The sequence below is a fragment of the Mobula birostris genome, chromosome 1 (assembly GCF_030028105.1).
Source record: "Mobula birostris isolate sMobBir1 chromosome 1, sMobBir1.hap1, whole genome shotgun sequence".
Classification (NCBI taxonomy): Eukaryota; Metazoa; Chordata; class Chondrichthyes; order Myliobatiformes; family Myliobatidae; genus Mobula; species Mobula birostris.
Genome location: NC_092370.1, coordinates 128,501,079 through 128,640,804, shown reverse-complemented (window position 1 = coordinate 128,640,804; position 139,726 = coordinate 128,501,079). Strand labels below are relative to the sequence as shown.

Sequence of the window (139,726 nt, the reverse complement as noted above, 5' to 3'; positions counted from 1 at the left end):
GAATTCAAAGTTCTGAGATGCAATGGGACTTGGGAGTCCTTGTACAGGATACCCTTAAGGTTAACCTCCAGGTTGAGTCGGTAGTGAAGAAGGCGAATGCAATGTTGGCATTCATTTCTAGAGGAATAGAGTATAGGAGCAGGGATGTGATGTTGAGGCTCTATAAGGTGCTGGTGAGACTTCACTTGGAGTACTATGGGCAGTTTTGGTCTCCTTATTTAAGAAAGGATGTGCTGATGTTGGAAAGGGTACAGAGAAGATTCACTAGAATGATTCCGGGAATGAGAGGGTTAACATATGAGGAACGTTTGTCCGCTCTTGGACTGTATTCCTTGGAGTTTCGAAGAATGAGGGGAGATCTTATAGAAACATTTCGAATGTTGAAAGGCATGGACAGAGTGGATGTGGCAAAGTTGTTTCCCATGATGGTGGAGTCTAGTACGAGAGGGCATGACTTAAGGATTGAAGGGCGTCCATTCAGAACAGAAATGCGAAGAAATTTTTTTAGCCATTGGGTGGTGAATCTATGGAATTTTATGCTACGGGCAGCAGTGGAGGCCAAGTCATTGGGTGTATTTAAGGCAGAGATTGATAGGTATCTGAGTAGCTAGGGCATCAAAGGTTATGGTGAAAAGGTGGGGGAGTGGGACTAAATGGGAGAATGGAACCGCTCATGATAAAATGGCGGAGCAGACTCGATGGGCCGAATGGCCGACTTCTGCTCCTTTGTCTTATGGTCTTATGATTCCATAATTTTACTGAGACCATCTAATGGAATTAATCATAGTTATCCTGTTGCATAAAGTCATAACTACACAAGAAATGAAGAGAATTTTTTGCCTCGGAAAATATTAAACAATAAGAGTGACTTTTAAACATCTGATACTTAGAATTAAACAGAGACGTAACAGTCCTCCAGCAACATTCAAGGCTCTGGAGAAACTCAAAGGCTACGAAGAGAAATGGACAGTCGATGTTTTTCGTCGCGGTCCTTCATATGCCCTCTTTCTCCAAAACCGTTCTTAGGTGCTGTCTGACCCGCTGACCTCCTCCACTGGTTTGAGTGTTCCGGCGGTTTTCGTGCATCTGCAGTCTCTTATGCCTTCGAAAGTCTCCATTTTCCTTTCTCACTTTAAACTTACCTGGTTCATTGAATTAAAAATTATACATTAAAAAGTAATTAAAAGTGTGTTGGGGGTAACGAACAACATCCAATATTGCGGAGCATCAGCTATTACGACATCCCAAGTTCGAGTATGATTTTTGATGTGCTGTTTTGCAAAGTCCTTACAGCTATTTTTCACTTGCTGTTTTGAACGAACAGCCACATGCCACTGCTAGGTGGCCCCAATTGCTGTCTCTGCAGACGGTCGACACGACGGGCCCGCCCGGTCCTGGAGACGGGCCGCTCGCGGCGATCCGGGGTGCGTTCCATCGCCGGAACGTCTGCGGTCGGTTTGTATCCGACCGTTAGGAAGGTCCGGCCTGACCCGCCAGGGCGGCGAGTGGCCCCAGCAACCCGGCTCGGCTCGGCCCGTCCCGTCCAAATGGCTGAAGTAAGGCGCGTTAGACCCCTCAGGTCCCAGACCGACAATGCCCTGTAGGAAACAATACATCCCTGGGACTCCCGAAGGCTGCATCCTCGGAGGTTCCCAACTCCGGTTAGATACCTTTCTGAAGACCACCCTACTCCTAGTCCAGCACACTTCCCCTACTCCCATTTTGTTCGGTATAACTAATAAGTAGAAGGTATACAATTTTTTTTAGAGTAGTGGAATTTTAAACTCCTGCGTGCCCCCACCCACCCCTCGTTATTTTCTCTCAACTGTCTACCCGGTTTCCCATTTAACGCCCTGTAAGATTACTTCCACAAGCCCACAGTTAGGAAATTCCTAATCATAAACTTTAAACAACTGAAGTCTATTTCAATGCTTCAGAAATTTTGTTATTGTCTCTCGGGGATTGCTTGCTAGTTCAGAGACCACTCCCATTCACTCATTGGCTAGATAATTTTGTATACAGCTTATCCTATGATCATGTTTTTACTCACCGGCCACATCCCGTAAAACGATAAATTATAGGAGCAGAATCGTGCCTTTTGGCCATGCAATGCGCTTTGCCATTTAAATGTGGTTGATTTTGTTCTTGGTTCTTGATCCTCAAAAATATTCCGCATGGAATTTAAACTGGAGGTGGTGGAGGGTGGGCGGAAGGAGATTTTTGAAGGAGAATGGATTTTCTTCAGCCCCATTCCTCCACCTACTCCATGTGAATTTAACCCCCTTACTAAGCAAGAACCTATAAACATCTGCCTTAAATACAGGCAATGAGTTGACCTCTACAGCTCTCTGTGTCAGTGAATCCCATAAGACATAGGAGCTGAATTAAACATTTGGCCCATCGAGTCTGCTCTGCCATTCCATCATGGCTGATTTATTATTCCTCTCAACACCATTCTTCTGCCTTCTCCCTGTAACCTTCAAAGCCCATGCTAATCAAGAACCTATCACCCCAGCTGCCTGTGGCAATGAATTACTGCACACTGGCTAAAGAAATTCCTCCTCATCTCTGTTCTAAAGGAATGTCCATGTTTTCTGGTACTTGTGCTCTATAGTCCTAAACTCCCCCACTATAGGAAATGTCACTCCATACCCACCCTGGGTGGGTATTTCAATATTTGTTAGGTTTCAATGAAATCCCTGTAATTCTTCTAAAATCCAGCAAGTACAGGCCCAGAGCCATCACGTACTCCACATACGTTAACTCTTTCATTCCCAGTATCATTCTCATGAACTACCCCTGGACCTTCTCCAATGCCAGCATATCCTTAGGTAAGGGGCTCAAAGCGGCTCACAATTGTGACCAATGCTTTATAAGGCCTCATCGTTGCATCCTTGCTTTTATATTCCAGTCCTCTTGAAATGAACACTAACATTGCATTTACCTTCCTTACGACTGACTCAACCTGCAGGTTAACCTTTCTGGAATACTGCATGAGAACTGCCAAATCCCCTTGCACCTTTCATTTCTGAATTTTCTCTTCACTTAGTCTACACCTTTATTCATTCCAGCAAAGCACATAGCCATACACTTCCCCAAACTATATTTCATCTGTCCACTTCTTTGCCCAATATCCCAATCTGTCTTAGTCCTTCTACAAACTCCTTATTCCTCAACACTACCTGCCCTTCCACCTATCTTTGTATCTTCTGCAGGGTGAATTCTATCATATTATGATCACTGCCTCCCAGGGGGTTCCTTTACCTTCAGCTCCCTAATTAATTTTGGTTCATTACAGAATTGCCTTTTCCCTAGTAGGGTCAACTACAAGCTGCTCTAACTAGCCATCTCATAGGCATTCTACAAATTCCCTCTCTTAGGATCCAGCAGCAACCTGATTTTTCTGATCTACCTGTATACCTACATATTGAAATCCCTCAAGACTATCCCAACATTGCTCTTTTGATATGCCTTTTCTCTCTCCCGTTGTAATTTGTACTCCACATCTGGCTACTGTTCGGAGGCCTGTATATAACTTCCACCAGGGTGTTTTTAACCACGCAAACAGGAATTCTGCAGATGCTGGAAATTCAAGCAACACACATAAAAGTTGCTGGTGAACGCAGCAGGCCAGGCAGCATCTTTCAAATCCCTTACTCACTCTTCCTTCAGTTAGTCCTGACGAAGGGTCTCGGCCTGAAACGTCGACTGTACCTCTTCCTAGAGATGCTGCCTGGCCTGCTGCGTTCACCAGCAACTTTTATGTGTGTTGCGTGTTTTTAACCATGTAGTTTCTTAACTCTACCCACAAGGATTCTACATCTTCCAATCCTATGTCACCTCTTTCTAAGGATTTGATTTCATTTTTTACCAACACAACCACCCCACCCCCTCTGCATACCTGTCTGTCCTCCTGATACAATGTTCATCCTTTGATGTTAAATCCCAACAATGATCTTCTTTCAGCCGTGACTCTGTGATGCCTACAATATCATACCTGTCAATTTTGAACTGTGCTACAAGATCATCTATCTTATTCCAAATACTGGGATTATTCAAATATAACCCTATCACCTGACTATTTTCCCTCACAGTCTCACTACACACTGCTTCTACTTGTATACTAACTGGTCCATCCTCTGTCATTTCACCCTGGTTCCCATCCCCCTAACAAATTAGTTTAAACCCTCCTCAACAGCTCTAGCAAACCTGCCCACAAGGATATTGGTCCCCTCAGTTTCAGGCAGCAATTCAATGATTACTACCCTGGAGTTTCTGCTTTTCAGTTTTCTGCCTAACTCCCGATAGGCTCTCTTCAGGGCCTCCTACCTTTTCCTACCTACATCATTAGTACCAATATGTACCACAACTTCCAGCTGTTCATCCTCCCCCTTTAGAATGCTGTGGACGCAATCTGAGACATCCCTGACCCTGGCACCTGGGAGGCAACATACCATCCGGGTGTCTCTTTCACATCCACAAAACCTGCTTTCTGCCCCTCTAATTATGGAATCCCCTAACACCACTGCACTACCCTTCTCTTCCCTTCCCTTCTGAGCCACAGAGCCAGACTCAATTCCAGACACCTGGTCGCTCTGGCTTCCCCTGGTAGGTCATCCTTCCCTCCCCCTACAGTACCCAAAGCGGTGTACTTATTATTGAGGGGAACAGCCACAGGGGTACTCTGCACTGGCTGCCTATTCCCTTTCCCTCTCCTGACAGTCATCCAGGGACCTGCCTTCTGCAACTAAGCGGTGACTACCTCCCCATAGCACCTCTCATTCTCCCATATGAGCAGAAGGTCATCAAGCTGCAGTTTCGGTACCTTAACATAGTCTCTATGGAGCTGCAGTTTGATGCACTGTGCAGATGTTGTTATCGGGGGAAACTGAAGTCTCCCAAATTTTCCACATCTGACACAAGGAACATACTATGACTCCAAATCCATTCTACTAGCTACGTACTAACAGTAAAAAAAAACTTACCACAAATTTTCTTACTTACATAAAACCTCCGCCTGTGTTTGACTAAGCCTGTTGACAGAGTTGGAGAAACTGGGAGAAGGGAAAGGAGTCCTTAGAGGGAGCAGGGCAGAAGAAGTATGTTCAAGATAGATGAAGGAACCTGTAGGCTTTAATGGATGTTTGTGGCTAGCCTATCTACTGAAAAGAAAGCAGACTCACCATTTGATGGTGAGTGCATTATGGAAAATGGTTGCAAACATAACTAAATTGTTGAACTCTAAATGAATATGGTAGCAACACCGATGCAGTTGCCAATGTACCAGAAAATCAGTTGAGAAATGGGCCAAGAATGATTTCTACAAAGACAGTTCCATTTATCCCACACAAAAAATAGGCATGATTTAGAATTATGGGAGTGTCCATAGCTATCCTTTGATCTAAGGAATGTGAGTACAGTTGAAGGAGAAATTGTTTAATGTGGGAATAAGTTAAATCAGGTGAATGATTGCGTTGCTTGGACCTTCCTATTATTTTCATCCCAGAAGTTAATCTGGTTCCCTTGTAAACTATGACAGGTATATTAGTTAAGGTGTACAATTGTACAACAGTAAAAAAAAACACAACCACTTACTGATACTGACATACAGTAGATCTGGATGTTTTCTATCAGGGTGCAATCAAACTAGTTTCACAAAGTCACATGGAAATGGTTGACAAAGTTTTCTATATTGCTTTTAGAAAAAATCTGGAGCAAAAGTTAAATCTATACAAACTGAACAAGATCAATACGAAAGCACGCAAAGGATGCGAACGGATGATAAAGATGGTAGGTAAAATCCTGATAATGGTGTAGCTTCCACAAAAAATCATTGACAATCGAATTGAATTGAATTGACTTTATTTGTTACATCCTTCTCATACATGAAGTAAAAATCTTTACATTATGTCTCCGTCTGAATGTGCAATATGCAATTTATAGTAATTTGTAATAAATAGTATGTACAACAGGACAGTCAGTATGGGATAGAAATACAATTGTATCAGTGAATTAATCAGTCTGATGGCCTGGTGGAAGAACCTGTCCCGAAGCCTGTTGGTCCTGGCTTTTATGCTGCAGTACCGTTTCCTGGATGGTAGCAGCTGGAACAGTTTGTAGTTGGGTGACTCGGGTCCCTAATCGTTGATGTTTACTACAGCTGAATGTAATGGCTTGAATCAGTAATTTCAATGGACACTTATTATTGGAGATCTGAATGATTGTGTATACTATAAACAGTCCCTCAGAATCAAGTATGCTTTGCTTCTAGTTCAGTTTTGTGGTTTCTGAGATGCTAATGAGGCCAAAGTGTGAATGGCAGCTTTTCCATAGATGGGCCAGAATGTGGCTGAGAGTGGAAAAAGTGATTAACTAGTGACTCTCCTTTCCTGCTGATTAAGCAGGGCTTCATTCGGCTGCTAGTAGTCTCAAGGGTCTCAACCATTTTGAATGCTCCTTCTCCAATTTCTGTTGTCATGGGCCAGAGTCATTTATATGTTCCACTTATTCAAAGAAGCTTTGAGCATTTTGAATCTTTTTTTCTCTGTTTGCCGAGTAACCCCGTATGGTATAGCTCAGAAAAGAGTCCCTAGTTCAGGGATTTTGTGTCAGGCATGAGATTAATTGGCCAGCCCAACATAATAGACAGTTCTTTGGATGTTAATCTAGGAAACGTAGTTGACTTATCCTTCTTCTGAAAGTTGGAGGATATTGTGTACACCAATAGTGGTATCTTGCCCGTGTTTCAAATACCTTCTATAGGTAGTAATGTTCTCAGAAGCATGTAGAAAGGCAGGGGACACTGCTGCATTTGTAAACTAGGAGCTTCGTGCCAGGTCTGAGATCTTGACTTTCAACTACTTCTATTCCATAGTCATTCAGTGGCTATGAAGGTGGTAGTGAGTTTCATTGTTGATGCCTTCCTTAGAGGAAGCGGTCCATGTTTTCCAAGATCTTGTTGTAAATATTTATTACTGAAGTGCGATATAGTGCATTTGGAGCAGGCTGGTGGGGGCCTTGTAATTGCTACTATTGAGTATAAGGCTGTTCTGGCAATCTTTGGTGAGTGATTTGTTTTGGAGCTTGTCCTCTGAGTATGAGCAAGCACATGTGTTATCTGCAGACTGCAGATCAAACACTAAAGGTTTGGATAACTTTGGTACTGGAGTGTAATTGCCACAGGATAAACAGGTTCTCATTAGTTTTGAACATAAGAACATAAGAAATAGGAGCAGGAATAGGCTATCTGGCCCATCGAGCCTGCCCCGCCATTCAGTAAGATTCAATCTGTCCATAAACTCAGCTCCATCTACCTGCCTTTTCCCCATAATCCTTAATTCCCCTACTATGTAACAATCTTTCTAACTGTATCTTAAATATATTTAGTGAAGGAGCCTCAACTGCTTCCCTGGGCAGAGAATTCCACAGATTCACCACTCTCTGGAAAAAACAGTTTCTCCTCACCTCCGTCCTAAATCTTCTCCCCTGAATCTTGAGGCAATGTCCCCTAGTTCTAGTCTCACCTACCAATGGAAACAACTTTCCTACTTCTATCTAATCTATCCCTTTCAAAATTTTGTATGTTTCTATAAGATCCCCTCTCATTCTTCTGAATTCCAGCGAGTATAGTCCCAGGTGACTCAATCTCTCCTCATAGGTTAACTCCTTCATCCCTGGAATCAACCTGGTGAACCTCCTCTGCACTGCCTCCAAAGCCAGAATATCCTTCCTCAAGTATGGAGACCAGAACTGCACACAGTACTCCAGGTGCGGCCACACCAGTGCCCTGTATAGTTGCAGCATGACCTCCCTGCTCTTGAATTCAATCCTTCTAGCAATGAAAGCCAACATTCCGTTTGCCTTCTTAATAACCTGTTGTACCTGCAAGCCAACTTTTTGCGATTCATACACAAGCACTCCCTCTGCACAACAGCATGCTGCAATCTTTCACCATTTAAATAATAATCTGCTCTTCTATTATTCCTTCCAAAGTGGATGATCTTGCACTTCCCAACGTTGTATTCCATCTGCCAGACCTTGGTCCACTTAATTAACCTATCTATATCCCTCTGCAGACTTTCCATATCCTCTGTACAATTTGCTTTTCCGCTCAGTTTAGTGTCATCAGCTTATCTTGCTACGCTACACTCAGTCCCCTCTTCCAAATCATCAATGTAAATGGTAAACAGCTGCGGGCCCAGCACCGACCCCTGCAGCACCCCACTCACCACTTACTGCCAACCGGAGAAACACCCACTTATACCAACTCTCTGCCTTCTATCGGTTAACCAATCCACATCCATGCCAATACATTTCCTCCGACTCCATGAATCCGTATCTTATTTATAAGTCTCTTGTGTGGCACCTTATCGAACGCCTTCTGGAAATCCAAGTATACGACATCCACCTGTTCCCTTCTATCCACTGCACTCATTATGTCCTCAAAGAACTCCAGTAAGTTTGTCAAACAGGACGTGCCCTTTCTGAATTCATGCTGTGTCTGTCTAATAGAACCACTCCTTTCTAAGTGTTTCACTATTTCTTCATTAATGACAGCTTCAAACATTTTCCCCACTACAGATGTTAAGCTAACTGGCCTATAGTTGCCCGTCTTTTGCTTACATCCTTTTTAAAAAGGTGGGTGATATTTGCTGTTTTCCAATCTGCCGGGACCTGCCCAGAGTCTAGAGAGTTTTGGTAAATGATTACCAACGTGTCTACTATAACCTCTGCCAATTCCCTCAGCACCCTGGGAAGCATCCCATCAGGACCAGGAGACTTATCTACCTTCAGGCCCTCTAGTTTGCTCATCATTATTCTTTAGTGACAATGATTTTATCAAGGTCCTCACCTCCCATTTCGTCCATAACATCATTCTTTGGCATATTAGACATGTCCTCCACAGTGAAGACCGACACAAAATAGTCGTTCAATGCCTCAGCCATTTCCTTATCACCCAATATCAGTTTCCCCTTCGCGTCTTCCAAGGGACCTACGTTGACTTTAGCCACCCTCTTCCGCTTTATATATTTATAAAAACTTTTGCTATCTTTTTTATATTTTGTGCTAAATTACTTCCATATTCTATCTTCCCTTTCCTTATTTCTTGTTTAGTTGTTGAAGACTAGTTCTATTTCCACTGGAAGTTTATTGAAGGTGAAGTAATATGGCTTGACGAAAAAAAAGAAAGAAGTGTTGGCGGCCTTATTTGACTCTAGCTCTTGGGCATCTACATATTGGAGGATCTATCCTGGGCCCAACACATTGATGCAATTGTGAAGAATTGCCAGCAGCATTTGAGGAGATTTGCTACGTCTCCAAAGACTCTAACACTTACAGCTGAGAGCATTCTAATGAGTTGCATCACTGCCTGGTGTGGAGGCTACAATGTAAAGGATCAAAAGAGGCTGCAGAGGATTGCAGACTCAGCCACTGAGGACCATCACCAACTAAGACATGCTCTCTTCTCTTCACTACCTTCAGTGAGGAGGTACAGGTGCATGAACACCCACACATAATATTTAGAAACAGTTTCTTCCCCTCTGCCATCAGATTTCTGTACAGTTGATGAATCCATGAGCATTACCTTGCTATTCCTCTTTGGCAACATTTATTTATTTATTTATTTTCAAGATGTCCATTTATTGCTTTTTACAGTAGTACAAATATTAAATCCTGTTCAGGCAAATATCCAAGAACAGTATAAAAATAGAAAATAACCAATAACAGTACTCAAATTAAGTATTGTATAGCCATACAAGATCAAAACCCTATTTACTTTTGCACTGTACTGCTACTACAAAACCACAAATTCAATGATATGTCAATGATAATAAACTAGATTCTGATTCTGTGTTCACTGAGAACTATTGGTTAAGTATTACAACTTGCACACTGTCATGGAGCAAACATAAGATGCACTCTGATTTCTATGTCTGTATTAATGGAGTTAAAGGCTTTAGTGAGGTTTAAGAAAGCCAGAAGAAAGATAGTAGTTGATGTAGATCATGCTATTTTCTTGGAGGAGTTGTACTGAAAATCATATGTACTATACACTCAGTGGCTACTTTATTAGGTAGCTTCTGTACCTAATAAAATGATCACTGAGGCTACGTTTGTGGTCTAGCCTATCCACTTCAAGGTTCGGCATCATTTGGGTTCAGAGATGCTCTTCTGCACACCACTGTTGTAACATGTGTTTATTTGAGTTACTGTTGCCTTCTTGTCAGTTTGAACTGGTCTGGTCAGTCTCCTCTGAAATCTCTCATTAACATGATGCTTTCACCCACAGAACTGCTGCTCACTGGATGTCTTTTGTTTTTCACATTATTCTCTCTAAACTCTAGAGACTGTTGTGCATGAAAGTGCCAGAAGATCAGCAGTTTCTGAGATACTCAGACAAACCTGTCTGACACCAACAATCACTTAGATCACATTTCTTCCCCATTTGGATGTTTGGCTTGAACATCAACTGAACTTCTTGACTGTGTCTGCCTGCTTTTATGCACTGAGTTGCTGCCACATGATTGGCTGATTAGATATTTACATTAACAAGCAGGTGTACGGATGTACCTAATGAAGTGGCTACATGAGTGTATTTCCAGATGGATGGCATTCATACTGTGAGCAAATGCTGTTCAACCACTAGGAGGAAACAGGTGAGAAGAACCCTGGTCATTACTTTCTTCCTGTGGCAAACATCGGGGGACCCTTCTATAGTTACAATTGTCAGACCTGTCTCCAGTTAACAAAGGAAGCAGCAAAATATCTGGGGCAACAAAGTCACCAGAATGGTGGTGGTGGTCAACCAGAATGTGCCACGTGGGTGGCTATAAACACGGATATTTTACTGAGTATAATGGAAACGTATGTAAAGGATGAAAAGTTATTGAATGGTTTATTGTATATATTTATTTTTGAATAAAGTATATTTTGAAATAAAAAAAAACAAAGTCACCAGAATAGTTCAATTATATTTTTTGTTCTTAAGCATGTAGAGATGATGTAGATCTTTTCTGAGGATTAAGACTTAAATATTACTTTCAGTCTTTTACCTGAAGCAGATCAGAGCCATTTTTTAAAAGAATTGTAAGTGGCATAATTTAAGGCAGTGAGTTGCACTGAGCTGGGCTTGACGTTTCCCAGTTCAGTTAAATGGAAGGGAATTGCTGTAAATCGCTATGTCAGTGTCAGTGAAGTTGTTTTTTTACTCCTATTTAGACCTTTCTTTCTCAGCCTTATATATACTCAATGACTCCATCTCCACAGCTTTCTGACCTAGAGAATTCCAGAACGTTAAGAGAAGAAATTCTTCCTTATTTCTACTTTAAGTGGGGAAAAGAGCTTTATCCTAAAGCTTTCAAATTCAGTTATTGTCAGGCATACCTACCCAGGGTACGAATGCATGAAAATTAGCTTTGTGCAGCAGCACAGTACATTACAAACACAACAATATAAGTTAACATAAATTTAAATTAACCTACTTTATGCATAATTTACTTAACAAGGTAAACAAAAGAGTCTAGTAGTTCCAGATTCTTCTACAAAGTGAAATATCCTTTCAGTATGTAACCTGTGAATTCCCTTTAAATCTTATATTTCAATTAAATAACCTCATTCCAGTGGCGGCGCCAGAGATTTTTCTTGCTGGTGCTACGGAGGGACTGAATGATTCAGTGATGGTGCTGAGGGATTGTGCACTGTGTGGTAATATGTATTCGCAAGGCCAGACGCGTGGCGTTAAAAAGTCAGTTTCAAGCATTATGTGCCTACTATAAATGCCTCTGTTGATTCACAAGCAACAGCAATTGGTAGATCTAATATAGAAGTGAACTGTTACAGTGTCAACAGCATCTCGGACAACCTGAGCTACACAGAGCATAAACAAAAAAAACAAACAGAGCATCCAAGCAACAGCAGACAATGTGAATCATGCACCCATCCTGCAATCAGCGTCAAATGCGTGCTTTTCAACTGAAAAACACAAAATGAACCCACTGCTATTCGCATTACATAGACAGCTATGCCAAAAGATACACCGTTATTAAAGTCAAATAAGGCAAACAACAGATGCAAGGCTTTACCAGGAGTTGGACAAATCGTGCTCTGACCATGCAATACCTCAATTAATTCGGCTATTGAATTTAAAACAAAAATCAACAGAATCGCTGCTTGGAAGTCTAAGCAAAACCAGTAGGCTTAATAGCAGTAAATGTAATATTTTAGGATTTGCAGGAAACATAAGGACTATGGGGTATCCACCACAAAATAGTAATAATAATCAGCATTAATCTTGGCCCAAATTTTTAAAAGATCAACTGCACTCACCACTGATGTTTTCAGAGAAGCACAATCCATCTGTTGTTGTGATTGGTGGCGAAAGCATCAATGATTTTCTGGATGTCAAGTGCTTTGGTCCTCCACAGGGCCAAGTTGCTGTTCTGAGCATCGCCGCTGCTATTCCTAAAGTAGTTTTTGAGGCATCTGAGGCAAGGGAAACTCCGTTTGCATGAGGCAGATGTCACAGGTAGAGTCAGTGATATGCAGACTAGTTTGTATAAATCTATAAATGCATCGCGGTAGGGTCTCATTCGAGCTAGAAATTCCACTGTGTCATTCACTGTCTGTCCTTGCTTTTGTTTTGTTTCCAGCAGACGCCGAACCTGATGTAGCTCTACAGTCAGCTTCACTTCAGTCACTCCATAGTATTGGGCCATTGGCCAAAGACAATTCTTGTCTAGGAAGAACTTGTGTTTGGGACTCAATGCTGAGACTCCAGTCAGAACACCCCCGTCTCAATTGAGAACCGCGTTTTCATTTCAGTCAGAAGTCTCTCTATAACTGGTAGAAACAGTAGTTGCGAAGGTCATCAGAGGATGTGACAGGTGTGCGTTCGGTTTGGGCCTCAACAACAAAATCATGTAGGTGGCGGGGTGGCTGGGCCTGTCTCCTTTCATGTGGTCTGCTCTGTATACCGGCCTTGACGCACAGGTCCCTAGCTCTTGCCTGAATTTCACTCCATGATTCCTCTCCCCATTTTGCTGAGAGTGCATCGATAACAGACTGAGCCAAGTCCACAGCGGATGAAAGCTCCAAACTGGGAGATTGTAGCTGGTCTGACATGAACTTGGTGACTCGGAATAAATCCTCAAACAGAGTGATAAGTAAAGCTAACTGCTCGTCAATCAGTCCATTTACAGCTCTGGCCTCCGTTTTCCTCCTTGCATTTGGTTGACCCATAATATCCTGTAGTGTAGCTAGAATGGCAGGGAGTGATTTCCTTATAGCCCACAAAACTGTATACTGCCAAGCCCAGCGTGTATCTGACAATTTCTTCAACTCCACGGCCTGTGCAGTTGATTCCAGTTCTCTCCGTTTCTTCATGAAAAGATTGTGGGCAACAGAGTTTGAAAAGAAGTTGTAAAGCAGCTGCACAGTTTCAAAAAACTCACCCACCTGCTTGTGGTACATTGCTCACAACATCCACGGAAACAAGGTTAAGTCTGTGAGCATGGCAGCGTGTATATAATGCCTGCGGGACCTCTTTCCTGAACCTCTCTTGTATCCCGTTACTGCACCCGGACATCACTGCTGCCCCGTCATAACACTGACCTATACACACGTTCTTATCAATAACACACTGGGCGAGTGTCTGTTCAATGCTTTTAAGAACCGACTCTGCGTTCAACTCTTCTGCTGGAGTGAAGTGCAAGAATTCTTCAAGCACTGTTTTGTTATTCAAATACCGCACTACCACTGTTATTTGCTCCTTGTTACTCAAGTCTTTACTTTCATCCACCATGATGGCAAAATGTCCAGCCTCTTTGATTTCTGCACTTATTTGACGTCTGACCATATCTGCCATAATACCTATAATTTCATTTTGGATATCGTGATGGGTGTTTTTCTGCATTTCCAGGATTGTCCTCTATTTTTTTAGCTACAGTCTTATCAAACTTCCCAATTACACTGAGCAACTCAACAAAGTTTCCCCTATTGCCAGATCCATCATTCTTCTGGTGTCCTCACTGGGCAATGCCTTGGCACGTAGTATAGCGTAGAGACTCAACCACTGCTCTCATATACTCACGATTTTCTTGGACAATCTTTGCATGTCCTTTATCAAGCATATTTCCCAATCTTGAACCGTCTTGTTTTCTCAATCTGAATTTGACCCATGCCTCCATAGCAAACTTATGAGTTGCACTTACATGGTGGGTTTTGAAAGCTGTTGTAGCTTTCTGCTAGTAGCGGTAACCGGTGACAGTGAAGGTAGACTCAGAATGGAACCCATGTCCTCCACACCGGAAATGCCTGCATGCGAAGCAGAATGTAGCATCTTTTGTGATTGAATATTCCAGCCAGGAGTACAGGTCAAACCAGCGACAAATACTCCTTTGCTGATTGCCAAACTGTTGCGAAGGGTACTTTTTCAATGCTGGCCGACGGGGTCCTTCCTCAGGCTGCTGGCTAACATCGCTAACAGTATTCCCACTAGCACTAAGAGCAGCTTCATCCACGTTCTCTTCCAAATCCCGCTCCATTTCTTGTTCCTCTACTTCACCCTCACACTCCTTCGATGAACTGCTGTCGTCCTCATCCCCACTTACTTCTTTCTGCAGGTCACTTTCAACTAAGACAGGCTCAGGCTGAGACACCACTGATTCCTCTGGATGAGGTCGTTTTCTGACTAAAAATCGATCCATTTTTCATGCCGGCCAAAATAATGCACGTGCCAGGCCCACGCTTGCTTGTAAAAGCACAATGTGCGCGTGTGGCATCCGTTAGTCTCGCGAGACCATGAATCTGCGCCTGGATGTATACTGTCAGTCTCTCGCGTGAGTGAGAGTGAGTGACATCACCACCTTAAGTGATCTTAGATCAGCTTAACTGATCTGAAGACAGCAACGGCAAGACATTGACAACGAACGAATAAGCAGAAGTGTAGAGTGGATCTGACAGGGTTTATAACTTTATTGCTGCGTGGGTGCTATGGTAATTGGGGGCACTGTTTCACTAGATCAACTGGAGAAACAAGCTGTATTCAAAACTATACAGAGAAAGCAAAGCAGCTGCAGTTAATTTCTTGGTGGTGCTATGGTGGTGCTATTGCAATTTCTGCTGGGGCTATAGCCCCAGCTAGCATCACCTTAGCGCCGCACCTGCATCATTCCTCTAAATTCTAATAAGTATAGGCTCAAGTTGTTCAGTGTTTCCTCAGAAGACAACCCCCTTCATCAATCTAGTGAACCTTCTTTGAATTGTTTCAGGTGCAGGTACATTCCCTCCTTAAATAAGGATATCAAAATTCCATGCAATAATTTGAGGTAAAGTCTAATTAGTAACTTGCAAAACAGGCTACATTCTATTTAATTTCTTAATTAAGGGTATGCTGCACTTTTGTAGTTATATTCTAACATAGATCCCTCTATATAATTGATTTAGCTGGACCATATCCATTTAAATAATATTCAGCTTTTCTATTGTTTCTAACAAAGTCTTTAACCTAAGTCCTGATGCAGAGTTTTATCGCAACATGACGGTAATCCTTTTCCTTCCACAGATACTGCTGAATCTGCTGAGTTCCTCCAACAGATTATTTGAAATCTTACACTCCAATGTATTTGCCAATTTTTTTTATCAAGTCACTTAACCTATCTGGGTCCTTTGAAAATTCTTTGTCTTCATCACAACTTTCTTTTCCTCCTATTTATATATTCTTGGCACAATTGGTTACATTACACTTGGTCTCTGTAACTGAGCCTGTGGATTGTATAATAACTATTGGAAAAATGATTAAAGTAAAAAGATCAGGTTTGATCATCCACTCAGTTATGCAAATAAATGTGAGTAATGTTGTGTTGTTTACTGTCATCCGAGGTTTGTACTAAACTGATTAACTTTTTTTGTGACAGATTCTAGACATCCGTCTCTGGCCTTTGTAGGTTTAGAATGGATAAACTTCACTGGCGATGATTTCGATATTGATGTTGAGAAGTTTTCTGAAACCGTGGATTCAGTACATCTTCTGAGTGAAATTTTGATTAAACATTTTATTTCTATTTCAAAATCAAATCGTCCAGAACTAACGGTATGATTAAAAAGCAGGCATTTGTAATAGACAATACATTGAGGTATTGGTATGACATTGTAACACATGATATATAACCTGAGATTCAAGTGTTTTACAATGAGCAAAGCCACATGTTCAATACAGACAGGTAGATACTGTATTTGTATATTTGCTGGTAAAGTTTAAATATGGTTGTTTTTATTTGACTTTCTTTATAATTGCTAGATTGAAACAAAATCGTTGTGTAATTCACAGGCACTGATTCTGATTCATGGAACTGGACTGATGACAGGCAAATCACCCAAGTTTGCTGATGTTGTAACTCTGGGAATACCCTTCCCCCTTGCTGATCAGCAAAGACATACACAAAACAGTGTTTTAGATCTATAGGTAGTTGGCATTGGTGCTGAATTTCACTGTAGGGTATTTTTATCAGAGTCGGAGAAGGCTAGGAAGAGGCTGGATATTAAAGACTTAGCTCGGAAAGACTAGAGAAACATCAGGTTAGGAGGTGCTGGAGATTGGGAGAGTTGGAGAAGTTTAGTAGAATGCTAGCACCTTTGGAGCTGGATTTTGATACGTTCAGTTTAAAGATCATGACTGAAATAACATTCAGATCCTTGTACCAATGTACATCCATAGTCCAAAATATAAGACAATGCACATATGTAATTCAATTATTATTCCATCAGAAACAGTATTTACTCATGCAAGTTTTCACAAAACATGGATATCTTGTAGGTGAAGAGTTTGCTGGTTCATTTCCATGATGTTTCAGCAACTGATAGTCAAAGGGCTCTGTCAGCAAAGAGCCTGAGACATTTCATTGCGATATTGTGCTTTGTGGAAAGTATAACATCACAGCTAAATCTCCTGCTGGACTGATAGAAAGCCAAACAAGAAACAACCAATTGGACACATACGCCTATCTTCCAGTAAGAAAAGGTCATAAGTACTCACAGCTAAGAGAGAACTTGCTGGTAAGATATGACAAAAAATGCCACAATCTCTTTGGAAGAGAATTTTATGATGTCATACCAGAGAGAAGTTTTTTTTGAGGATTTTGTATAAATATGATGATGACATCGACTCAGGCCTGAGAGGCCAGCATCCGGCATTTTCATGCCTTACGAGGCGTGGAACGAGAGACTGTGTGGCACGCCACTCCTCATACAGACATAAAGCTATCTGTACAAATAGCTGTAAAGTTAGCACAGCTAAAGAGCATTTGGATTGGAGCTCCTTCACTTTAATGTCCATTATGTGCTACAAATTAGATTTGATATAAAATAGGGCCTTTGATACACATTGTTCATGTCCAGAACTCCAAACTAGTTCCCCCATCTATTGCAGGTGAGGTTGCATAGTAACTTCAAATGTCATAATTTTCACTAAGCCTACGAGCATCATTGGCTATTCATTCTGAAGTAGATAAAATAAAAAGCTGAATCTTGTTTCACCATCAGGAAAAAAATATAAGCTTGCCTTCTGTGGAGTCAGAAAGATTACCTTATAGCAGTACCTCCTGCTTGAAGTTTGTTTCTCAGTGTTCTGTTCCTAACCTATTCCGCTCCAAGTACCCCTTGTCCCACCCTGTTGCTGATGTCTTTGGACTCCCACTTGAATGCCTGGCTAGCCCCGCTAATTTTCATGTCATTGATCCATACTCCTTTAAGTACCTGCAGCCCAACCCAAATGAATCCTGTCTCGCCCTCAGATTTGGCCCCCAAACTCCCATTCTTCAGTGGAAACTAACTACCATGATGTCATATCTGACTATCTTTGTTCGCTACATTTAATGCTGTCAACATCTTTGGGCACCCACACTTGTGTGTATAGCTTATGTTTTGATCAAGATAAAGAGTTCAATATTATTTTCTCCTTCAAAACCTTAGAAAATATTAAAGTGACCTCTTAAAATTGAACAGTCTATGAACTCAAGTTTATTTTTCATATGTTAATTCAGAAGTACCAAGACCAATTACATTTTCTTTTTATTCTGAGTGGGATTGGAGAACAAAGTTAATATAGATTGATTCATAAACCTTGTGTGTAACCCAAGGTTATTCAAGCTCCTAAGATAATAGCTGAAGTTACTGATACAGCAGGGGATTTAACATATCGTTTTGGCTATAAAAATGTCAAGTAGTCTCCTCACTTTTTTATTAAAGATCTTAATAGATTTATTTTATGTAATAAACACAAGTCAGTTCCTTTTTTAAAAGTCTCGTTTTAAAAATTTGGACTGATATGTGAAGAAAGAATATTTACTGTATTTTAGGTAAACCTCAATGTGGTACAAAAGTTAATACAAAAAGGAGCTAAAGTTGACACCATGGACAAGCATGGACAATCATTGCTTCATGAGGTATTTATTGATTCTTTTCAATTGTTGAAGTCACTCCACTCTTTAAGAAGGGGAAGGGGCAAAAGTCAGGAAATTATAAGGCTGACTTCTGTGGTTGGGAAGATTTTGGAGTCCAGTATTAATGTAGGATCTATGTTTCTGTTTCCTATCTGCATTGTATTTTGTGTTGCACATTTATTATGGTAGTTAGTCACATGGGCTGAGGTGTGGTTGAAGTGAAGATTTCAGTTATAGGTTCATGCTTTGTCTTTAGGGTCAATCTAGAGCTAAGGGAGTGAGCACGGGGGTGATATCATCTTTTTGTTGACCACTTAATTATGTGTAATTACATTGAAGAAAGCTTAAGTACGTTTATTTTGCTATATTGCTAGTTTTAGTTTCATTAGTTTTTATGGCTTCAAGATTGTTTGTTTTGCTCGATTCTTAACAAAAGGTTGAATGTATTCTTTGACTTTGGAACCCTGTTATTGGACTGGATTGGAAGGCATGTAATACAGGATCAAACCACCCCACCCCTTGCTTAGTCTCTAAGCGGTATTGGTTTGTTCAAGTAGCTGCTACATTTTGTCAACAAAAAAGATTCAATAGATTTGATACCAAACGAACATTATTCTTCAGCAAGGACTACATTTGCACTTGTCAATGAAATTAGAATTGCAGCATGGAGAAACCGGAGAAGACCATTCTCACTCAGCCTGGGGTAAGCACTTTACTAAAGTCCTGGAGCTGCTCTGCATCATTCTTGCCAGTTACAATGATGTTATCGAGATCACATTCCATTGCTCTTTGCCAAATTGCTGGAGCTGATGCAATGCCAAAGACAAAATGATTATACTGGAACTGTACCATATAACCTACTGTATAATATAAGGCTACTTTATGTTGTACCAATACATCGTATTGAGCATGCACTATTAGGTGCGTATTGATCTGTATATATGTGTTTGGTTCGGGTTCCGTAAGTAAAAAGCCCCTGTTAACTTAGCTTCAGTCTCTAGCATTCTTATTTATAGTTTTGATGTGTAACCCGGCCACATACACAACAAATTGGTGACAAGGTTAATGAACCTGCATCGTATCGGAATGCTGTGTTTTAATTGATAACGGCACTCAGAAGAGGCAGAGTAAGGCCGCGAGTCTGAAAAGAAGCGAGAGTTCAGCCGGAGTTGGGAATGTCGGGAGACCGAAAGACATAGTCGGAGCCACGGCGTGTCCAGGCGAGACCACAGCTGGCAATGAACTCCAGGGCTGAGGGTCCGCCTGCTTCAGAAGGGAGATAAAAAAAAAGGAGTAACACACGCATCCAGCTAGAGTTCGCTCGCGACGCTAGCAAAAAAAAAGTCACGTGAGTCAAAAAGAAAACAAGGGACTGGGTTTAAGTTAACAAGGGACTGGGGCTAAATTCACATTACAAGGATAAATTAACATAACAAAGATGGTGTTAATTGGAACCATTATAGCATTTGATAGTGGCATTGAAGACTGGGCAACTTATTTTGAAAGATTAGAGTTATATTGTGATGCTAACGATGTTAATGAAGAAAGCTAGCGTCTTACTTAGGCTACGTCCACACTACGCCGGATAATTTTGAAAACAAAGCTTTTTCTCTTTGTTTTGACCCTCCGTCCACATTGAAACGTCATTTTCATCCCCTGAAAATGGAGCTTTTCTAAAACACTCTCCAGAGTGTGTAAATCTGAAAACGATTGTTGCGCGTTGTAACGTGGATGGGGTAAATGGAAATATTTAAAAATGCTGTTATGACAACACCAAACAACAATGCTTTTTCTGCTTCTGCTTGGTACTGCGCAAGCACTGCCGGACGGCTGTTATAACACGCAGTCGATGTGAACGGCGTGAGAGTTAAATTGTAAAGTGAGCTTTTTTGACTAGATCCCCTAAATTGATTTGATTGAGTCTATCTTTAAAAATATTAATGTCAGAAATACTGTGCAGGTCTGGCGGCACTCCTTGTTGACCTTGGGTATAGGACGGCTTCATGCATGTGTTGTTTACTTTATTGTCTATGTTAATAGCTTGTTTGGAGTTAAACATCTCCATGTTCTCCACTGCTCTGCTGACTTTGTAATCATTTGTAACTCACCGGAACAGCTCGACTTCATTGTCTGTCTAAACGAAGAAGTCCGGTCTGCTTTTTCCAGCGGAGGTTTTCTTTGTATTCCTCGAAGACATTGTTGAAAACTTTCTTTCGCTGTTGTTGTTGGTACCCTAGTTTTTGAACAATGGAAATAGCACAACACCGCCGCGGAAACGTAAATATTATACTGTTTCCTCTTCGCTTGTTTTCTGTAGATGTGTCTGCGCGTGCCCAGTAGGAGTAGATTCACTCAAATATACGTTTTAATGAGGACAGAGATATTTTGAAAAATGCCTAGTGTGGACACCTGTTGTTTTTACTCGAAACCGGCGTTTTCAAAATTATCTGGTCTAGTGTGGACGTAGCCTTAGTGTAATGGGCGCGAAAACATACGGCCTGCTATGGAGCTTGTTAGCCCCTGAAAAGCCAGATGACAAAATGTTCAAGCAAATACTAGACACTCTCCAACAACATTTAAACCCAAACCGCTGGTTATTGCTGAAAGATTTAAATTCCATAAACAGAATCAGAGCAAAGATAAAAGCATTTCTGAATATTGTGCTGAATCGTGCAAATTATCAGAACATTGTCAATTTGGATCTGGTCTATCAGACGCATTGAGGGATAGGTTAGTGTGTGGCATGCACTGTGAAACCACACAGAAGAAGCTCCTGTGTGAAAAAGACCTTACATTCGAGAAAGCGCTAAATATCTCAATATCATTAGAAATAGCCGCACGAGGTGCTTCAGAGATACAACAAAAATCTCTGGAATATGCTTCGAATAAAATGTCACTGCGCAGAAATGAAGGAAAGAAATGTTACCGTTGTGGGAACAGGTCACATGACCCTGATGGTTTAAAGATAAAGAATGCTGAAATTGTGGCAAACAGGGCCACACTGGCAGAGTATGCAAAGCTAGTAAACAGCAGGAAAAGGGCATAATACAGAGAAACAAGAAACCCCAGAAAGGAAAATACAACAATGTGCACAAAATGAAAGAAAGCAAATCTGATGAAAATGACTCAGACAAAAGTGAATTGTCTTGTCTGCAACTTCACAGCGTGGAAGAGGCAGATGATCGAAGAGTAATATGGATCACTCCACAAGTGGCAGGCGTGAGGCTGAAAATGGAGTTGGACACAGGCTCAGCCTTAACAGTGATCACTGTATGCAACTACAAACGACTGTTTTCGCACTTACCTCTGAAACGAACTAAGCTACTGTTGAAGACTTACACAGGACAGAAAGTGCATCCCGAAGACAAAATTAAAGTGACAGTGACCCACGGAGGTAAAACACAGCAACTGAACCTTTATGTACTGAAAAGTGGAGGACCACCATTGCTGGGATATGAATGGCTCAGGAAAATCCAGTTGGATTGGCACACCATCAAGGCACTAGATGTGTCAACAAAGGAGGGCAGCTCGGCAGGGAAGATGTCCGCAGCTCTCCTCTCACCCATTGTCAACTATTACAATGATGAGGAGGAGCTAGACAGCGTCGACAATGAGGACGAACGCAGTATCCGTGGCCATGACTCGGATGAAGATACAGAGGGTGCAAGGGAGACAGATATTGCCAATAAGCAGGATAATGAAGACTACCTGGAAGTAAAACAGCAGATGTACCAGGAGAAATTGACATCTCTCAAAAGACAGCTACAGCAGTTACAGGAAGGCACTTTGCAGGAGTATCAGAAAAGGATGAAGAAACTAGATCAACAATACAAGGAAAGAATATGAAATGCAGAGCTTTTCTGCAACTGGAGACGAAAAAGTGGGAAGGAATTATATTAGAGAGAAGAAAGAAGCAGAGAGAGCGCAGGAGCCCCCACCTCAGACCGGCCCGAGCCACAACCACCTCACGCAGCCTGTCAACACCATGAGCGAAGCTGAGACGGAGCAGCAATCCCAACAGCAGCAGTGGCAACAGCCAGACAAACCCAAATCCCCCGGGGAGAAGAAAGTCATTGCAGCAAAGGTTCTTGGAACAGTAAGGTGGTTCAACGTACGAAATGGATACGGATTCATCAACAAGAATGATACAAAGGAAGATGTGTTTGTACATCAGACTGCTATAAAGATGAATAGCCCACGGAAATACCTCCACAGTGTTGGAGACGGTAAAACTGTGGAGTTCGATGTAGTGGAAGGCAAAAAGGGTGCAGACACAGCAAACGTAACTGGTCCCGGAGGAGTTCCAGTCCAAGGAAGCCGATATACCGTGGATAGAAATTGTTATCGTTGCTACAACCCTCACCGCTGTGGTCCACCAGGTAATTACCAACAGAACATTGAAGATAGAGAGAAAGGAGATGGAGCAGAGACAGCAACAGATAGAGAAAACCAAGATGATCAAGATCAGCAACATCGCCCTCCTTACAGAAGACAGCGTTACCCACCTTACTTTGTTCGTCGTCGCTATGGTCGCCACCCACAATATAGCAACCAACCTCAGGGAGAAACTGCTGAGGGTGGTGAAATAAATGAAAACCAGGTTGCCAGGGGAGAAGGTAAACCTAACAGAGGACAAAATCAATTCCATTCAAACAGAACAGCTTTCACACAAGGTAAATCTTGAACCAATCATTTCCTCCATTGAGAATCATACACTTAATCTTTTGCAGGGAAGTTTTTTTGCATGTACATACTTTGAATCCTCAGCCAATGTGTTTGGCAACAAAGTAGGATACATACAAAGAGCACGTCAGGCAGACAAAACTACATGGACAAAAATAAATGGGATGCACAGGGAAGAGAAAAAGATAAAAAGTCAAGCCATGGTTTCAAACAGAGCACTAATTTGTATGCTGTTGATGAAAAATTTGATAATGATAAGAGTGACACAGGACTGAGTAGCCTTGGGATTTACACTGTAAAACCTAACAACAGACAAACAATATGGCTTACACCAGAAATGAATGGCAAATTAATTACAATGGAATTGGACACTGGCTCAGCTGTTTCAGTCATTCCACAAAATGAGATTGAATGGTATTTCAAAGATACTGAACTGAAACCTGCAGATATCCAACTAAGAACTTATACTGGAGAAAAGGTAACTCCGGTGGGAATGTCATTGTAGCAAGAAATATAACAACCAACATTGGGTTTTTATGTGGTAAAACAGGAGGGCCAGCATTATGAGGTCATCAGCGGCTGAGACAAATACAATTTCTTTGGAGATCCATTCACCATTTGTATGCCACAATCCTGAAAAAGAGTCAACTGAAAGCAAATTTAAAAAAGTACCGATGATGCCACGGCAGTTTTCAAGGATGGCATTGGAAAGCTAAAGCATCTCAAGGATGAAATAGTGTTAAATTAAAATGGCACGTCTAAGTTTTACAAAGCCTGTTCGGTTCCTTATACCATCTTTATAAAGTAGCTGGTAAGCTAGATTGCATGGAGGCTGAAGGGATTCTTTCCAAGACTGAGTGGAGTCTATGGGCAATACCAGTTATCCCAATAGCCAAGAAGAATGAGTTTATCAGGAAATGTGGTGATTTTAAGGTCACCATCAACCCAGTAGTGAAAGTAGATCAATACCCCATGTCCAGGATAGAGGATATCTTTGCAAAACTTTCTGGAGGCAAACACTCCAGCAAAGTGGATTTAGCTGAGGCTTACTTGCAGATGGAGATGGAAGAAAAGTCCAGTGTTTCTCACCATCAACACTCAGAAAGGGCTTTATTGCTATAATAGGCTTATTTTTGGAGTAACATCTGCACCTGCAGCCTGGCAGAAAGTTATGGACCAGGTGCTGCAAGGCTGCTCAGGCACTCAGTATTAATGATAACACTTTACTGGTAAAGATGACAAGGAATATCTTCAAAATCTCAAGAGAGTATTAAAAAGATTGGAATATTGTGGGCTCGGATCATAATGCAACAAGTGTGAATTTTTTAAACCAAGCATCCACTTATTGTAGTCACACCATTCATGCTCAAGGATTACATAAGTGTGCTGAGAAAATTCAAGTATTGGTGGATGCCTTAAGGCCAAAGGACGTGTCACTATTGTGGTCCTTGTTAGGATTTGTCAATTAGGTATTAAAAATTCCTGTCAAACCTGCCTAAGGTGTTCCACCTCTTGAACTTAATACTACAGATCAGAAAGAAATGGCAATATTCAAAGCAATGTGAGGTGACTTTCTAAAAAGTAAAGGAAATGGTCAGACACTGTGCTCACACATTATGATCCACGCCGATCAGTGAAGCTTGCCATGCACCGTTCGGGATACCAACACGTTCATGAAGAAAGGTTTCCAGAGCTGTCAGAACCACTTCCTGCAGTCCCAGAGTCAACTTCTACAACCACCATGGAGGAATCCCCAGAACCTGAGATTATATATATACAAGCCCCATTTCCAAAAAAGTTGGGATATTTTCCAAAATGCAATAAAAACAACAATCTGTGATATGTTAATTCACGTGAACCTTTATTTAACTGACAAAAGTACAAAGAAAAGATTTTCAATAGTTTTACTGACCAACTTAATTGTATTTTGTAAATATACACAAATTTAGAATTTGATGGCTGCAACACACTCAACAAAAGTTGGGATAGAGTTAAAATAAGATTGAAAAGTGCACAGAATATTCAAGTAACACCGTTTTGGAAGACTCCACATTAAGCAGGCTAATTGGTAGCAGGTGAGGTACCTCATGACTGGGTATAAAAGTAGCATCCATCAAAGGCTTAGTCTTTGCAAGCAAGGATGGGTCGTGGCTCACCCCTTTGTGCCAAAATTCGTGAGAGAATTGTTAGTCAGTTCAAAAGGAACATTTCTCAGTGCAAGATTGCAGAGAATTTAGGTCTTTCAACATCTACAGTACATAATATTGTGAAAAGATTCAGAGAATTCAGAGACATCTCAGTGCGTAAAGGGCAAGGTTGAAAACCACTATTGAATGTGCGTGATCTTTGAGCCCTCAGGCGGCACTGCCTAAGAAATCGTCATGCTACTGTGACAATTATAGCCACCTGGGGTCGGGAGTACTTTGGAAAACCATTGTCACTCAACACAGTCCATCGCTGCATCCAGAAATGCAACTTGAAACTGTATTACGCAAGGAGGAAGCCATACATCAACTCTATGCAGAAACGCCGGCGAGTTCTCCGGGCCCGAGCTCATCTCAGATGGACCGAAGGACTGTGGAACTGTGTGCTGTGGTCAGATGAATCCACATTTCAGCTAATTTTCGGAAAAAACGGGCGTCGAGTTCTCCGTGCCAAAGATGAAAACGACCAATCAGATTGTTATCACGAAAGGTGCAAAAGCCAGCATCTGTGATGGTATGGGAGTGCATCAGTGCCCACGGCATGGGTGAGTTGCATGTATGTGAAGGTACCATTGACTCTGAGGCGTATATTAGGATTTTAGAGAGACATATAGAAACATAGAAACATAGAAAATAGGTGCAGGAGTAGGCCATTCGGCCCTCCGAGCCTGCACCGCCATTTATTATGATCATGGCTGATCATCCAACTCAGAACCCTGCACCAGCCTTCCCTCCATACCCCCTGATCCCCGTAGCCACAAGGGCCATATCTAACTCCCTCTTAAATATAGCCAATGAACTGGCCTCAACTGTTTCCTGTGGCAGAGAATTCCACAGATTCACCACTCTCTGTGTGAAGAAGTTTTTCCTAATCTCAGTCCTAAAAGGCTTCCCCTCTATCCTCAAACTGTGACCCCTTGTTCTGGACTTCCCCAACATTGGGAACAATTTTCCTGCATCTAGCCTGTCCAATCCCTTTAGGATTTTATACGTTTCAATCAGATCCCCCCTCAATCTTCTAAATTCCAACGAGTACAAGCCTAGTTCATCCAGTCTTTCTTCATATGAAAGTCCTGCCATCCCAGGAATCAATCTGGTGAACCTTCTTTGTACTCCCTCTATGGCAAGGATGTCTTTCCTCAGATTAGGGGACCAAAACTGCCCACAATACTCCAGGTGTGGTCTCACCAAGGCCTTGTACAACTGCAGTAGTACCTCCCTGCTCCTGTACTCGAATCCTCTCGCTATAAATGCCAGCATACCATTTGCCTTTTTCATCGCCTGCTGTACCTGCATGCCCACTTTCAATGACTGGTGTATAATGACACCCAGGTTTCATTGCACCTCCCCTTTTCCTAATCGGCCACCATTCAGATAATAATCTGTTTTCCTATTTTTGCCACCAAAGTGGATAACTTCACGTTTATCCACATTAAATTGCATCTGCCATGAATTTGCCCACTCACCCAACCTATCCACGTCACCCTGCATCCTCTTAACATCCTCCTCACAGCTAACACTGCCGCCCAGCTTCGTGTCATCCGCAAACTTGGAGATGCTGCATTTAATTCCCTCATCCAAGTCATTAATATATATTGTAAACAACTGGGGTCCCAGCACTGAGCCTTGCGGTACCCCACTAGTCACTGCCTGCCATTCTGAAAAGGTCCCGTTTATTCCCACTCTTTGCTTCCTGTCTGCTAACCAATTCTCTATCCACATCAATACCTTACCCCCAATACTGTGTGCTTTAAGTTTGCACACTAATCTCCTGTGTGGGACCTTGTCAAAAGCCTTTTGAAAATCCAAATATACCACATCCACTGGTTCTCCCCTATCCATTCTACGAGTTACATCCTCAAAAAATTCTATGAGATTCGTCAGACATGATTTTCCTTTCACAAATCCATGCTGACTTTGTCCGATGATTTCACCGCTTTCCAAATGTGCTGTTATCACATCTTTGACAACTGACTCCAGCAGTTTCCCCACCACCGACGTTAGGCTAACCGGTCTATAATTCCCCGGTTTCTCTCTCCCTCCTTTTTTAAAAAGTGGGGTTACATTAGCCACCCTCCAATCCTCAGGAACTAGTCCAGAATCTGACGAGTTTTGAAAAATTATCACTAACGCATCCACTATTTCTTGGGCTACTTCCTTAAGCACTCTGGGATGCAGACCATCTGGCCCTGGGGATTTATCTGCCTTTAATCCCTTCAATTTACCTAACACCACTTCCCTAGTAACATGTATTTCGCTCAGTTCCTCCATCTCACTGGACCCTCTGTCCCCTACTATTTCTGGAAGATTATTTATGTCCTCCTTAGTGAAGACAGAACCAAAGTAATTATTCAATTGGTCTGCCATGTCCTTGCTCCCCATAATCAATTCACCTGTTTCTGTCTGTAGGGGACCTACATTTGTCTTTACCAGTCTTTTCCTTTTTACATATCTATAAAAGCTTTTACAGTCAGTTTTTATGTTCCCTGCCAGTTTTCTCTCATAATCTTTTTTCCCCTTCCTAATTAAGCCCTTTGTCCTCCTCTGCTGAACTCTGAATTTCTCCCAGTCCTCAGGTGAACCACTTTTTCTGGCTAATTTGTATGCTTCTTCTTTGGAATTGATACTATCCCTAATTTCTCTTGTCAGCCACGGGTGCACTACCTTCCTTGATTTATTCTTTTGCCAAACTGGGATGAACAATTGTTGTAGTTCATCCATGCAACCTTTAAATGCTTGCCATTGCATATCCACCGTCAATCCTTTAAGTGTCATTTGCCAGTCTATCTTAGCTAATTCACGTCTCATACCTTCAAAGTTACCCCTCTTTAAGTTCAGAACCTTTGTTTCTGAATTAACTATGTCACTCTCCATCTTAATGAAGAATTCCACCATATTATGGTCACTGTTACCCAAGGGGCCTCTCACGACAAGATTGCTAATTAACCCTTCCTCATTGCTCAAAACCCAGTCCAGAATAGCCTGCTCTCTAGTTGGTTCCTCGACATGTTGGTTCAAAAAACCATCCCGCATACATTCCAAGAAATCCTCTTCCTCAGCACCTTTACCAATTTGGTTCACCCAATCTACATGTAGATTGAAGTCACCCATTATAACTGCTGTTCCTTTATGGCACAGATTTCTAATTTCCTGTTTAATACCATCTCCAACCTCACTACTACTGTTAGGTGGCCTGTACACAACTCCCACCAGCGTTTTCTGCCCCTTAGTGTTATGCAGCTCTACCCATATCGATTCCACATCTTCCCGGCTTATGTCTTTCCTTCCTATTGCGTTAATCTCATCTTTAACCAGCAACGCCACCCCACCTCCTTTTCTTTCATGTCTATCCCTCCTGAATATTGAATATCCCTGAACGTTGAGCTCCCATCCTTGGTCACCCTGGAGCCATGTCTCTGTGATCCCAACTATATCATAATCATTAATAACAATCTGCACTTTCAATTCATCCACCTTGTTATGAATGCTCCTTGCATTGACACACAAAGCCTTCAGGCGCTCTTTTACAACTGTGTTAGCCCTTATACAATTATGTTGAAAAGTGGCCCTTTTTAATGCTTGCCCTGGATTTGTCGGCCTGCCACTTTTACTTTTCTCCTTACTACTTTTTGCTTCTACCCTCACTTTACACCCCTCTGTCTCTCTGCACTGGTTCCCATCCCCCTGTTGTGAACTAACCTCCTCTCGCCTAGCCTCTTTAATTTGATTCCCACCCCTCAACCATTCTAGTTTAATATGTTGCCATCAAGGCAACGTCTCTTCCCGGGACGTCCATGCTTATTTCAGCAGGACAATGCCAGGCCACATTCTGCACGGGCAACAACAGCGTGGCTTTGTAGACACAGAGTGCGTGTGCTTGACTGGCCTGCTGCCAGTCCAGATCTATCTCCTATTGAAAGTGTATGACGTATCATGAAGAGGAGTATCAGACAACGGAGATCACGGACTGTTAAGCAGCTGAAGCCTTATATCAAGCAAGAATGGACAAAATTTCCAATTGCAAATCTACTACAATTAGTATCCTCGGTTCCAAAACGATTAAAAAGTGTTATTAAAAGGAAAGGTGATGTAACTCAATGGTAAACATGCTTCTGTCCCAACTTTTGTTGAGTGTGTTGCAGCCATCAAATTCTAAATTTGTGTATGTTTACAAATACAATTAAGTTGGTCAGTAAAACCATTGAAAATCTTTTCTTTGTACTTTTGTCAGTTAAATAAAGGTTCACGTGAATTAACATATCACAGATTTTTGTTTTTATTGCATTTTGGAAAATATCCCAAATTTTCTGGAAATGGGGTTTGTATAATATTTATAGGCAACCTAGCTATATATATTTGCCTTAAGACTTTTGCACAGTTCTCTATTTGACAACATGGTGCATACAGCGAGTTTGTAAACCTGGCGGGATCTTTTGGAATCAAAGAATGTTGGGAATGGCAAGGATTAAGCATTCCTTGTTAACTGCATTGCAGGTTATATGTAAAAGTGCATAAACATCAAACACATCAAACGTGCCACATCAAAATTGTGTGCCTTGCTTAAAGTAAAGTTGAACTACACAAGTTATCCTTTGGCTCCTTAATTTTTTTTCATTACCTTCATGTTTTGGAGTTACAAAACTTAACACCTTTGACGGGATACTGCACATGAGGCTGCTGAACAAAATATGAGCCCATAGTATGACAGAAAGATACTAGCATGGGGAGAAGATGTGCCAACTAGTGGAGTGGTATCACAGCAACAACCTTGCACTCGACATCCGTAAGACGAAAGAGCTGATTGTGGACTTCAGGAAGAGTAAGACAAAGGAACACATACCAATCCTCATAGAGGGATCTGAAGTGGAAAGAGTGAACAGTTTCAAGTTCTAGGGTGTCAAGATCCCTGAGGGCCTAACCTGGTCCCAACATATTGATACACTTATAAAGAAGGCAAGAGAGCAACTATACTTCAATAGGAGTTTGAAGAGATTTGGTATGTAAACAAAAACACTCAAAAACTTCTATAGATATACCATGGAGAGCATTCTGACAGGCTGCATCACTGTCTGGTATGGGGTGGGGGGGGTTCTACCACACAGAACCAAAAGAAGCTGCAGAGGATTGTAAATTTAGTCGGCTCCATCTCGGGTACTAGCCTACAAAGTACCTAGGACATCTTCAAGGAACGGTGTCTCAGAAAGGCAGCGTCCATTATTAAGAACCTCCAGCACCAAGGGCATGGCCTTTCTCACTGTTACCAGCAGGTAGGAGGTACAGAAGCCTGAAGGCACACACTCAGCGATTCAGGAACAGCTTCTTCCCCTCTGCCATCTGATTCCTAAATAGACATTGAACCCGTGAACACTACCTCACTCTTTTAATATATATTCTGTTTATTTGCACAACTTTTACTCTATTCAATATACATAAAATTTATTTATTTATTTATTTAATTATTGTTATTATTTTTCCTTCTTCTTCTATATTATATATTGCATTGAACTGCTGCTGCTAAGTTAACAAATTTCATGACACATGTCGGTGATAATAAACCTGATTCTGAGATTGGCTGATTGGCAGGGGGCAAAGAGTGGGAACAAGTGGTGGCCTTTCCTGGTTGGCTGGCAGTGACTAGTGGTATTCTGCAGGGTTGATGTTGGGACTGCTTCTTTTCACCTTATATATCAGTGATTTGGATGACAGAATTAATGATTTTGTGGCCAAGTTTGTGGGTGATATGAAGATAGGTGAGGGAGCAGGTAGTTTTGAGGAAACAGAGTCTGCAAAAGCAAAAGGACTTAGGAGAATAGACAAAAATGTGGTAGGTCGAATGCAGTGTAGGGAAATGTATGGTTATGCACTTTGGTAGAACGAATAAAGGTGTACACTATTTTCTAAACAGTATGCAAATTCAGAAAGCAGAGGTGCAAAGGGACTTGAAAGTTCTCGTGCAGGATTCCCTAAAGGTTAACTTGCAGGCTGAATCAGTGGTAAGGAAGCCAAATGCAATCTTAGCATTCATTTCAAGAATACTAGAATATGAAAGCAACAATGTAATGCTGAGGCTTTATAAGGCGTTGTTTAGAATGCACTTGGAGTATTGTGAGCAGTTTTGGGCCCCTTATACTGTATATGAAAGGCATTGGAGAGGGCCAGAGGAGTTTCTTGAGAATTATGCTGGGAATGAAAGGGTTAGTGTATGAGGAACATCTGTTGGGTCTCGGCCTGTACTTGCTGGAGTTTAGAAGAATGAGAGGGAATCTCATTGAAACCTAAAGCATATTGAAATGCCTGGATGGAGTGGATGTGGAGCTGATGTTTCCCATAGTCGGGAAGTCTAGGACCATAGGACACAGCATCAGAATGCAAAGTTGACCCTTTAGAACAGGGATGAGGAAGAATTTCTTTCGTCAAAGGGTGGTGAATCTGTGGAATTCATTGCCACATAATGGAAGAAAAGTCATTGAGTATATTTAAAGTGGAGGTTGATAGTTTCTTGATTAGTAAGGGCATCAAAGGTTACAGCGATGTGAAGTTTATCTGGTGGCATCAGATTGTTATGACTCTTACACTAAAGTCATTTTGTTTTGTATCGTTGCTTACATTTTATATTGCAAGTACAATATTTGAGCAGAACCTTGATGTTTAGACTTAATACTCTTCCCTTTCATTATGGGTCTACTACTACTACTACTACTATGTCAACTCAGGCCTAGGGGGCCGGCGTTGGGCAAAATGGGTCTGTTAATATCAGTCTTATGTAAAAGCAAGTATAAAGTGCAGAGGCAATTTAAAAGGTATTAATGGGAAAATAAATAAGGATTAGGGAAGTAAAAATAGGAGGATATCCATTAAATAGACTCTTCCTCTTAAACCCATCCTTACTTCGGCACAGGCTGCCATCGGATCCCTCTCCCAGGGATGGGGTCTTTAGAGCTTCTGTTGGCATTTCTGTAGCTCTAGCTTTTTACAGGATGCCCCATAGAATAGTGCTAACAAGACTTAAGATTCTGTTCAAGAGAAATATTGAATATAAATTTAGTTAACGTGGGCAAACTGGAATGGCCATTGCAACATACAACAGTGCGCTGAAGCTAACAGAGGTTGTGAGGTAATTTTGTTTCCACAAATTTCCACAAAGTGGTAGAAATTATTCCAGTGCTGAGACATATTGCAAAATTTGACTTTTGACATTGCAGTGAATGAGTCCTCCATTTTTCCCATATTTCAAGAGACAACTCTCACTGAAGGCCTCCATAATGTTTCCCTGGCCCACGTGTGAAGAAAGAGTATTTTGGATGACACTGATAGCCTCAAATCCATACAACAGGAGTACAGGGCAGCTCAGCATAAATGGTGGAAGGAGTGCAGTGGTTCTTATGGTAGATCTGCTAGTACTACATTGTATTTGTCAGCCACCTCATATCTCAGAGACTTAGAATCCAGGCAATTCAATCTCAATCCAAAGGGATGGCTTAAAAACAAGAGAAAAGAAAGAGGAGGGGAGATGTGTTCTACCCATGTGTCATATAAATAATGATATATATTAGTTGGCTCAGATGGCTCCAATGTATGTAGTCCTGGAGGAGGGACTTGGCTTGAAATGTTGGCTATCCATTCATTGCTGCTTGACCTGCTTTCCTCAGGCATTTTGTGTGTGTTCCAATGTATGTATGCTTAATTGGTTTCACCAAATTCAAGAAGTGTCATGATCCATGGCTATAATAGATAAACCCAGTCATTTATTATCTATTATGTGATGGGGAGATCATAACTAATATCTGGATGACTGCCAAGGAAGTGGGTACTCTTGCAGATGATTTTATCCTTATGGATTTGAAATCTGAATATCAACTAGGTAAAATTACAACTGGTTTATGTATTGACCACAATGAGGAGCTAAATGCACCTTAAGTGGTGATGTGGAACTAATGATATTTACACCTACTTCATCCTATTGTGATCCATGCAGAATTTTTAAAAAATGTAAAAAGGATTAGATGAGAATAGCTCCTTAGTTTTCATGTTTTTGTTAATGCATTTGGTAATTTATTTTATCCTTGATTAATTCATCCAGCAAATGTGTAATTTGAAAGATAAAACTTGCAAGAAGAAAAGTTGAAACCAATGATGTTTAGCCATATAGAAAAATCTCTTTTATTTGTTTTTATTCTGTATCTTTTTTAGGTTGCTCGCTATTGGCATGTCGATGTTGCCACCTTTTTAATAGAGCATGGAGCTGATGTAAACCATGCTGATATATATGGCCGAACTCCACTACATGTCGCTGCGTCTTTGAACTACACTACAATGATTGAACTGTTATTACAACATAATGGTAAGTAACTTCTGCATGTAAAATGCAGATTTCATACCTAATTAATTGGATGTAAAGTGTTCTTGTTTTGCAATACTTTGTGAAGATAAAATGAATGTCATTGTGCTACTTTCTTTATAAATGTTAGTTGGAATACTGAATTGAATTGAATTGGCTTTATTATTTACATCCTTCACATACATGAGGAGTAAAAATCTTTACATTACATCTCAGTCTAAATGTACAATGTGCAATTTATAGTAATTTGTAATAAATAGTATGTACAACAGGACAGTCAGTATAACATAGAAATACAATTGTATCAGTGTGAATTAATAATAATAACTAAAATTATAAGAATAAATTCAAGAGTAAGATTTCTAGATTCAAAAGAATACTGCGTACAAAAATGATCAACACACTCTGTGCAAAAGAGAATGTAACAGTATCCAGCTAATGTGTGATTATTAGCACTGAATCATGTAGGTTATGGTTATATACAGTAGATGCTTGCACAATACCTTCATCAGAATCAGAATCAGGTTTATTATCATCAGCATGTTACGTGAAATTTGTTAACTTAGCAGCAGCAGTTCAATGCAATCCATAATCTAGCAGAGAGAGAAGAAAATAATAATAATAGTAAATAAAATAAAACATAAATAAACAAGTAAATCAAATATGTATATTGAATAGATTTTTTTAAAATGTGCAAAAACGGAAATACTGTATATTAAAAAAAGTGAGGTAGTGTCCAGAGCTTCAATGTCCATTTAGGAATATGATGGCAGAGGGGAAGAATCTGTTCCTGAGTCGCTGAGGCCTTCTGAATCACAGAAGCTTCAGGCTTCTGTATCTCCTACCCGATAGTAATAGTGAGAAAAGGGCATTCCCTGGGTGCCGGAAATCCTTAATAATGGACGCTGCCTTTCTGAGACACCACTCCCTAAAGATGTCCTGGGTACTTTGTAGGCTAATGCCCAAGATGGAGCTGACTAGATTTACAACCTTCTGCAGGTTCTTTTGGTCCTGTGCAGTAGCCCCTCCATACCGGACAGTGATGCAGCCTGTCAGAATGCTCTCCACGGTATAACTATAGAAGTTTTTGAGTGTATTTGTTGACATGCCAAATCTCTTCAAACTCCTAATAACTGTCTTGCCTTCTTTATGACTACATCAATAAGTTGGGACCAGGTTAGATCCTCAGAGATCTTGACACCCAGGAACTTGAAGCTGCTCACTCTCTCCACTTCTGATCCCTCTATGAGGATTGGTATGTGTTCCTTCGTTTTACCCTTCCTGAAGTCCACAATCAGATCTTTCGTCTTACTGACGTTGAGTGCCAGGTTGTTGCTGTGGCACTACTCCACCATTTGGCATATCTCACTCCTGTACGCCCTCTCATCACCACCTGAGATTCTCCCAACAATGGTTGTATCGTCAGCAAATTTATAGATGGTATTTGAGCTATGCCTAGTCGCACCATCATGTGTATGCAGAGAGTAGAGCAGTGGGCTAAACACGCACCCCTGAGGTGTGCCAGTATTGATCGACAGCGAGGAGGAGATGTTATCACCAATCCACACAAACTGTGGTTTTCTGGTTAGGAAATCAAGGATCCAATTGCAGAAGGAGGTACAGAGGCCCAGGTTCTACAACTTCTCATCAGGATTGTGGGAATGATGGTATTAAATGCTGAGCTTTAGTCAATGAACAGCATCCTGACATAGATGTTTGTGTTGTCTAGGTGGTCTAAAGCTGTGTGGTGAGCCATTGAGATTGTGTCTGCCGTTGCCCTATTGTGGCGATAGGCAAATTGCAATGGGTCCATGTCCTTGCTGAGACAGGAGTTCAGTTTTGTCATAACCAACCTCTCAAAGCATTTCATCACTGTCGATGTGAGTGCTACTGGGCAATAGTCATTAAGGCAGCTCACATTATTCTTCTTAGGCATTGGTATGATTGTTGCCTTTTTGAAGCAAGTGGGAACTTCTGCCCGTAGGTTGAAAATGTCCTTGAGTACTCCCGCTAGTTGGTTGGCACAGGTTTTCAGAGACTTACCAGGTACTCCATCGGGACCTTCCGCCTTGCGAGGGTTCACTTTCTTTAAAGACTGTCTAACATCAGCCTCTGAGACAGAGATCACAGGGTCATCAGGTGCAGCAGGGATCTTCACAGCTGTAGTTGTGTTCTCCCTTTGAAAGCGTGCATAGAAGGTGTTGAGTTCATCCGGTAGTGAAGCACCGCAACCATTCATATTATTGGGTTTTGCTTTGTAGGAAGTAAAGTCTTGCAGATCCTGCCAGAGTTGCAGTGCATCTGTTATCACCTCCAACCTCATTTGAAATTGTCTCTTCGCCCTTGAAATAGCCCTCCGCAAATCATACCTGGTTTTCTGGTACAGACCTGGGTTGCCAGACGAATGCCACAAATCTAGCCTTCAGCAGATGAGGTACCTTCTGGTTCAGCCACGGCTTTTGGTTTGGGAATGTGCAGAAAGTCTTTGTGGGCACACACTCATCCACACAGGTTTTATTGAAGCCGGTAACAACTGCAGCATACTCATCGAGATTCAAAGATGAATCCCTGAATAGAATCCAGTCCACCAATTCAAAGCAGTCCTAAAGGCACTCTTGTGCTTCCCTTGTCCATACTTTCTTCGTCCTCACTGCTGTTGTTGCAGTCTTCAGACTCTGTCTATACTCAGGGAGTAGAAGTGCAGCTAGGTAATCAGACTTCCCAAAGTGAGGGCGTGGAATAGCACGGTAGGCATTCTTGATGGTGGTGTAACAATGGTCTAGTGTGTTATTTCCTCTGGTATTGCAAGTGATCTGTTGATGGTAATTGCATAGTGATTTTTTTTCAGACTGGCCTTGTTAAAATCTCCCAAAACGATGGTGAAAGCGTTAGGGTGCGCTGTTCTGTGCATGTTGATCCCATCTAAAGCCTGCTTGACATTGGCCTGAGGTGGAATGTAAACTGCTACCAGAATGACCCCAGAGAACTCCCATGGTAGGTAAAAAGGACAACACTTTACTGCTAGATATTCCAGGTCTGGTGAGCACAGTTGGGACAGCACTGATATATTTGTGCACCAAGAAGAGTTGATCATGAGGCATACTCCTCCACCTCTGCTTTTGAGAGACTCTATAGATCTATTCATTTTAAGGCAATTCAATTGGTGAACTTGAACTGAAGTGAGAGGATGATTGAAAACTTGGTTAATGAAAGACAGATTAAGACACTTCTTGGCAAACATTTTATACTGTACGTGGCATCCTTTTACAAACTAATAATAGAGCACACTAAATACTGATGGTCTTGTAACCGAGTTTATTATTAAATGTGTGTCATTGTGATTGAAAGCAGAGATTTATTTGAATTTATTTGATTTCTCGAACTTCTGGTAATGACCCCCCTTCCCACCTCCCCTCCACCATTTCTCATCCCCTTTTCCCTCTCTCACCTTATCTCCTTGCCCACCCATTGCCTCCCTCTGGTGCTCCTCCCCCATTTTTCTTTCTTCCATGGACTTCTGTCTCTTTCGCCAGTCCACTTCCCAACTCTTTACTTCACCCCTCCCCCTTTGAGTTTCACTTATCACCTTGTGTTTTTCTCTCTCCCCCCAACCCCACCTTTTAAATCTACTCCTCAGCTTTTCCTTCTCCAGTCCTGCTGAAGGGTTTTGGCTCAAAGTTGACTGTACTCTTTTCCATAGATGCTGAGTTCCTCCAGCATTTTGTGTGTTGCTCAGATTTCCAGCATCTGCAGATTTTCTCTTGTTTGTAGTTTATTTGAATCTGTCATTTCTACTTTGTTTATGGAGTTTGCAGCAACTTTCAGTCTGCTGCATTCCTTATTATGAACCCCAGCAGAAACAGAATAATGAAGTCATGACATAGGAATGAAATACATAGCCACTAGCAAAGCATGAATTAATGTACCAAGCAGGATCTTCTTTCTATAATCAAATTGCTCTTTAGTTGTTGTCTTCAGATTTTGTTTTGCTTCTAATTAGCATAAAATTAAAATTATATTTGCATTTTAGTGTATGTTATGATTACTTGAAGACCAATCTTTTTTGTGCTATTTCTGTAGGTCATGAAATAACTCTTTAAGTGATTATGAAAGACATAGTGTGTCAGTTGCCTGCAGGTTTTAACTGCCAATCTTCTGCTATCAGTCGACTTGTTGCCATCTGACAACAAATTTCATGACATATACCACTGATATTAAACCTGATTCTCACAGAAATTGCTGGAGGAATTCAGCAGGCTTGACAGCATTTATGGAAAAGAGTAAACAATTAATACTTTTGACTGATGAAGAATCTCAGCCCGAAATGTCAACTGTTTACTCTTTTCCATGGATATCGCCTGGCCTGCTGAATTCTTCCAGCATTTTGTGTGCGTTGCTTGAATGTACAGTATCTGCTGATTTTCTTGTCTCTGCCAAACCTGATTCTGCAGTTTGAGACAGACTTTCCAAAGGCCCTTTATTGGAAAGCCACATGATTTTTCAGGTTTCGAGGATGCCTGCTTCCATCTGTTTACTGCTTGCTCCACCCACTTGCTCCACCCACATGTGATGATGCAGATGTTGGATTGCTATGTGACGGGAGTAAAGATAAATATAGGCATTGTACAAAATTTAGGAATTCAGATTTACCTCGACAAAAGCCCAAACTTAGTTGTGATTTGCTCTGGTATTTTTATACATTTACTTTAATTTGAGTTTTCAGAATTGGGGTGATGGAAACATTTATCAATGACAGTACTGGAATAAAAGTTTTATGTTGCTGTTAAAAATATTGACAGTGAATGTGCATGAACCAATACTATATATGTTTTCCTGCTTTAAATCATTGTGTTCACTTCTCAAGACCATTGATGTGCTGTCACGGTGCGTGCTGGCAATGGTTGAATGGCAGACTCCCATGTAGGGATGGAAACAAGAGGTTATACATAGGAATTCTAACAGAATATCAATGGCATGACTGAGTAACACTGCGAGACAAATCATTCTAAACAGAAGGACCCCGCGATGAGCCCTAATCGGGAGTCCACTCTAAATAATCACAGCATGCGGAAAACCCGTGCCAGTAACAATTGCCTTAATGAAATGAAACAGAAAGCATAAGAGCTTAATGGCTCTTGTTAAGCCAACAATTAGTAAATGCAGGTTCTTGAGAAACGTAGAAGCCCAACACTCTATGGCACACCGCAGAGGACCACAGGGCTCATGACATGTGCTGACTGCTGCGTGGCAGTTGCCTCCATTTTATTATAATCAGAGCATCAATTAAATTGAGGAAAGTGCAGGGAGTTGAAAGTTTTCTGGAAATACTGGAATTTGTTTTGGGCCTCCCCTTTTCAGTACCAGGAGGCTGGCAACTCACAACATGGATCTGGCATGCAAAGGATAGGAATAAAGTCAGGAAGCATCTGATGTATCTTTTTTGTTGCAGGGCGCTGCTTCCACCTTGGAGAGGCCAAATAGTTCATTGAGGCCCATTCCCAACTACCTAATGATCATGTGCTGATCTGAGATCAGTCTGCTTCATTTTAAAATTGTATCTGCATGTTGATTTACTAGTGGATTCCATCAAACAGTAGTCCTTGTGCAACAGACATTTGATACCTGTTATGCTAAATTGTTAGGATGTTGTGAAGGTGAAGTAGGAAGTAAGGTTGCTCTTAGAGATGCCCCTCTTCTGGAAGTATTTCTAGCTGTTTCCTAGTCTTTTTTTCCCTTTATTTGTTTGTTTTACATAAACGTGTACATTATTAGCTATGCTAGTATTTATTATCCTTGAAATTAGTGATAAGCCCCATTCTTGAACCAATGCAGTCTTCAGGTAAGATATTCCCTCCTTGTTGGAAAGGGAGTTCTGGGACTTAAAGTGCCACACTATCCAGACTTGGAAGTATATTTCTGCTCTTTCATCATTATTGTGTGTCGAGGGAACTTGCAGGAGATCATGTTCCAACATTGGTTCCACTTGGAATGTGTTTGCAAGGTGCTCTCAAGGTAGCCTAGGTAAATAACTGCAGTGCAGTTTCTGATGCACCCATCTGAACATTGCACTGATTAAAATATATCTGGATAGCTAATTGGATAGCAAGGGCATAGAGGGATCTGTTCTTTGCTCCAAAGTATCTCAACACTGTGGACAGAGGCCTTGTTTTGATTAATCAGGAGGATGAAAAGGAAGGAAACAACAAATTGAAAGCCTTGCTGAATTTGACATCAGGGATCACCTAATCCCCCTGATATTCTATTGAAGACCTGACTCCACTAAATTAGGCAGCGAAACAAGCTGTGCCTGATTACACGAAGACTTTGGCATCAATCAGATGAGGAATGACAAGTGTTACGTACCCCATAACAGGTTAAAGAACCAGCAGAAATGGAAAAATACCTGCAGTATGGTATTGCTGTTAGCTAAAGTTATTTTATTAGTAACTATGTAATACAGTAATATATAACCAGATAAATCAAACAAGTTAGCAAAATTCATGCATATATAAGTGTGGAAATATATAAAAGCCCAGCTTTTTCAAGCTTAGGAGGTAAATGGATACAGTCTTACGATGATGGGTAAATGAAGTCAGTTTAGTTCGTGTTATTGAGTTGAGTAGTGTTGGAGAGAGAGAGAGAGATGTGTTGTGGTTGTCCGAGTAAGCCGATGCCATCGATCCTCCGTTGTCCTCTGAAATCCCTTAAAAGTCACCAAACGTGACCACAAAAAGGAGACCATCTTCTGTGGTAAAGTTATCAAACCAGGCAAGGGTTAGAAACACTGATAACTTCCCACTGGTCACCCCTTTTCCACACTGTGAGAGCCACTGATCGATTCTCCTGATTGATCCTCTAAAAGCCACCTTTCTGTGGGCACACAAAGCTGATCCAGTGTCCAAACCCATGTGTGTCTGTCTAACAACCAGCTGACCTTGTATTTATCTCAGCATGCTGAACACCAGCAGTCCATCACATAACACCGCCCTCCGTCACCATGGCGACCCACGAGCTGCTCGTTGCTCTCTCTCTCTCTCTCTCCAAGTCTCTCTTTAAAGGTACGGTCCATAAGGGATAATTCGGGATATCATCACACAAGTGACATTTTCCCAAATTTATTCCTACCAAGATTGTTTAATTTAAGATTCAAGATTAGTTAATGTATTTTCCAGTACATAAGTGTAAAGGAGAACAAAATAATTGTTACTCTGGATCCAACACAGTACAAAAAACACAGTAAGATAAAGAACACAATAATAAAAAATACAATAAATATAAATACATGAGATAACATAAATTATATATAGACCTCAGGAGAGGGAAACCAGAGGTCCGTGCACCAGTCCTGACTGGAGGATCAGAAGTGAAAGAGGGTTAGCAACTTTAAATTTCTAGATGTTACTATTTCAGAGGGCCTGTCCTGGGCCTGGCACATAAGTGCAATTATGAAGAAAGCACGGCAGTGCCTCCACTTGCTTAGGGGTTTGCAGAGATTCGGCATGACTTCTAAAACTTTGACTAACTTCTTTATGTATAGTGGAGAACACATTCAGGTATATTGGCTGTATCACAGGCTGGTATGGAAACACCAATGCCCTTGAATAGAAAATCCTACAAAAAGTAATGGAAATGGGCCGGTCCATCACAGGTAAGCCCTACCAATCATTGAGCATATCTGCATGAAACACTGTTGCAGGAAAGTAGCATCCATCACTAGAGTCCCTCACCACCGAGGACATGCTCTCTTCTCGCTACTGCCATCAGAAAGAAAGTACGTGAGCCTCATGACTTGTACCACCAGGTTCAGGAACATTTACTATGCCATCAGGCTGTTGAACAAAGGGAATAACTTCACTTGCCCCATCATTGAAATGTTTCCGCAACCAATGGACTCACTTTCAAGGACTCTTCATCTCATGTTCTCGTTGCTTATTTATTTATATTATTTTTCTTTTTCTTTGTATTTATGCAGTCTGTTGTCTTCTGCACTCTGGTTGAATGCTCTAGTTGGGGTCCTTTCATTGGTTCTGTTATAGTTACTATTCTATAGATTTGTTGAGGATGCCCACAAGAAAATGAATCTCAGGGTTGTACATGGTGACATATACAGTATGCGATAATAAAATGTACTTTGAATTTTGAACTTTGAACTTTAGGTTGATTGTATCTTCATAAAGTGACTCTAAGCACAGGAGTGTCTGTATATAAGGTGACTCTGACAGGAAATGATAAAGTAGTGTTGGTGGGGGTTATGGTGGAGTGGGTTTGTAGGTAGAACCATTGATCAGCCTTACTGCCTGGGGAAAGTAACTGTTTTTGAGTCTGGTGGTCCTAGTATGGATGCTACATAGCCTCTTTCCTGATGGCCAGATTTTACTCTGTTGCACTTTGTCTGCAGAGATCCTTACAAAGTTTTGGAGTGCTGTTCAGCTGAAGCTGAAGGTAGTAAGTATCTCACCTTTACAGGGTGTACATGGTTTCCTTCAGCGGCAGGTATCTTCAGATAGTTCTACCCATGCACATAGTTGCACCCTGTGAATATATGCTATTGAGAGAAGCAGTTTAGGTGCACCTGGCTACAGTAGTGGTAAGTTAATAGTGTTGTTCCTGTACCACTCAGTTAGCCGCACCCACATGGGAGGCATTCACATACTGTCCAAGCTGGGTTATCAATAAAGTTCAGTAGAGAATCCTGCATGCTGGCATCCCAGTGTGTTCTGCACGATCCCTCAATAACAAACACAGTATGGTATCAGATGTGGTTAATTGTCAATGAATCAGTGCTACAGACCAAGTGAGATCCCTAACAAGAAAGAATTTACAGTAAGACTCTTCTTGTTTTCATATATCTATGAAAAATATTCAGAGACTTATCAACCTAAACTGCCTATGTTAGTTTGCTAACTGCATACACAATGAGGCAAAAGCTGAGAAAGGGCCAGAGTTGTCAGGCAACACCTTCAAGCTACATCCAGAAGTGAATACATAGTAATAATCCGTGGGGCACCAGCCTTTGAAAGTGCACAGAGACACAGACACAGCAGAGAAGTCAGTCAAACTCCCAAGGAGAGTATAGAAGACTTTTGCAGTCCAAATAAATAAAATAATTAATAAACAAACAGAAAATGGTGCAAGTACCTGCAGTACCTACATCTACATACTTTTGAGAGAGAGCTCAGATGCTTTGAGAGACTTAGGGTTGCAAGCAAAATCATACAAGCTTCAGAAGAGTATTAACTAACTGCAATGATAGACTGCATGGGCGATAAAGCAGATGACATCATGGGTGGTTTGGACTGACAGATGCTCAGAAAAAGCAGTACAAAACCATGCAGAACAAATTCAAAGAATATTTCACAGGAAAGTGAAATGTGATATTAGAGGGCAAAGTTCAACTCCATAAAACAAGAGCCAGAAGAAAGTGTAATTGACTTTATCAGAGCATTGTATGTCTTTTCAGACAGCTATGCATATGGTAATCTGAGAAATCAGCTCATTAGGGTTGTTGTCAGGCTAGTAGACACCAAATTGTCAAGGCGATTTCAGTTGTAGACTAATCTCTCACTAGAGAAAGCTATTACTATGGTCAGGCAGAGTGAAAATGTTTGTTAGCAACAGGCAGAATTCAGGCATGAAATCAATGCCGAGGTAAAGCTAGAAGCTATACAAGAATAAGAATACAAACAAGGTGCAGTTAGAATGCCTACAGAAAGTGATGACAGTAGAGCTCAGCTCAAACAAAACAGATAAGTAAAATTTAAGAGCAGGTAAAATGTCCAGCTGCAGGAGATGCGACAAGTCTCGAGTCCAGGTCAAAGAGCTCTGTCCAGTAAAAGAAGTGAAATGCCACCAATGTAATAGAGTTGGCCATTCTAAAACCCAGTGTCAATCAAAAACAGTTCTTCAGGTGCTCAAAGAAGGCCATGATTCTGATGAAGAGAGAACTTTCCTTGGGGCTCTAGATTCAAACAGACAAGGCCAGTGTTCAGTTGCAAAATGAGGCAGTGACCTTCAAAATAGACACTGGGGCAGATGTCACATTCATCCTTGAATGACTGTTCACAAAACTGTTGGAGAAAACAGGAATTACGCTAAATCCAACGAAGAAAGTGCTCATGGGGCCAAGGAAACGTAAACTCAGTGTGAAAGAAATGTTTACTACTTCTATCTGTAAAATTGAATTGAATTGATTTTATTTTTTACATCCTTCACATACATGAGGAGTAAAAATCTTAACATTACGTCTCCGTCTAAATGTGCAATGTGCAATTATAGTAATTTTTAATAATTTATAATAAATAGAACAGTCAATGTAATATAGAGTACACTCAAATCAGCGTGAGTTAATCACTGATGGCCTAGTGGAAGAAGCCGTCCCAGAGTCTGTTGGTTCTGGCTTTTATGCTGCGGTACCGTTTTCCGGATGGTAGCAGCTGGGATAGATTGTGGTTGGGGTGTTTCGGGTCCCCAATGATCCTACGGGTACTTTTCACACACCTCTCCTTGTAAATGTCCTGAATCATAGGAAGTTCACGACTACAGATGCACTGGGCTGTCTGGACCACTCTCTGTAGAGTCCTGCGAATAAGGGAGGTACAGTTCCCATACCAGGCAGTGATGCAGCCAGTCAGGATGCTCTCAATGATGTCCCTGTCAAAAGTTCTTAGGATTTGGGGCCCATACCAAACTTGCTTAACCCTCTGAGGTGAAAGTAGCACTGTTGTGTGGTGAAAAAGGCACAGCTGGTGTGTACAGACCACGTGAGGTCCTCGGTGATGTGGATGCCGAGGAACTTAAAGCTGTTTACCCTCTCAACCCCAGATCCATTGATGTCAATAGGGGTTAGCCCGTCTCCATTCCTCCTGTAATCCACAACCAGCTCCTTTGTTTTTGCGATAACTGAGGGAGAGGTTGTTTGCTTAACACCACTGTGTCAGAGAGATGACTCCTTCCCTGTAGGCCACCTCGTTATTGTTTGAGATAAGGCCAATCAATGTACTGTCATTGGCAAATTTAATTAGCAGATTGGAGCTGTAGGTGGTGATACAGTCATGGGTATACAGGGATTAAAGGAGAGGACTCAGTACACAGCCCTGAGGGGCTCCTGTATTGAGAGTCAGAGGGGTGGAGGTGAGGGAGCCCACTCTTACCACCTGCTGGCGATCTGACAGGAAGTCTAGGATTCAGCTGCATAAAGCAGAGTCAAGGCCGAGGTCCCTGAGCTTCTTGTCGAGCCCGGATGGAACTATGGTGTTGAATGGTGAACTGTATTTGAAGAACAGCATTCTGACATAAACATCCTTCTTCTCCAGATGTGTAAGAATGGTATATAGAGCAGTGGCTGTTGCATCATCTGTTGATCGGTTGTGTCAGTAGGTGAATTTTAAGGGGTCCAGTTTGGATTGTTGCAAGCTGCAGATGTAATCCTTGACCAGCCTCTCAAAGCATTTGCTTATTATTGAGGTGAGTGGGACAGTACGCCAGTTGTTCAGGTATGTTATCTTTAAATGAGAAATAGTTAAGAGAGGGTGTCTATGTTGTTCAGAATCTCTTCTCACCACTAGTGGGATGACATACCATTGAGAAGCTGAACCTCATTGCAAGGTTGGATTTGTTAAACAATGTTCAGTAGCAGAAGAAGTAGCTGGAATTGTTCACAGGCCTGGGAGTACAGAAAGAAGAGTACCTTATCCAGTGGAGGCCAGGATTGATACCTTACTCATTGACACAGTGAGGTATACACCAGTCCCATTGATGAACAAAGACAAAGCTGAACTTGAGAGACTGGAGACACTTGACCTCATAACTAGAGTGAATGGACCCCCGGACTAGTGTGTGTGTGTGGGCATTGTTCCTGTTCCCAAGTCAGATGGCACAGTGAGGATCTGTGCTAATCTGATAAAACACTGGGCAGATGCCATGGTCATCCTCAAATGACTGTTCACAAAACTGGCAAGAAAAACAGGCATCAGAGACCCATAGTTTCCTTGGCATGGTAACCCAGCTGGGAAAGTTCATTCTGGATTTGACAGAGAAAAGGAAGCCACTACGTGACCTCCCTTCTCAGAGAAATGTATGGACTTGGGACTCACCACGAGAGAAATCATTCTCATCACTTAAGACAGTGCTTATCTCTCCTCCAACATTGGCATTCTTTATCCAAACAAAGCAACCAAAATCTCAGCAGACACCTCTTCCTTTGGTCTCGGGGAGTGCTCATGCAACACTTAAGTGGTGTATGGAAACTCCGATTGAACAGCGTTATGCCCAAATCGAAAAGGGGATTCGGGCTCTTGTGTGGGCTTGTGAATGCTTCAGCTGCTACATGATAGGCTGTAAATTCCTACCTGAAACAGACCACAAGCCACTTTTCAGCCTCCTTAGCTTGAAACACTTGGATGACTTAGCTCCACATCGCCAAAGATTCAGGATGAGGCTTATGTGATACTCTTATGATATTGAACATGTCCCCGGCAAGTCTTTCACAACATCAGACGCTCTGTCAAGGACAGAGGCTGACTCCATCCTCATGGAAGATCCAATATCTACATAGCGCAGGTATGTGAAAGCTTTCCTGCATCACAGAATAAACTGGATGAAATTTGTGCTGAGTTGAATAAGGACCAAATCTGCAGCAAGGTCTTACAATACTGTGAGCATGGATGGCCAGTTGTTCCAAAATGAACTCGGACCTTACTGGCTTGAAAGAGACACATTCACCATTCTCGATAGTTTGCAGCTAAGAGGCTCCAGACTCGTCATTCCTGCTTCTGTGCACACTAAAATCATCAGTCAAATCCACCAAGGACATCAAGGCATTGAAAAATATTGCCTAAGAGCAAAGCAGTCCAGGTGTGAGCACACAGCTGGGAGATCTACAGGCATGTAAAACATCCTGAAGAAGTTTGGTATGGGCCCCCAAATCCTAAGAATTTTCGACAAGGGCACAATTGAGAGCATCCTGACTGGCTGCATCACTGCCTGATATGGGAACTGTACCTCCATTTATTGCAGGACTCTGCAGAGAGTGGTGTGGACAGCCCAGCACATCTGTAGATGTGAACTTCCCACGATTCAGGATATTTACAAAGACAGTTGTGTAAAAAGGGCCCGAAGGATCACTGGGGACTTGAGTCACCCCAACCGCAAACTGTTCTAGCTGCTACCATCCGGGAAACGGTACTGCAGCATAAAAGCCTGGACCAACAGGCTCCGGGACTGCTTCTTCCACCAGGCCATCAGACTGATTAATACATGCTGATACAATTGTATTTCTATGTTATATTGACTGTTGTATACTATTTATTATAAATTACTGTAAATTGCACATTTAAACAGCGACATCACGTAGAGATTTTTACTCCTCATGTATAGAAGGATGTAAGTAATAAAGTCAATTCAGTCAATTCAATTTAATTCAATGTGAGGCTTGGAGAAAACTGCACAAAAATCATGCTGAATCTGTCTGTTCCACAGAATTCCCAGACTTCCTATGGCGAATTGCAGTCACAGATATTTTCAAGCTGAAAAGAGACTATTATCTTTCACTGTGGATTACTACTCATGGAATGTTCAGGTGTCCAAGTTGTCCTTCACATCCTTAGCAGCAGTTATACAGGACCTGAAAGCTGTATTCACTTGCTATGGAATACCAGAGACACTTGTGTCAGACAGAATTCGGCTGCTCAGAATTCAAACCCTTTGCTAGGGACTATGAGTTCAAACACCATGCAAGCAGTCGCCAGTACCCACTGACAAATGGAGAAGCAGAAATAGCAGTGCAATCTGTTAAGATTCTCCTACTGAAGGCAAAAGCACTGCTGGCTTATTGCTCCACACCTCTTGCAAATGGCTACCGTCCAATAGAGCTGTCAGTGGGCTGGAGACTGAGAACAAGCCTGCTTGTTCTTCCTTCCCTTCTCCAACCTCACTGGACTTAGTCAAAGTGAGAAATTATGAGACAAGACAGCATGAGAAAATGATCTCTGAATTGCTCAGTTTTAGTGACTATAATTTCAATGCCTTTCTATGGGCAAGAAGTACATAACTAGTTTTTCTTTTTCTTTGGGAAGGAGAGATGTAGTGGTACTTAATAGTATTATTCCTATGCCACTCAGTTAGCCAGTCCCACATGGGAGGAGTTCACATACTGGACAAGTTGGGTTATCAGTAAATTTCAATTGAGTATCCTGCATGCTGACATCCTTGTGTGCTCTGTACTATCCCTCAATAACGAACAACAGCCACTATTGTGATAAAGAGGTGGGTGAATGAATGTTATGTGCAACTCTACACTAGGACAATTTGATACTGGTTAATTATGGACTACATGCTTTCTAGTACCATTCCTATTCACAATAAATGACATATTTCATTGCCAATTTCTGGATCATCATATTTAAATTCAGCATAACTATGAATCCTTTTAATTGAAGAATCATATTATATTAACGAATCATAACTGTTCTGTGAAATACCAAGTTCATGGAAATTTTTGACACCTATACAGGATATATTAGGCCTTAATGTTTATGAATAAGAGAAAGTTTCTACATTGAATGAAACTATAGCTATAAATCTTATGTACATACATATGAGCATTAGTCTACGGCCCTTCAAGTCTACTCTGTCATTTAATGGTCCATCAACTTCACATTCCTGCCTGCTTGAAGTAACCTTGCTTAATTGAGAACTTATCTATGTCTGTCTTAAAATAGTCAAAGGTTTTGCATTCATTTGTCATTTGAGAGAGTTCCAAAGATTCATGATCCTGTTATAGAACAAAAAAAGTTGTAATCTTTTCTTAAATCGTGACTCCTTACTTTAATCCTGTCATTCCAGGTTCTCCCATGTGTGGAAATACTGTCTCCATATTCACCTTAACAAGATGTCTTAGGTTCTTTCTTGTTTCAATTAAGTCCTAATAGATGCAGACCTAGTGTGTCTAACATTTACTCATAAAATAACCCATCCATTTCCAGGTATTAGTCCAATAAGTTTTTTTCAGAACTTCTCCCATAGTATTAACATCATTCCTTAAATAAGAAGACCAATTTTGTATACAGTTCTCCAGATGTTGCCTCACTAGTGTCCTACAAATCTGGGAATTTTATTCAATTCCCCATCCAAAAAAATCTTTTAGCTTTCCTAATTAATTGCATTAACTGCATATGAATGTTTTGTGAATTATTTGTTACGATGCCCTCTACATCTCAGAGCTCAGCTGTCTTCCACTACTTTTCTTAGCAAAATGAAAATTTCAGTTTTACCACATCTTATTCCATTGGACAAATTTTTGTCTACTCACAGCCTATGTGCATCATTTATGGCCTTTATGTCCTCTAAAACTTAGGTTTTTTCTGACCTTCCATTGTGTCATCAGCAATTTTATGCCCATATCTTATATAAATTGTAAAATGTTGAGGCCTGAGCAGTGATCTTCGCAGAATGCTGCTTGTAACATTTACTAAGCAAAGGTCTTTTTATTTCAACTCTGTTTCATATTAGCTATTCAATCCATGAGTTTTTATTGTGAAAAATAATATTTGATCCAGCAATGATCAAATTCCTTCTGGAAATCTAAGTTTAAGATTTTCATTGGTTCCCCTTTATCTGCGCAATATGTTACTTCTTCAAGGAACACTAACAAATTGGTTAAACCTGATTTCATTTTCACAAGATGGTATTGATTTTGTCTGATTATCTTGAATTTTTAAGATGCCTTGCCATAGGGTTTTAGTAATAGCTTTTAACATTTCCCTAATGACAAATGTTGTTAACCGTCTTACAGTTTCCTGATTTTTGTCTCCCACTCATAAAGGATTTACATCTGATCTTTTCAAATCTACTCAAATCTTCTCCAAATCCAGGGAAACCACTTATTCACCATTTTCTTGAAGGTTCAAGAATTAGATCTGTTAGAACCTAGAGACTTGCCATCTCACACTACCTAATATTCACTTGATAACTTTTCTGAGTCCCCTTCTTTCCTACTTGTACTTCTGTTCTGATTTTAACTCTTCTTGTGATTTTACCTCTAGCAAATCTTGAAGTACGGACAATTGAAGAACGTCAGACTCCATTCCATTTTGCAGCTAAGTATGGTACAGTAAGTGCTCTTAAGTGCTTACATGAACATGGTGCGAATATTCATGTGGTGGATTACAAAGAACGAACACCATTGTATCTTGCAGCACTACATGGTAAATGTCAAGATAAATATAGATGTTGAGAAATGTATGTATGCTCATGATTAGATAAGATATTATTATTAAGTAAAAATTAGTAAATGTATCACCTCCACTTTACAGCAACCAAAGAGAAAATTCTGGAAATAATTTATGTAGCACTTCATGGATCCTTAGCAATACTAGGACACTGATGAGAGAAAAAAAAATGAAAGGGAAGGCAACAGACATTAAACATAAAAAAAGATTAAAGATGCAGGGCAAAAAGAACTAGTTATGGGTTGTAAAGAAACAAAAGATGGGGTCAGGATTATAACCAACTTCTACTGCCCAACAGATTCAGGTTCAGCATTGCAGCTGGAAAGCTTTAATGTGCTTAGTTGAAGAAAACAACAGTTAAACTGGAGATAATGGTTTTCTGGGCAACTTTGAGATTGGTCCATTGCATATATTTGGTATAGGATATAAACGTAGATAGGAAAATCAGATTTTAGGAGATAAATAATATAACAAATATTACATAGATAACTTACATTTGTCAATGTTTCTAAAATGGGGTATGAGACTCATAGAACTGTCCTGAAAAGCTGACCCTTTATTTCTCTCCGTAGATGCTGCCTGACCTGTTGAGTTCCTCCAGCATTTTGTGTGTGCTACCCTTAACTTTAGAGGCAGTAATTACACACACACACACATTAGAGTTCTATAATGCATTTTTGATCTAGGTATAGACAGATCACAGGAATCTGTGTATTCATGTGTATAGTGGATTTCCTAAATTTGTTAAGATTGGGGATTATTGCTTCTTATTCTCTTTACTCATCCTGATTTAACTCCCACATTTCACCTTTGGTGTTACTTTAATCTTCATCGATCTGGCTGGAGAATAGGTGGAGGAAGAAGAGATTGGCATGTCCCTTGGTAAACGTGAGTAACACATGCATTTCAGTTTTGCAAAAAAGAAGATTTTGCAGTAAATTGCTGGTTCTTTTAAAACTAAGTCATATTCTTTGCTGCAATAAATGTATTCAATAGAGTCATTTGACCAGGAAAATATTGAACCTTCCGATGAGCCAAAAATTTAGTTTCTTTATAGATCCTGCATGACCTGCTAAGCATTTCCAGCATTTTCTCCTTTTATTGAAAATTCCAGTTCTCTGTATAGCACTTAAATGTGATAACTCTCCTCAGCCTCAGATAGTCTTGATGACTGTGTATTTAACTCAGGGGAGTTAATCCAGCCGGATGTGGGATCAGGCAGGAAGTGGTCAGCCCGTGAAGCAGTTGATGAGACAGAGTCTAGATTGTTGCACAAGGAGATGGTTGGGACTACCCAGCCAGGCCACCAGGGACTTGGATGGACAACCCACAAGTGGTGGTCATCTTCTACAGATAAGGAGCGACGTGAGCTTGTAACGCAAGAAATACGAGAGGTAGAAGAGGAGAAGAGATTAGCTAAAACAGCTGGCCTGGCCAAACAAGGGGCTTGGACCTGGTGGGAAAGTATTGAACAAAGACACTTATCTTGGAATGTTCTGTGGCAGATGGAACTGCTCCGCATTTCTTTTCTATACAGAGCAGCGTACGATCTGCTCCCAACACCTGCCAACCTCAGCACCTGGTATGAAGATAAGACAGACAGGTGTGCTGTGTGTGGCGAGAAGGGAACACTTCAACATATTTTGAGTGCATGCAGAGTCAATCTTGCCAGCGGCATGTACACTTGGAGACATAACAATGTTCTCAAAGTTGTAACAGAAGCGGTTAAGCAGAGAGTACTGCAGCACAACTTATCTCATGCCCCATGCTGCACAGAACATCGCATATCACTTGTGAAAGAAGGCTCCAAGTCAAGGGTGTACAGCACAGGCTCACAATCAAGCATACTTTCTTCAACCAATGATTGGTGTGTCAAGGCCGACCTGGATGGGAAAGGCAGTTTCCCGGAGCAAATAGCTTTCATCACATTGCGTCAAGATATAATCGTATGGTCTGGCACCAGTAGAGAAGTGGTTATTGGTGAACTCACAGTCCCCTGGGAAGACAACATCGATGAAGCCCATGAGTGCAAGCTAACCAAGTATGCAGAATTAAGATCAGAGTGCAGAGACAGAGGGTGGAAGGTCTCATGCTATCCATTCGAAGCAGGTTGCCGTGGGATTATTGCGTTCACTTTCCAGAAGTGGCTGCGTGACCTTGGCTTCACTAGAAGAGAGATTAAGTCAACCAGCAGGGCTGTAGCTGAGGCAGCAGAGACAGGATCATCATGGGTGTGCACCAAGTACGTCCAGAGGGGCAGATAGTCAGGCAGTGTATCCATCTTTTGCAAATCCTTCAGTAGTTGCATAGACACCTGAAGAGTAGACTATCTGTTGGATGGAAGCGACCAACAACTCTGATAGAGGCAGATGCCAAGTTTTTAAGCTCACCAGTGGGAGGTGGTGCTTTAGCACTGCTGGCCCACTACCTCAAGGGAGTCTTGATCATAAGCGGGCCAAAACTCTTGAAGACAGATGGCAGATCAACTGATGATCCCACTGGTGATAGCACAGGACAGTTAACATCTTAGTCCAAGTGTATTTTCAATTCAATTCTAAAAATAAAAAAAAGTTTGTATTTTGAATCACCTTTCAGATTGCACAATTCTTTTACAGGCAATAAGTACTTTCCAATTGTGAGAAGTGTGGCAGGAAATTCTCATTCTCTCTCTCTCTCTCTCTCTCACTCACTCACTGTGATAAATGAAAATATGCTTTAGGATAAATAATGCTATACAATATTAGATTAGATTAGATTAGATTATGAGGACATGCTGTCCTCTTTTATTGTCATTTAGTAATGCATGCATTAAGAAATGATACAATATTCCTCCGGTGTGATAACACAGAATAGACCAAGAGTGAAAAACTGACAAAAACCACATAATTATAACATATAGTTACAACAGTGCAAGCAATACCATAACTTGATGAAGAACAGGCTGTGGGCACGGTAAAAAAGTTCAAAGTCTCTCGAAAGTCCCACATCTCATGCAGACAGGAGAAGGAAGAAAACTCTCCATGCCATACCCGACCACAGTCCGACTCTGAGTTGTCTGAAAACTTCGAGCTCCGACCAGCCCTCCGACGCCGAGTACCGAGCACCATCTCTGCCGAACGCTTCGACCCCAGCCCGGGTCACCAGCAGCAGAAGAAATTTTCTTTGCATTCATAAGGAAAAAAAGAAGCAGATTATAATTCAGGGTCTCATTCAAAAGTAGGTAGCTCAGGTATTCCCTTGATGCTTAATCGAAGTTGAACTATTTTTGTGTTAAGTCCTCTGGGATGGAACTTCACTGACAAAAATATAGCTATCTAATTAATCACAGTTATCTACTTTAATAAATTTATACAAATGTTATTATGTATTTAGTTTGTAATCAAGTTGGCAGAAAACAGTACATATTGATGGTTTTACCTTCTCTCATAATCTTTATCCCTAAAGGGAAATATGCCCTGCTGGGTTGTTTTCCACACCTTCCAGCAAAGACATTTTGACTTATGTAACATGCCTTGTATTCCTTTCAGCAGATGATAAAGAAAATAATTCAATGTTAAAAGCTAAGTGTATTTTTCTGACGATAGAAAACTATTAGGTCAAACTAGAATTCGACCTTTAGGAGCAAAATCAGTAAGTTTATTTTCATCCAAAGTCTCTCTTCGAACATGTCCTAACAAAGATGGCTATCTGTTTAACACTGTTGATAAGAAATATAATGAAATCTAAATTAACGAAAAGAAGAACATTTAGAGGAGAAAAGTACTATAACAAATAATCAGTGTGGATTTCAAAAGGGAAATTTTGGTTGACCAGCTTTAAACTCTTTGGAGGGGTCACAGGGAGTCTAAATAATGGTTCTGCTCTTGGTGTAATTTATCCAGATTTTCAGGCCTTCAGTAAAATAAAATTTACCAATAATGGCCTAATGATTAAAGAAGATCAAAGGAAAAATCAAAGAAGATGGAGTGAGGGAGGTGCAGTTGAATGGATTGCTAGCTGGCTTCATGATAGAAGGCATAGGTAGTAGTAAAAGATATATACAGTATTTGCAGTGGGAGATGTTGGTGTTCCACAGAACAGTATTTTGGGATCACTGTTGACAATGTATAACAGAACTTTAGGCACTGTGTCTAAAACAGTTTCTAAATGACCAAACTGGGGTGATAGTCAGTACTTCAGATGACTGCAATTGATTACAGGACGTTTCCTTGCACAATGGGCAAATGAATTTCAACACAGAAACAGGAAGATTATTACCTAAAAGATGGTGTGAAGAAACCAAAGTATCTTGGAGTACAAGTGCAATTAAGCCAAATAAAAATGCAAACCAAGCACTTGAGTTTAATTCTGGAATAATAGATTTAAAAATGTGGAATGATATGCTGAACCTTGAATGAACATTGAATGATCACTCTTAGCATATTGGGTATTGTTCTAGTTACCATATTATAGAAATAATGTGCAGAGAAGATATACATGGGTAGTACCAGAAATGAAAAGGGTAGTCATGGTAGAAAATTATGAACACACTGTCTCTCTGCTTTTGGGTAAAGAAAACAAATGATTTGCATCTCAGAGATCCTGAGATTAAGAAAGATTTTGCTAGAATTGGATTCAGGGTATAATTAGAGGTCTTCAACATAATATGGTCACTAGGAAATGGAATAGAACATTTAGATAAAAAAGAATGTGGAATAATTTTTAAAAATGCTGAACATCAGGAGACTCGAGGGTTATGTTGATAGATGTACATGAAGAAAGACAGGAGCAGAGTTACTGTGATATGTATCCTATGTAATATAACTTCTGTATATCAGACAAGATGTAATTGAATGAAAAAGCATCCTGAGGACTAAATGTTTTATGCCTGTTATACAGCATGTAGAATGTTCAGGTGTGTAATGCTATGGGTAAATACTTGTTTCATAGCCCTCATTCTATTTCTCCAGTCATAATAACACTAGATGAATGAGAAGAAGCTGTTTAATTACTCAAGCACAGGATATGTAAAATCTAATAATGATTACCAAAATATCTCATTTTGTCTAGAAAAATTAATTGAATGGAACTTTAGGTCCAATATTTACAAAATTATTCTCTTCATTTAAAGGCAGTTATACAAACCTCAAAATATTCAGGAGTGTTTTTTTTTGCAATAAAACAACATGTGAATGATGCTGGCCTTTGTTAACGTGTAGTTCAGCTTGTGGAGAAAATAGTTCTGTGAATTGCAAATTTCCATATGTTGTTAGCTGATGTGCACCACTCTAACTTTACAAAAGTGATATTACATATTTAATCTCCTTCAGTTGAGAGAAAAATGAGAGTCAGTGGATGTTGTTTACTTGACAATTTTTAGAAGGCCCTTGACAAGGGGCCACACGTGACAATGCAAAACCAAATTAGAACCCGTGATATTACAGGAAAGGTACTAGTGTAGATAAAACGTTGGCTGACAGACATGAGGCAAAAAGTGGAAATAAAGGGGGCCTTTTCTGGTTGGCTGCTGGTGACAAATATTCTTCCACAGGGGTCAGTGTTGGGATCGTTTCTTTTCACGTTATTTGTCAATAAATTGTATGACGGAATTGATGGCTTTGTGGCCAAGTTGAAGATGATATAACGATAAGTAGAGGGGAAGGAAGGTAGGTTGAGGAAGTAGGGAGTCTGCCGAAGGCCATGGGCAAATTAGGAGAATGGGGAAAGAAGTGGTTGATGAAATATAGTAAATGGTCATGCACTTTGGTAGAAAGAATAAAGGCATAAACTATTTTCTAAATGGGGAGAAAATTCAGTATTCAGAGCTGCAAAGGGAATTGGGAATCCTTGTGCAGGATTCCCTAAGGGTTATTTTTGTCCTTGTTGCTTTTAAGTAAGACATACTGACAGGATCACAAAGGATCCATTTTGGAACATAAATCAGATTGATGACAAAGATGGAAATTGTTTTTAAAAGCTGCTGATGCCAGAATTATGAGATAAAAATAGATAATACTAGAAACTCACAACAGGTCAAAAAGCATCTGTAGAAAAAGAAACAGTGTTAATATCTTCAAACTGAAACGGTAACTTTATTTCTTTTCCCATTAAAACTGCTGACCTACTGACTGTTTCCAGCATTGCATGGTGATCATTAGAGTAAGGAGATCCTTAGAGATCAAATATTGAACTATTCCAAATATTATCCATGGTGATCTGGATTCATGGTGATGATATAAGATCATGAGACCACAAGATAGAGGAGCAGAATTAGGCCATTTGGCCCATCGAGTCTGCTCCGCCATTTCATCATGGCTGATCCATTTCCCTCTCAGACCCAGTCTCCTGCCTTCTCCCCATATCCCTTCATGCCCTGACCAATCTAGAATCTATCAATTTCTGCCTTAAATATACATAAACACTTTGCTACCATGCCGCATGTGGCAACGAATTGGACAGGTTCATCACTCTCTGGCTAAAGAAATTCCTTGTCATCTCCATCCTAAAACGACACTTCTCTATTCTGAGACTGTGTTCTGTTGTCCTAGACTCTCCCACTATTGGAAACAACCTCTCCAAATCCACTCCATTCAGGCCTTCCAGCATTCAATAGGTTTCAATTACATCACCTCTCATTCTTCTGGATTCCATGAATACAGGCCCACAGCCATCAAACGCTCTTCATATGACAAGCCATTCAATCTTGGTTTGAGGAACTCCTTTGAATCCTCTCCAGTGTCAGCAAATCCTTTTGAAGATAAGAGGCCCAAATCCATTCACAATACTCCAAGTGAGGCCTCACCAGTGCTTTATTAAGCCTCAACATTACATCCTTGCTTTTATATACTCGTCCTCCTGAAATGATTAGTAACATCACATTTAGAGTTTTGAATTTTTGCTACATTTAGAAAATAGTCTACCCTTTTATTTCTTCTACCAAAGTGCATAACCATACACTTTCTGACACTGTATTCCATCTGCCACTTCTTTGCTCCTTTGCCTAATCTGTCTAAGTCCTTCTGTAGCCTCTTTACATCCTTAAAACTACATGCCCCTCCACTTGTCTTCGTATCATCTGCAAAAAACCATCAATTCCATCATCCAAGTCATTGACATATAATGTGAAAAGAAGCGGTCCCAACACAGACCCCTATGGAACACCACCAGTCATAGGCAGTTAACCAGAAAAGGTCCCCTTTATTCCCGCTCTTTACCTCCTGCCAATCAGCTACTACTTTATCCATACCAGAACCTTTCCAGGTAAAGATCTCTCATGAAAATTATAAGGGATTTTGGTGAGACTGAACCTGGAATATTATGTAGTTTTTTTGGTCTACTTTACCTAAAGAGGGGTTATACTTCACGCGAACAGGATACAGTGAGAATAAACTGAATTATTTCATGGGATTTGACATTTGATAACAGATTGAGTGTTCCAAACCTGTATTATTGAGAACCAGGGCAACAATCTGAAATAAGGGGCAAACCATTAAGAGATTAGTGAATAGATACTGTATGGAAGCTTATTAGATTTCTGGTTGTTAGGAATAAAGGAAAGTTCAGGAAAAAGGTGTCGAGGTAGAAGATCTTGATGAATGTCATATCAGTGCTGTAGGGTAGGAAATCTATCATTCTTACCATGTCTGGCCTACTTGTGACTCTAAATCCATAGCAATATAGTTACGATCTGCCCTCTAAAAAGGCCTAGTATGAGAGGTGATTGATAAGTTCATGGCTTAAGGTAGAAGGAGTCAGTTTTAGAAAACCTAGCACATTTATTTTTCAACATAGTCCCCTCCTACATGTACATACTTAGTCCAGTGGTCGTGGCGCATACAGATCCCTTCTTTGTAGAAGTGGTCCACAGCAGGGGTGCTTGATAAGTTCATGGCCTAAGGTAGAAGGAGATGAGTTATTAACTTCAAACTTTCTGCATTATCACTCAGAGTTGAACTGTAGGTGCATGTAACGGGAACGTCTTGGACCTCCAGGTGGTCCACAGCAGGGGTGATTGATAAGTTTGTGGCCTTAGGTAGACGGCGATACAGCTCTTGTTACATGCATTGGTGGTTCAACTCCTTGAGTGAAAATGCAGAAAGTTTGAAGTTAAAAACTCATCTCCTTCCACCTTAGGCCATGAACTTATCAATCACCCCTTCTGTGGTCCACTTACTGGAGGTCCAAGATGCCGACTTCTACAAAGAAGGGATCCGTATGCTCTACGACTGCTGGGCTAAGTGTGTAAATGTAGGAAAAATAAATGTGCTAGGTTTTCTAAAATTGACTCCTTCTACCTTAGGCCACGAACTTATCAATCTCCCCTCGTAAGATCACTTGGAATCCATCTGGAAAAATTGCCCTGTTAATCTGTACCTCTACTTGCTGGAAGGACATTGACTATAAAAGCCTGCAATCACAATCACAGAAGTTTTCTTCCAAGCAACACAGCATCCTAATTTAGAAATATATTTGAGTTCATTCACCGTCAATAGGTCAGGATCCTGGAATTCCATCCCTACCAACATTGTGGGTGTACCCACAACTCAAGGATTGCAGCAGTTTAAGAAGGCAACTCACCTTCACCTTCTCTAGAGCAATTAGGGATTGGCAGTTAATTGCTGGCTCAGTCATTTCTCTTGAATAAACAAAGAAGGGTCCAATATCTTATTCCTGCTGGCAGTTCTAGTGTTCTGAATATAACTCTGTAAATACATTGATGTGCTAAGTGTGATATATGTAATGAAGAAAGCTTCAAAAGATAAATTATGATAAAGGTGTAATAATATTTTTTTTCATTTTAAGGTCAAAATGAAGCAGCAATGTTTCTCTTGAAGCTTGGTTGTGATGCTGGTGCTTTGGATGCTTTTGATCAAAGTTCTTTGAATATAATGTTGCTCAACATGCCTGAAGTGGTAAAATACTTACTAAAATTACTTAGATTTTCTGTAAAAGATATTAGCTTTATGGAATATGCTTAATTTTACCCCATAGCCATCTAGTATGGTGGGATATTTTTCAGTATGGTAAAACAAAATCTGCCATAGTGTTTTTGCTTAGGGTGTCATTTGCAAGCCTGACACAAATTGTTTATGTTTCAATTGTAGTCTGTTGCTTTTGATGGAACCTATTTTTACAGTGGGGAGCAATCTGCAATTGGTACATGTATTTAGCATTAGTGATTGAAAGTTATTTTTCTGAACCCAGGATAATTTCTATGCATAATGACAGTTGAACATCTTACAGAGTGACTCATCCAGCCTGTTACTTTTGATTCCAACTGACAAAAAGTGCATTTGATGCTTCTGTTAGTCACATTTTCTATTTGATCTATTCTTAGTGAATCTGCCATATACTGCTGTGCAAATCTTGGCAATGATGAACCAGAATTAAATCTCATAAAGGAGAACATTTCGCTAATGTTATGAACTTGTGAAATAGTCAACTTATTTTTACGGTTACATTATATTAGCTTATAATTGACCCCTGAAAGAAATTTTCCCTTTGTTGTTAAAAAAGATTCTTCTGTTATCACTTCTCTGCAGATTGCCTGAATCAGCTCCTACTGAATACTTTAAATTCTCAGCATCCACATTGTTTTACAGTTTTCAACCTACTAGTGCCTCTTTTGATTTTGGACTAATCAAATGTCTTCTGGAAGCACAACCTTTTCCCTCTGACTTTGAATCTAGATCTTTTTCCTTAGTCACTGGCTGATTCAACCCAACCTTAACTTTTTCCTTCAACTAATGCAGCCTCCTGGCCCTCAGCCAATTCATGATAAATTGACCATATTATTCAATTGAGTATTGTGGAAGTGGAATGGGAGGCAACTGCAGAACCTCCATGAACCTTATTGTGAACAACTTTGATCTTCAGAATCATGTTTAGAACATATAACATAGAACATAGATATCTACAGCACATTACAGCCCCTTTGGCCCACAATGTTGTGCTGACCATGTAACCTATTCTAGAAACTGCTTAGAATTACCCTACCTCATAGTGTTATATTTCTCTAAGCTCCATGTACCTATCTAACAGTCTCTTAAAAGACCCTATTGTATCTGCCTCCACCACCATCGCTGGCAGAACGTTCCATGCACCCACCACTTACTCCTGACATCCCCTCTGTATCTGCTTCCAAGCACCTTAAAACTATGCCCCTCATGTTAGCCATTTTATCCCTGGGTAAAAGTCTCTGGCTATCCACATGATCAATGCTTCTCATCATCTTATACACCTGTATCAGGTCACCTCTCCTCCATCGCTCCAAGGAGAAAAGGCAAAGTTCACTCAACCTGTTTTCATAAGGCATGCTCTCCAATTCAGGTAACATCCTTGTAAATCTCCTCTGCACTTGCTATAGTATCCACATCCTTCCTGTAGTTAGGTTACCAGAACTGAACACAGTACTCCAAGTGGGGTCTAATTAAGGTCTTATGTAGGTGTAACATTACCTCAGGGCTCTTGTTCTCAATCCCACAGTTGATGAATGCCAACACACCATACGCCTTCTGAACAATACTGTCAACCTGCGCAGCATCTTTGAGTGTCCTATGGACGCAGACCCCAAAATCTCTCTGATCCTCCACTGTGCCAAGACTCTTACCATTAATACTTTATTCTGTCTTCATATTTGACCTACCAAAATGGGTTGAACTCCATTTGCCACTTCTCAGCCCAGTTCTGCATCCTATGTCCTGCTATAACCCTGGCAACACTCCAGACTATCCACAACACCCCAACCTTTGTGTCATCAGCAGACTTTCTAACCCACCCTTCCATTTCTTCATCCAGGCCATTTATGAAAATCACAAAGGGTGGTGGGGGTGTTCCCAGAACAAATCCCTGTGGAACACCACTGGTCACCAACCTCCATGCAGGATATGAACCATCTACTGCCACCCTTTGCCTTCTGTGAGCAAGTCAATTCTGGATCCACAGTGCAAGGTCTCCTTGGATCCTATGGCTCCTTACTTTCTGAATGAGCCTTGCATGGGGAACCTTATCAAATGTCTTACTAAAATCCATATACACTGTATCCACAGCTCTACTTTCATCAATGTGTTTTGTTACAACCTCAAAGAATTCAATCAGACTCATAAGGCACGATCTGCCCTTGACAAAACCGTGCCTTATGAGTCTGATTGAATTCTTTGAGGTTGTAACAAAACACATTGATGAAAGTAGAGCTGTGGATACAGTGTATATGGATTTAACTTTAAATCCTGAGAGGCTAATCAGATTATGCCTCTCCAAATGCTCATAAATCCTGCCTCTCAGGATCTTCTCCAACAACTTGCCCACCACTGAAATAAGACTCACAGGTCTATAATTTTCTGGGTTATCTCTATACCCTTTCTTGAACAAGGGGACAACATTTGCAACCCTCCAGTCCTCCGGTACTTCTCCCATCCCCATTGATGATTGCAAAGGTAATTGTCAAAGGCTCAACAGTCTCCTCCCTCACTTCCCACAGTAGCCTGGGGTATATCTTGTCTGGTTCCGGCTACTTATCTAATTTAATGCTTCTCAAAAGCTCCAACATATCCTCTTTCTTAATGTTTATATGCTCAAGCTTTTCTGTCACTGTAAGTCATTCCCAGAATTGCCAAGGTCCTTTTCCCCATTGACAGATATTAATATTAATCTATTTGGTTTTTACTAATTACAAGCAAGAGAAAATCTGCAGATGCTGGAAATCCAAACAACACATACAAAATGCTGGAGAAACTCAGCAGGCCAAGCAGCATCCATGGAAAAAAGTACAGTTGACATTTCGGGCCCAGACCCAGCATTTTGTGTGTTGTTTTGTTTTTACTAATTTTGTCTTTGGCAACATTTTATGTAATACCAATTGTTTCTGGGGCTTTCTGGAGTTGTCATTGTAGTTTTATCACAAAAGCAGTAGGTAAGGTCAGTAGAAATGGAAAGGGATAGAGTGGATAGATGATTCTTCAGAAATAGAATGAAGAATCTGTAGGATTTCTCTATCTGTAGAATGTTAAAATAGTTGGAGAAAATAAGCAGAATCAATTGTTCTGGCATCATGTAAAGGAAGAAGCTACTATGTGTGTTGAAATCCATCAACCCTTTCAGGAAAGTCAAAATAGTGAAAGACATTGTTCTCTTATTCATTAGAAGACAATCAGAATATGTTATATATTATTGTTTTTTACTTCCATGACCACTAATGATTTTCTACCAGCCCTTTTTAGTCCATCTCTTTTCCTTCTATGGAAAGAATTCAGAATGTCCCGGGATAACCACAAAACAAAGAAAAACATCAACCCTGCCATAATAAACTAACAAAAGTACAATTAGCAACACTCTCCCCACATGAGAAGAAAAGAGATTGCATAACGGCAACAAGAGCAACAACTGCCCCACACAGAAAAACAAATCATGCTAACTCATTCTCTAACTTACACTTGAACTGCTCAGTTTTTTAACTCAATACATTTTTCACAGCAGTCAAATAGACTTTTCCCATTGCTACTATATTTTTTTAGAAAAATCTGCAAATATCAAATGACAAATATTTAATCCTTTACAGGCATATTAAACATTGTGCACTGGATGCTTATGGTAAGCACGTTCTATAAAAATCAGATCAGATTTTGAAAATATTGGCTGAGAAAAAGAAACAACAGCTTAAGGTTGATATTGAAGAACAATTTCTGAACATGTAGTTTGTGAGTACGTATCTACAAAACCCCTTTGAAAATATGGTTTCTGTCATATCTGCACTAGGAAACTATGTGGTGATATTGCTTACATTTCTCTTTGAGTGATAACTTCAGGTCAAGTGACAGAGGTATCACAGGAATTTGTTTTATTATTTATTTAGGGATACAGTACAGTAACAGGCCCTTCCAGCCCAATGAACTTGCACTACCCAATTATACCCATGTGACCAATTAACCTGCTAACTCATATTTCCTTGGCGTATTGGTAGAAATTGGAGCACCCAGAAGAAGCCCAGGTGGTCATGGGGTGAACATACAGGCTTCTTACAGACAATGGCTGAATTGCACCCAGATTGCAAGCATTGTGATAGTGTTATGCTAACCACTATGCTACCCATTAGAACTTTTATAGAGGAAGCATAGAAATGCTCACATTCAAAAACTATGTACGCATACAGTCTTCAATGATGCCCACACTTATCTTGATGGCTTTGAGGAATTGTTTAGAACCAGATGATTTTTCTAGTCTGCTGATCTGCCTCCAGACAAATTCATTTGTCCATTGATATCAAGATCATCACACTCAACTACCTAATTTCAGGATTATTTCAGGCATTTCCTGAATTTATATAATATCTCACAGTTTGCTTCTCACAGCAGCAATAGGGAGGCCTTTGATGGTCCATACTCAAGGACGAGGATTAACTCTGTTACAAAAGAAGTTGAGGTGAAGCAAACATATGGACTTTCTAACATGGCTGGCTTCTCTGAAGTTAAGACAATACACTGGTCTGCAAGCAATTAGGTCTCTCTTTCTGAAGTCAGTACATTATGATCCATGAGTTTCTGCTCCTTCAGTCTTCAAATTGTGATTGACCATTTGTGGTATCTCAATTTTCCAGAAAGCTTGCATAGGACTCTTATCCTCAATGAGTCCAATTTGATGGGATTCTTTGGGACCAACACTGCCCTAACTGCTGAATCTATTCATCATTCCCAGGCTTCGACACCCTGGCCATGCTTCAATAACAAGCCAGGGTAGCACCAGGGGTCTAGTGGAGAATGCCCTTATCTCTTGGATGAGATTTTGTTGTTTGCATCAGTATGTCAACATATAGAGGAGGTAGCCTCTGCATCCAACATATCTGTTAGTTCCATAATTCTGCCAAAAGGTCTTCAGCCCGAAGTGCTAAAATTGTTTCCCTTTCTACTGATGTTGCCTGATCTGCTGAGTGTTTTCAGCATTTTTTCTGTTTTAGTTCAGATTTCCAGTATCTGAAAATACTTTAATTTTATTTACATTCTCCAGAGACAACTGTTGGGACCTGAAAACAATGTGCCTCTAGTTGAAGAAATTATGTGGTTGTGACTCTGTTCCTGATCAAACTGCTTTTGGCTATTGCATTTATGTAAGGTGTGCATAACCTAAAAGTGACTATGTAGTGATTGGTCTCCTTTGAATAACCACACCACATCTCATCATGGATCAGTGTAAATACTAATAGCAATTCACCCTATTCACTGTTTTAGTCATGAAATCATGAAGTTATAAAGAGGCAATAACTAGCTATAGTGCATCCTTGCTTAATAGTTTTACACAAGATATTCTTTACAAATGATTACCTTTATTATGAGGAGGCTTAGTTCATTAACAGCTGTGGCTTAACAGTTTAAATAAAACAGCCATTTGGTAGTTATATTAATGTCTTTTACAATGCAAATGTTGGAGTGATGGAAAAGGACTGGATGATGTTTGAGAATAAGACTAATGGACTTTTGCTGGGTTTACTATTAAAGAGCTATAGAAAAAAAGTTGGGTAATAATATATAGCATGAACTCAAAGAATGGTGAGACCATATTGTTTTTATGTTATTATGCCAACAATATGGTAGAAGCTGTTACTGACCATTAGTCAGACCAGAATATAACTAACAAGAATGACCAATTTGTTTCAATGTTATATACTAATCGTTTTATAAATTCTCCCCCTCTGAAGGCATTTGATGCATTAAATCAGTTCTACCTACTTGATCATTCAAACCAAGTACAGTTCTTTTACCTGAAATACCTGGAGCCAGATATCTTTGAAGGTGGGATTTATTTTAATATATGAACCGACCATTGTTGTGAGCAGATCTAATTAAAGTGGTAATTGATTATTGTGTATCATTTTCTGGATATTCACTGGCACTTCTGTGTGAAAGTATTGCATTAGATAAAAATGCTGGAAGTCCTTTTCATTGCTTTCTTTCTAAGGGCCATCATTGGAAACTTGAGTCATGTAGTAAAATTTCAACGATTTGCTTGTGGGGCCAGGAACATCGGAAATGCTCCTCCAATTTCCACAATAACATCCTGGGATGCTGCTATATTGGTTTACTTCCTCTCCTCAGAATGTCCTCCTTCCCTCTAGACTTGCCTCAGTGGTATGCCCTAGGAAACAATCTGATTATCTGTTTGCATCCTACAAACCACGTGATATTGTAGTCATGCACTAATAATGGCTGGGCCTCCTGGAAGGGTGTTCAAGCAATCACCCATGCAAAATGCTGTGCTGTATTACTTCTTAAGGAGAGTCATACTAAAGCTTTGATTTAAGCCAGTACTGTTTGGATTTTAATTAAGGAGCTACCACAAAAGGATCAATTTCTCTAATGTTTATTTACTAGTGGGGGTAATGCACATTTTTATGTGCGTTGCTTAAGAATAAAGCCAACAGTTCTAACACTGAGACATGACTTGTTGCTCTTTGGGACAAAATTAATTTATATCTTTGTTATTCTGCTCTTACTTTTAGAGCAAGAAAAAGACAGAAAACAAGTGGTAAGCATTTGGCAAAGAAATGGTAGATAAATTGCATTCAGATCAAGGATTCAGTAATTTACTATATTATTGATATTAACCTACTGTAAATGCAACAGAACTTCCCCTTCATTTGCTGTTGCTGGCTATCTCCCCTCTATCTTTCAATCCAGATGAAGAGTCTCAACCTGAAATGTCTATTTCTTTCTACAGATGCTATCTAACTCACTGAGTTCCTCCAGCTGTTTATTTTTTGATTGAGGTTCCAATATCTGCTGTCTCTTCTCTTTGAAACTGAACTGGTCATTCCTATCCATAATTCAGTGTAACTATTTGTTTGCATTCTTCTAAATTTTAACTCTGTTTTATAGTTGTGGAGAAATATTCTTTAATCTTAAAAATGTAAATCATTGCAACACAAAAACTGTACTTTATTTTATGTTAATTGCATTTCAATGTACAATTTAGGCAAGTAAATTTTGTCTCAGAAAAGCTGTGAAGAAATCTTCTCTACCATTATAAAGCCTCTCCCCCAACTCTCAACCTATATACCCCCCTAATGAGTAGCAGTAGTCCTACACCTCTGAGTTTCTTGTTTCTATGCTCTGATGAACTCAGAGCAGCTTAGGCTGAAAATTATTGACATCACATTTAATATATTAAAGATGTGAATAAGAGGAATGCAATTCACAAAAGAAACTAGTGCAAAACTGTCACATACTACTTAAGGCCAACAACCACAAAGGTCTGAGGACTGGGACTCAGTAGGTCTTGGTAAGGAGGATGGATAAAGTGTGACCTCTAATTAAATTGTTTTTAAAAATATTGCTTTTTTGTTTCTTATTAGATTGACCTGATAGTGAAGCATCAGATATTTAATGTCTTAAAACACCCTGTTATTCAGCATTTCATTGACTTGAAATGGAAAAGATATGGATTGTAAGTAGATACTATGTTATCTTTCATCATTGCCTTATTGAGATTTTCTATTTTTCTTACAAGCCTGCAATAGTTATGCCTGTTCAATGATTTTTTTTAAGGGTAGAGCTAGTTTAGAGAGCTGGAGTATTTTGTTCTCCCAGAAGGTGGTGAAGAAGGCGAATGCAATGTTGGCATTCATTTCTAGAGGAATAGAGTATAGGAGCAGGGATGTGATGTTGAGGCTCTATAAGGTGCTGGTGAGACCTCACTTGAAATACTGTGGGCAGTTTTGGTCTCCTTATTTAAGAAAGGATGTGCTGATGTTGGAGAGGGTACAGAGAAGATTCACTAGAATGATTCCCGGAATGAGAGGGTTAACATATGAGGAACGTTTGTCCGCTCTTGGACTGTACTCCTCGGAGTTTAGAAGAATGAGGGGACACCTCATAGAAACATTTCGAATGTTGAAAGGCATGGACAGAATGGATGTGGCAAAGTTGTTTCCCATGATGGGGGGTCTAGTACGAGAGGGCATGACTTAAGGATTGAAGGGCGCCCATTCAGAACAGAAATGCGAAGAAATTTTTTTAGCCAGAAGGTGGTGAATCTATGGAATTTGTTACCATGGGCAGCAGTGGAGGCCAAGTTATTGGGTGTATTTAAGGCAGAGATTGCTAGGTATCTGAGTAGCCGGGGCATCAAAGGTTATGGTGAGAAGGCAATGGAATGGGACTAAATGGGAGAATGGATCAGCTCATGATAAAATGGCGGAGCAAACTCGATGGGCCGAATGGCTGACTTCTGCTCCTATGTCTTATGGTCTTAGAAGGGATTAACCTTTAGAATAACTTATATGCACAAATACTTTAAGCAGATTTTCTGTAATCACTCAGAAGGGAGTTGGATGGCTTCCTTGTGTTGGCTTCTACTGACAAGCAATAAAATTAAATAAGTTATTGAATGATGCATCAAATGACCATTGCATTTTTCAAAACAAAACATTTTTTACATCAGCCTTTGGATTGTAATGAAATTTCTAAGAGTTCTTTTGGCCTAGAGAGCTTTATGTTTTAAAAGCTATTATAGACGACCTCTGCATTACAGCCATTTAGGTAATGGAACTTTGTTCTCAGAGAATTCACAAGTAAGTACCCAAATCTTGAGGTATGGAATAAAATTTACTCTTAATGACATTTCTAAAAAGCCAGTACACAATTAAACAGCAAATTTATGTTTTTTTTCAACCTTGCATTTCTTAATGTAGGCACAGATGACAGTGTTTTGTGTTTCCGAAAATCACTGTTCACTAGGATTGCAAAACCCTTCTCCCTCCCCTCTCCTGTAATATTGAGGTCACCTCTATTTGAATATTTTGAGATTCCATTGTGGATAAACATTGTTATTTAGTTGCAATACATTGTTATGATACACAGCCAATGTTTCACGGTTAACTTGTTGGCCTTTTTTTTCTGCTAACATTTGTATGATCCACCTGTCACAAACATGCCTCTTAATCCTGGTTTATTTATTGGCTTTAGACCATAATTTCTAATCAGTAGTCTTCCTGAAGTGAGGTAAGCCACTGGACAAGTAAAGATTGTCTACTTAAGGCAATTTTTAAGCACTTCATGAATTATTTCAGCAGCTATTTAGAATTGCTCAGAACTTTGGAGTTGTTTAGTTTTAAGTAGTATCTATGCTGCTCACAGTGATACCTTTAACATTTATTTTAAGGATCTGGAGGAACCTGAGCAAAATATCATGCTATTTTAAAGATACTTAGATTACTAATCATTTTATGGAAGTGCATTTACCAATATTGTTATGTTTTGTAACTCCAAAACATTAAGCTAATACAAAGAAAGACACGGGAGTCCGAAATGTGAGTCTAACTTGGTATTTACTTTTAGCAAGAAGTGCACATATCACGTAGTAGTGTCATGGCATATGCAATTCGCTTATTTTACGAATAACCATAATGAATTATATAAACAATGAAGAATGCTTAATCAAACAATGTATTTACAAGATTATTCAAAAATTACTGAAATATTAAATGCACAACACTCCTCCCTGCTTAGCTATAAAGTCCAACTCAACAGAGAATGCATCTCAATTATATACATAGTATACTATGTAATATAACTACTATAATCAGACACCCACAGCATAGTAAATTTTAAATTCTGCCATTATGGCCTAAAGATTTAATTGCTGTGGAGGATTTCTTACTCTTGTGGGTAACGGCTTTCTTGACAAGGGAGTTCACTCTGCTTTGCAAGTGAGAATTGTGGCTGTCAAACAATCTCAGGCTCTGGGGCCTCCTCCTCGGTGGTTGTAGGAGTTGACGCTGAAACTTCAGGAAGTGGTTCTGACAGCTCTGGACACCTTTCTTCTCCTCTTCGCTATCTTTATCCCACTTTTTCTTTCTCACATACCTTTTCTCTTTCATGCCTTTCTCTTTTTACTCATGTTCTTTCTCTCTATCCCTTCTCTCCTTCTCAAATTGTCTTTCTTTTTCTTTTCCTTTTCTTCTTTCTAGGATTACATGTTGATCTTGAGAAGGTGCATTTAGTTCACTGGAGTGTTTTATTAATCTTTCTATCGGTCTCTTTACGATCTGATCTCTCTCCTCGGTTTCCTCAGCCACAACATCATCTGACTAATCTTCTGTTTTCATATCACTGTTGACTCTTTTTGGCCTTCTAGTCACGCAGCTGGGCTTTTACAGCTGCTTTTTGTCTCCCACTTGAAGTTCATGCAATAACCTTAATGCATGCAGAGTAGATTCTGGTTCTTTATACTGACAAAATCCAAATGCTTGCAACTTTCCTGAAGCTCCTTGAACTCTCTTTGAGCTTAAAACTAGGCCACATTATGTAAGTAACTGCCTGATTAAACAGCCTGTTTTCTCATCGGACCACTGCTTTCATTGTTTTCTCAATTGTTGTGAGCAGCATGGTCCTTCCTTGGCCCAATGTGCTTTCCAACCAGAGGCACTGTCATGAATGTTATTCCCTTTTTCCGGAATATGTTTTTAGTTGGTTATCTACAGGCTTCACTTTAGTATAGAACATAGAATAGTACAGCACAGTACAGGCCCTTCGGCCCACAATGTTGTGCCGACCCTCAAACCCTGCCTCCCATATAACCCCCCCGACCTTAAATTCCTCCATATACCTGTCTGGTAGTCTCTTAAATTTCACTAGTGTATCTGCCTCCACCACTGACTCAGGCAGTGCATTCCATGCACCAACCACTCTCTGAGTAAAGAACCTTCCTCTAATATCCCCCTTGAACTTCCCACCCCTTACTTTAAAGCCATGTCCTCTTGTATTGAGCAGTGGTGCCCTGGGGAAGAGGCTCTGGCTATCCACTCTATCTATTCCTCTTAATATCTTGCACACCTCTATCATGTCTCCTCTCATCCTCCTTCTCTCCAAAGAGTAAGGACCTAGTTCCCTAAATCTCTGATCATAATCCATACTCTCTAAACTAGGCAGCATCCTGGTAAATCTCCTCTGTACCCTTTCCAATGCTTCCACGTCCTTCCTATAGTGAGGCAACCAGAAATGGACACAGTACTCCAAGTGTGGCCTAACCAGAGTTATATAGAGCTGCATCATTACCTCACGACTCTTAAACTCTATCCCTCAACTTATGAAAGCTAACACCCCATAAGCTTTCTTCTACCCTATCTACCTGTGAGGCAACTTTCAGGGATTTGTGGACATGTACCCCGAGATCTCTCTGCTCCTCCACACTACCAAGTATCCTGCCATTTACTTTGTACTCTGCCTTGGAGCTTGTCCTTCCAAAATGTACCACCTCTCACTTCTCGGGGTTGAACTCCATCTGCCACTTCTCAGCCCACTTCTGCATCCTATCAATATCTCTCTGCAATCTTCAGCAATCCTCTACACTATCTACAACACCACCAACCTTTGTGTCATCTGCAAACTTGCCAACCTACCCTTCTACCTCCACGTCCAGGTTGTTAATAAAAATCACGAAAAGTAGAGGTCCCAGATCCGATCCTTGTGGGACACCACTAGTCACAACCCTCCAATCCGAATGTACTCCCTCCACCATGACCCTCTGCCTTCTGCAGGCAAGCCAATTCTGAATCCATCTGGCCAAACTTCCCCGAATCCCATGCCTTCTGACTTTCTGAATAAGCCTACCATGTGGAACCTTGTCAAATGCCTTACTAAAATCCATGTAGATCACATCCACTGCACTACCCTCATCTATATGCCTGGTCACCTCCTCAAAGAACTCTAACAGGCTTGTTAGACACGATCTGCCCTTCACAAAGCCATGCTGACTGTCCCTGATCAGACCATGATTCTCTAAATGCCCATAGATCCTATCTCTAAGAATCTTTTCCAACAGCTTTCCCACCACAGATGTGAGGCTCACTGGTCTATAATTACCTGGACTATCCCTACTACCTTTTTTGAACAAGGGGACAACATTGGCCTCCCTCCAATCCTCTGGTACCATTTCCATGGACAATGAGGACATAAAGATCCTAGCCAGAGGCTCAGCAATCTCTTCCCTCGCCTCGAGAAGCGGCCTGGGAGATATTCCATCAGGCCCCGGGGACTTATCCATCCTAGTATATTTTTTAACAACTCCAACACCTCCTCTTCCTTAACATCAACTTGCTCCAGAACATCAACCTCACTCATATTGTCCTCACCGTCATCAAGTTCCCTCTCATTGGTGAATACCGAAGAGAAGTATTCATTGAGGACCTCGCTCATTTCCACAGCCTCCAAGCACATCTTCCCACCCTTATCTCTAATTGGTCCCACCTTCATTCCTGTATTCCTTTTGTTCTTCACATAATTGAAAAATGCCTTGGGGTTTACCTTTACCCTACTCACCAAGGCCCTCTCATGCCCCTTTCTTGCTCTCCTCAGTCCCTTCTTAAGCTCCTTTCTTGCTTCCCTATATTCCTCAATAGACCCATCTGATCCTTGCTTCCTAAACCTCATGTATGCTGCCTTATTCCACCTGACTAGATTTTCCACCTCACTTGTCACCCATGGTTCCTTCACCCTACCTTTCTTTATCGTCCTCACCGGGACAAATTTATCCTTAACATCCTGCAAGAGATCTCTAAACATCGACCACATGCCCATAGTACATTTCCCTGCAAAAACATCATCCCAATTCACACCTGCAAGTTCTAGCCTTATAGCCTCATAATTTGCCCTTTCCGAATTAAAAATCTTCCTGTCCTCTCTGATTCTATCCTTTTCCATGATAATGATAAAGGTCAGGGAGTGGTGGTCACTGTCCCCCAAATGCTCACCCACTGACAGATCTGTGACCTGACCCGGTTCATTACCTAGTACTAGATCTAGTATGGCATTCCCCCTAGTCGGCCTGTCAACATACTGTGACAGGAATCCATCCTGGACACACTTAACAAACTCTGCCCCATCTAAACCCTTGGAACTAATCAGGTGCCAATCAATATTAGGGAAGTTAAGGTCACTCATGATAACAACACTGTTATTTTTGCACCTTTCCAAAATCTGCCTTCCAATCTGCTCGTCGGTATCTCTGCTGCTACCAGGGGGCATACAGAATACTCCCAATAGTGTAACTGCTCCCTTCCTGTTCCTGACTTCTGACTCAAAAGAGGATCCTGCTACATTACCTGCCCTTTCTGTAGCTGTAATAGTATCCCTGACCAGTAATGCCACCCCTCCTCCCCTTCCCCCCCCCCACCCCTTTTAAAGCACTGAAATCCAGGAATATTGAGAATCCATTCCTGCCCTGGTGCCAGCCAAGTCTCTGTAATGGCCACTACATCATAATTCCATGTATGTATCCAAGCTCTCAGTTCATCACCTTTGTTCCTGATGCTTCTTGCATTGAGGTACACACACTTTAGCCCTTCTGCCTTACTACCTTTACACCCTTTATTCTGTTTCTCTTTCCTCAAAGCCTCTCTATATATTAGATCTGGCTTTACTCCATGCACTTCTTTCACTGCGCTATCACTCTGGGTTCCATTCCCCTTGCAAGTTAGTTTAAACCCTCCTGAACCATGTTAGCAAACCCACCTGCGAGGATATTGTTCCCCCTCAAGTTCAGGTGCAACCCATCCAGTCTGTACAGGTCCCACTTTCCCCAGAAGAGATCCCAATGATCCAAAAATCTAAAACCCTGCTCCCGGCACCAACTCCTCAGCCACGCATTCAACTGCCATCTCCTCCAATTTTTACCATCACTGTCACGTAGCACTGGCAGCAATCCTGAGAACGCCACCCTTGAGGTCCTGTTCTTCAGCCTTCTGCCTAGTTCCCGAAATTCACACTTCAGGACCTCATCCCTCTTCCTGTCTATGTCATTGGTGCCAACATGTATCACGACTTCTGGTTGCTTTCCCTCTCGTACCAGGATGTCGTGCACCCGGTCAGAGACATCCTGGACCCTGGCACCCGGGAGGCAGCAAACCATGTGGGTGTCCTTCTCACGTCCACAAAATTTCCTGTCTGCTCCCCTAACTATAGAGTCTCCAATGACAAAAGCTCTCCTCTTCTCCGTCCCACCCTTCTGCACCACAGGGTCAGACTCAGTGCTGGAGGCCCTGCCACCGTGGCTCACACCTGGTCAGTCATCCCTGCCAACAGTATCCAGGACGGTAAACTTATTATTCAGGGGAATGGCTACAGGGGTGCTCTGTACTACCTGTCTGCTCCCCTTCGCTTTCCCCCGTCTGACTGTCACCCAACGACCTGCTTCCAGCAGCCTAGGTGTGACTACCTCCCTGTAGCTCTCATCTATGACTGCCTCATTCTCCCTTATGAGTCAAAGGTCACCCAGCTGCTGCTCCAGATTCCTTACATAGGCTTCCAGATCGCCCAGCCGCATGCACTTCTGGCGGATGTGACTCTGCGGGAGAGGGGCGTTCCCCCATGACTGCCACATCTCACATGAGAAGCACATCACCATCTCAGGAGGCATTGTAAAGACTAACTGGGAGCAAGCTCGTCCTCCGCCTCTTTTCGTTGAAGCCTCTCGAGTATCTCTGAAATGCCATTTGAACTCATTGAACCAGTTGAACCAGTATCTAACTATAATTGAATTGATTTGTCCTTTACTTCTGGTGTAAGCCATATTAATTGTCTATTGCTAGTTTTCACATTATGAAAGTTAAGGCTACCCAGTCCTGTGTCACTCTCCTCATTATTAGATTTTTCATCAACGGCATGCAGATTAATGCTCTTGTTGAAACTGCAACTTGACTTTGTATCTTTTTTCTCTTTTCTCTGTAGTCCAATCATTTTCGTCTGCCCAACACACTATTTTGAATGTGACCTAGTTTGTTGCATTTGCTGCAAGTTTAAGCCTTTAAATTTGCATTGGTCTGGTGTAAGTGTGCCCCTACTGCAATGGTAACACAAATTGTTCGGCTCGGCACACTGATGCTTAAGTGTTGCAATTTTGTTCATTCAATTTCATTTCTGACTGCAACTAATTTGTGGCTCTGTCTGCTGTTTCCATTGATACAGTAATTTCAACTAGTTTCTAAAATTTAAGTTAAGCTTCAGATAGAAGCCATTTTTGAATGCTTTCTTGTAAGATTCCACAAATTATCAATCTCTCAGTGCATCATTAAACCGATTACTGAACTGACAATGCTCACACACCTTCAATTCAGCCGTGTACGTTGAAATGGACTCCCCGTCCTTTTGATTTCACTTATGAAACCTAAAGCATTCTGCAATCTACAGTGGCTTTTGTTCTAAATATTCTTGCATTACTTTCACAATGATAGGAAAGCTGATTTCTGCTGGTTTGGTTGTAGCAGTTAAGCTTCAAAGCAAACTGTATGCCTTTAAACCAAAAACACTCAGCAGATTTGGTAATTGTTTCCCATTGGCTATTTTATTTGCTTCAAAATACTGTATACTGAAGTATACATGAGCCAGTTACCCATTGAGCAATTAAATACATCTATTTTTCTGATGTGGGCGGCTCTTTCTGCTTTTTTATGATTATTATTACCCAGTACTCACTCTTTATGAACCCTGAATTCTTCCATTTTCTGCCTTTTTTAACTCGACTGTCTCTGCACATGCGAGAATGCATTTTTTACTTGCCTTTCCTTGCTGAGCTTATGAGCTTTTTTCAGTTTGAACGTGTCACTGTGCTTCAACAGGTCAGTAGCTGTCTAGGGTTCATTTTTAAAATACCTTGTCGCCACTGTTATGTCTTGTAACTTCAAAAACATTGATCTAATTCAAAGGAAGGCACAGGAGTCCAAAATGTGAGTCTAACTTCGTATTTACTTTAGGCACGTATCACGTGGTTTTCTCATGATGTATGCAATTCACTTATTTTTAGATTCAGTATTATCATAAGAAATTATATAAGCAGTAAAAATGCTTAATCAAACAATATATTTACAAGATTACACACATATTATTGAAATATTAAATACACAACAAATATTATTTGTCATTTTATTCTGAGCTTTTAATGTGTATCTAAACTTCTCAGTGAGGAACTTACTGTTTAAGCAAAGTATCAAAATGTCTCTGCTCCTGTAACTGTAGTCTGGAATGGAGCAGAGGATATGATAAAGAAACATTCTGGTGTAATTTCAGGTGTTAAACTACTTTAAATTATTGCATGAGAAGTAAACATTTACCCTAGGGGATATAGTAATTGCTTACAGTTACTTGTCAGAATACAAAAAAACACTCTTCCAGATGAAGATAGAACTTCCTAGGGTCATAGAACACTACTGCATAGAAACAGGCCCTTTGGCCTATCTAGTCTGGGCCAGACAATTAATTTGCCTAGTCCCATCAACCTGCATCCAGACTATAGCCACCTGTATCCCTGCTATCCATGTACCTATCCTAATTACTCTTAAATGTTGAAATTGACCCAACATCTACCATTTGTGTTGGTAGCTTGTTCCACATACTCACCACGTGAAGAAGATCCTCCTCATGTTCCCCTTAAACATTTCACCCTTAACCCATGATCTCTAGTTCTAGAATCATCCAAACTGAGTGGGAAAAGCCTGCATGTATTTACCCTATCTGTACCTCACATAATGTTGGGTACCTCCATCAAGTCTCCTCTCAGTCTTCTGCATTCTAGGGAATAAAGTCCGAACCTATTTAATCTTTTCTTGTAACTCAGGTCTTCAATCCCAGCACCATCCCTGTAAATTTTCTCTGTACTCTTTCAATCTTACTTACATCTTTCCTGTAGGTAGGTGACCAAAACTGGACATAATAAGGAGATCCAACCTGAATCCGAGGCTCCATCGCTGCAGTAGGCCCTTTTTTCTTCCCATCTCGCGGCGACTTCACAACAACAGACTTCTTCTGTTGCGGTTTACGAGGCATATCGTAGAGTAGTCTTACGAAGTTTATAAGTAGTTTTCGGAAAGTATTTATTGACCTTACTTTGTTTAAATGGTACTTTGCTGATTTTTTACGGGAGAGCTGGATTTACACGTCTCAATCCCACGTCATCACGTGATGCCCCCCCCCACTGCAGCAACATTTAAAAACACACAGCAACAATAATAAATATAATAATAATATTAACTAATAATAAAGTACATAATAATAATATACACAATAATAATGTACCAATGTGCAATACTGTGCAATAATAATGTACAAAACAATAAAACGGAGACTATTGTACTGTGATGTGTGTTCTGTTGCACAGAGATGAACTGTTGTATATGCTTATTGCATTTGGTAGGAAAGATTTTCTGTGACAATCCTTGTGACAGTAGAGCTGAATAAGCCTGTTGGAAAGGATGCTGTGCTGCTTATTCAGTAGGTCATGGAGAGGATGTGCCTGATTGTCCATGATGGATAACAGTTTGTTTAGCGACCTTCTCTCCACCACTAACTCAAATGAGTCTGGGTTGTAGCCAAGGACAGATCCAGCCTTTTGGATGAGTTTATTTAGTCTTTTCACATTACTAGTGCTGATGCTGCCTCCCCCACATAAAGCTACAAGGAAGACTGGTAAAAGATGTCCAACATCCTGTTGTACTAATTGAAGGATCTCAACTTCCTTAGAAAATAGAGTCTGCTCATCCCCTTCTTGTAAACAGCCTTGGTGTTAGTTTTCCAGTCAAGTCTTTTGTCGAGGTGAACACCCAAGTATTTGTACTCCTCCACCACTGCAACACCTTCTCCCAGAATGTACAGGATTTGTCACAGTCCTCTTCCTCCTAAAATTGATCATGATCTCCCTGGATTTGGCCACATTCAGGAGCAGGATTTTCTCCTGCACCACTCCACAAACTTGTTCATCTGTACTCTGACTCTTGCCCATCTCTGATACACCCAACCACCGCAGAGTCATCAGAGAACTTCTGCATGTGAGAAGACTCAGATTTGTACTGAAAGTCTGAGGTGCACAGTGTGAACAGAAACAGAGACAGGGCAGTCCCTTGTGGTGCTCCAGTGCCACTCACCACCATCTCAGACAGGGAACTACCCAGCCACACAAACTGGGGTCTATCTGACAGGTAGTCAGTAATCCAGGAGATAGTGGATTTGTCTACGCCCATCCTTTGCAGCTTCTCGCTCAGAGGAAGCGGCTGGATTGTATTGGAGGCATTAGAGAAATCAAAAATGTGATTCTCACAATGTCACCAGCATTATCCAGGTGGGAGTGAGCTAATTTGCTGATCCAGTTAACCATATTATCATCTAGCTTACTGATATAGATAACAAACAACAATGGACCCAGCACAGATCCCTGCAGCACACCACTATTCACAGGCCTCCAGTCAGAGAGGTAACCATCTACAACCACTCTCTGGCTTCTTCTGCAAAGCCAATGTCTAATACAATTTACTACCTCAGTTTGAGTGCCAAGTGACTGATTCTTCTTGACCAACCTCCCATGTGGGACCTTGTCAAAGGTCTTGCTGAAGTCCACATAGACAACATCTACTGCCTCACCTTCATCAACTTTTCTGGTAGCTTCTTCAAGAAACTCTATAAGATTGGTTAGATGCTACTTACCATGCATAAGCTATGTTGATTATCACTAATCAGCTCTGCCTATCCAAACTTTTATCTATCCAGTCACTGAAAGTACCTTCCTATAACTTTCCCACTACTGATGTCAGGCTCACCAGCCTATAATTTTCTGGCTTATTCTTGGAGTCTTTCTTAAACAACAAAACAACATTAGCTATTCTCCAGGCACCTCACTATTGGCTAAGGATGCTTTAAATATTTCTGTTAGGGCCCCTGCAATTTCTGCACTTGCTTCCCACAGGGTCTGAGGGAATATTTTGTCTGGCTTTATCCACCCTAATTTGTCTTAAGACAGCAAGCACTACCTCCTCTATAATCTGTATAGGGTTCACATCTATAGACTCTATGTCTGTCTTCCAAGTAAATACAGATACAAAAAATCCATTTAAGATCTCTCCCGTCTCTTTTGGCTCCATGCATATATTACCACACTGATTTTCCCTTGCTGTCCTTTTGCCCTTATGGTATCTGTAAAAGCCCTTAGGATTCTCCTTTACCTTCTCTGCTAGAGCAACCTCATGGTTTCTTTTAGCTCTCCTGATTTCCTCATCAAGTATTCTCTTGCATTTCTTTTCTCTTCAAGTGCTTACTTACTTGTTCCTGTCTGCTTACACCTACTATGCACCTTCTTTTTATTAACCAGGGCCTCAATATCTCCCAAAAACCAAGGTTCCATAAACCCACTATCCTTGCCTTTTATTCTGACAGGAACATATCAATTCTGTACTCTCAAAATTTCACTTTTGAAGGCTTCCACTTACCAAGTATACCTTTGCCAGAAATCAACCTGCCCCAATCCACACTTGTCAGATCCTTTCTGATATGATCAAAATTGGCCATTTTCCAATTTAGAATCCTGAATCAAGGACCAGACCTATCCTTTTCCATAATTACCTTGAAACTAGTGGCATTTTGATCACTAGGTACAAGGTGTTCACCTACACAAACTTCTGTCGTATTGCAGGACGGTGCTGGTAAACCACAGCGACATTCTGTGGCTATGTACAATATTTTTTAATATACCGCTTTTGAATTACTCTCACTGCTATCTGCAACATGTAATTTTCCTTCAAGTAATGAACTTTTAAATTGACTTAATGAATCACAAATTTCTCGAGCCTCTGAAAGACTCAGTGGTCTTAACTCTCAAGCAAGCAGATATGACACCTTTAAGTGGATGAAGGTTCATTGCCATGGCCGGAAGTGAGGCGGGAGGGGTGTGGATCTCCAATCAGGTTGAAACACAGAGGAATGAAACCCCTTCTACCCAGCATCTTGTTAGCAAATATGTAGTCGCTGGAGAACAAAATTGAAGACCTTGAGGCAAGATTGGTGATTCAAAGGGAAATGATAAATTGTTGTGTTCTGTGCTTTACCAAGACATGGCTTACATCCAGCATGCCAGATATGATGATTAGACTCAAAGGCTTCTCAATGCGCAGGATGGACTGAACTGCTGATTTGGAAAAAGTGGAGCTGTGTATTTCATGGTAAACTCTCTTTGGTGCTCCAATGTTTTGTTGAACTTGTGTTCCCCAAGCTTGAAGATCTAACAGTGAAATGTTATTTACCAAAGGAGTTCTCATCTGTGATCCTGACCGCAGTTTACATACCACCAGCAGCTGACTATAATCAATCCCTTAAGATACCATATGATGCTGGCACCAAACAAGAAACAGTCTATCCCAATGCTTTTCATATCATAGTCAGGGGTTTCAGTCATGCTTGTTTCAAGAAATCCCTGCCCAATTACCATCAACATACGTATAACCTATAGCACCAGAGGTCTCAACAAATTAGACTACTTTTATACGAAGATAAGGAAAGCCTACCACTCCATGCCCAGACTGTATTTCGGGAAATCTGATCACTTGGCTGTCCTTCTCCTACCTGAATACAAGCAGAGACTAAAAAGCAAGGCTCCAGAGATTAGGACAACTAAGATGAGGTTGTGGAAGGCAGAGGAGCGGCTAAGGGATTGCTTCAAGTCGGTGGACCAGGCTGTGTTCAAGGACTCATCTGTTGATCTGAATGAGTACACCATGGTTGTCACGATCTTTATAAAAACAGTTGTAGATGGGTGTCTTCCCCAACCAGAAATCCTGGATGAACCATGAGATCCACAATCTGGTGACCAAGAAAGTTACAAGGGGTCCAGGTACAATCTCTGGAAAGCCATCTCATGGATGAAGTGGCAATTCCAGGCTAAACTTGAATCAATGAAGGATGCTTGACAGTTATGGCAGGGCTTGAATGCTATCATTGCACTGGCTGCCTATCCCCTTTCTCCATCTTGACGGTCACCCCATGTTTTGTGTTGTGCATCTTGTCTGTAACTATCCCTTTGTATGGCCTCTCTATCAACCGCTTAGTCTCCCAGATGATCCTAAATTCAGCCAGTTCCAGCTTCAACTCCTTAACATGGTCCATTTGAAGCTACAGCTAGGTACACTTCTTGCAGGTGTAATCATCAGGGACACCGGAGGTTCCCATTCCTTCCCACATTTCGCAAGGGGAGCATTCCAGTATCCCGTCTAGCATCCCCACTGATCTAAATGTGCAATAAAAAAAAGAGATAATAAATAATGAAAAATATAATCTTACTATGGCCATGCCTCTCCTCGCCAAAGCCTCAATGAACCAAGGTCTCAACTCCCCACTCCAACACTGGCTCACTCACACAATGACTGCTCTGCTTAAACCTAACATTTTCATTGGTCCTTGCCAAGTGCCTAATTACGCGCAATTCAATGTCTCCTTGGGACTGAGGCGCACAAAATATGCCGACTGAACCACTCGCTTCTCTTAAACTTTCTCTCCCTCCAAACAATCCAGTGTCTTCTTGGGACTGTGGCACGCCTAAATGTTCCCAACCTAAGAAACATTCCAGGCTGCGGCTCTGCTGTTGGTTGTTCAATTTGCTACTCACCGGTGCACTGTGATGCAGTTGGATGTGTAAAATGTGAAGGGAAAAATTTTTAAATCGCTCATCTGAAGAAACTGACTTCTTAATTCATAATTGAGACAACTGATCTCAGTGTCAACTGGGGGAAGGTCAAAATCCCCAGATTTACCACTCCTGAGCTCCAGTCAGTGCTCCTACGAGAAGTGTATTTGTGGGTATCATGCAGAATCTGTAGAATCAGATGTACTGCTCCCCTTATTCTGCTACATTACCATTGTTAATGCAGTTAACTTACTGTTTAAGCAAAGTACAAAATTATTTTGTCTTGTTATGTAAACTAAGTATGCTCTGTGTATGCTCACTGGAATGAATACAATCAAATTTTATTTAAAAATCAAGCACATTATCTATGCTAATCCTAAAATGAAAAAATACCATTTGCTAATTTGAAAATGCAGAAGAGTAGTAATCATACTTTAAATTAATTTTCAGCTTTGGAGCCTTCGTAGTATTGCTGTTAAAATTTTTCTTTATCATCACTTGGACAATCCTCATGACAGTAGTACAATGGGAAAAGAGAAAAGATTACATTCTTCCTCAGGTAAAATATCATAAAATCACCAGTTGAAAAATAAAAGCTCTCAACGGTTATTACAAATATTCTTACTGTGTACTGGTCAATTATTCATTGACAATAATAAATACCATATAAACAAAAAATCTATATTGATGTGGGAAATAAATTATGAATTGTTATTCCCACAAATTGTTTTGTTTTATTTCTTAGCAGCTGGTGTAGTTGGTGACAGAAAAGTGTCAAACATGCAAAAGTAAATAGCACAGACAAAAGCCCAGGCCAGTTTCCCTATGGGGCACAATTTCAAGTGGAAGTACAATTAAGGTGGTCTAACCCAGGTTAAATTAGAATTGGTTTATTAGTGTCTCATGTACCAAGGTACAGTGAAAAGTTCATCTTGCATACTTGTCATACAAATCAATTCATTACACAGTGCATCTAGCTACAAGGTCAAGCAGTAACAAAATGCAGAATAAACTGTAACAGCTACAGAGAAGGTGCAGTGCAGATAGACCTGATCAGAACAAGGTAGATTATGGAGTCATTTATCATGTTAGAGAGCCATTTATTAGTCTTATAACAGAATAGTAGAAGCCGTCTTTGAGCCTATTTCAAGCTTTTGTATCTTCTGTCCAATGGCAGAAGGAATAAAGGAGAATGTGTGAGTTGGGTTGGGTGTTTGATTATTGCTGATATACTGAGGGAGGAAGATGTATGGACAGAGCCCATGGAGAGGAGGCAAGTTTCGTGATACACTGAGCTGTATCCACAACTCTATGCAGTTTCTTGCAGTCACAGGCAGAGTAGTTACCATACCAAGCTGATATGCATCCATAGAAACATCGAAAACCTACTGCACAATACAGGCCTTTCAGCTCACAATGCTGTGCTGAACATGTACATGCTCTAGAAATTACTGAGGGTTACCCATAGACCCTCTATTTTTCTGATCTCCATGTAACTAACCAGGAGTCTCTTAAAAGATGCTATTATATCTGCCTCCACCACCACCGTTGCCGATGGCTCATTCCATGCACTCACCAATCTCTGCGTAAAAAACTTACCCTCGACGTCTCCTCTGTACCTACTTCCAACAACCTTAAAACTGTGCCCTCTTGTGTTAGCAGTTCCAGCCCTGGGAAAAAGCCTCTGACTATCCACACGATCAATGCCTGTCATCATCTTATACACCTCTATCAGGTCACCTCTCATCCTACGCCGCTCCAAGGAGAAAAGGTCGAGTTCACTCAACCTATTCTCATAAGGCATGCTCCCCAATCCAGGCAACATCCTTGTAAATCTCCTCTGCACACTTTCTATAGTTTCCACATCCTTCCTATAGTGACATGACCAGAACTGAGCACAGTACTCCAAGTGGGATCTGACCATGGTCCTATACAGCTGCAACATTACCTCTCGGCTCTTAAACTCGATCCCACGATTGATGAAGGCCAATGCACCGTATGCTTTCTTAAACCCCAAGATCCATCTGATCCTCCACACCGCCAAGAGTCTTACCATTAATACTATATTCTGTCATCATATTTGACCTATCAAAATGAACTACCTCACACTTACCTGGGCTGAACTCCATCTGCCACTTCTCAGCCCAGTTTTGCATCCTATAAATATCCCGCTTAACCTCTGACAGCCTTCCGCACTATCCACAACACACCCAACCTTTGTGTCATCAGCAAATTTACTAACCTATCCCTCCACTTCCTCATCCAGGTCATTTATAAAAATCACGAAGAGTAGGGGTCCCAGAACAGATCCCTGAGGCACACCACTGGTAGCTGACCTCCATGCAGGATATAACCCGTCTACAACCACTCTTTGCCTTCTGTGGGCAAGCCAGTTCTGGATCCACAAAGTAATTTCCCCTTGGACCCTATGCCTCCTTACTTTTTCAATAAGCCTTGAATGGGGTACCTTGTCAAATGCCTTGCTAAAATCCATATACACTACATCTACTGCTCTACCTTCATCAATGTGTTTAGTCACATCCTCAAAAAATTCAACCAGGCTCGTAAGGCACAACCTACCTTTCACAAAGCCATGCTGATTATTCCTAATTATTTTATGCCTCTCCAAATGTTCATAAATGCCGCTTCTCAGGATCTTCTCCATCAACTTACCAACCACTGAGGTAAGACTCACTGGTCTATAATTTCCTGGGCTATCTCTACTCCCTTTTTTGAATAATGGAACAACATCTGCAACCCTCCAATCCTCATTAACTTCTCCCGTTCCCATTGATGATGCAAAGATCATTGCCAGAGGCTCAGCAATCTCCTCCTTCGCCTCCCACAGTAGCCTGGGGTACATCTCATTCGGTCCCGGTGACTTATCCAACTTGATGCTTTCCAAAGGCTCCAGCACATCCTCTTTCTTAATATCTACATGTTCAAGCTTTTCAGTCCGCTGTAAGTCATCCCTACTATCACCAATATCCTTTTCTGTAGTGAAATCTGAAGCAAAGTACTCATTAAGTACCTCTGCTATCTCCTCCAGTTCCATACACACTTTTCCACTGTCACACTTGATTGGTTATTATTATACCTTTCCAGAATCTCTCTCCTTATCTGCTCCTCGATGTCCCTGTTACTATTGGGTGGTCTATAAAAAACACCCATTAGAGTTATTGACCCTTTCCTGTTCCTAACTTCCACCCACAGAGACTCCATAGAAAATCCCTCTATGACTTCCTCCTTTTCTGCTGCCGTGACACTATCTCTCATCAACAGTTCCATGCCCCCACCTCTTTTGCTTCCCTCCCTGTCCTTTCTGAAACATCTAAAGCCTGGCTCTCGAAGTAACCATTCCTGCCCCTGAGGCATCCAAGTCTCTGTAATGGCCACAACATCATTGCTCCAAGTACTGATCCACGCTCTAAGCTCATCCGCTTTGTTCATAATACTCCTTGCATTAAAATAGACACATCTCAAACCATCGGTCTGAGCGCATCCTTTCTCTATCACCTGCCTATCCTCCCTCTCGCACTGTCTCCAAGCTTTCTCTATTTGTGAGCCAACCACCTCTTCCTCCGTCTCTTCAGTTTGGTTCCCATGCCCCAGCAATCCTAGTTTAAACTCTCTCCAAAAGCCATAACAAACCTCCCCACCAGGATATTTGTCCCCCTGGGATTCAAGTGCAACCTGTCCTTTTTGTACAGGTCACTCCTGCCCCAAAAGAGGTCCCAGTGATCCAGAAATCCGAATCCCTGCCCCCTGCTCCAATCCCTCAGCCATGCATTTATCCTCCACCTCACTCCGTTCCTATACTTACTGTCATGTGGCACAGGCAGTAATCCTGAGATAACTACCTTTGTGGTCCTGCTCCTCAACTTCCTTCCTAAATCCCTGTAGTCTGCTTTCAGGACCTCCTCCCTTTTCCTGGCTATGTCGTTGGTACCAATATGTGCCACAACCTCTGGCTGTTCTCCTTCCCACTTCAGGATATCGTGGTCACGATCAGAAACATCCTAGACCCTGGCACCTGGGAGGCAAAGTACTATCTTCTTTCCTGCGTCCACAGAGTTGCCTGTCTGACTCCCTAACTGTAGAGTCCCGTATCACTGCTGCCATCCTCTTCCTTTCCCAACCCTTCTGAGCCACAGAGCCAGACTCTGTGCCAGAGGCGCAATCACTGTTGCTTCCCCCAGGTAGGCTATCCTCCCCCAACAGTACTCAAGCAGGAGTACTTATTGTCAAGGGGGTACAGCCACAGGGGTGCTCTCTAGAGTCTGACTCCTGCCCTTCCCTCTCCTGACTGTTAGCCACTTATCTGTGACTACCCGCCTAGAGCTCCTCTCTATCACCTCCTCACTTTCCCTGACCCAACGATGGTCATCGAGCTGCATCTCCAGTTCCCTGAGGAACTGCAGCTGGATGCACCTGGTGCGGATGTGACCGTCCAGGAGGCTGGGAGTCTCCAGGGCTTCCCACATCTGGCACCGAGCACAGAACACCGGCCTCACACACATTCTTCCTGTCTGTATTCTACACAAGCAACCTACCTGGCTTTGACCCATTATCGCTGAAGTCCTGTTGAGCCAAAACCTTTCTACTCCGTTGCTCAGTCTATAAGGTGCCTCCTTTTAAACTCTTCTTGCTGTTCTCACTGGCTGACATCCACACGCTTGCACAGTCGTGCCTCGATCAAACCACTGAAGAAATAATAGATGAGATACTTTCCATGGTTCATCAATAAAAGTTGGTAAAGTTTGATGGAGACATACCAATGTCTTTAGCTTCCTGAAGAAGCTGAGGCATTCATGAGCTTTCTTGGTAATGGTGCCTGTATGGTTGGAAAAGGATATATTTTTGGCAACGTCCACCACTAGGAACTTTAAACTCCCAACATCAGTACCATTGGTGTAAACAAGAACCTTCCTGAAGTCAATGACCAGCTGTTTTACTGACATTGAAGAAAAGGAAATTGTCATGATACCATGTTACTGAGCTCTCTATCCACTTCAGGTACTCTAACTCACCATTGTTTGAAATGTGGTCCACTGCAGTGGTATCCTCTGCAAACTTGTACATGAAGTTAGAGAAGAACCTGGCCACACAGTCATGACTGCACATGAACTAGACTATAGGGCTGAGGATACAACCTTGTGGAGCACCATTTCTTTTTGGTTTCCATATGTAATATGAGAACAACTGGAACCACTTTTCTGATTTTTTTCCTTACTCACGTTAATTTCAGTATAACACTTTAAGGAATGGTCTAGATGTGTTGACCTCACTAGTGACGCTCACACCTTAGAAGTAAATTATAAAAGACCCAATGATTAGTTGACATGCACTCCCCAACCAGAGATCTATTCCTATTCATCTTTTAAAACATTGCATATTGTGAAATGTTCATTAAATCTCCAAAGTCTGTAGTGGCCAATTAATCTTCAATCTGCATGCAGGAAAAAAGTAGAGCACCTGGATGGAACATGGTGGAGAATAGGAAATTCCCCATAGACATCTCCAGAGGCCAAGAATGAACCCGGACTACTGAAGATGAGAGAGAACCCAATAAGCCATATCATTGTGATATTACATAACTCTTAAAAAAATCATTCTTAATGAAAGTTTTTGGGATAGAGTGGCCAAGCGTTTTGATAAGCAATTAAATTTAATTGTTATTTTCTATTTGGGTTTCAGGATTGGTGGAGGCTTGTATTCAGTTTTGGGTGTATTTCTCAACTTCTCTTGTTTGTTGGAGTTGAAATGTCAAATTTCATTAAGGCTAAAAGGAGATTAAAATGGTGGAAAAAGAATGAAAAACAGAAAATTCTTCAAGACCAAGTATTTTGTCATCCACGTTGGCCTTCGGTAATTATTATTTTACTTTATTTGACTACAGTTAAATTTAATAATATTTCATTAGTGTTAGCTTTATCAATAAATGTATTATATATGAAGGTACTTTCTTTTAATTGTCTCCAAAATTTCTCACTTTTCTGTTCTGAAATCACTGTGCCTCATTCTTGCATCCGAAGCCTGTAAAAGTTAAATCATATACCTAGTCTTGAAAGCTCTTGTGTTCAACCACTTGTTGGAATGACGTTTATATTTAAAAACATAATGCAATACATACAAACCTTATTACTGAGTTGAAAAGTGAAATATGATATTATTGCCAGTGAAGAGATAACAAGCAAATTTGTCAATGTGCCTCAATGGAGTAAAATAGATAATTCTGGACACCATCTAGGCACATCAACAGAGACATAAGAGCTCCTTACACCATGATGAATTCCCATCGTAGCAGCTGAGTGCTGTTGCAGCAAAAATGACGCAAATATCAGAATCACTGTACAGTTGAATTTTGTAGGTCCGTATTGAGGGAGACAGTTGGTTGAACCACTGCACTTGTAAGGTCCATAACTCTAGGGGTGCTAAGCCTCCTACATCTTTCTGTTCCAGACTAAATAAAAAAGGATTACAGGTGATCCTTTAACTATTTTCCCTTGGATCCTAACCTCTGTGGGGGTGTGGAGAGTATTGGAGATGAATGGTGGAAGAAGGGTATGTGTTTAATTGCAACAATGTATGTGTGCTTTACCATTTGTGTGTATCTGCATGTGTTGTGTATGTGTTTAGTTTTCTGTTTAAATGTCTTAAAAGAAAACGGTAACTGGACTGAAAAAAGTTTTATGAGAATGTTGCCAGGTCTAGAAGTTCAAACATCAGTAAAGATCAGATAGGCTAGGGCTATTTGGAGGAGAGGAGGCTGCAAGGAAATATATTTTAAGGCATTTAAATTTGTGAGAGGTATAGTTGAAATAAATGGAAGATATATCATCAATAGCAGAAGGGCCAAAAACCGGAAGTATAAATTTAAAGTTAAGATTAGAAAGAAAATGAGGTAGAATGTTTCACTTAGAGAATGTTAGGCATCTGGAGAACAATCAGAAAGGGTGATAAAAGCAGAAACCTTCATTGCATTTAAGAAATATTTGAAGACCTGTGTCTGGCAGGATAATGGATCTACTTGCTGAAAGGTGGGCTAAGGTTGAGTAGTATTTTTTCCAACTAGCATGTAGGATGAATGGCCCCATTGTATGTCATAAATATGTTAGGATACTGTGAGTCTGTGAAAAAACAATCTTTTTACTTGCAGCTCACCTTGTCATTTTCTATGAGATCATGAAAATTCTTGTATTAATTCTATGTGTTCTATCAGAGGCATAGATAGGGTAGACAGTCAGAGTTCCTTTCTTACAGTAGAAATGTTAAATACTAGAGGCCATGGCTTTCTGGTAAAAGGGAAAGTTTAAGGGATATGTCCAAGTTAGGTTTTTTTTGCATGCAGAGTGGCAGGTGCCCATAATGTATCACCGGGGTGGTGATGGAAGGAAACATGATTGTGGCATTTAAAAGGAATTAAAACAAACATATGAAAATGGAGGGAATGGAAGGGGATGGATCCTGTGCAGGCAGATAGGCTTAGGTTCTCTTGACATCATGGTTGGTACAGACATTGTGGGTCAAAGTGCCTGTGCCTGTGCTATGCTGTTCCATGTATTATTGTCCATTGTGTTGGAATTCATGTTCTTGGAGGAGACAAGTCCTGCCACTTCCATTCAGTCCCTTCTCTGTGGCATACAGTGTATCTCATTGGCCAGTACTACTAAATCCCCTTGTAAATATGGAAGCTTTCCCTTTTTTACTGTGACCTTTTCCCCTCCATATCATTGAATCTCAGAATCGTTTACTGCATACGTACTTTGATAATAAGTGAACCTTTGATTCCAACCTCAATGTTTGTGTCTACTATCTGGCCACCATGAGAATGTGCCTTTTAAAGACTAATGCCCTTCTGCCATAGCACAAAAGCAAAGAATGAGCAGTTGTGCTGAGATGAATATTGTCCCATCGGAAACAATGCTGGTTATGTTTACTGCTTTACTTTGAGTGCAATATAATTCTGTTTCAACTATGCCTTTGACCAGATTTTTTGAGTGGGGCATGGTTTGGCATTTGTGCTCAACCCAATGATGTTATGTCAGCAGAAATAGAAGTTGAATTTCTATTCAAAAGTTCTTCCCAATTTATGCCCAAAGTATTTTTTTGCCTATCATTACCTGATCCAAGCATGCCCACATTAAAATCAATACATAAATGTTGTGAGTATTATAAGGAACAAACTTAGTGTGACTATTCCTTTGAGAATTGTGACATACTCTGGCTATCCACACAATCAATGTCCGTCATCATCTTATACCCCCCTAACAGGTCACCTCTCATCCTCTGTCACTCCAAGGAGAAAACGCCAAATTCACTCAACCTATTCTTAAAGGCATACTCTCCAATCCAGGCAACATCCTTGTAAATCTCCTCTGCACTCTTTCTATAGTATCCACATCCTTTCTGTGCTGAACAAAGTATTCTGTGGGGTCTGTACAAGGTCTTATATAGGTGTAACATTACCTCATGACTCTTGAACTCACTCCCACAGTTGATGAATGCCAACACACCATATGCCTTCTTAACAACACTGTCAACCCGTGCAGCAGCTTTGAGTGTCCTAAGATGAACCACTTCACACTTATCTGGGTTGAACCCCATCTGCCATTTCTCAGCCCAGTTCTGCATCCTATCAATGTCCCATTGTAACAGCTGAAAACCCTCCAGACTATCCACAACACCCTCAACCTTTGTGTCATCAGTAAACTTATGAATCCGCCCTTCTACTTCTTCATCCAGGTTATTTATAAGAATCATAAAAAGGAGGGATCCCAGAACAGATCCCTGTAGAACACCACTGGTCACCGACCTCCATGATGAATACAAACCATCTGCAACCACCCTTTGCCTTCTGTGGGCAAGCCAATTCTCGATTCACAAAGCAACGCCTCCTTGGATCCTTTGCCTCCATACTTTCTGAATGAGCTTTGCATAGGGAACCTTATCAAATGCCTTACTGAAAGCCATATACACTACATCTACTGCTCTACCTTCATCAGTGTATTTTGTTACGTCCTCAAAGAATTCAATCAGGCTCATAAGGCACAACCTGCACTTGACAAAGTCATGCTAACTATCCTTAATCAGATTATGTCTCTCCAAACACACATAAATCCTGCCTCTCAGGATCTTCTCCAACAACTTGCCCACCAGTGAAGTATGATTCACTGGTCTATAATTTCCTGGGTTATCGCTACTCCTGGGGGTCTTCTGGGTTACTTTACTTAGGACACTCTAGCCCATGAAGAGTGTATGTGACCCGTTCACCAACGTCACTTCCGTTTCCGGGTGTTCCATCTGCATTGTGCACTGAGAATTGAAGTTCTTTATTACATACACATGTAATAACAATCTTCCCCCTTTAAAGAAAACAAACACAGTAGTATGTCCTCATAAACCTACAATAATGCTTTTGCTTTTCAACAAGATATTTACTTTAACTTCAATTGTGATAAGCAAATACAGTCCCTTATTCACTCAACAATTCTCATTTAGTCTCTGAGATGGTTTAATGATCCCCTTTTGGTCTGCTGTATGTTTCCACAGGTGTATTACTTGTATTTGCTGCATTAATGTTAGTGTATTTCTGAGAATTCTGATCAACAAGTTTATTTTTCACATCTGCTGGTCCCACTAGTGTACTGACAGGTGATGTGTCACAGCTATGGGTTGGAGCTTGTGGTTATAGATTCACACAGTTCCTTGTCAGAGGAGTTCCTCACTCCATCTGGATCTGGTAGGAATGTGGTGCAGCTTCCTCTCGCTCATATTCTTGCATGGACCATGAGTCAGAATCGTGATCGTGGATTCGTACTTGATCTCCAGGCTTCAGGACCAGTAGGTTTTTTTGCAGTTTTGTCACGATACAGTTTCTGTTTCTCCTTCCCTTTTACTTTAGCCAGTTTGATCTTGAGTGCTCCTTTAGATGTCAATAGGTTTGCGTGCACTGGAAGGTTAGTGTGTCTGCGTTGACTCATCAGCATTTGGGCTGGTGAAAGGCCATCCTGCAGAGGTGAACTTCTGTAAATCATCAGACTTTTGTGGAAATCTTCTCATCCATCTTGCGCTTTCTTCATGAGACCCTTCACTACCTTGACCGAACTACCTGCTGGGCCATTAGATTTTGGGTGATGTGGGCTTGAAGTTACATGTTGAAGCTCCCAATCATTGGCAAAGGACTTAAATTCATCGTTCAACAATTGTGGATCATTGTCTGATACCACTTCACATGGAATTCCATGCCTTGTAAACACAACTTTCAGGAAGGTGATGACCACTTTGCTGGATGTTGATTGCAGTGTTCCATCCTCTTGGTAATTGGAAATGTAGTCTGTTACAACAATATGACTCTTCCCATTACATTCAAACAAACCCACTTCAACTTTGAAGTACGCCTCTCTGGTACAGGATGTGGTGTACGTAGTTCTGCTTGCTGCTTTGGTCTGTAAGTAAGACATATCTCATGTAAAGCAATGGACTGGCTGATGTCTTGGTTCATTCTTGGCCAGCACCTCACTCCATGAGCTCTTTGTTTACACTTTCCTCACCAAGGTGCCCTTCATGTATTTTCCTTGCGTAACGACACTGGAATCACAAACCTGTTCCCTTTGAAGACTATATCTTTAACTACTGACAGTTCAGCTCTGCATGCCCAATAATCCTTTCTTTGGACGATTGTTCTTAGTTGTTGGCCATCCAGGCTGGAAAGACTGGAAGGGCCTGTTCCACACTATATCTCAATAAGTAAATCCTTTTTGTATCCTTTCTTTGAGTACTTTCATTGTTTCATCTGTCCCTGCTTCCATCCTAATCTCTGTTCTATTGGGAGATACTGGAATGGAGGTGACAATCATGGCAACATAGACCTGTATATCTGTATTAATCTCTTGTTCTCTCTTTACTTTCTTGTTGACTGCTCAAGACAGCGCATCAGCAGCAAACATATTTTCCCAGTATGTAGATCATCTTCACATCATATTGCTGCAGCCTTATCAACATACGCTGTATCCTCATGGGACAGTCATTCAGTGGTTTGGACATAATTGAGTCCAGTGATTTATGGTCCATCTCCTCTTCAGAAGTTTGTCCATAGATATACTGATAGAACCTTTCACATGCATATGTGCTGGCAAAGAAAGGATACAAAAAGGATTTACTTATTGAGATATAGTGTGGAACATGATACACTGGGGTGTTTTCTGGATTTAAGTTATATAGCAAAATATTAACTTCAGCAAACAATCTTTAGACCTGAATGTGGATTGTAGATTAAATTTAAAATGTGGTTCTAGACAATAGTTTACCGGAGCTATGAATGACAGCCCATTGAAAACCAGACAATACTGATTAATGTTTATTTTGGGTTTCTGGAGTGTGGGTGTGAAGAAGGAATTGTGAAAACTATATGTAATTCCAAGGCAGCATTGTAGATACATTGTAACTATAGAATTGTTCTTAGATCTTTAGTATAAAAATGTCATGTAATATTAGGTCAAGCAAGCCTCTTCCTCTGAAAGGGTTTCAATTTCGCATCTGCTGGTCGTTTTTGTTGAATAAACACTTCTATATTCACTAACTTCAATGTCTCTCTGGCAAATATATGGCTGTCAAATGAGCTGTTGGTTCCAAATTAGCAAGTCTGACATATGAATATGCAATCAAACCAATTCCCTACAGTACCAATACTTATCTTCCGGATAAAGTTAATGGTTGTCTATACTATATGGCACATATTGAGGGATTTATTCTGTTATTTGACGCTACAAATCCAACAAATAGATATAAGTTTATTAGAATTTGATACTTTTAAGTGCAATCATTTTGGCTTGGAGATAATTTGTAAATTTTATCAGGCAAACAGGCTTTATTTATTTGAATTCCTCAGCATTTTGTTTTAAAAATCTTTAGTAACAGCCATGGGTTTCTGTGACTAAGAAAGGTATAATTAACTGATGAAAACTAATGACTTATGATTAATTAAAATCAGCAGAATTAACCTGCATATAAATAATGATTTCCATTCTAATATCAGGAAGAAAAGTTTTTAAAGAAAGAACTGAATAATTTAGCAGCAACAAAATTGTATACACTGGATTTCTGGTGAGTTTGATCGCCATCAGTATGCTTTGTTAAAATTTAATATCAATGAAATCATATTGAAAGGCTTTTCACTGAATGGACAAAATAGAGAGCTATGTGCAAAAAGAAGGGTTAGATTGATCTTGGAGTATGTTAAAGGGTTGGTGCAACATCATGAGCCAAAGGGCCTGTACTGTGCTGCACTCTTCTATGTTCAGTGTTTTATAGCTCATAGATCAGAGTTTCCTACTGGATCAATTTCAGAGGGCACCACTTATGCCTATGTTGTTAAAAGCACGTTGAGGTTTTGTGGTAAACCATATATATGTTGTAACTGGGTTAACTGTCTGGACACGCCCCTCTGCTGACTGCCCCTGTGGCTTCTCCCACAGAACCCTGAATAAAGGTGATTTAGTCCGGGGGCAGACACTCAGCATGGAGGTTGTATTGTACAGCGAATAGAAGCCTTTCAGTATTTACCCTACTTCAGTCTTTTGGAATTATTGAAGGTGCTTCAGGTTTAGCATAAACCAATGCAATTTAGATGATCCCAGTACTTTTGACATATTAATGCAAGTAGAAAGGTGGATGTGGTGTAAATGGATTTTAATTAGGTGATGGACAAGGATCCCCATGGTAGGCTCATTCAGAAAATAAGGAGGCATAGGATCCATGGAAACTTTGCTGCATGGATTCAGAATTAGTTTGTGCCCAGAAGGCAGAGAGAAGGTGGTAATAGATGAAACGTAAACTGCTTGGAGGTCAGTGACTAGTGGTTTTCTGCAGGGATCTCTTCTAACACATCTGCTCTATGTGAGTTTTATAAATGACTTAGATGAAGAAGTGGAATGGTAGGTGAATAAGTTTTCAGATGATACAAATTTTGGTGCTATTGGGGATAGTGTAGAAAGTTGTTGTAAGTTACAATGGGACTTTGAAAGGATGCAGAGCTGGGCTGAGAAATGGCAGATGGAATTCAATACAGAGAAGTGTGAAGTGATACACTTTGGAAGGATGAACTTGAAGGCAGAATACAAGGTTAATGATAGTATTCTTAGCAGTGTGCAGGAACAGAGAGATATTGTGGTCCATGTCCACAGATCCCTCGAAGTTGCTGTGCAAGTTGATACGGTGGGTTACGAAGGCATATGGTGTGATAGCCTTCATTAGTCATGATTGAGTTCAAGAGCTGTGGGGTAATACTGCAGCTCCATAAAACTGGACCATAATTGGATATTGTGTTCAGTTCTGGTCACTTCATTATAAGAAGGATGCGAAAGTTTTAGAGGGGGCTTAGTGGAGATTTACTAGGATGCTGCCTGGATTAGAGAATATGTTTTATGAGGAAAGGTTTAGTGAGCTAAAGCTTTCCTGTTCAGAGTGAAGAAGAATGAGAAATGACTTGGTAGAGGTGTATAAGATGGTAACATGCGTAGAAGGAGAGGAGGCAGCACCCTTTCCCAATAAACCCAACGATTTGAGCTCCATAGCCATCTGTGGTAATGTATTCCACATATTCACCATCTTCCACCTAAAGAAATTCCCCTCATCTCTGTTCTAAAGGAATATCTTTCTATTTTGAGGCTGTGCCCTCTGGTCCTAGATTCTCCCACTTTTGGAAATATCCAGTCTATGTTCAGGCAATATAGGCCTCTTAATGTTTCAATGAAATTGCCCTTCATTCTTCTAAACTCCAGTGGGTGCAGGCCCAGAGCCGTCATATGATTCTCATATATTAACGCTTTCATTCCCGTGAACCTCCCCTGGACCCTCTCCTTATCCTTTCTTAGATTAGGACCCAAAACAGGTCATAATATTCCAATCGTGGTCTGACCAATGTCTTATGAAACCTTAGCATTACATCCTTACTTTTATAGTATATTCCAGTTCTCTTGAAATGAATAGTAATATTGCATTTGCTTTTTTTTTAACCACTGACTCATACTACAAGTTAAGTTTTAGAGAATCCTGCAGGATTCTCAAGTCCCTTTTCACCTCTGATTTCTGAATTTTCCGCCCATTTAGAAGATAACTTACATCATTAATCCTTCTACCAAAAAGCATGACTATGCATTTCTCTGCACTGCATTGCATCTGCCACTTCTTTGCCCATTTACTAATCTCTCCAAGTCCTTCTGCAGACTTCCTGCTTCATTAACACTACCTGCCCCATCTGCATACCTGGCCACAGAGCCCTCAATTCCATCATTCATATCATTAACCTATAATGTTACAAGTAGTGGACCTAACACTGATATCTATGGAACACCATTAGTCACCAGCAGCTGACAGGAAAAGACCCTTTTATTCATACTTTTTGACTTCTGTAAGACAGTCAATTTGTCCATGCTAGCCTTTTTCCTCTAACGTATAGGCTCTTATCTTGTTTGGCAGCCTCATGTGCTGCACCTTGTCAAAGGCCTTCTGAAAATCCAAGTAAATAACATCCACTGACTCTCTTTTGATTCCCCTGTAGTATCCTGAAATAAAAAGGGGATAATCACCAGGGACTCCTGCTCATAATCAATGGTACATGGGTGTATGACAAATGTTGCCTACAGTTATTTGATACTTCTAGTTTTTGCTGTTGTCTACAGGTGATCATTTGGATAGTAATGTGTGTTTGTGCAACCATATCCAACTTGTTAACTATCTGTAGAAAAGAAATCAGACAAAATCTAGGGAGGCATGCCAAAACTGGACAATTAAGATAGAGTTGTATGCTCTTTGAACTAACTTAATATCACACTTAACTTTCATTTTAATTTAGGTACCTTCATGGCTGGTTGGTAGTTGGTTTGCTTCTGGCTGTCATATTTACACATGTGGCCGACGTGATTTTGCAGAAGGATCTCTCAGTTGGTTGGCTTCATCGGCAGCTAGTAGCTGTGACCCTTCCTGCTCTGTGGCTTTGGAATGTTAAACACTTTAGACCTTTCAGGTGAGTGCTACAGTACTTAGTGTTCAAATAAGATGCAGTGGAAGATGCCAAGATTATATATCGTTAGACCATAAGACATAGGAGCAGATTTAGGCTAGTCGGCCCATCAAGTCTACTCCACCATTCAATCATGACTGATCCTTTTTATTCCCCTCCTCGGTCCCACTCCCCAGCCTTCTCCCCGTAATCTTTGATGCTATGTCCAATCAAGAACATATCAATTTCCGCCTTAAATACACCTAACGATCTGGCCCCCACAGTAACAAATTCCACAAATTCACCACCCTTTGGCTAAAAAAATTTCTCCACATCTCTTTTTTAAATGGACGTCCCTTTATAATGAGGCTGTGCCCTCTTGTCCTAGACTCCCCCACCATGGGAAACATTCTTTCCACATCTACTCAGTCTAGGCCTTTCAACATTTGAAAGGTTTCAATGAGATCCCCCCTTCTCCTTCTAAATTCCAGCAAGTACAGGTGCAAAGCCATGAAACGTTCCTCATATGATAACCCTTTCATTCCTGGAATCATTCTTGTGAACCTCCTCTGAACCCTTTCCAACGCTAGCACGTCTTTTCTCTGAAAAGGAGCCCAAAACTGTTCACAATACTCAAGATGAGGCTGCACCAGTGCCTTATAAAGTCTCAGCATCATATCCCTGCTCATATATTCTGGACTCTCTTGATATGAATACTAACATTGCATTTGCCTTCCTCACCGCTGATTCAACCTGCAAGTTAACATTTAGGGTGTTCTGCACAAGGACTCCCAAGTCCTTTTGCATCTCAGGTTTTTGAGTGTTCTCCCCGCTTAGAAAATAGCCTGCACATTTATTTCTTCTACTAAAGTGCATGACCATGCACCTTCCAACACTGTATTTCATTTGCCACTTTCTTGCCATTCTCCTAATCTGTCTACGTCCTTCTGCAGCCTTCCTGTTTCCTCAACACTACCTGCCCCCCCCCACTAATCTTAATATCATCTGCAAACTTGGCAACAAAACCATATATTCCATCATCTAAATCACTGATACAGCAGCATAAAAAGAAGTCCCAACACTGACCCCTGTAAAACACCACTAGTCACTGACAGCCATGACTTTCATAACATTGCCCTTTTGACACGCCTTTTCCTATTTCCCGTTATAATCTGTAATCCGACCTGTATATAGGTTTGGGGTCCTTTTACCCTTGCAGTTTCTTCACTCAACCCACAAAGATTCAACATCTTCCAATCCTATGTCACATCTTTCTAATGATTTGATGCCATTCTTTACTAGCAGAGTCACACCACCCCATCTGCCTACCTTCCTATCCCTCCAATATAACAAGTAAACTTGGACATTCAGCTCCCAAATACAACCACCCTTCAGCCACAACATCATACCTGACAATTATAACAGTGCAACAAGATCATCCACCTTATTTTTATACTTCTTTGAGATATAACACTTTGAATACTGTATTTGCTCTCCATTTTGATCTTGCACTAATGTACTGATACTCACCCTGCTGGCTGCAATTTTGTTCTATCATCTTCCTGTCCTTCCTGACAGTCTGACTGCACGCTATCTTTGCTTTTTTAACATCCTCCCTATCCTGAGTCCCTTCGCTCCAGATCCCAACCCCTGCCAAATTAGTTTAAACCCTCCCCAACAGCTCTAATAAACCTGCGCATGAGAATATTGGTCCCCCTCAGGTTCATGTGCAACCCATTCCTTTTGTATAGGTCATACCTCCCCCAGAAGAGATCCCAATGATTCAAGAACCTGAAGCTCTGCCCCCTGCACCAACTTCTCAGCCACCCATTTATCTGCCAAATAATCCTGTTTCTACCTGCACTGGCGCGTGGCACTGGTAGCAATCCAGAAATTACTCACCTGGAGGTCCTGCGTCTCAGCTTTCTGCCTGGCTGTCTATATTCTCTCTTCAGGACCTCTTTGCTTTTCCTTCCTATGACATTAGTACCAATATGTACCACGACATCTGGCTGCTCTTGCTCCCCCTCCAAAATGCTGTGGGCACAATTGGAGGCATCTCTGACCCTGGCACCTGGGAGGCAACGTATCATCCGGGTGTCCCATTCACATCCACAGAATCTCCTGTCTGTTCCTCTGACTATTGAGTCCTCCATCACTGCCACTCCCCTCTTCTCCCTCTTTCCCTTCTGCACCACATACCCATGCTCAGTCCCAGTAACCTGGTCCCTGGGAGGTCATCTCCCACAACAGAATCCAAAACAGTATATTTATTATTGAGGGGAATGGCCACAGGGGAGCTCTGCAGTAACTGCCTATTCACCATCCCATTCCTTCTCCTGACAGTCTCCCAACTACCCGCCTCCTGCAACTTAGGGGTGACTAATTGCCTGTAACTCCAATTGATGATCTACTCACCCTCCCGTAGAATTCAAAGGTCATCCAGCTACTGCTCCAGATCCCTAGCACGGTCTTCAAGGAGCTGCAGCTGGATGTGCTTCACATAGATATAGTTCCCTGGGAGACTCTGTGTCTCCCAGGACTCCAAATTCCAGCATGAAGGTCACACAGCGACCATTTAAACTGCACTAAGTACCCCTGACACAGTATTAGAAAAGAGAAACTTAACAGATACTTACCTGGACAAGTTACCCAGAGCTAATGCCTTTTCCAAGCCAAAGCATGACACTCCCTCTCTCACCACTGGCCTAGTCCCAACAATGACCACTCCGCTTGTCCCTCCTGTACTTTTACTTATTCCTCTCTGCACTGCTCCTGCTGCTGACTGGACTGCCGGAATGACATTGAACACCTGCGAAGCTCTCCTTTTAAATGAGCGCTGCCGATCTGAGAGTAATCTCCTCGCTGTGTGCTACTCATGCCACTGATTGGGCTGCCGAATGCCCAATAGTAATTGTATCTGCCTCTACCACCACCTCTGAGCAGTTGCTCTGCAATCCTCCACTCTAAATGCCAAAAAAAAGTCTCTGACATGACTACCTACACTCTCCTCCAGTAACCTTAAAACTATACCCCCGATCAATGTTCCCTCTAATTTGTAATGACCAATGTGCACAAAAATCTTGTGCTGTTCAATTTTTTGCCCAGTGACATGAATTTTATATCGAGAGTAATTCATTTTAACTGTTAATAAAACACTGTCGTTAAGAACTTTACTCTCTTCTGGGTTTGATCATTTTTGCTCTTGTTCATCTGCCCTCTCACAAAACATACGCAGCAGGCCTGCTGCGGGTAATGAAGGATTTTCTCATCGGATTTATCCATGTAAGTATGTTTCCTGCCTTTAGAAGACTTTTTTCCCTTTGGGATGTATATATCTCTTACCTTCCGAATTGCTTCCAGAAATTTCAGCCTTTGCTGCTCTGCCGTCATCCCAGCCTCTCCTTGCTAGGCTCTGTTTGTAAATCAACTACCTCACCTTCAGCACTTGCACTCCAATTCCACTTAATATATGTCTTTTATCATCTTGTCAAGTAACCTCTCATTGTCTTTCTCTCCAAAGAAAAAATCCCTATCCCTATCCTCATAAGACATTCTCTCTAATGCAGGCTGCATCCTGGTAAATCTCTGCACCCTCTCGAAAGCTTTACATCCTTCTTATAATGAAACACAATAACCAAACACAATATTCCACGTGTGGTTTAACCAGGGTTTTATAGAGCTGCTACATTACCTCATGGCTCTTGTGAGTGAGGGTAGGACTGATCAGGGATACAGAAGGAAATGTGCCTGTAGTCAGAGAAGGTAGGGGAATTCCTTAATGAACACATTGCTTCAGTACTCACTATTGATAGGGACCTTGACATTTGTGAAGACAGCATAAAACAGGCTGATGTACTAGAACATGCTTACATTCGTGGTTAAGAAAGCATACGGTGCATTGGCCTTCATCAATTGTGGGATTGAGTTTAGGAGCCGAGAGGTAATGTTGCAGCTATATAGGACCCTGGTCAGACCCCACTTGGAGTACTGTGCTCAGTTCTGGTCGCCTCACTGTAGGAAGGATGTGGAAACCATGGAAAGGGTGCAGAGGAGCTTTACAAGGATGTTGCCTGGATTGGGGAGCATGGCTTATGAGAAGAAGTTGAGTAAACTTGGCCTTTTTTTCTGGGAGCGACGGAGATGAGAGGTGATCTGATAGAGGTGTATAAAATGATGAGAGGCATTGATCGTGTAGATAGTCAGAGGCTTTTTCTCAGGGTTTAAATGGCTAGCACTAGAGGTAGTAGGTACAGAGGAGATGTCAGGGGTAAGTTTTTTATGCAGGGAGTGGTGAGTGCGTGGAATGGGCTGCTGGCGACAGTGGTGGAGACGGATACGATAGGGTCTTTTAAGTCAAGGACATGTTCGGTACAGCTTTGTGGGCCGAAGGGCCTATATTGTGCTGTAGGTTTTCTATGTTTCTATCAAGAAAGAAGATGTCCTGAAAATTTTGAAAAAACATTAGGATCGATAAGTCCCTGGGGCCGGGTGGGATATACCTCAGGTTACTACGTGAAGCGAAGTATGAGATTACTGCCCTTTGACAATTATCTTTGCATCATCACTAGCCAATGGTGTAGAACTAGATGATTAGAGAGTGCCAAATGTTATTCCTTTGTTCAAGAAAGGGAGTAGGGATAATCCTGGAAATTATAAACCAGTGAGTCTTACTTGAGTGGTGGACAAATTATTGGAGAAGTTTACCTTAGAGACAGATTTTATTAGTATGAAGAGATGCATAGTCTGGTTAGGGATAGTCAGCATGGCTTTGTGAGTCATGCTCATGAGCCTGTGGAATGACTCACAAAGCCAGATTGAATTCTTTAAGGATGTAAAGATAGCCAAGCTGTTCCATTATTTAAGAAAAAGTCATTGAAGATAGGTAAAGTTGTTCCATTATTTAAGAAAGGCTCTAAGAATAAGTTGGGAAATTATAGGTCAATGAAACTGACATCAGCAGTGGCAAATTATTGGAAGATATTCTAAGGAACTAGATAAGTATTTGGATAGACAGAGCCTGATTAGGAATAGTCAACATGGCTTTAAGTATGGTAGCTTTTTTCTAACAAACAGATTTTTCAAGGAAGTTACCAGGAATGTTAATGAAAGAAATGCAGTGGATGTTTTCTACATGGAATTTAGCAAGGCTTTTGACAAAATGCCTTATGGGAGGCTGGTCAAGAAGGTTTCTGTCACGTGGTGTTCAGGATGTGATAGTAAATTAAATTCAGCATTAGCTTTGTGGGAGAAGCCATAGAGTGGTAATAGATGTTGCCTCTCTGACTGGAGACTAGTAGTGTGCCACAGGAAGCAGCACTGGGTCCATTGTTTGTCACTTATATCAATGATCTGGAAGATGATGAAGATGATGCGGTAAATTGGATCAGAAAATCTGTGGATGACACCAAGATTTGGGGTGTAATGAACGGCGAGAAAATCTTTCAAAGCTTGCGGTGGGATGTGGACCAGCTGGAAAAATGGGCTGATAAATGGCAGATAGAATTTAATGTAGACAAGTGTGATGTGTTACACTTCGGGAGGACCATCCAGGGTAGGACTTACACAGTGAATGATAGGACATTGAGGAGTGCAGAAGAACTGAGGAATCTGGAAATATAGAACCATACTTCTTTGAAAATAGTGTCACAGGTAGATAGGGTTGTAAAGAGAGGTAGTCTTTGGTTCATAAATCAAGGTATTGGCACAGGACTTTGGATGTTATGTTGAAATTGTGTAAGACATTGGTGAGGCCTAATTTGGAGTATTGTGTGCAGATACAGTCACCTACCTGCAGGAAAGATATCATCTATAAGATTGAAAGAGTGCAGAGAAAATTAAAATTAGTTGCTGAGAACTGAAGACCTGAGATATTGGGAAGGTTGAATAGGTTACAACTTTGTTGCCTGGAGTGGAGGAGAATGAGGGAAGATTTGATAGAGAACCAAGATCCAAGATTCAAAACTGTTTAGTATCATTTAGCACAATATAGGGGAGAACAAAATAATTCTTTTGTTCTCCTTTTCATTCTGGATCCAATGTAGCATATAAAAACACACTAAGATAAAGAACACAATAATAAAAAAACACAGTATAAATGTACAAGATAGTGCATAAATATAGATTGAATGGATATACATAAAGTGGTGCTATGTATGAGAATGTGTGTACATAAGATGACTGACAGGAAATGATAAAATAATGGTAGTACGGGGTGTGGTGGTGTAGGTTAGTGGATAGAGGTGTTGATCAGCCTTACTGCCTGGGAAAGATAACTGTTTTTGAGTCTGGTGGTCCTGGCATGGACCCTAAATAGCCTTCTCCCTGACAGAATTGAACTAACAGTCCATGAGCAGAGTGGGCAGAATCCTTTATAATATTGCTGGCTTTTTTCTGGCACTTCTCTGTAAATATGTTCTTGATTGTGGCTAGCCTGGTGCTGGTGATGCGTTGGGCTGTTGACTACCCGTTGTAAGCCTTCCTGCCTGCCTCAGTGCAGTTTTTGTACCATGCAATGATGCAACACATTAGGATGCTCCCGACTGCGCATCTGTGGAAGGTCATAAGTAGTCCAGCTCTCTTCTGCTTCCTCAGAAAGTAGAGATGTTGGTGGGTTTTATTAATTGTTTAGATTGTGTTCAGAGGCCATGAGTGGTTGTGTGAGACCTGCACTCTCAGGAGTTTGAGGGGTGTGAGTGGTACAAGTTCTCCTGAAGTTGGTAACAATTTCCTTTGTCTTGTTGACATTGAGGAAGAGGTTATTTGTCTGGCATACAAAATGTATACAAAATTTTAAGAGGCATACAAAATTATGAGGTGTATAGGTAGATTTTATGACTGAGGTTGGGTGAGATGCAAACAAGAGGTTGTGGTTTAAGGGTGAAAGATGAAATATTTAAGAGGAGCATCAGGGGAAATTCTTCAGAGGGTGGTGTGAATGGGGAATGAACAGCCAAAGGAATGGGTGGATGTGAGTAAGATGTTAACATTCAAGAGAAATTAGGATAAGTGAATGGATGGGAGGGAAATGGAGGGCTATGGTCCAGATATGGGTTGATAAGACCAGACAGAATAACAGTTTGAAATGGACTAGATGGTTTGAAAGTCCCGCTTCTGTCCTCTACTCCTCTATAAGTCTATGACTATATGTCCTAGTTCTTTGTTTTTAAACTTGCTTCTTCGTATGTATGTGTGTTTTAATGTTTTAATTTTTCCATTGTTTTATGTTTCAAGGCCTTTCTGTATCTAAACAAATATTTAGTAATTTTGAATGTCCTGAGTGTCAAATTATGCACTGCTAAATACTGTGCTGTGCCCTGCTGATGTGCTAGGAGCAGGGTCTCCAGAAAGTGCAGGAAAACACAACATGGGTCAGGAAACAGAGAGCCTGCAGAGAGACTTAGATAGTTTAGGGGAATGGGCAAAGAAGTGGCAAATGAAATACAATGTTGGAAAGTATATGGTCATGCACTTTGGTGGAAGAAGTAAACAGGCAGACTATTATTTAGACGGGGAGAGAATTCAAAATGCAGAGATGCAAGGGGACTTGGGAGTCCTTGTGCAGGATACCCTAAAGGTTAACCTCCAGGTTGAGTTGGTGCTGAAGAATGCAATGTTGGCATTCATTTCTAGAGATATAGAATGTAAATGCAGGGATGTGATGTTGAGGCTCTGTAGGCACTCATGAGACCACACTTGCAATATTGTGTGCAGTTTTGGGCTCCTTATTTTAGAAAAGATATACTGACATTGGAGAGGGTTCAGAGAAAATTCAGAAGAATGATTCCAGGAATGAAAGGGTTACCCTATGAGGAATGTCTGGTAGCTCTTGGGCTGTATTCCCTGGAGTTCAGGAGAATGAGGGAATGAGGGGGAAGCTCATTGAAACATTCGGAATATTAAAAGGCCTGAACAGATTAGATATGGCAAAGTAATTTCCCATGGTAGGGGAGTCTAGGACAAGAGGGCACGATGTCAGGACTGAAGGACATCCATTTAGAACAGAGATGCAGAGAAATTACTTTAGACAGAGGGTGGTAAATTTGTGGAATTTGTTGCCACGAGCAGCTGTGGAGGCCAAGTCATTGGGTGCATTTAAGGCATAGATAGATAGGTTCTTGATTAGCCAGGGCATCAAAGGATATGGGGAGAAGGCAGGGGAGTGGGGATGACTGGAAGAATTGGATCAGCCGATGATTGAATGGTGGAGCAGACTCGATGAGCCAAATGGCCTACTGTACTTCGGCTCCTATATCTTATGGTCTTATAGTACATGGCTAACAATCCCAGGTAGCAGATTTGTACCAGTACTTTTTAATACTAGCAAATTATATATACAGTATATATATATATATAGTTTTCACTTTATTTTTGAATCTTGTCTAACAAAATAAATTGCTGAAAAGGTGCAATATATACTGATAAGTAATTTTATGAATGGTGTACTTACTTTGTTCTGTAGGTTTATTGGACCATTTGTAATCATGATTGGCAAGGTTATCCCACTCATCTTTAAGTTCCTTTTCCTCTATGTACAGATCTTTATACCATTTGGATTTGGCTACTTCCTGATTTTTGGAGGTATGATGTATCTAACCAACTTAAAATGTAACAATATTATATTGCTTAAATGTTGCAGTGATATACATGACAAGAGAGCTTTAGTCATTTGGGATCAATTGACTACTAATTGCAGAGGTAGAAAATAATTATTGTTCAGAGTATATGTAGAGCCAGATCTGATCATTTATTGCATGTTGAATTACCTATTCATCTAGAAAATATACTGACACAAATATCCAGCAATCATTCAGGCTTGAAAATAGGTTTTAATATGGTTCTTTATGGAAGATCCACGCCAGTTTGCCCGTGTTCCATTTGAGTGTTATTTTAGTATGCACACCTTTTTTAAGTACTTGGACTGTTACAATGTCTTCCCACTGAAACCAAGTTAATTTGGTAGTCCCAGCCACCAGCTGAAATTAACCCGAGTTAATTGATATCATTTCAGCAACCCTTATACTTCTTCTGGAAGTGCTGAGTGCTAACTGCATATATTCAAATGCAGTGGACAAGGGAGGTATCAGTTAGACATAGCACAACATATAGTAGCTCCCCAATGTGTTTACTAAGCTTAATGTATCTGCATGATGCAAACCTAGAAGCATGTGACTGAAAGTCGTGATACTAGTTTTATATTGTGCCAGATATAAAGAAGAACATTTTTTTGGCATCTGACCATGGTTAGAACATACATTTTTCACCATAAATAATGCCAGACTTGTCATAGCAGAAGAAAATATATGAAAATTGTCCTTGTACCCAATTACTCAAAAAGACCAGATGAAGCTAGAATACTCTGTCTGGCCCTGCAGCACCACGACAGTTGCTGCGAACCCATGCTTTTCCCATTCATAAGACATAGGAGCAGAATTAGGCCATTTAGCCCATGAGTCTGCTCCACCATTTCATCATGACTGATTCACTTTCTCTTTCAGCCCCAATCTCCTGCCTTCTACCCTGTATCCCTTCATGCCCTGGTTAACCAGGAATTTATCAACCTCACCTTAAATATACCCAATGACTTGGCCTCCACAGCCGCCCTTGGCAACAAATTCCACGGATTCACCACTCTCTGGCTAAGGAAATTCCTCCTCATCACCATTCTAAAAGGACGTCCTTCTTTTCTGAGGCTGCTTCTTAGACTCCCCCAGCATAGGAAACATCCCGTCCACATCCACTTTATTAAAGCTCTTCAACATTTGATAGGTTTCAATGAAGACACCACTTGTTCTTCTGAACCCCATTGAGTAGAGGCCAATTTACATAGAAGAAACTTGTTCTAATACATATTGGCCTAGGTCTTATGCACAATAGGATACTGCTGTGTGAAGACTTTGCACAAAACTGATTCTGGCTTCCTATGCCACCTTAATATATGTTGCATAATGCTAGGTCTTCTGCCCTCACAGTGCATATGTACAAAGCTAAGCAGGGAGTTAAACACCTTCTCAAAGATCATCTGAGCCAGACACTTTCTTTCAGGGTTTTTATTAAGATTTTACTTGTGAAACTGAAGAAAGTTAAGTAAAATACCTATTAAATTTGGTCCCACAGTAGCATAGTGGTTAAGGCGATGCATATAAAGCTCAGGGTATCAGAGTTCGGAATTCAATCCCAGTGTCCTCTGTGGGGAGTTTGTGCATGCTCCCTGTGGAAAGCATGGGTTCTTCCCAGGTGCTCCGGTTTCCTTCATCACTCCAAAGTCATTCCGGGTAGGTTAATTGGCCATTGTAAATTGTCCCGTGCTTGGATTAGAGTTAAATCAGTGTTGTCAGGGGCTGCGGGGTGGCATTGCTCGAAGGGTCAGAAGGGCCTATTCTCCACTGTATCTCTAAATAAATAAATAAACGAACAGATATATAGATAGATAAATAAACAAACAAATAAATAGAAAGTTTCAGCATTGAATCGTCACACACCTGAATATACAAATACTGTCAATTATTCTCGCAATTTGTGTTAACCAAGGTAATATACACACGCAACACTCCATAACTATGTCGTGTAAACAAGAGTAAACTTGTGGCACAATGATATCCTAATAATGATAAGAGATAAACATAATACTTTCCTCAAAATGCTTATTGATATTAACAAAACTTAAGACTCACAGATATTGATGTTCATACAAAATTAACTGCTTACAAAATGAACTGTGCCTCTAGATGCCAGAACACTAGGTGCTGTATCATTTCAAACCTTTTTATTTTCTTTCCTTGGTATCTCTCTGCAGCTCAATTCTGCAAATCTTCCACAGCTGCCACTCTTGTAATCCCATAATAAAACAACAACTCCAGTGTTTATTTCTGTCTGTAATTTTGATATTTCATTAAACGTGTTTAATTGGCTATTTTTGGATCTAATTACTCTTGTTTCCAAGAATCCTAATTTTATTCCTTTTTTTAACTTTTTTTTGTAGGATCTAAAGAGCTACCAGAATTCAGTAACTTGTCAAGCTGTCTATTCACGATGTTTCGTATTAGTGTTGTTGATAATTACAATTATCAAGCAATGTATGAACGAGATACACTTATGACATACATACTTGTGGGAATGTTTATTGGATTAGAAGCAATTCTAGCTGTAAATCTCCTTATAGCAATGCTAAATCATGCATTAAACACGTAAGTTACATTAGCTTTTTTAACTTGTTTCAGTAGCAAGAATAATGGAATGTATAGTAACTATTACCCTATTAATGAAAATAAGAACTATAAGCTAACTTAACTAAATGATCCCTCAAATGCTAGAAAAAAGGCTCTAGGAATGTCGTGAAACATTGTGCCCCAGATGTCACCATTTTGGAGTACCTGGCAGCTTGCCAAAGTAAAAGATTGGAACATTAGAGCAGGGCACCTGTTTTTGTCAATTGTTTTGATGGATGACTGAAGAGGAGGAGGGGGTGTCTACTCATGAGGGAACCAGACAAGTGTAAATAGGCAACATCAGGAGGCAGATAAATGAGATGAATGGCAGGTGTCAATGACCAAATACATTGAGTCACTACAAAAGGTTTAGTGACTCCTGATACATGGTTATGGTTAGTGAATTTATCTGTCAATCCCATCTCCTACTGGCTGCATCATTGTCTTTACTCATTGCTAGATGTACTACATTTTCATCATTTAAATACCATAAATTTGCTCATTTAAGGCTTGAACATGCTCAAAAGCCTCACTAAAGCCCCACAAAAGCTTGTTCAGCCTTCCCTCATGACAGGTTTCTTTGTAATGCCATTTATGTGTTGCTCCCAGTACAGATCCTCTGAAATAATAATATCAAGGAATTTAAAATTACTGACCCTCTCCACCTCCTGATGAGGACTGGCTCATAAACTCCTGGTTTCTTCCTCTTGTGGTCAATAATCAGCTCTTCGGTTTTGTTGATGTTGAAAGGGAGTTTGTTGTTGTGGTACCATTCAACCAGATTTTCAATCTCCCTTCTGTATGCTACTTTATCACCATCTTTAATAGTGGCCAATAACAGTGTTGTTGTCAACAAACTTAAACATGGCATTGGAGCTGTACTTCGCCTCACAGCCATAAGCATAAAGTAAGTAGAGCAGGGGGCTAAGCACACACCTATGCTGATGGTGATTGTGGAGGAGCTGTAATTGCCAATCTGAACTGACTGGGGTTTGCAACTGAGGAAATCAAGGATCCAGGAAATCAAAGAGTTATCGACGTCTAGGTGAGCAGGTACCAGTGTTCTAACTGTACTGGAACAATTAGCTACTTTTTCCTGAGACCATAAGGAAGGAATTTCCATTCAGGTTGTGCAAAAAATCTCCCCAAGTAGGCCATTTCAGATGTAACATGAGAAACAGCATCTCAATTGTGTGGTATCTGGCCATGGTAGAATCTCTTAAGGTGGCATTTCACATTAGAAATCATGCTACACATGATGGTGCTGAATCATTTGGGAGTAACAGAGGAGGAGTCGAGGGGAAGACTTGATGGGAGCAGCCCGATGGTGAAGGACCTTAGATAAAGAGCATGAAAACAGAATTTACAAATGAAATATGGAGATATCAAACAAGAAGTAACAAAAGATAAGGAAGATTGGTTCTTAAAATAGTAGGCCATGAAAATAGAAAGGTATAGGTGTGTGAAATGAAGAATACAAAGAAGGAGCTGAATATTTGGAATGCACAGGATTCAAGTCTCCAATGTAAGAGATGTGATGGATAAAAAGTGATGTTGGTGTATTGTAGGTGGTGGTAAGACTTCTGGATAGTCTGTTCTCTCTTGTGGCTCTTGTGTTGTTATTCATCCTTATTCTTATCCAATAGTGTCGGCTCTGTCTGTTAGACATTTGAATATTGAGGTGCAGGGTAAAAGTTGAAGTGTTCACATCCTTCCGAAAGAGAGAAAAGGTGGCTTGGTAAATGTTCTTCCTTAGTGTTCAAACCAGTTTTCATTTTCCTGGCTGAGGTTTTATGCTGTTTCTTTTGTGCCTGTGTCTGCTAAAGTTATACAGTATCAACATCAAACCTGCATTGACATTCTGGTTGACAGTGTCATGGAGTCATACTGCAGGGAAACAGACTCTTCAGTCTAGTTAGCCTATGCCATCCAAGGTTCCCTTCTAAACTAATCCCAATTTCATGTGTGGCCCATATCTCTCTAAACCAGGGGTTCCCAACCTTTTTTTTTATGCCATTGACCCATACCATTAACTGATGGGTCCATGGACCCCAGCATGTGAAACCATGCTCTAAGCCTTTCCTATCCACAGACCTATCCAAGTACTTTTTAAATGTTGTTAATGTATTGTCTCAACCAGTTCCTCAGACATCTTATTCCATATTCTGACCACCCTCTGGGTGAAAATGTTGCCTCTTAGATTCCTATTAAATTTCTCTTCTCTTATGTTAAACCGTTGGCTGGTGGCGTAGTGGCATCAGTGCCGGACTTTGGAGTGAAGGTTCCTGAGTTCGAATCCAGCCGGCTCCCTTGCATGCTTTCAACCGTGCTAGGTTGAGCATCAAGCTAGCAACTCAGCCTCGAATAAGAAAGCCTGCTAAAAAAAATTGCTGTCATGACGGCGTCCTGATGACTCCACTTGGAGTTAAGGGCTTTCTTCTTCTTTTCTTATGTTAAACCTATGTCCTTTAATACTTGATTCCCCAACCCCAAGAAAACGTCTCTCATGATATGATGCGTGCATACCTCTGAAACAGGGAAGTTGTATGCATGAATGCAAGAGATTATGTTTCACCTGCTGTATTATTAGCTTATAATAGGTATATTTAATGTCAGAGAAATGTATACAATATGTATCCTGAAATTCTTTTTTTCGCAAACATCCACAAAAACAGAGGAGTGTCCCAAAGAATGAATGACTGTTTAAATGCTAGAACCTCAAATCCATCCCACCCCACAACTTCCCCTCCCACGAATAAGCAGCAGCAAAGGGACAGGAGTAGAATTAGGCCATTTGACCCATCGAGTCTGATCTGCCACTCAAAAGTATTAATCATCCTTCATGATAATTTTTCAGTACAAAAGAATTTTTAGGCTCATTTTTCACTGACTTAATTTTTACTAGGTACCCTGGTGTTAAGACTGATAAGATCCTTGTCAACATTTTCTTCAATCTCTTCAGAATATGTGTTTCTTCCGTCAGCCCATGCACTATTTCAGATCATACAGTCAATCCATAGCCTCTCTACAGCCACAATGAGGCCACACTCAGGCTGGAGGAGCAACACCTCATATTCCATCTGGGTAGTCCCTAACCTTATGGCTTGAACATTGATTTCTCTAAAATCCAGTGATCACTACCCCCACCCCTCTCTCTTTTTCCATTTCCTTATTCTGGTTCCCCTCTTACTGCTTCTCTTCTCACTTTTTTCAAGTTCCACCATGCTTTCCTATCAGATTCCTTCTTCTTCAGCCTTCTACCTCTTACACCTATCACCTCCTAGCTTCTTACTTCGTCATCCCTACCCACCCATCTTCCAACCTGACATGATTCACCTATCACTTGCCAGCTTGTGCTCCTTCCCCTACCACCAGCTTCTTATTCAGGTGTCTGCCCTTTCTGTTCCAGTCCTGATGCCCAAAATGTTAACTGTGTATTCCCCTCCATAGGTGTAAATAGGTTTGTACATTGTAAATAAATAACTAAAATTGTAGCGTGAATCATTCCAGGTGTCATTCTGGTATACTTTGGTTCTTCTTGTTGTTACCTTGGAACTCCTTGTTTGAGTTCCTGCAGTTCTACATCTGCTAAATTAGCATGAAAGGCCTCCCACCCAAACCAAGATTATTTAAAACAATCATTAACTGGCAATTAATGGTCATTGTTATAATTTTACTTGTCTCAGAAATGTCCCAGGGAGGCTTTTGCAGATACAGAAGTAATTCTTTACTCACATGAGTGTTTACAGCAATAAATCTTCTTGGAATCAAGACGCCTTGGATTAGGTGTACAACAGGTCAAACTGCTACATGAGAGAAAGAGGTGTTTCATCAGGGATATGATGACTGAAGTTTCTGAACTGCTGCAGTCACAGCACAACCATGTTTAGAGAAGATAGACATTGGAGGGTCCCGATTATGTATTAAATATGTGCACCATTTGTTGGTTTTTATCCCTTGATCTGCATCTTAAATGGATAATGTGTATATTTTAAATATAAACTTCTTTATTGATTCTATTTCCCTTTATAATATTTTATCCATGGAATATAAAAAGCAATTCATGAAAGTGATGTCATCATATGTCAAGAAACAGAAACAAGTTAGGTACTTATTTCTACAATGCATTGTCGATACAGGATAACTTACTTTGTATGCTGTAATTAGTGGAATGCTTTTCAGTAAACTTTTTTCATCATTACCAAGGTTAGAAAACGGAATGGATTCACCTTCATGTTTTATATTAATTTCGCAATTTTCATTCCTTTGAAAATACATAGATTTGATGAAAACGTAACACAGAAATCAAATAATGTGGATGATTGGAATCTGATATAAAAGCACAAGATTCTGAATTATACTCAGCAAGTTAGGCAGTGTCTGTTGGAGCTGAATTAGTTTTAATGTTTCAGGTTTATTGGTTTTTCATCAGAAGATTAAAAAGTTTGAGAAAATCAATCTGTAAGGTGCATAGAAGTGGAATGGGGTGGGGACTAAATAAAAAGGGAGATTGATGCCAATGAAAAGCCAGCAGCTTTGGGATATAAATAAAAGAAGATGCAAACTGGAATGCAGAATCATTGGAGATTCTTGAATTCTTTTGAAATTAGAAAAGTTCTCAAACTTTTGATCAATATTTCAGACAAACTGGTCACAATTTTGCTTTCTGTTCTCCTTGATCTGCATCTTGCACAATCATCCACTTTGTCATTTAAACTCCTTAACATCCCACTGTATAATCAAGCTTGTTTTTCTTTAATCTTTCTTTTCTGGTTCTGGCAAAATATCATAAGCTTGAAATGGTAAAAAGTTTTCTTTCAATAAGAATGCTGCCTGACATACTTGTTTAATGGATCTCTTGAAAGATTTCCTTAATGTGAATGAAAATAGCTTGAAAACTATTTTAGCTATTGCCAAGTTCAATGTGTCCAGAAAGAAATTAGAAATATCAGCAGTGAAACTTCACTTGAAGTAATGTACCACAAAAAATGCTTGTCTGAGAATTGTCCAATGTGGAAGCTGCTGTTGAACAGTTAATATGTATCTTTCTTTAATAATTTGATGCATTGCACCCTTGACAGAAATTTGTTTCTTTTCTCTATCCAGTGATACATATAATTTGCCAGAGAATATATATATGCAAAGAGCAAGCATCCTGCAGTACCTAGAGAATCTGCCATATTTTTCAACACAGGCTGATGAATTCCACAATTATATCCATGTTATAGCTGGTCCAGTTGTAGAACCATTTTACACCAAGGAAAACATAGTTCAAGAAGAGCATTACCTAAAGCTTGCTGTATTTGAAATAAGAGTAAGTAGTACAATTAATGTATGTCATGGCATGGTACAATTTTAGTCTTATTCTTCCTGTATTCAATGTATCATTACAGCTAAACTGAAAAATATATTCCCTTACAGGATGTACTAAACAAAAATAAGTCATTCTGCTCAACTAATCCATGCCACAGTTTTTTCTTCCTTCCTTCGGATCACATCAACATAAAATTCTGTTCTTTTCTCTCACAGTGTTCATCTAGCTTTTCCTAAGATTAATTATATTTTCCCAAAAGATCAGTGGCTCCCAAACTTTTTTATACCATATTCTATGTGTAAACATCAAAGGCTGGTAAATGGGTTAATTAAGAAGCCCACAGATAATTTAGCCTCACAGTATTTATTCCAAAAATTAAACCATTCAACAGATCTAATATTAAAAACAGAACTCAACTTTTGTAGGAAAACAGTAATAGCAGTATCAATATGTTGCTTCCATTATTCCTAGTGACATTCGTTGTGTTATTTGTAAATTCCTGAAATTAGCCATCATATACTAAATTAAAATGGATTGGCGCAAGGTAAATACTAGGGTCAGTTTAATGGAAACCTAGTTTCTTTTGCTGACTAGTTTATTGGTTTGATGAAACAACATATATGATCAACGTTTTGGGCTGAGACCCTTCTTCAGGAAGAAAGGTCTCAGCCTCAAACATTGACTGTTTACTTTTTTCCATAGATGCTGCCTGACTCACTGGGTTCCTCCAGAATTTTGTGTGTGTTGCTTTGTATTTCTATCATCTTCAGATTTTCTCATATTGGTTTGATTAAATTGTTAGCAGCACAGTCTGAAAATTGTATTGAATATTCAGACTGTTCCTGCTTTTGTTTTATACTTGGTTCATGCAAAGAATACAGTTTTACACAACTGACTTAGCATGGATGTTCTTCAGTGGTGGTACATTTATTTCAATATTTTTTACCTGTAAAGCAGCACCAGAAGATAAATTCTAAGTGAATGAAACAATGTTGAAAACAATATTGTGCCTATGAAAGCTTCTTTTCTCAAGTTCTCACTTGTGATTAGAACAGGACAATTTAAGGTTTTGTATATCTCTTTGAATAAAATCAAGATTCACTTGTGATTAATAGGGACACTTTCCAAGAATTTCAACACAGCATTCTTCTCCAATTATTCTCATGAATTTCCACATTGTTGCTGCTGTAAATAGCTAAAAGTTAGATCATGCACTTGCAAATAAATTTAATAGCTTACACAGTTGTCCACTTAAAATATGCAGAATTGGACTTTAAATAGTTTTACTTCCTTAGAATTGTGATGTGCAGTTTATTAGCTTGTTTTTATCCAGAGATTATTTTCCAGGGTTTTTTTTTTGCAGCTGTCCTTAACATAAAGTAGAGTGGTTGACCATTTCTACTCAATCTGGTCTGAGCCTTTTTGGGGCACTGCTACTACATGACCTGATTGCCCACACAGACAATTAAAAAGAGTCTTCACTACTAATTGAGTGTGAGCCAATTGTTTCAAAAAGCACCACCAATTATTTTTTAAATATTTTGATTTTGATACAATTATTTATGATTGAAGCCCTGTTATGGGTGTTAATCCATTTAGAAATAGATTTTGGTCTATGGTAGAGATATTGCAGATTGTTGCAAAGAAACATGAGGTTGTTACAGTTGGTAAATTTAACTCTCCACATGTTAACTGGGGCTCCCATATTGTAAAAGGAGTAGATGGGATAGAGTTTGTCAAGTGTGTTCAGGAATGTTTCCTTAATCAGCACATAGAAGGTCCAATGAGAGAGTATGTGATACTTGATCTGCAATTAGGGAATGAGACAGGGTAGGTGACAAAAGTTTGTGTAGGGGAACACTGCATCTAGTGATCATAATACCATTTGTTTAAAAGTAAATATGGAAAAAGGATAGGTCTGAGATTCTAAATTGTTTTGAGATTCTAATTTGGAGAAAAGCCAATGTTGATGGTATCAGAAATTATCTGGCAAGTTATTGGGACAGACTATTTACTGGCAAAAGTGCACTTGGTAAGTGAGAGGCCTTCACAAGTGAAATTTTGAGAGTACAAAGCTTGTATGTATCTGTCAGAATAAAAGGCAACCTTGGTTTTTAAGAGATATTGAGGCCCTGGTTAAGAGAAAAATGGAAGTGCCTAAGTGGATATAGGCAGATAGGAACAAATGAGGTGCCAGAGAACACTTTGAAAGAAATCAGGAGGGCTGAAAGAATGCATGAAGTTGCCCTAACAGATAAGGTGAAGGAGGGTCCTATGGGATTTAACAGAAATATTAAGAACAAAAAGGATTGCAAGGGACAAAACTGGTCCTTTGGAAGATCAGAATGGAAATCTAAATGTGGAACCAAAACAGTTGAGGGAGATCTTAAGTAAATTTTTTGCATCTGTATTTACTCAGGAGATAACACAGAGTCTATAGAAGGGAGGCAAAGCAGCACCAACTTCATGGACCCTATACAGATTAAAGAGGAGGAGGTGTTTGCTGTCCTGAGGCAAATCAGGGTGGATAAATCCTCGGGGACTGACAAGGTGCTCCCTCGGAACCTATGGGAGGCAAGTACAGAAATTGTGGGGCCCTAGCTGAGATACTTAAATCATCTTTAGCAACAGGAGAGGTACCAGAGGATTGGAGGATAGCCAATATTGTTCCACTGTTTAAGAAAGGCTCTAAACATAAACCGGGAAATTATAGGCCGGTGAGCCTGACATCAGTTATGGGAAAGTTATTAGAAGGTATTCTAAGGGACCGAATATAAGTATTTGGATAGATATGGACCAATTAAGGGTGGTCAGGATGGCTTCATGCATGATAGGTCATGTCTAACCGATCTTACATAGTTTTTCGATGAAGTTACCCGGAAAGTGGATGAAGGCAAGGCGCTGGATAATGTCTACGTGAACCTTAGCAAGGCATTTGAAAAGGTCCCTCATGGGAGGTTGGTCAAGAAGGTTCAGACACTCAACAATCAAGAGGGGATAGCAAATTGAATTAGACATTGGCTTTATGGAAGAAGTTAGAGTTGTAGTAGATGGTTGCCTCTCTAACTAGAGGCCTGTGATTAGTGGTGTGCCACAGCGATCGGTGCTGGGTCCATTGTTGTTTGTCATCTATAGCAACAATCTGGATGATAATGTGGTTAACTAGATCAGTAAATTTGTGGATGACACAAAAATTGGAGGTGTAGTGGACAGTGTGGAAAGATATCATGACTTGGAGAGGGATCTGGAATAGCTGGAAAAATGGGTTGAAAAGTGGCAGGTGGAATTTAATGCAGATGTCCGAAGTATTGCACTTCGGTAGGACCAACCAGGGTAGGTCATACACGGTGAACAGTAGGGCACTGAGGAGTGTGGTAGAACAAAGGGATCTGGGAATACAGGAAAATAATTTGTTGAATCTGGCATTGCAGGTAGATGGGGTTATAAAGAAAGCTTTTGGCACATTGACCTTCATAAATCAAAGTGCTGAATACAGGAGATGGGATGTTATATTGAAGTTGGTGAGTCTTTATTTGGAACACTGTGCGCAGTTTTGGTCACCTACCTACAGGAAAGATGTAAGTAAGGTTGAAAGTCTACAGAGAAAATCTACAAGGATGTTGCTAGGTCTGGATGACCTGAGTTATAAGGAAAGTTCCAGTAGATTCAGACTTTTTTCCTTAGAATGTAGAAGATTGAGGGAAATTTGATAGAGGTATACAAAGTTATGAGGGGTATAGATAGGATAAATGCAAGTAGGCTTTTTCCACTGAAGTTAGATGGGACTACCACCAGAAGTCATGGTTAAGGGTGAAAGGTGAAAAGTTTAAGGGGAGCATGAGGGAAAACTTCCTTCACTCAGAGGGTTGTGAGAATGTGGAATGAGCTGCCAGCACAAGTGGTGCATGCAGGGTTGATTTCAATGTTTAGACTAAGTTTGGACAGGTCTAGGGATAATAGGGGTATGGAGGGCGATGATCTCGGTCAGATCAATGCCAGTAGGTGGTTTAAATGGTTTCAGCATGGACTAGATGGGCTAAAGGGCTGTATTTTTTCTATGCCTCTATGATTCTATGATATAGATTTCATGTCTATATAAGAATCAATGTTCATGTACAGGAAGTAAATACACAAGTTTTTAGAATTGTAGGTATTTGCAGTGTTTAATCAGTAGGTTTTGTTTCCATCCTGTTGCTTGAAATTGTTGCGAATAGATATAATTCACTGTTAATGCACATAAAATTCAGTATATTAGTTATGTTTCAACCTACTCTGTGTGGGTTGTCAATTGAACCAGATACTTACACATGTTTTTTGGAGTATTTTAAAAATAATACGGGAAGCCAATTCAAAGTGAGCAAAGTCACTTTTCAGTTTATCCACCGTCATATAATAGATCATTAGCAATGCTTGTTACTTTTTTTAGGTTTACTTCCCTTGTTGGTGCCTCAAGTTTATAGGCCTGATTAAATTTTAGATTGTGAATTAATAAATTCTAAAAAAATGAACATGCTCATTTAAGCTTTATGTTTTGTTTTGAGTTATATGAAATTACCTGTCAGACCCGCTACTTGACTGAAATTTACAATGTATAACTTCAAGGCATGTGACAAAGCATCTGTTCAAAAGAGAGAAAGAAGTCACAAAATTCAGATATGCTGAATCAATTTGATATGCCTAAAGCACCTTCTCTCCCTGCTGTGGTTCTCAAAAAAAGATACTGTATTTGCTAAAAAAAAGTAGGGAAATATTGAAATAATTCCATTGATTCCCATTCTTTGAAAATTCTTTTTTCAAAGCCTTCCCTCAATAAACAAAAGCAGTTAATTTGCACATTAATGAAAAAGAGGATTACTGATCTGTTGCAAGATATCTACTTAGTCATTAGCATAATCTTTACCTTTAGAATAATAGGTGAAGCTAGAATGATATCCAAGAAACTTGTTAGCAAAGAAATATCTCTGTAAGAGTCCACGAGCTCATTGTTGACTCCATAAGTATAAATAGTTTATTGTACAATTACATAATCTTCAGCATTGCAGCCTAATTAGTATTACAATTTAACAACATTTCATTCACAGCAATCTTTCATTTAAACAGTCAGTTTAAAACTGTAACACATGTGCAAGGCTTCTAACAAAGACATAATTCAAACTCTTCCCATTTGGATTGCCTATCATTTTGTAAATAAAAAACAATTTCCACTTTACATTTATTTAAAAGATTAAAATATAAAGACATATAGCTTTAAAATTTGGCAAAAACAATAAAATATGAAATTTTAAATATCCACTTGATTGAAGACAGGAAAAAACTTGGATGGTTCATATGATTTCCCATTTTCCTCCAATTTGAGCCATTCACAATATGTAAATAACTAAAATGCCTGGTTATTTGAACAGGAATTAGTTTATCAAGTTTTCCAGACTGGAGTTGCAGGTTGCAAGATTCTAAAACCTGCCTGCAGATGGAACCAGGTGCAAGTATATTTCATAACTATGGATCAATACCTGAGTGTCATGTTGGAATTTACTCCAGGATCTCAAGAAGTTGCCACAATATTAAAAAAAAATGTTACACACAACCACTTAACAAAATGGCCTACTAAGGGTAGTTCCCTGAAATTGACCTTCTTTATTAAGAACCATATTCAGAATCCATCCATGTTGATCTATTGTTACTCTCTGCTGAGGAACATAGTTTTATAAAATATTCTTCACTATTGTCATTCAGATTTTTCTTGGACTGTTGAGATCAGCAAGCTGCTCTTGACAGAGTAGCTGGAGGCTGCAATTTCTACCCTATTCCATAGATATGCATCCTTTGTCCCCTAGCTCAGGAAAGACTAGCTCTACATTGTTCCTTGTCTAACAATGACAAAACTGCAACAAGCATTCCCTGGCATATTCCCAGAGAGAGACATGGAGGCTTCACTGCCCTGTTAAGTTTCTAGTCAGTTGTATTAAAAATAAATATTTCTGTAAGGATGTAAGTACAGCACAGTGTGCACACCTAAAAAAGGTTTATGGATTTGTGTATCTGGCAGGGAGCCATAATGACTAGAAAATCTTAGGAATGCATGCCTTGTTCCCAAAATATGAGGTTTTGTAAAATATTTTTGTAAAATTGCTTTTATGTTTGTAAATATACATGGAAATATCTGATATCCTGAAGTCAACTACATCCTTGTCCTTGTAATTTTCTCATTTTCTCATTCGATTTCTTATTTTTTGTGAATGAAGAACATTGGGTATCTGAAAGAAACATCAACCTTAAAGAGCTTTGTGACAGTAGATTTACTTTGAAGTGACGGCTCTCAAAATCATGGTAATTCTTTAATGTTATGCATGTACTTTATGTATTTTTCTATGTAGATGGAATTAGAAGAATTCATGCAGAAAGTAGAAAAAGATGAACACTTCAATTTTTTGGATAAATTGATAAAAATATATGGAGATGAGGAAGTAATGGGAAGAATATCAACTACACTTAGGTAATGTCAAATTCAGATTCATTTATTTATCATATGTACATTGAAACATACTGTAAAGTGCGCATTTGTGTTAGCAACTGACACAACTAAAGGATGTGCTGAGGGCAGCCCACATATGTTGCCACACATTCCAGCAGCAACATTGCATGCCCATATTATTCAGCAGAACAACATGTGCAACAGCAAAAACAAAACAAGCCCCTTTCCTCTCTCTCTCTCTCTCACCCACCCACTCACTCACTCACGCACATAGAAAGGCCTCCGACCCCAGAACAGGACATCTTCAGGCCTCAGTCCTCCAGTGGACTCCTAGACTCAAATACTTTTTTGATTACAGGCTCCCAATGTGGAAGGAGTGCTTATTTGGAAATCAATAGTTTCTGTCCTGCTGTATTTTGATTTAAATGGTATATTAAAGAAAGAAATACTTAATTTTCTTCATGAATTTTAAGTACATGTTCCAAAACATGTTAAGGAATAGCCTAAGATTGCTAGTATTGATGTTTGCATAGAAACAGAACAATCCTTATTACATTCTCTGCCTGCTGGCAAGTGGATGTCAACTGTAAAAATGAGCGATCTAACTTTGCATTAGAAAAGCAGAAGAACCAGACAGATATGTGGAGTTTAACTTTTTCAAGAAAAAGATACATCTGAACAATGATTATCCATTCTGGGAGTAACTTACACACACACCATGAGAACAATACCACTAATATTTAATTGCTTGTCACTGGTCAAATTAGCTATTATTAAATGTCCCTTAAATAAAGTAGATGTCCTCTTGGTAGTGGAAGCTTTTTGATCTGGTTGCTACCGTGATATTTCCAGGTGGTAACATTTATAGGTGTATAATGGCATAGGGTCGCCATGAGTCAATGACGACACAGCAGCACTCAGCAACAACAATGGCATGTCAAAGACAGCTTGAATTCCTACACAGCATCTTGAACATTAGAGGCACACTGTGCTAGTTGTGGAGGGAGTAAGTGTTCTTGGTGAGATGACAATTGGGCAGACAGCTTTGTGCTGAACGGTGCTAAGCATCTTCAACAAACAAGAGAAAATCTGTAGACACTGGAAATCCAAGCCACACACACTAAATGCTGGGGGAGCTCAGCAGGCCAGGCAGCATTTACGGAAAAGAGTACAGTCAATGTTTTGGGCCGAGATCCTTCATCAGGACTGTAGAAAAAATGATGAGGAGTCAGAATTGGAAGATGGGGGAGGAGAGGAAGAAACACAAAATGATAGATGAACCCGGGAGTGGGGGGGGGGGGAATAACGGGTGAAGTAAAGAGCTGGGAAGTTGACTGGTGAAAGAGATACAGGACTGGAGAAGGGGGAATCTGATTGGAGAGGACTGAAGACCATGGTAGAAAGAAAAGGGGGAGGAGCACCAGAAGGCAGTGATGGGCAGGTAAGGAGGTAAGATGAGAGATGGAAATGGGAATGGGGAATGGGTGAAGGTGGGGGGAGCAGTACTGGAAGTTCGAGAAATCGATGTTCATGCCATCAGGTTGGAGGTTATCCAGATGGAATATAAGGTGTTGTTCCTCCAACCCGAGTGTGGCCTCATCATGACAGTAGAGGAGAGAATGGACTGACATGTTAGTATGGGAATGGGAATTGGAATTAAAATGGGTGGCCACAGGGAGATCCCGGTTTTTCTGGCAGACGGAGCATAAGTACTCAGTGAAGTGGTTCCTTCAATCTACATTGGGTCTCACTGATATTCAGGAGGCCACAATGGGAGCACCGGATACAGTAGATGACCCCAACAGACTCACAGGTGAAATGTTGCCTCACCTGGAAAGACTTCAGTGCACTGAATGGTAGTGAGGAAGGAGGTGTAGGGGCAGCTGTAGTACTTGTTCTGCTTGCAAGGATAAGTGCCAGGAGGGAAATCAGTGGCGAAGGATGAATAGACAAGGGAGTCACATGGGGAGAGATCCCTGTGAAAGGTGGGGGGGGGTGAGAAAAAGATGTGCATGGTGATGGGAGATCTGTTAGAGATAGATATTGCTCATCACCTCCCTCTGGTGCTCCTCCCCTATTTCTTTCTTTTAACTCTGACTCCTTGTATTCTTTTCTCCTATCCTGATGAAGGGTCTCGGCCTGAAACATCGACTGTACTCTTTTACATCAATTCTGCCTGTCCCGCTGAGTTCCTCCGGCATTTTGTGTGTTGCTAAGCACCTTGTGTACTTTTGGAGCTGCATTCATCCAAATGAGTAGAAAGTATTTCATCAAGTTCTTGAATTGTGCCTTGCACATGAGTTGTTTTTTGGGTCATTTGCCGAAAAAAGTTCTGTCATCTGACCTGTTTTTGTAACCAAAGTACTATGTAGCTAATCCCAAAAAAAAAGTTTCTGATTTGGTGATAATTTAATTGGTTACTATATATAATCGCTACATCAAGAAGATAGTAGGAAAAGATTAGATTCAAGATTCAAGATTCAAAAAACTTCATTGTCATTCTAACCGTACATCAGCTCTGCAGGGCAGAATGAGACAGCGTTTCTCAGGAGCAGTGCAACCATAACGTAACAAATGCAACACTAAATAATAAACATAACAATAAATAGTAAAACACAACAGCCACATGTCAGTTAAAATCAAGTTATAAGTGTCCAGTGCAAGTTAAAAGTGTCCAAAGCAGAGTCAGGTAGAGCAGCTATTTAGCAGTCTGACTGCCTGTGGGAGGAAGCTGTTTAGTAGCCTTGTGGTTTTAGTTTTGATGCTCCTGTAACGTTTGCCTGATGGCAGAAGAACAAACAGTTCATGGAGAGGGTGTGAGGGGTCTTTAATGATGTACCGTGTCTTCTGGAGGCATCGACTCTGAAAGAGGTCTTGGACAGAAGGTAGCGAGACCCCAATAACCTTCTCTGCTCCCCTAGCCACCCTCTGCAAGGCTTTTTTGTCGACAGCACTGCAGCTGGAGTACCAGGTTGTGATGCAAAAGGTCAGCACACTCTCAACCACGCCTCTGTAGAATGTAGTTAAGATGTTAGTGGGGAGTGATGCTTGTTTAAGCTTCCTCAGAAAGTGCAATCTCTGCTGGGCCCATTTCACAATCCCAGTGGTGTTCCTGGACCAGGTGAGATTGTCCAAGATCTGCACCCCAAGGAACTTGATGTTTTCACTCTCTCCACTGTGGAGCCGCTGATGCTGAGGGGTGTGTGCTCAGGCTGAGACCATCTGAAATCGACGATCATCTCCTTGGTTTTGGTGACATTAAGCATCAAGTTGTTATCCCTGCACCAGCTCTCTAGGCGTTTGACCTCCTCCTTGTACATTGTTTCATCATTTTTGCTGATGAGCCCCACCACTGTGGTATCATCTGCAAATTTAATGATCAGGTTCTCCTTGAATCTGGCTGCACAGTCATGTGTTAGCAGTGTAAACAGCAATGGGCTAAGCACACAGCCTCGTGGGGATCCAGTGCTCAGTGTGATGGAGTCAGAGATGTTCCTACCAACACGGACTGAATGTGGTCTCTCTGTCAAGAAATCCAGAATCCAGCGACACGTCCTTTCCTTAGAAATTGCTAGGGCTAACCATAGCCCTCTGTTTTTCTAAGCTCCATGTACCTATCCAAAAGTCTCTTAAAAGACCCTATTGTATCTGCCTCCACTACCATTGCCAGCAGCCCATTCCATGCACTCACCACTCTCTGGCTAAAAAAATTTACCTCTGACATCTCCTCTGTACCTACTCCCAAGCACCTTAAACCTGTGCCGTCTGGTGGCAGCCATTTCAGCTCTGGGAAAAAGCCTCTGACTATCCACATGATCAATGCCTCACATGCTCACATTTTAAACTCACATGCTGATCTTTGCCGTTATTGAATATGGCCATTCTCATGGAACCTTCTCTTTATGTTAGTTACTTAACTTTAGCTTTGATTTGATTCAGTGGTTGTGGAATTGTTCAACTCTGTTTGTAATAGGCTACCACTATTATTGTCATGCATATAGTCAGTGCTAAAGGTTCTGATTTGTTCCTCATTTTTAGGTGTATTTATCTTCTCTTCTGCATGAGCTTGAATCCAATGCTAAACTGAAATGTTGTAGCATGAGGATACAGATTGTAGTAGAATACAATTCTATTGCTTCTGCGAATGTGTAGCACTTCATATTAACTTTCTGGATCGATTCTGATTTTATTCCAACAGGCATAAAGTTAAATTGCTCACAATTCTGACTCTATTGGCTGGATTTTCTATGTCTATACTTCCATGTTCTTAAGATCTTGTAAAGTTTTGAACAACTGGTATAGTTACTACTACCAAAATCCTGACCTAACTTTTACTCCATCTCCCATTTTAGCCCATTCTGAGTAATAAATATGTTTACAACATCCTTCTGTTTCCAAAAAACTAACATACTTGTTATCAGCTGCAGATTTTACCACTAATGCAGACATAACACTAAATGCCAACAGCTTTTGAATGCACTGGGAAAAAACTTCCTTGCACTACTTTTACCATTTAAAACTATTTTCTATTTTTTTGACTTCCCTCTCATTCTATCTTTCCCAATAACTTCCATGACAAAGGCTTTTCTAATGTTCTTTGACATCTTCTAATCTCACTGGAGACATTTCTCTAGCATAGCTGCCCCGTTTGAAAATAGTATTGGCTCTATTTTGACTATTTTCCCTTTAACTTGATTTATGAATTTCTTTACTTAACTGAAAACTATTATATTGAGCTGTTAATACTGCAATGCATATCCACAATTACTAAAACCCTTTTTACATATATTATCATTAAACTTTTTGGGAATCTAGGGTGTATTACATTAGGCTTTGATATTTTGTATAACTATAAATGTAGTCACTGCAATTGAACTTTGATTATGAACTCAAGTTATAAATAAATTAAACCATTGCAATGATAATGCAAACCATTGCCTTTAGGAAAGTGACGTTAAAATTGTGGACATTGCAATAAGATGTTAAAGATTTTTGACACCACATTGTACCCTCTTTTCTTGTTGCCAAAGCAAAATCCTTTTCACTATCTAAAGGGAGTTACATCATCATAATCAAATTACGTAGGTACCCATTAACTTTTTGTTAATCTTAAGCACAAACAGAAAATACTGAAATTGTACAGCAGGTTTGGCAGCACCTTGTGAAAGAAAAATAAAGTTAAAATTTGAAGTCAGAGAATCTTTGTCAGAAGGATAGAATCTTCAATTTGAACATCTACAGGTTTTTCTATTTCCATGGATGCCCCTGAGTGTTCCCAACACTTACTGCTTACGTTTCACATTCCAGTATCTTTTAATTGATGTATTCTTCATGCCCATCTCTTTACAGTTTGGGAACACAGGAGGGTGCATCCAGAAAAACTGCCATTCCAAGGATACACCATGAAACTCACAATTTTTATAGACAGCTATTTCCACATGTAATCTTTATATTTCAAATATGTACTACCTCTTACCTTCAATAGCGCTGTATTTGATCCCTTATCAATATATTTTCCTTCATTATTGCTTCTGATTGCAAATGGATCTCCAATATTACTATTTGCTTCATGAGATTTAATTTAATCCAAGACATGAATACTGTCTTTGGGCTTGTTCTTCTCACTATTCTATCACATACTGGAACAAGTTTACACAAATGCTTGCATTTGATATGTAGTTCCCCCATCAGCTTATGAAACATTCCTCAAATTATTTTCTACTAAAACTTAATCTTTCTAAAAAGTTATAAACGATGGATGTATTAACCCTCACAAATCTATTTATCCATTAAACCTTCATGTCTTAAAGTCCAAGCTTGATGTTGCTCATATATTTCCAGATTTACTCCATCTTTTACTGTTTGAACCTTAACAATGTGCTTGCTCCTGGATCTTGTTCACTCAGATTGGTTTCCTGATTTAAAAAGTATTAACTTTGGAATCCAGTCTTTTAATGTTTGGAGTAATCTGTTTATAGGTAAGTCAATGAATGTAATTGCAATAGTCAGAAATGGACTGTACTAAATTATAAAAAAAATCTACAACAGGAATGGATACAGCTGGATAGTGGCCTCTTTCATTATGCTATTATAATATTCATGTAAATAGCGCCATTATTTAAGTAAATTGTAATGCACGCTGGGAACAGTAATAGCAGGGTTGCTTAATGTGATACTTTCATGATTAAAGTAATATATTTCCCAGAAGGGTGCCATTGCCATAAATGTAGATGACTATGCAACACATTTAACAATGCAAGGAGAATAGCTTTACTGTGTCATATAGAATGTTAAATCCAATTATTAGTTATTATGTAAATATACTGGAATTTTCTTCTTCTCTTTCAGTGAGGAAAGGGTGTTAGCAATCATGAGAACAGTTTCAAATTTACAGAAAACAGTCACAATGCTCCATGTGCAACAGGATGATAGTTACAGTTATCTAAAGAATAATATGGAAAAACTGAGTGATCTTTTAGAAAAGGAATTAAATGCCAAATCAAAGATAGGTACATAAAATACTTAAATCAATGTTTTCATGTTTACTTAATAATTTAAATATTCTGTAAAATTTTTGTACTAATATGCAAGGCAAAATATTATTCTATGAATCTAAATTCTGAGGCGTATAAATTATATCACACCTATTTTTGATGTCCTAAAATGCTGTTACTTGTCAAACTGAATCTGCTGAAAAACTGTGATGTATGTCAAAAGCAAGTGTACAATCATATCCCTGTTGAATAGATTCATAGAATGCATGTTCATTGCCATGAGTTTTGTTACATCATCACAACAGGTGAAGCCTAATTTGGAGTAATGAGTACAGTCCTGGTCACCTACCTACGGGAAAGATAATAGAGAAAATTTACAAGGATGTTACCAGGACTTGAGGACACAGTTTATATGGAAAGGTTGAATAGGTTAGGACTTTATTGCTTAGAGCATAGGAGAATGAGCGAGATTTGATAGAGGTATCCAAAATTATGAAGGCATGAACAGAGTAAATACAAGGAGGCTATTTCCACTGAAGTTGTGTGGTACAAGAACTAGAGGTCATGGGTTAAGAATGAAAGATGAAACAATCACGAGGAGCACGCTGAGTAACTTCTTCAGTCAGAGAGTGGTGAGAGTGTGAAACAGCCAATGGAAGTAGTGGATGCAGGTTCAATTTCATTATTTAAGAGAAGTTTGGATAAGTACATGGTTGGGGAGTGTATGGGCTGCTATGATCCAAATGCAGGTCAATGAGATTATGCAGAATAGTAGTTTAGCATGGACTAGATAGGCCAAAGGGCCTGTTTCTGTGCTGTAATGCAATATAACTATGACTCTTAGAGAAAGATGTTCTGGATGCAACTCATGAATACAGCTCTGTTCTGCATTGTCTTTGCAAGATCTTGCTGTTTCATCAGCTCCAGAACAGCATGATTCAAAGCAAGAGAGGCAGTAGGAGCTTGAGAAGCAAAAGGTACAAGAAGTAAGATTAGAAGGTGAGGAGAAGGAGGTGTGATAATGGAAATCATGAGGACCAAAGTGCTTCATTATAACCTACTGCATCTCTTCAGAGATTGGCTGTACAAAGAATGAGAGAGGTACTGTTGTTTGGCAGGCATCAGAGGGAGAAACATGGGCACTAAGCAGCCAGTGCTACAATCCCTCCACTCAACTAGGCAATGAGGATCTGCATTAGGAGGTGAGACATTGTTTGGTAGCCCTCACACTCTTCCTGTTACTTTTGCTCCCATTAGTTTTTAGATTGTGACTGGTGACCCTTTTGCTCAATATAAGCAAATTTCTGAGCCTCTAAGGTTTTCAAAGTTGTCAGCACAAGCACACAACATACTACGATCTCCAAATGTGCTCGAGGCATGCTGCTCGGTCTCCCTGGCCTGAGGCAGGCAAGTGAATCTCATCCCAGGAAGTCCAATGTAGTTCTCCACTATTGTTCTGCTACATTTGAGTATCTTGCTTTATCTGTGCTCAGCTGATGTGGTTAGAAATTAAACTGGTGTGAACAGCCAGGGAAATAAACGATAGCTTTTGCTCTCCAGATCCACCCTTGCCGCACTGATGGTTGCTACAAATATCAGGCAGTGCAGTGGAGTCCTGGGTGCTACAAGAAAACATGATACTCATTCATCTGCTAATTCTTCTCATGATTCACAACCACTTATACATCTTGGGAGTGTAAATCCTTACTGTTTATAAAAACATCTGTATTATTAATCTGAGCCTTCAAGGACATGATTATATTCACTGACTTTCAGCCCTTTTGGGAAGCAAGTATTGATGGCAAAACCCAGTGCCTAAGATGCCCCCTTCTCACTAAAATTGAAGATGATAAATTTACTCCTCCGCCAATAGAGAGTTTTGTGATCTCTGATGGAGCAGTATTCAGTGAATTGAGAAATATCACATTGCTCTACTGTGCCTGCCTGATAATCCAGTGACCACAAAACTGAATGTCACAATTAACATTGACTTGCATGCTGGGCACAGTTCAGATGCAAAGCATGATCAAAGGCAGTCCCGAAGGATATCACTTATCATTATGGTGGCATACTTTGAAATCCGAGTAGCTAATACTGTCCAATATGATCTTCTACAAGTCAAATCCATCTTTGACCATAACATGTTTTAGAAAAGTATAATCTATTTACATTTCTGACTGTTATGTGTCAAATACACTTACTGGAAGATCTTAAAAATCAGACAAAACATGCATCCAGGTTCCTGATTGAGGTAACTATATGATCTGCACCTTGTGGGAAATACAGGAATGTGTGTTAACTCAAAATCTATGAAATTATAATGTGTAGATTTGTGGTTTATTTCAGTGTAATTTTTCAAGACCCTCAGGACAGCTATCTAAATAGTATGATAGATCATGAAATGTGGGCTTGGAAGATAGTATTCCCTGCCATCAATTTGCTTTGTGTTGACTGCAGATTCATATGTGTACTCAGTCATAGAATGGAAGCAGGAAGAACTTTCCCAAGTATGTCCCTAGCTCATTTGGAGAGATCAGTGTCCACCTTTCTTAAGGTAGATGTAAGTGTGGGGTCTGTCTATTCTTCTGATCAGGAATTGGCACTAATCAAATTGTGAAGAAAAATGTACATTAGATAGATAATCAGTAATACTAATGAAAGCAAATGTATTTCAGATTATGGTGTTTCTAGCAATGTACCTGATGTTGAAACTCAAACAATGCCATTCTTCAAGTTAATAAAGAAGAAACGGACTCGTAGGTAAACGAAATGTAGTAATGTAAGATATAAACATGTTTTTTTCTCAGTTGCATAAATAAATGCAAGTATATAACATTACAATTATACACAATAAGTTTCAAATGATCATATATTGTAATGTACTGCATACATTACATATATAACCTATTATAAGTACAATTATATATGAGCGTGAAGACCTCTAGAGACAGGTTTATTTCATACCCCTATGATTCACAAATAATTTTCACTTTTACCATTTTGCCTGTAGTGGAGCCTATTCTGTAGGAAGCCACTGACTGTTTCCTCCTCACTAGTCATCTTGTCTTTGACTTCAACGCTTGCCATTGAATCTCATAAATCAGAGATGAGGTGGTACAGAGGCTCAGCCTGTCCAACTCTCAGTATTAAAATCAGATTATCATGTGAGTGCAGGCACAGTTCAGGCAGACAATTGGATAGAATACAATCCATGTCCATTAGGAAGACTGCCTCACTTTTTGTTATGTTAATTTGTTTGCTTTTACTGTGATCTTGTTGTGCATTTGTCTGCATATCAATAATAAGAAACATAGGACAGACAGTATGGAAGCTGAATATTTTGACAATCAGTCCATGTAGGTGTTTGCAGTCTATTCAAATCTTTCCCCATCTTTCCTTATTTATCACAATCACTATAACTCTTCTTCATTATATGTTATTTGGCTTCCCCTTAAATGTATAACAGCGGGTTTTGGAGCTGTGCCAGTGTTTTGGTATTCTTTGCTCCAGAGATCGGTGGATGCTCAGTTGCTGAATACAATCAAGATTGAGGTGATTAGATTTCAAAAAATACAAGGGGCAAGGGGACACGTCAGAAAGTGGATTTAGAGGATCATCCAATATATTATTAATGCTGATTTTTCTCTTCATCTTACATGTTGGTGGATCTCCATTTATTTTCTGATCCTTAGGGTTCTTCCAGGAGTTAGCAATGACGAGCAGTCTTAATTCCAAGGTTTCAGTTTATTTTAGAGTACAAGCAAATATACAAATACTAAGCAAATTAAATAACAAGCTGAGAAGTGATGCTAGGAGGTAGAATGGATGTGAAGACAGAAGAAATAAAGAAGCCAAGATGGCATCTCTGAAAAAACTATCACTTTTATAATAAGATAAGGAACATTCATTAGATAGGAATCAATTAGTTAATAGGCTATGTAATTAAAACAATAACATCACATGGGTAATGTGCTAATACTTAGCCAATGAAAGATGGGAAAAGGTGATAAACTTATAGTTTAGCTGCTATATCGCCTTCTGCCAGTGAGTGTGAAAACTATATGAGTTTGTTAAAAAGTACATATCTTATAAAAAGTATTATTACAAAAAACAGTGCTCTCCAACAATGCGGTGCAGAATTACAATTGGCATTTCACTTCCATGTTTTTCAGATACTATTCCCTGCATGCCTTTCTAATCACCTTATTGAGCCTAGCTTTATAGTAGAGAGAGAATAAAATGACGTTATACATTTCAGTATAATACAGTTTCACTAATGCTGGCTATGATCCACTGTGCCTCGTGGATTTCCAGTTCTAAGCTGCCCGTTTTGTTCCGAATCTATCCCATTTAGAACAATAGTGCCACAATGTGGTAAAGCATATTCCTTGATGTGAAGATAGATCTTTAGCTCTGTAAGGACTGTGCAGTGGTCAATTTTACAAGTACTATGATGTACAGATGCATCTAGAACAGGTAAATTAGATGTGAGGAAGGCAGGAGAATGGGGTTGAGAGGGAAATGGATCAGCCATGATGAAATGGTGGAGCAGATTCAATGCGCTGAATGGCCTAATTCTGCTCCTATGTCTTATGGTATTATGGTCTCTTGTGCCACGATGAGACCACTCTCAAAGTGGAAGAGCAGCACTTCATATTCCGTCTGCGTAGCCTCCAACCTGATGGCATGAACATCTATTTCTCCTCCAGTAAAACATTTTCCTTCCCCCTTCTTCTATTCCCCACTCTGACCTCTTACCTTTTCTCAGCTGTCCATCACCTCCCCCGGTGCCCGTCCTTCTTCACTTTTTCCCATGGTCCACTCTCCTCTCCAGCTCTTCATCTGACCACCTATCACCTTCTAGCTATCTTCTTTTTCCTCCCCCTCCTTTTTATTCTGGCATCTTCCCCCTTCCCTTCCAGTCCTGAAGAAGGGTTTCAGCTCAAAATGTCGACTGTTTATTCCCCTCCGTAGATACTGCCTGAGTTGCTGAGTTCCTCCAACATGCAGAGTATGTTAATTTGGATTTCCAGCAACTTCAGAATTTCTTGTGTTTGTATCAAACTGATTCTTGTCCAGTCTGTGCTAACCCAATTAGTACAAACATAACAATTTGTGTTATGCTCTCTTCAATAACATCTGGGCTAGGTAGGACTTCACCATATCTGAATCAAGTACCTTAGATAAACTCAATAGGTGAAATGCATACGCATATGAAGAATTCCAGTCATCTACAACACTCAGTATAAACAAATTTCTTTTCATCTTAGTCCCGAGTAGCTCGTTCATTATTCTCACAAATTTTTTCAGACCCCGAGGTTGATTCCCACCATATATTCCATCAATCATCTGACTCAAGGCAAGTATATCCTCCTTTAGAGTCAGAGGCCCAAAATTCACACAGTATTTGAGAGTATTTTATGCATCTTTAGTCTTTACGCTGCCCTGTACAATCCCATGAAAACATGGCTATGTTTATATTCCAACTCTCTTGCAGTGTATGTGAACACACCATTTACCCCTTCCAAATCACATGTTGTACCTACATGTTTATTTTCTGTATCTCATGAGTCAGCAAACCTATCTCTCTGTATGCTAACACTTATTACTTTGTGACTGTTTCAAAGGTACCCTAGTATTTTTTATTATTAACAAAGTGAAGAACTTTTATTTATACATCATACTCCATTTACCATCCTTTTTGCTCACGTGCTTAACTTGCCCATTTATTCTGTTTTCTGTCCTCTAACCTAATTGATACACTTTAGTGCTGTTCTCTATAGCTTGATGTGAAACTGTATGCATCAACCTTATGTGTGATAGCTTTTGAAATTTCAAATGCAATCTTTGCCTTTGTCTAAGCTGATACTTACATCTTAAGTAAGTTTTTATGAAATTTATCAGACACAATTTCCCCTGATAAAATAAATCTCAATCATATTATAATCTTCAGAATGCCTTGTTAGCACAGTTTTAATGTTGGATTCCAGTACTTTGTTGGCAGATGTAAGGCCAACTGATTTAGAGTGACCATTCTTTTCCTTTGTTTCTTTCTCAAACAGCGATATTGCATTTGCTATTTCATAATTTCCTCAGTAAACTTCATGGAATTTTAGAAGATTATCTGAAATTACTCTAAGTATCTTAAATCACTGGTATCACTTCAATGTGCAAATGTACTGAAAAGAGACTTCATCCTGTTAACCGTCCAGCATCCTAAATATTGACTCAGGCTTTTTATTAACCAGTGTGCAACCTGGATGCGCTTGTGTTTTCTCCAGAACCATTATAGCCTTGAATATGGTCTTACAATAGAAGGCTGATTCTCATCTGATTGTGAACAATGAACATATTTTTACAAATATTTTTAAAAACTTAAGAACAATTAAAGTTTTTTTTCATAAATTGAAGCTCTACGTATCATTTGCAGCCATTTAAGAAAGATCAAATACATTTGAACTAACCAAAATAAAAACAAATAGAAAGGTCCTTAATCGTCACTCATGATTCATTTCAATATGCTCACTCAAATTTAAATACATCAATGTAAGAAATCTGAGAACAATTCACTGCTTCATTGCACCCAAGCAATCCCAGTACAAAGGTAGAAGGCTGTACTTCCAAAGTAGTAATCTAACTTCCTCATGTTAGATTCAAAAAAGCTGGCAAGTTAGAACAGATTTACAGGGCTTTAAACAGAAGATCTACCTGTACAAGAAGGATGGCTTTCGCCTAAAATAGAAAGGGACCAATATCATCGCAGCAAGGTTTACTCATACTATTCGGGAGAGTTTAAACTAATTTGGCAGGGGAATTTGGAAGCATAGTAGCAGATGGAGACAAAACTGTAGAGCTAAATCAAGCAAGCAAACAGAGGTAATTTAGGAAGGAGGGAGAGCTAGTGACTCAGCTGCATTTACTTTAATGCAAGGAGCCTTAGGGTTAAGTCAGATGAGTTTAGAGCATGGGTCAGCATTTGGGATTATGATGTTATTGCAGAGATGGAGTAAAACTTGATCTCTTCAGAAGTGAAACTGGGCAGATGATGGAAATGTTTATTGGGGAATGCTTTGGGAACAATGACAATAGTTCTGTAAGTTTCTGAAGATAATTATGGAAATGCATGAGATCAGATCAATGGCAGGGAAAATACTGGATCCATTTTGAAAGGCAAAGGCTGATCAAAGTAGCTTTGTACAGTAAGTAACCAGATCCAACTGGTTAACTGAATACAAAATTGGCTTGGTATTAAGAACGTAAGAAACAGGAGCAGAAGTAGGCCATCTGGCCCTTCGAGCTGGCTCTGCCATTCAACAAGGTCATGTCTGATCTGACCATGGACTCTTCTCCACCTTCCTGCCTTTTCCTCATAACCCTTAGTTCCTCTAACATGCATAAATCTATCCAACCTTGTCTTTAATATATTTACTGAGGTATCCTCCACTGCTTCAATGGGCAGAGAATTCTAGAGATTCACCACTCTCTGGGAAAAGCAGTTCCTCGTCATATCCATCCTAAATTTACTACCCCAAATCTTGGGGATATGTCCCTTAGTTCTAGTCTCACCTACCAGTGGAAACGGCATTCCTGCCTCTATTTTGTTTATCCCTTTTATAATTATAAATGTTTCTATAAGATTTCCTCTTATCCTTCTGAATTCCAGTGAGTACCGTCCCAGGCAATTCAATCTCTCTCATTGTCTAAACCCCTCATCTCTGGAATCAACCTGGTCAGCCTATCTGCACTGCCTCCAAAGCCAGTACGTCCCTCCTCAAGTTAAGGGGGCCAGGACTGCAGTGCTCCAGGTGTGGCCTCACCAGTACCCTATACAGTTGCAGCATACCCTCCCTGCTCTTAAATTCAATCCCTCCAGCAATGAAGGCCAACATGCTATTTGCCTTCTTGATAGCCTGCTGCACCTGCAAACCAACCTTTTGTGATTCACACAACAAATACTTCCAAGTCCTTCTGCATAGCAGCATGCTGCAATTTTTCACCATTTAAATAATAATCTGATCTTCCATTTTTCCTTCCAAAGTGGATGACCTCAGTTTTACAAACATTGTATTCCATCTCCAGAATAGGAGACAAAGGATAGTCATAGGGCAATCCAGTACAGAAACAGGCCCTTTGACTCATCCAGATTGTCACAAAGAGTTATTCTGCCTAGTCTCATCGATCTGCACCTGGACAACAGCACTCCCTACTCTCCCATTCATGCACTATCAAAACTTCTCTTAAATGTGGAAATCTGACCGCATTCACCACTTCCCTCCTTCCACACTCACACCACCCTCTGAATGAAGAAGATCCCCTCAGGCTCCCCGTAAATATTTAAATTTCACTCTTCACCTATGACCTCTAGTTCTAGTTTCACCTAACTTCAGTGGAAAAAGCCTGCTTGTATTTACTCTATCTCATTCACTTCATTACCCCTCATAATGGGTATCCCTCTATTATGCAGTCCTAATCTGTTCAACCTTTCCCAAAAACTCATGTCCTTAAGCCCTGAAAACATCCTTGTAAATTATCTCTGTATTCTTTCAACCTATTTGATATCTTTCTTGTAGGTAGGTGACTAGAACTGCAAGCAATACGCCAATTCAGGCCTCACCAAAGTCTTATATAATTTCAACATAATGTCCCAAATCCTCTACTCAATACTTTGATTTATGAAGGCCAAACCACCAGATGCATTATTTACGATCCTATCTACCTGTGATGCACTTTCAAGGAACTATGAATTTGTATTCCAAGATGGCTTTGTTCCACTGCACTGCTCAGTGCCCTACCTTTCACTGCCCTAACTTGGTTTGTCTTTCCAAAGTGCAACACCTCACACATGTCTGCATTAAATTCCATCTTATTCCCCACTTTGGCCTCTTACTTCTTCTCCTCACCTGCCCATTACCTCCCCTTGGTGCCTCTCCTCCTTCCCTTTCTCCCATGGTCCACTCTCCTCTCCTATCAGGTTCCTTCTTCACCAGCCCTTTGCCTTTATCACCTATTACCTCCCAGTTTCTTTCTTCATCCCCCTTCTCCCACCCACCTGGCTTCACCTATCATCTTCCAGCTTGTCCTCCTTTCCCTCCCACCTTCTTAATCTGACTTCTCCCCCCTATCTTTCCATTCCTGATCAAAGGTCTCAGCCCAAAATGAAAATTGTTTATTCATTTCCATAAATGCTGTCTGTTCTGCTGAGTTCCTCCTGGATGGATTTCCAGCATCTGCAGAATCTCTTGTGTTTAGGTTCCATCTGGAATTTTTCAGCCATTTTTCCAATTGATCTAGATCAAGCTGCAAGTTTTGATAGCCTTTCCTGCTATCCACAATATTCCCAGACTTAGTGTCTTCCCCAAATTTGCTGATCCAGTTTACCACGTTATCATCCAGATTGTTGATATAGATGACAAGGATTAATCAACCTTAACACCTTTCTCTGTGGTACCCCACTCATCACAGGCTTCTGATCAGAGAAGCAACCATCTATTACCACCCTCAGCTTCTCCTGTAAAGCAAATGTTGAATCTAATTTACTGCCTCATCCTGAATGCTTAGTGACTGAACCTTATTGACTGGCCTCCCATGTGGGATTTTGTTGGAAGGCCTTGCTAAAGTCCATGTGGACAACATCCATTGCCTTTCCTTCACCAACTTCCCTGGTGATCTCCTCTAAAAGCTATATAGGATTGGTTAGACACGACCTACCATGAACAAAGCTTCTTGACTATCACTGCTCAGTCCCTATCTATCTATACTTATATACCGATAGAGTACATTCTAATAATTTAAGCACTACTGACATCAGACTCACTCACCTATAATTTCCTAGCTTCTTCTTTGTGCTATCCTCCAGTCCTCTGACACCTCACCCATGTTATTCTCATCTACTGTTGCAATGAGGCCACACTCAGGTTGGAGGAACAACACCTAAAATTCCATCTGGCTAGCCTGTAACCTGATGGCATGAACATTGATTTCTCAAACTTCTAGTAATGCCCCCTCCCCTTTACCATTCCTCATCCCTTTTTCCCTCTCTCACCTTATCTCCTTGCTTGCCCATTGCCTTCCTCTGGTGCTCCTCCCTCCTTTTCTGTCTTCCATGGCCTTCTGTTCTCTCCTACTGGACCCCCCCCAGCCCTGTATCTCCTTCGCCAATCAACTTCTCAGCTCTTTACTTTATCCCTCCCCCTCTGGGTTTCACCTATCACCTGGTGTTTCTCTCTCCCTCCCCCACCTTTTAAATCTATTCCTCATCTTTTTTTCTCCAGTCCTGCCAAAGGGTCTCGGTCCAAAATATCGACTGTACATTTTCCCGTAGATACTGCCTGGCCTGCTGAGTTCCTCCAGCATTTTGCGTGTGTTACTTGGATTTCCAGCATCTGCAGATTTTCTTTTGTTTGTTGGTTTAAACCTATCTTCTCTTTATTGGCCCTTGACAAGTACCTAAGTACCAAACCATCTCAAGTCCGCCAAATGTCCGAATTGGCCTTGCTCACTTTTCAAGTATTGTGCTCACTTGTCACAAGCATGGCTCACACTATCTCAAGCCCACCGAATGTCCCATTCAGTGTGGTGGCTTTTCTACTTAGAAGTTTGTGACTAGTGGTGTTCCACATGGACTGGTGCCTGAATCCTTGTTTGACTTATATGTTAACAACTTGGATGTGAATGTGGGAAATGTGAATAACTTTTTGGATTATACCAAAGCTGATGGAGTTGGGGATAACAAAGAAGGTTACCTAAGGCTACGGCAGGATATTGATCAGTTGAAAAGTTGAATGGAAAATTGGCAGATAGAACTTAATCCTGCACAGTAGGACATATACAGTAAATATTAGGGTGCTGAGGAATGCTGATGAAATGAAGGACATTTGGGTTCAAGTCCCTGGTTCCTTGAAAGTAGCACACAAGAATCTAAAACATAGAACATGGAACTGTATAGGCCTTTGGCCCACAATGTTGTGCTGGCCCTTTATCCTTCTCCAAGATTAATCTAACCTTTGCACGGGATCTGCACCAGCTGGAAAAATGGACAGAAAAATGACAGATGAAATTTAATGCAGACAAATGAGAGGACAAACCAGGGTGGGACTTACACAGTGAACAGTGGGGCATTGAGGAGTGTGGTAGGACAGAGTTATAGGGAATGTTAAATAGGTTAGGACTTTAGTCCTTGGAGCTTGGAAGAATGGAGGGAGATTTAATAGAGGTATACAGAATTATGAGGGGCATGGATGGGGTAAGTGCAAGCAGCCTTTTTCCACCGCGCTTGGGTGGAACTAGAACCAGAGATCAAAGGCTAAGGGTGAAAGGTGAAATATTTAAGGGGAGTCTGAGGGGAACTTCTTCACTCAGAGGGTTAGGCTAGTGTGGAATAGGCTGCAAGAGGAAGTGGTGGATGTCGGTTTCATTTTAAGATTTAAGGTTCAAGTTTCATGATTCAAGATTTAAGATTTAATTTGGATAAGTACATGGATGGAAAGGGAATATAGGGCTATGGTCCAGATGCAGGCCAATGGGACTAGGCAGTATAACAGTTCAGCATGGACTAGGTGGGCTGAAAGAACTACTTCTGTCCTACAATACTCTATGACTTCCCTCCTACATAATCCTTCACTTTTAGTAGGATGGTAAAGAATTCATATTGAATGCTTGCCTTCATAGGTTAAAGTATAACCTGTACAAGAGAGACGGGTTACACTTGAACCACAGGGGGACCAATATCCTTTCAGGGAGGTTTGTTAATGCTATTGGGGGGGCTTTAAACTAGATTTGCAGGGGGATGGGAACCACAGTACCAGAGCTGGCAGTGTGGCCGGGGTGAAAATAAATGATGTTAAAAGTTCAAGCAAATCCACTAATGGAAAGGTTGTGAGTGGTGGTAAAAATCTTCTGAGGTGTATATATTTCAATGCTAGGAGTATTGCGGGGAAGGCGGATGAGTTGAGGGCGTGGATTGACACGTGGAATTATGACGTAGCAATTAGTGAAACTTGGCTACAGGAGGGGCAGGACTGGCAGCTTAATATTCCAGGGTTCCGATGTTTCAGATGTGATCGAGGCAGAGGAATGAAAGGTGGGGGAGTGGCATTGCTTGTTAGGGAAAATATTACAGCAGTGCTCAGACAGGACAGATTAGAGGGCTTGTCTACTGAGTCCTTGTGGGTGGAGCTGAGAAACAGGAAAGGTATGGCCACATTAGTGGGATTGTATTACAGACCACCCAATAGTCAAAGAGAATTGGAAGTGCAAATCTGCAGAGAGATAGCAGGCAAATGCAGGAAACATAAAGTTGTGGTGGTAGGGGACTTTAATTTTCCATATATTGATTGGGTCTCCCATACTGTTAGGGGTCTAGATGGTTTAGAGTTTGTAAAATGTGTTTAGGAAAGTTTTCTAAATCAATATATAGAGGGACCAACTAGAGGGGATGCAATATTGGATCTCCTGTTAGGAAACGAGTTAGGACAAGTGACAGAAGTCTGTGTAGGGGAGCACTTTGGTTCCAGTGATCATAACACCATTAGTTTCAACTTGATCATGGACAAGGATAGATCTGGTCCTAGGGTTGAGGTTCTTAACTGGAAGAAGGCCAAATTTGAAGAAATGAGAAAGGATCTAAAAAGCGTGGATTGGGACAGGTTGTTCTCTGGCAAGGATGTGATTGGTAGGTGGGAAGCCTTCAAAGCAGAAATTTTGAGAGTGCAGAATTTTTATGTTCCTGTCAGGATTAAAGGCAAGGTGAATAGGAATAAGGAACCTTGGTTCTCAAGGGATATTGCAACTCTGATAAAGAAGAAGAGGGAGTTGTATGACGTGTATAGGAAGCAGGGAGTAAATAAGGTGCTTGAGGAGTATAAGAAGTGCAAGAAAATACTTAAGAAAGAAATCAAGAGGGCTAAAAGAAGACATAAGGTTGCCTTGGCAGTCAAAGTGAAGGATAATCCAAAGAGCTTTTACAGGTATATTAAGAGCAAAAGGATTGTAAGGGATAAAATTGGTCCTCTTGAAGATCAGAGTGGTTGGCTATGTGCGGAACCAAAGGAAATGGGGGAGATCTTAAATAGGTTTTTTGCATCTGTGTTTACTAAGGAAACTGGGATGAAGTCTATGGAATTAAGGGAAACAAGTAGTGAGATCATGGAAACTGTACAGATTGAAAAGGAGGAGGTCCTTGCTGTTTTGAGGAAAATTAAAGTGGATAAATCCCCGGGACCTGACAGGGTGTTCCCTCGGACCTTGAAGGAGACTAGTGTTGAAATTGCGGGGTTCCTGGCTGAAATATTTAAAATGTCATGTCTACAGGTGAGGTGCTGGAGGATTGGAGAGTGGCTCATGTTGTTCCGTTGTTTAAAAAAGGATCAAAAAGTAATCCGGGAAATTATAGGCCAGTAAGTTTAACGTCGGTAGTAGGTAAGTTATTGGAGGGAGTACTAAGAGACAGAATCTACAAGCATTTGGATAGACTGGGACTTATTAGGGAGAGTCAACATGGCTTTGTGCGTGGTAGGTCATGTTTGACCAATCTATTAGAGTTTTTCGAGGAGGTTACCAGGAAAGTGGATGAAGGGAAGGCAGTGGATATTGTCTACATGGACTTCATGTAAGGCCTTTGACAAGGTCCCGCATGGGAGGTTAGTTAGGAAAATTCAGTCGCTAGGTATACATGGAGAGGTGGTAAATTGGATTAGACATTGGCTCGATGGAAGGAGCCAGAGAGTGGTGGTAGAGAATTGCTTCTCTGAGTGGAGGCCTGTGACTAGTGGTGTGCCACAGGGATCAGTGCTGGGTCCATTGTTATTTGTCATCTATATCAATGATCTGGATGATAATGTGGTAAATTGGATCAGCAAGTTTGCTGATGATACAAAGATTGGAGGTGTAGTAGACAGTGAGGAAGGTTTTCAGAGCCTGCAGAGGGACTTGGACCAGCTGGAAAAATGGGCTAAAAAAATGGCAGATGGAGTTTAATACTGACAAGTGTGAGGTATTGCACGTTGGAAGGACAAACCAACGTAGAATACAGGGTTAATGGTAAGGCACTGAGGAGTGCAGTGGAACAGAGGGATCTGGGAATACAGGTACAAAATTCCCTAAAAGTGGCGTCACAGGTAGATAGGGTCGTAAAGAAAGCTTTTGGTACATTGGCCTTATTAATCAAAGTATTGAGTATAAGAGCTGGAATGTTATGATGAGGTCGTATAAGGCATTGGTGAGGCCGAATCTGGAGTATTGTGTTCAGTTTTGGTCACCAAATTACAGGAAGGATATAAATAAGGTTGAAAGAGTGCAGAGAAGGTTTACAAGGATGTTGCCGGGACTTGAGAAACTCAGTTACAGAGAAAGGTTGAATAGTTTGGGACTTTGTTCCCTGGAGCGTAGAAGAATGAGGGGAGATTTGATAGAGGTATATAAAATTATGATGGGTATAGATAGAGTGAATGCAAGCAGGCTTTTTCCACTGAGGCAAGGGGAGAAAAAAACCAGAGGACATAGGTTTAGGGTGAGGGGGGAAAAGTTTAATGGGAACATTGGGGGGGCTTCTTCACACAGAGAGTGGTGGGAGTATGGAATGAGCTGCTAGACGAGGTGGTAAATGTGGGTTCTTTTTTAACATTTAAGAATAAATTGGACAGATACATGGATGGGAGGTGTATGGAGGGATATGGTCCGTGTGCAGGTCAGTGGGACTAGGCAGAAAATGGTTCGGCACAGCCAAGAAAGGCCAAAAGGCCTGTTTCTGTGCTGTAGTTTCTATGGTTTCTATAGAACATTTAAAAGACATTTAGGCACTTAAATAGGCAGCGTAGATGGATCAAGACGGAATGTGGGAAAATGGGATGAGTGTAGGTGGGCAAGATGGTCAGCATGGACACGATGGTCGGAAAGGTGTATTTCTGTGACTCTGTGGCATATGAATTTCAGAAAAGCTCCATTCTGACAGGAGTAGG

At 40.4% G+C, this 139,726-nt stretch overlaps 2 protein-coding genes across 2 annotated transcripts; both read left to right on the top strand.

Annotated features, from left to right (window-relative positions):
* Positions 1-22,284: 22,284 nt before the first annotated feature.
* On the top strand, positions 22,285-23,222 carry LOC140191587 (Y-box-binding protein 1-like). The gene has a single exon (XM_072249148.1). The coding sequence runs from the start codon at positions 22,285-22,287 to the stop codon at positions 23,119-23,121; it is 837 nt and encodes a 278-aa protein (XP_072105249.1). The 3' UTR covers positions 23,122-23,222.
* A 23,098-nt stretch (positions 23,223-46,320) lies between these two features.
* On the top strand, positions 46,321-106,475 carry LOC140191529 (uncharacterized). Its single transcript, XM_072249021.1, has 12 exons — positions 46,321-46,516; positions 49,703-49,864; positions 58,670-58,779; positions 64,554-64,647; positions 65,355-65,380; positions 66,207-66,298; positions 80,735-80,843; positions 85,982-86,152; positions 92,322-92,389; positions 95,139-95,309; positions 103,747-103,865; positions 106,267-106,475. Exons 1-12 carry the CDS (start codon positions 46,321-46,323, stop codon positions 106,473-106,475), a joined length of 1,527 nt encoding a protein of 508 aa, XP_072105122.1.
* The last annotated feature ends 33,251 nt before the right edge of the window (positions 106,476-139,726 follow it).

What these genes read in the sequence shown, in the direction of transcription:
- LOC140191587 (XM_072249148.1), top strand. Translation starts at nt 22,285, where the DNA reads ATGCAGAGCTTTTCTGCAACTGGAGACGAAAAAGTGGGAAGGAATTAT.
- LOC140191529 (XM_072249021.1), top strand. Translation starts at nt 46,321, where the DNA reads ATGGATGGCCAGTTGTTCCAAAATGAACTCGGACCTTACTGGCTTGAA. An exon ending in TGCTCAACATGCCTGAAGTG is followed by an intron (nt 58,780 to 64,553) that starts GTAAAATACTTA and finishes CCCCCTCTGAAG; the next exon opens with GCATTTGATGCATTAAATCA. An exon ending in GTCATCCACGTTGGCCTTCG is followed by an intron (nt 86,153 to 92,321) that starts GTAATTATTATT and finishes TTCTAATATCAG; the next exon opens with GAAGAAAAGTTTTTAAAGAA.